Raw genomic sequence first — 144,179 nt, 5'->3', positions numbered from 1 at the left:
TCTTCACTCTACTCCATGCACATACAAGACAACTCTGCGTTAGGAACACACTGTCTTCACTCTGCTGTAGGAACACAAAGTGTTTACTCTGCAGTAGGAACACATTGTCTTCACTCTGCATTAGGAACACACTGTCTTCACTCTGCATTAGGAACACACTGTCTTCACTTTGCTTTAGGAACACACTGTCTTCACTCTGCTCTAGCAACATACTGTCTTCACTCTGCTCTAGGAACAAACTGTCTTCACTCTGCTCCATGCACATACACTGCAACTCTGCGATACGAACACACTGTTTTCACTCTGCGTTAGGAACACACTGTCTTCACTCTGCTCTAGGAACACACTGTCTTCACTCTGCTCTGGGAACACACTGTCTTCACTCTGCTTAAGAACACACTGTCTTCACTCTGCTCTAGGAACACTCTGTCTTCACTCTGCAATAGGAACACACTGTTTTCACTCTGCTCTAGGAACACACTGACTTCACTCTGGATTAGGATCACACTGTCTTCACACTGCTCCATGCACATACACCCCAACTCTGCGTTAGGAACACACTGTCTTCACTCTGCTCTAGGAACACAATGTCTTCACTCTGCTCCATGCACATACTGCAACTCTGCGATAGAAACACACTGTCTTCACTCTGCGTTAGGAACACACTGTCTTCACTCTGCTCCATGCACATACACAGCAACTCTGCGTTAGGAACACACTGTCTTCACTCCGCAATAGGAGCACACTGTTTTCACTCTGCTCTAGGAACACACTGTCTTCACTCTGGTTTAGGATCACACTGTCTTCACACTGCTCCATGCACATACAACCCAACTCTGCGTTAGGAACACACTGTCTTCACTCTGCTCTAGGAACACATTGTCTTCACTCTGCTCTAGGAACGCACTGTCTTCACTCTGCTCCATGCACATACACAGCAACTCTGCGTTAGGAACACACTGTATTCACTCTGCGTTAGGTACATACTGTCTTCACTCTGCGTTAGCAACACACTGTCTTCACTCTGCTCCATGCACATACACCGCAACTCTGCGTTAGGACACACTGTCTTCACTCTGCGTTAGGAACATACATTCTTCACTCTGCTCTAGGAACACACTGTCTTCAATCTGCATTAGGATCACACTGTCTTCACTCTACTGCATGCACATACAAGACACCTCTGCGTAAGGAACACACTGTCTTCACACAGCTCTAGGAACACAATGTCTTCACTCTACTCCATGCACATACAAGACAACTCTACGTTAGGAACACACTGTCTTCACTCTGCTCTAGGAACACAATGTCTTTACTCTGCTCTAGGAACACATTGTCTTCACTCTGCATTAGGAACACACTGTCTTCACTCTGCATTAGGAACACACTGTCTTCACTTTGCGTTAGGAACACACTGTCTTCACTCTGCTCTAGCAACATACTGTCTTCACTCTACTTAGGAACACACTGTCTTCACTCTGCTCTCAGAACACTCAGTGTTCACTCTGCTCCAGGAACATACTGTCTTCACTCTGACTTAGGAACACACTGTTTTCTCTCTGCAATAGGAACACACTGTTTTCACTCTGCTCTAGGAACACACTGTCTTCACTCTGGATTAGGATCACACTGTCTTCACACTGCTCCATGCACATACACCCCACCTCTGCGTTAGGAACACACTGTCTTCACTCTGCCTTAGGAACACAGTGTCTTCACTCTGCTCTAGGAACACACTGTCTTCACTCTGCTCCATGCACATACACAGCAACTCTGTGTTAGGAAAACACTGTATTCACTCTGCGTTAGGAACATACTGTCTTCACTCTGCGTTAGCAACACCCTGTCTTCACTCTTCTCCATGCACATACACCGCAAGTCTGCGTTAGGACACGCTGTCTTCACTCTGCTCTAGGAACATACTGTCTTCACTCTGCTCTAGGAACACATTGTCTTCACTCTGCATTAGGAACACACTGTCTTCACTCTCCATTAGGAACACACTGTCTTCACTCTGCGTTAGGAACACACTGTCTTCACTCTGCTCTACCAACATACTGTCTAACTCTGCTCTAGGAACAAACTATCTTCACTCTGCTCCATGCACATACACTGCAACTCTGCGATACGAACACACTGTCTTCACTCTGCGTTAGGAACACACTGTCTTCACTCTGCTCTAGTAACAACTGTCTTCACTCTGCTCTGGGAACACACTGTCTTCACTCTGCTTAAGAACACACTGTCTTCACTCTGCTCTAGGAACACTCTGTCTTCACTCTGCTCCAGGAACATAATGTCTTCACTCTGCATTAGGAACACACTGTCTTCACTCTGCAATAGGAACACACTGTTTTCACTCTGCTCTAGGAACACACTGTCTTCACTCTGGATTAGGATCACACTGTCTTCACTCTGCTCCATGCACATACACAGCAACTCTGCGTTAGGAACACACTGTCTTCACTCTGCGTTAGGAACACACTGTCTTCACTCTGCTCCATGCACATACACAGCAACTCTGCGTTAGGAACACACTGTCTTCACTCTGCGTTAGGAACATACTTTTTTCACTCTGCTCTAGGAACACACTGTCTTCACTCTGCATTAGGATCACAATGTCTTCATTCTGCATTAGGAACTCACTGTCTTCACTCTGTATTAGGAACACACTGTCTTCACTCTGCTTTAGGAACACACTGTCTTCACTCTGCTCTAGGAACACACTGTCGTCACTCTGCTCTAGAAACATACTGTCTTCACTCTGCTCCATGCACATATTGCAACTCTGAGATAGGAACACACTGTCTTCACTCTGCTCTAGAAACACACTGTCTTCACTCTGGTCTAGGAAGTCAGTGTTTTCACTCTGCTCTAAGAACACATTATCTTCACTCTGCTCTAGGAACACACTGTCATCACTCTGCGTTAGGAATACACTGTTTTCAATCTGTTCTAGGAACAGACTGTCTTCACTCTGTTCTAGGAACACACTGTCTTCACTCTGCTCTAGGACACACTGTCTTCACTCTGGTCAGGAACAGATTGTCTTCACCCTGCTCTAGGAATACACTGTCTTCACTCAGCGTTAGGAACACACTGTCTTCACTCTGCTCAGGAACACACTGTCTTCACTCTGCTCTAGGAACATACTGTCTTCACTCTGCTCTAGGAACACACTGTCTTCATTGTGCATTAGGATCACATTGTCTTCACTCTGCTCCATGCACATACATCGCAACTCTACATTAGAAACACATTGTCTTCACTCTACACTAGGAACACACTGTCTTCACTCTGCGTTAGGAACACACTGTCTTCACTCTGCTCTAGGAACACACTGTCTTCACTCTGCTCTAGGAACACACTGTCTTCACTCTGCTCTAGGAACATACTCTCTAAATCTGCTCTAGGAACAAACTGTCTTCACTCTGCTCCATGCACATACACTGCAACTCTGCGATACGAACACACTGTCTTCACTCTGCCTTAGGAACACACTGTCTTCACTCTGCTCTAGGAACACACTGTCTTCACTCTGCTTAGGAACACACTGTCTTCACTCTGCTCTCAGAAAACTCTGTGTTCACTCTGCTCCAGGAACATACTGTCTACTCTGAGTTAGGAACACACTGTCTTCACTCTGCAATAGGAACACACTGTTTTCACTCTGCTCTAGGAACACACTGTCTTCACTCTGGATTAGGATCACACTGTCTTCACACTGCTCCATGCACATACACCCCAACTCTGCGTTAGGAACACACTGTCTTCACTCTGCCTTAGGAACACAGTGTCTTCACACTGCTCTAGGAACACACTGTCTTCACTCTGCTCCATGCACATACACAGCAACTCTGCGTTAGAAACACACTGTATTCACTCTGCATTAGGAACACACTGTCTTCACTCTGCGTTAGCAACACCCTGACTTCACTCTTCTCCATGCACATACACCGCAACTCTGCGTTAGGACACACTGTCTTCACTCTGCTCTAGGAACATACTGTCTTCACTCTGCTCTAGGAACACACTGTCTTCATTCTGCATTAGGATCACACTGTCTTCACTCTGCTCCATGCACATCCATCGCAACTCTACATTAGAAACACACTGTCTTCACTCTACACTAGGAACACACTGTCTTCACTCTGCGTTAGGAACACACTGTCTTCACTCTGCTCTAGGAACACACTGTCTTCACTCTGCTCTAGGAACACACTTTCTTCACTCTGCTCTAGGAACATACTCTCTTCACTCTGCTCTAGGAACAAACTGTCTTCACTCTGCTACATGCACATACACTGCAACTCTGCGATACGAACACACTGTCTTCACTCTGCGTTAGTAACAAACTGTCTTCACTTGCTCTAGGAACACACTGCCTTCACTCTGCTTAGGAACACACTGTCTTCACTCTGATCTAGGAACACTCTGTGTTCACTCTGCTCCAGGAACATACTGTTTTCACTATGAGTTAGGAACACACTGTCTTCACTCTGCAATAGGAACACACTGTTTTCACTCTGCTCTAGGAACACACTGTCTTCACTCTGGATTAGGATCACACTGTCTTCACACTGCTCCATGCACATACACCCCAACTCTGTGTTAGGAACACACTGTCTTCACTCTGCTCTAGGAACACATTGTCTTCACTCTTCTCTAGGAAAACACTGTCTTCACTCTGCTCCATGCACATACACAGCAACTCTGCGTTAGGAACACACTGTATTCACTCTGCGGTAGGTACATACTGTCTTCACTCTGCGTTAGCAACACACTGTCTTCACTCTGCTCCATGCACATACACCACAAATCTGCGTTAGGACACACTGTCATCACTCTGCGTTAGGAACATACTTTCTTCACTCTGCTCTAGGAACACACTGTCTTCAATCTGCATTAGGATCACACTGTCTTCACTCTACTCCATGCACATACAAGACACCTCTGCGTTAGGAACACACTGTCTTCACACTGCTCTAGGAACACACTGTCTTCACTCTACTCCATGCACATACAAGACAACTCTGCGTTTGGAAGACACTGTCTTCACTCTGCTCTAGGAACACAATGTCTTTACTCTGCTCTAGGAACACATTGTCTTCACTCTGCATTAGGAACACACTTTCTTCACTCTGCATTAGGAACACATTTTCTTCACTCTGGGTTAGGAACACACTGTCTTCACTCTGCTCTAGGAACATACTGTCTTCACTCTGCTCTTGGAACAAACTGTCTTCACTCTGCTACATGCACATACACTGCAACTCTGCAATATGAACACACTGTCTTCACTTTGCGTTAGGAACACACTGTCTTCACTCTGCTCTAGGAACACACTGTCTTCACTATGGTCTGGGAACACACTGTCTTCACTCTGCTTAAGAACACACTGTCTTCACTCTGCTCTAGGAACACTCTGTCTTCACTAGGCTCCAGGAACATACTGTCTTCACTCTGCATTAGGAACACACTGTCTTCACTCTGCAATAGGAACACATTGTTTTCACTCTGCTCTAGGAACACACTGTCTTCACTCTGGGTTAGGATCACACTGTCTTCACGCTGCACCATGCACATACACCGCAACTCTGCGTTAGGAACACACTGTATTCACTCTGCTCTAGGAACACAATGTCTTCACTCTGCTCCATGCACATACTGCAACTCTGCGATAGGAACACACTGTCTTCACTCTGCGTTAGGAACACACTGTCTTCACTCTGCTCAGGAACACACTGTCTTCACTCTGCTCTAGGAACATACTGTCTTCTCTCTGCTCTAGGAACACACTGTCTTCATTCGGCATTAGGATCACACTGTCTTCACTCTGCTCCATGCACATACAGCGCAACTCTACATTAGAAACACACTGTCTTCACTCTACTCTAGGAACACACTGTCTTCACTCTGCTTTAGGAACACACTGTCTTCACTCTGCTCTAGGAACACACTGTCTTCACTCTGCTCTAGGAACACACTGTCTTCACTCTGCTCCAGGAACATACTCTCTAAACTCTGCTCTAGGAACAAACTGTCTTCACTCTGATCCATGCACATACACTGCAACTCTGCGATACGAACACACTGTCTTCACTCTGCGTTAGGAACACACTGTCTTCACACTGCTCTAGGAACACACTGTCTTCACTCTGCTTAGGAACACACTGTCATCACTCTGCTCTCGGAACACTCTGTGTTCACTCTGCTCCAGGAACATACTGTCTTCACTCTGAGTTAGGAACACACTGTCTTCACTCTGCAATAGGAACACACTGTTTTCACTCTGCTCTAGGAACACACTGTCTTCACTCTGGATTAGGATCACACTGTCTTCACACTGCTCCATGCACATACACCCCAACTCTGCGTTAGGAACACACTGTCTTCATTCTGCTCTAGGAACACATTGTCTTCACTCTGCTCTAGGAACACTCTGCTCCATGCACATACACAGCAACTCTGCGTTAGGAACACACTGTATTCACTCTGCTTTAGGAACATACTGTCTTCACTCTGCGTTAGCAACACACTGTCTTCACTCTGCTCCATGCACATACACCGCAACTCTGCGTTAGGACACACTTGTCTTCACTCTGCTCTAGGAACATACTGTCTTCACTCTGCTCTAGGAACACACTGTCTTCATTCTGCATTAGGATCACACTGTCTTCACTCTGCTCCATGCACATACACCGCAACTCTGCGTTAGGACAGTCTTGTCTTCACTCTGCTCTAGGAACATACTGTCTTCACTCTGCTCTAGGAACACACTGTCTTCACTCTGCGTTAGGAACACACTGTCTTCACTCTGCTCTAGGAACACACTGTCTTCACTCTGCTCTAGGAACACACTGTCTTCACTCTACTCTAGGAACATACTCTCTTCACTCTGCTCTAGGAACAAACTGTCTTCACTCTGCTCCAGGCACATAACTGCAACTCTGCGATATGAACACACTGTCTTCACTCTGCAATAGGAACACACTGTCTTCACTCTGCTTAGGAACACACTGTCTTCACACTGCTCTAGGAACACTCTGTGTTCACTCTGCTCCAGGAACATACTGTCTTCACGCTGAGTTATGAACACACTCTCTTCAATCTGCAATAGGAACACACTGTCTTCACTCTACTCCATGCACATACAAGACAACTCTGCGTTAGGAACACACTGTCTTCACTCTGCTCTAGGAACACATTGTCTTTACTCTGCTCTAGGAACACATTGTCTTCACTCTGCATTAGGAACACACTGTCTTCACTCTGCGTTAGGAACACACTGTCTTCACTCTGCTCCATGCACATACAAAGCAACTCTGCATTAGGAACACACTGTCTTCACTCTGCGTTAGGAACATACTTTTTTCACTCTGCTCTAGGAACACACTGTCTTCACTCTGCATTAGGATCACACTGTCTTCACTCTGCTCCATGTACATACAAGACAATTCTGCGTTAGGAACACACTGTCTTCACTCTGCAATAGGAACACACTGTCTTCACTCTGCATTAGGAATACACTGTTTTCACCCTGCTCTAGGAACACACTGTCTTCACTCTGCATTAGGATCACAATGTCTTCATTCTGCATTAGGAACACACTGTCTTCACTCTGTTTTAGGAACACACTGTCTTCACTCTGCTTTAGGAACCTACTGTCTTCACTCTGCTCTAGGAACACACTGTCGTCACTCTGCTCTAGAAACACACTATCTTCACTCTGCTCTAGGAACACACTGTCATCACTCTGCGTTAGGAATACACTGTTTTCAATCTCTTCTAGGAACAGACTGTCTTCACTCTGTTCTAGGAACACACTGTTCACTCTGCTCTGGGACACACTGTCTTCACTCTGGTCAGGAACAGACTGTCTTCACCCTGCTCTAGGAACACACTGTCTTCACTCAGCGTTAGGAACACACTGTCTTCACTCTGCTCAGGAACACACTGTCTTCACTCTGCTCTAGGAACATACTGTCTTCACTCTGCTCTAAAAACACACTGTCTTCATTCTGCATTAGGATCACACTGTCTTCACTCAGCTCCATGCACATACATCGCAACTCTACATTAGAAACACACTGTCTTCACTCTACACTGGGAACACACTGTCTTCACTCTGCGTTAGGAACACACTGTATTCACTCTGCTCTAGGAACACACTGTCTTCACTCTGCTCTAGGAACACACTTTCTTCACTCTGCTCTAGGAACATACTCTCTTCACTCTGCTCTAGGAACAAACTGTCTTCACTCTGCTCCATGCACATACACTGCAACTCTGCGATACGATCACACTGTCTTCACTCTGCGTTAGGAACACACTGTCTTCACTTGCTCTAGGAACACACTGCCTTCACTCTGCTTAGGAACACACTGTCTTCACTCTGATCTAGGAACACTCTGTGTTCACTCTGCTCCAGGAACATACTGTCTTCACTCTGAGTTAGGAACACACTGTCTTCACTCTGCAATAGGAACACACTGTTTTCACTCTGCTCTAGGAACACACTGTCTTCACTCTGCGTTAGCAACACACTGTCTTCACTCTGCTCCCTGCACATACACCGCAAATCTGCGTTAGGACACACTGTCTTCACTCTGCGTTAGGAACACACTGTCTTCACACTGCTCTAGGAACACTCTGTCTTCACTCTGCTTAGGAACACACTGTCTTCACTCTGATCTAGGAACACTCTGTGTTCACTCTGCTCCAGGAACATACTGTCTTCACTCTGAGTTAGGAACACAGTGTCTTCACTCTGCTCCATGCACATACACAGCAACTCTGCGTTAGGAACACACTGTATTCACTCTGCGTTAGGAACATACTGTCTTCACTCTGCGTTAGCAACACCCTGTCTTCACTCTTCTCCTTGCACATACACCGCAACTCTGCGTTAGGACACACTGTCTTCCCTCTGCTCTAGGAACATACTGTCTTCACTCTGCTCTAGGAACACACTGTCTTCATTCTGCATTAGGATCACACTGTCTTCACTCTGCTCCATGCACATACATCGCAACTCTACATTAGAAACACACTGTCTTCACTCTACTCTAGGAACACACTGTCTTCACTCTGCGTTAGGAACACACTGTCTTCACTCTGCTCTAGGAACACACTGTCTTCACTCTGCTCTAGGAACACACTGTCTTCACTCTGCTCTAGGAACATACTCTCTTCACTCTGCTCTAGGAACAAACTGTCTTCACTCTGCTCCATGCACATACACTGCAACTCTGTGATACGAACACACTGTTTCACTCTGCGTTAGGAACACACTGTCTTCACTCTGCGCTAGGAACACACTGCCTTCACTCTGCTTAGGAACACACTGTCTTCACTCTGATCTAGGAACACTCTGTGTTCACTCTGCTCCAGGAACATACTGTCTTCACTCTGAGTTAGGAACACACTGTCTTCACTCTGCAATAGGAACACACTGTTTTCACTCTGCTCTAGGAACACACTGTCTTCACTCTGGATTAGGATCACACTGACTTCACACTGCTCCATGCACATACACCCAACTCTGTGTTAGGAACACACTGACTTCACTCTGCTCTAGGAACACATTGTCTTCACTCTGCTCTAGGAACACACTGTCTTCACTCTGCTCCATGCACATACACAGCAACTCTGCGTTAGGAACACACTGTATTCACTCTGCGTTAGGTACATACTGTCTTCACTCTGCGTTAGAAACACACTGTCTTCACTCTGCTCCATGCACTTACACCGCAACTCTGCGTTAGGACACACTGTCTTCACTCTGCGTTAGGAACATACTTTCTTCACTCTGCTCTAGGAACACACTGTCTTCAATCTGCATTAGGATCACACTGTCTTCACTCTACTCCATGCACATACAAGACAACTCTGCGTTAGGAACACACTGTCTTCACACTGCTCTAGGAACACACTGTCTTCACTCTAATCCATGCACATACAAGACAACTCTGCGTTAGGAACACACTGTCTTCACTCTGCTCTAGGAACACAATGTCTTTACTCTGCTCTAGGAACACATTGTCTTCACTCTGCATTAGGAACACACTTTCTTCACTCTGCATTAGGAACACATTTTCTTCAATCTGCGTTAGGAACACACTGTCTTCACTCTGCTCTAGGAACATACTGTCTTCACTCTGCTCTAGGAACACACTGTCTTCATTCTGCATTAGGATCACACTGTCTTCACTCTGCTCCATGCACATACATCGCAACTCTACATTAGAAACACACTGTCTTCACTCTACTCTAGGAACACACTGTCTTCACTCTGCTTTAGGAACACACTGCCTTCACTCTGCTCTAGGAACACACTGTCTTCACTCTGCTCTAGGAACACACTGTCTTCACTCTGCTCCAGGAACATACTCTCTAAACTCTGCTCTAGGAACAAACTGTCTTCCCCTGATCCATGCACATACACTGCAACTCTGCGATACGAAAACATTGTCTTCACTCTGCGTTAGGAACGCACTGTCTTCACACTGGTCTAGGAACACACTGTCTTCACTCTGCTTAGGAACACACTGTCTTCACTCTGCTCTTGGAACACTCTGTGTTCACTCTGCTCCAGGAACATACTGTCTTCACTCTGCATTAGCAACACACTGTCTTCACTCTGCTCCATGCACATACACCGCAACTCTGCGTTAGGACACACTGTCTTCACTCTGCGTTAGGAACATACTTTCTTCACTCTGCTCTAGGAACACACTGTCTTCAATCTGCATTAGGATCACACTCTCTTCACTCTACTCCATGCACATACAAGACAACTCTGCGTTAGGAACACACTGTCTTCACACTGCTCTAGGAACACACTGTCTTCACTCTACTCCATGCACATACAAGACAACTCTGCGTTAGGAACACACTGTCTACACTCTGCTCTAGGAACACAATGTCTTTACTCTGCTCTAGGAACACATTGTCTTCACTCTGCATTAGGAACACACTTTCTTCACTCTGCATTAGGAACACTTTTTCTTCACTCTGCGTTAGGAACACACTGTCTTCACTCTGCTCTAGGAACATACTGTCTTCACTCTGCTCTAGGAACACACTGTCTTCATTCTGCATTAGGATCACACTGTCTTCACTCTGCTCCATGCACATACATCGCAACTCTACATTAGAAACACACTGTCTTCACTCTACTCTTGGAACACACTGTCTTCACTCTGCTTTAGGAACACACTGCCTTCACTCTGCTCTAGGAACACACTGTCTTCACTCTGCTCTAGGAACACACTGTCTTCACTCTGCTCCAGGAACATACTCTCTAAACTCTGCTCTAGGAACAAACTGTCTTCACTCTGATCCATGCACATACACTGCAACTCTGCGATACGAACACACTGTCTTCACTCTGCGTTAGGAACACCCTGTCTTCACACTGCTCTAGGAACACACTGTCTTCACTCTGCTTAGGAACACACTGTCTTCACTCTGCTCTCGGAACACTCTGTGTTCACTCTGCTCCAGGAACATACTGTCTTCACTCTGAGTTAGGAACACACTGTCTTCACTCTGCAATAGGAACAAACTGTTTTCACTCTGCTCTAGGAACACACTGTCTTCACTCTGCTTAGGAACACACTGTCTTCACTCTGCTTAGGAACACACTGTCTTCACTCTGCTCTAGGAACACACTGTCTTCACTCTGCCTTAGGAACACAGTGTCTTCACTCTGCGTTAGCAACACCCTGTCTTCACTCTTCTCCATGCACATACACCGCAACTCTGCGTTAGGACACACTGTCTTCACTCTGCTCTAGGAACATACTGTCTTCACTCTGCTCTAGTAACACACTGTCTTCATTCTGCATTAGGATCACACTGTCTTCACACTGCGTTAGCAAAGCCCTGTCTTCACTCTTCTCCATGCACATACACCGCAACTCTGCGTTAGGACACACTGTCTTCACTCTGCTCTAGGAACATACTGTCTTCACTCTGCTCTAGGAACACACTGTCTTCATTCTGCATTAGGATCACACTCTCTTCACTCTGCTCCATGCACATACATCGCAACTCTACATTAGAAACACACTGTCTTCACTCTACTCTAGGAACACACTGTCTTCACTCTGCGTTAGGAACACACTGTCTTCACTCTGCTCTAGGAACACACTGTCTTCACTCTGCTCTAGGAACACACTGTCTTCACTCTGCTCTAGGAACATACTCTCTTCACTCTGCTCTAGGAACAAACTGTCTTCACTCTGCTCCATGCACATACACTGCAACTCTGTGATACGAACACACTGTTTCACTCTGCGTTAGGAACACACTGTTCTCACTCTGCGCTAGGAACACACTGCCTTCACTCTGCTTAGGAACACACTGTCTTCACTCTGATCTATGAACACTCTGTGTTCACTCTGCTCCAGGAACATACTGTCTTCACTCTGCATTAGGAACACATTTTCTTCACTCTGCGTTAGGAACACACTGTCTTCACTCTGTTCCATGCACATACACTGCAACTCTGCGATACGAACACACTGTCTTCACTCTGACTTAGGAACACACAGTCTTCACTCTGCTCTGGGAACACACTGTCTTCACTCTGCTTAAGAACACACTGTCTGCACTCTGCTCTAGGAACACTCTGTCTTCACTCTGCTCCAGGACCATACTGTCTTCACTCTGCATTAGGAATCACTGTCTTCACTCTGGATTAGGATCACATTGTCTTCACTCTGCTCCATGCACATACTGCAACTCTGCGATAGGAACACACTGTCTTCACTCTGCGTTAGGAACACACTGTCTTCACTCTGCTCCATGCACATACACAGCAACTCTGCGTTAGGAACACACTGTCTTCACTCTGCGTTAGGAACATACTTTTTTCACTCTGCTCTAGGAACACACTGTCTTCACTCTGCATTAGGATCACACTAACTTCACTCTGCTCCATGTACATACAAGTCAATTCTGCGTTAGGAACACATTGTCTTCACTCTGCAATAGGAACACACTGTCTTTACTCTGCATTAGGAATACACTGTTTTCACCCTGCTCTAGGAACACACTGTCTTCACTCTGCATTAGGATCACAATGTCTTCATTCTGCATTAGGAACACACTGTCTTCACTCTGTATTAGGAACACACTGTCTTCACTCTGCTTTAGGAACACACTGTCTTCACTCTGCTCTAGGAACACACTGTCGTCACTCTGCTCTAGAAACACACTGTCTTCACTATGCGCCATGCACATACTGCAACTCTGCGATAGTAACACACTGTCTTCACTCTGCTCTTGGAACACACTATCTTCACTCTGCTCTGGGAACACACTGTCATCACTCTGCGATAGGAATACACTGTTTTCAATCTCTTCTAGGAACAGACTGTCTTAACTCTCTCTAGGAACACACTGCCTTCACTCTGCTCTAGGACACACTGTCTTCACTCTGGTCAGGAACAGACTGTCTTCACCGTGCTCTAGGAACACACTGTCTTCACTCAGCGTTAGGAACACACTGTCTTCACTCTGCTCAGGAACACACTGTCTTCACTCTGCTCTAGGAACATACTGTCTTCACTCTGCTCTAGGAACACACTGTCTTCATTCTGCATTAGGATCACACTGTCTTCACTCTGCTCCATGCACATACATCGCAACTCTACATTAGAAACACACTGTCTTCACTCTACTCTAGGAACACACTGTCTTCACTCTGCGTTAGGAACACACTGTCTTCACTCTGCTCTAGGAACACACTGTCTTCACCCTGTTCTAGGAACACAGTCTTCACTCTGCTCTATGAACATACTCTCTATACTCTGCTCTAGGAACAAACTGTCTTCACTCTGCTCCATGCACATACACTGCAACTCTGCGATATGAACACACTGTCTTCACTCTGTGTTAGGAATACACTGTCTTCACTCTGCTCTAGGAACACACTGTCTTCACTCTGCTTAGGAACACACTGTCTTCACTCTGCTCTCGGAACACTCTGTGTTCACTCTGCTCCAGGAACATACTGTCTTCACTCTGAGTTAGGAACACACTGTCTTCACTCTGCAATAGGAACACACTGTTTTCACTCTGCTCTAGGAACACACTGTCTTCACTCTGGATAAGGATCACACTGTCTTCACACTGCTCCATGCACATACACCCCAACTCTGCGTTAGGAACACACTGTCTTCACTCTGCCTTTGGAACACAGTGTCTTCACTCTGCTCTAGGAACACACTGTCTTCACTCTGCTCCATGCACATACACAGCAACTCTGCGTTAGGAACACACTGTATTCACTCTGCGTTAGGAACATACTGTCTTCACTCTGCGTTAGCAACACCCTGTCTTCACTCTTCTCCATGCACATACACCACAACTCCGCGTTAGGACACACTGTCTTCACTCTGCTCTAGGAACATACTGTCTTCACTCTGCTCTAGGAACACACTGTCTTCATTCTGCATTAGGATCACACTGTCTTCACTCTGTTCCATGCACATACATCGCAACTCTACATTAGAAACACACTGTCTTCACTCTACTCTAGGAAAACACTGTCTTCACTCTGCGTTAGGAACACACTGTCTTCACTCTGCTCTAGGAACACACTGTCTTCACTCTGCTCTAGGAACACACTGTCTTCACTCTGCTCTAGGAACATACTCTCTTCACTCTGCTCTAGGAACAAACTGTCTTCACTCTGCTCCATGCACATACACTGTAACTCTGCGATACGAACACACTGTCTTCACTCTGCGTTAGGAACACACTGTCTTCACTCTGCGCTAGGAACACACTGCCTTCACTCTGCTTAGGAACACACTCTCTTCACTCTGATCTAGGAACACTCTGTGTTCACTCTGCTCCAGGAACATACTGTCTTCACTCTGAGTTAGGAACACACTGTCTTCACTCTGCAATAGGAACACACTGTTTTCACTCTGCTCTAGGAACACACTGTCTTCACTCTGGATTAGGATCACACTGTCTTCACACTGCTCCATGCACATAAACCCCAACTCTGTGTTAGGAACACACTGTCTTCACTCTGCTCTAGGAACACATTGTCTTCACTCTGCTCTAGGAACACACTGGCTTCACTCTGCTCCATGCACATACACAGCAACTCTGCGTTAGAAACACACTGTATTCACTCTGCGTTAGGTACATACTGTCTTCACTCTGCGTTAGCAACACACTGTCTTCACTCTGCTAAATGCACATACACCGCAACTCTGCGTTAGGACACACTGTCTTCACTCTGCTTTAAGAACATACTTTCTTCACTCTGCTCATGGAACACACTGTCTTCACTCTGCGTTAGGATCACACTGTCTTCATCTGCTCCATGCACATACAAGACAATTCTGCGTTAGGAACACACTGTCTTCACACTGCTCTAGGAACACACTGTCTTCACTCTACTCCATGCACATACAAGACAACTCTGAGTTAGGAACACACTGTCTTAACTCTGCTCTAGAAACACAATGTCTTTACTCTGCTCTAGGAAAACATTGTCTTCACTCTGCATTAGGAACACACTTTCTTCACTCTGCGTTAGGAACACATTTTCTTCACTCTGCGTTAGGAACACACTGTCTTCACTCTGCTCTAGGAACGTACTGTCTTCACTCTGCTCTTGGAATAAACTGTCTTCACTCTGTTCCAAGCACATACACTGCAACTCTGCGATACGAACACACTGTCTTCACTCTGCGTTAGGAACACACTGTCTTCACTCTGCTCTAGGAACACACTGTCTTCACTCTGCTCAGGAACACACTGTCTTCACTCTGCTCTAGGAACATACTGTCTTCACTCTGCTCTAGGAACACACTGTCTTCATTCTGCATTAGGATCACACTGTCTTCACTCTGCTCCATGCACATACATCGCAACTCTACATTAGAAACACACTGTTTTCACTCTACTCTAGGAACACACTGTCTTCACTCTGCGTTAGGAACACACTGTCTTCACTCTGCTCTAGGAACACACTGTCTTCACTCTACTCTCGGAACACACTGTCTTCACTCTACTCCATGCACATACAAGACAACTCTGCGTTAGGAACACACTGTCTTCACTCTGCTCTAGGAACACAATGTCTTTACTCTGCTCTAGGAACACATTGTCTTCACTCTGCATTAGGAACACACTTTCTTCACTCTGCATTAGGAACACATTTTCTTCACTCTGCGTTAGGAACACTTGTCTTCACTCTGCTCTAGGAACACACTGTCTTCACTCTGCTTAGGAACACACTGTCTTCACTCTACTCTCGGAACACATTGTCTTCACTCTACTCCATGCACATACAAGACAACTCTGCGTTAGGAACACACTGTCTTCACTCTGCTCTAGGAACACAATGTCTTTACTCTGCTCTAGGAACACATTGTCTTCACTCTGCATTAGGAACACACTTTCTTCACTCTGCATTAGGAACACATTTTCTTCACTCTGCGTTAGGAACACACTGTCTTCACTCTGCTCTAGGAACATACTGTCTTCACTCTGCTCTTGTAACAAACTGTCTTCACTCTGTTCCATGCACATACACTGCAACTCTGTGATACGAACACACTGTCTTCACTCTGCGTTAGGAACACACTGTCTTCACTCTGCTCTAGGAACACACTGTCTTCACTCTGCACTGGGAACACACTGTCTTCACTCTGCTTAAGAACACACTGTCTTCACTCTGCTCTAGGAACACTCTGTCTTCACTCTGCTCCAGGAACATACTGTCTTCACTCTGCATTAGGACCACACTGTCTTCACTCTGCAATAGGAACACATTGTTATCACTCTGCTCTTGGAACACACTGTCTTCACTCTGGATTAGGATCACACTGTCTTCACTCTTCTCCATGCACATACACCGCAACTCTGTGTTAGGAACACACTGTATTCACTCTGCTCTAGGAACACAATGTCTTCACTCTGCTACATGCACATACTGCAACTCTGCGATAGGAACACACTGTCTTCACTCTGCGTTAGGAACACACTGTCTTCACTATGCTCAGGAACACACTGTCTTCACTCTGCGTTAGGAACACACTGTCTTCACTCTGCTCAGGAACACACTGTCTTCACTCTGCTCTGGGAACATACTGTCTTCACTCTGCTCTAGGAACACACTGTCTTCATTCTGCATTAGGATCACACTGTCTTCACTCTGCTCCATGCACATACATCGCAACTCTACATTAGAAACACACTGTCTTCACTCTACTTTAGGAACACACTGTCTTCACTCTGCTTTAGGAACACACTGTCTTCACTCTGCTCCAGGAACATACTCTCTAAACTCTGCTCTAGGAACAAACTGTCTTCACTCTGCTCCATGCACATACACTGCAACTCTGCGATACGAACACACTGTCTTCACTCTGCTCTCGGAACACTCTGTGTTCACCCTGCTCCAGGTACATACTGTCTTCACTCTGAGTTAGGAACACACTGTCTTCACTCTGCAATAGGAACACACTGTTTTCACTCTGCTCTAGGAACACACTGTCTTCACTCTGGATTAGGATCACACTGTCTTCACACTGCTCCATGCACATACACCCCAACTCTGCCTTAGGAACACACTGTCTTCACTCTGCTCTAGGAACACACTGTCTTCACTCTGCTCCATGCACATACATAGCAACTCTGCGTTAGGAACACACTGTATTCACTCTGCGTTAGGAACATACTGTCTTCACTCTGCGTTAGCAACACACTGTCTTCACTCTGCTCCATGCACATACACCGCAACTCTGCGTTAGGACACACTTGTCTTCACTCTGCTCTAGGAACATACTGTCTTCACTCTGCTCTAGGAACACACTGTCTTCATTCTGCATTAGGATCACAGTGTCTTCACTCTGCTCCATGCACATACATCGCAACTCTACATTAGAAACACACTGTCTTCACTCTACTCTAGGAACACACTGTCTTCACTCTGTGTTAGGAACACACTGTCTTCACTCTGCTCTAGGAACACACTGTCTTCACTCTGCTCTAGGAACACACTGTCTTCACTCTGCTCTAGGAACATACTCTCTTCACTCTGCTCTAGGAACAAACTGTCTTCTCTCTGCTCCATGCACATACACTGCAACTCTGCATTAGGACACACTGTCTTCACTCTGCAATAGGAACACACTGTCTTCACTCTGCTTTAGGAACACACTGTCTTCATTCTGCTTAGGAACCCACTGTCTTCACTCTGCTCTAGGAACACTCTGTGTTCACTCTGCTCCAGGAACATACTGTCTTCACTCTGAGTTAGGAACACACTGTCTTCACTCTGCAATAGGAACACACTGTTTTCACTCTGCTCTAGGAACACACTGTCTTCACTCTGGATTAGGATCACACTGTCTTCACTGCTCCATGCACATACACCCCAACTCTGCGTTAGGAACACACTGTCTTCACTCTGATCTAGGAACACATTGTCTTCACTCTGCTCTAGGAACACACTGTCTTCACTCTGCTCCATGCACATACACAGCAACTCTGCGTTAGGAACACACCGTGTTCACTCTGCGTTAGGAACATACTGTCTTCACTCTGCGTTAGCAACACACTGTCTTCACTCTGCTCCATGCACATACACCACAACTCTGCGTTACGACACACTGTCTTCACTCTGCGTTAGGAACATACTTTCATCACTCTGCTCTAGGAACACACTGTCTTCACTCTGGATTAGGATCACACTGTCTTCACTCTGTCCATGCACATACACCGCATCTCTGCGTTAGGAACACACTGTCTTCACTCTGCTCTAGGAACACTCTGTGTTCACTCTGCTCCAGGAACATACTGTCTTCACTCTGAGTTAGGAACACACTGTCTTCACTCTGCAATAGGAACACACTTTTTTCACTCTGCTCTAGGAACACACTGTCTTCACTCTGGATTAGGATCACACTGTCTTCACACTGCTCCATGCACATACACCCCAACACTGCGTTAGGAACACACTGTCTTCACTCTGATCTAGGAACACATTGTCTTCACTCTGCTCTAGGAACACACTGTCTTCACTCTGCTCTATGCACATACACAGCAACTCTGCGTTAGGAACACACTGTCTTCACTCTGCGTTAGGAACATACTTTTTTCACTCTGCTCTAGGAACACACTGTCTTCACTCTGCATTAGGATCACACTGTCTTCACTCTGCTCCATGTACATACAAGACAATTCTGCGTTAGGACCACACTGTCTTCACTCTGCTATAGGAACACACTGTCTTCACTCTGCATTAGGAACACACTGTTTTCACCCTGCTCTAGGAACACACTGTCTTCACTCTACATTAGGATCACAATGTCTTCACTCTGCAATAGGAACACACTGTCGTCACTCTGCGTTAGGAACATACTTTCTTCACTATGCTCTAGGAACACACTGTCTTCAATCTGCATTAGGATCACACTGTCTTCACTCTACTCCATGCACATACAAGACAACTCTGCGTTAGGAACACACTGTCTTCACACTGCTCTAGGAACACACTGTCTTCACTCTACTCCATGCACATACAAGACAACTCTGCGTTAGGAACAAACTGTTTTCACTCTGCTCTAGGAACACAATGTCTTTACTCGGCTCTAGGAACACATTGTCTTCACTCTGCATTAGGAACACACTGTCTTCACTCTGCTCTAGGAACACTCTGTCTTCACTCTGCTCCAGGAACATACTGTCTTCACTCTGCATTAGGAACACACTGTCTTGACTCTGGATTAGGATCACACTGTCTTCACTCTGCTCCATCCACATACACCGCAACTCTGCGTTAGGAACACACTGTCGTCACTCTGCTCTAGGAACACAATGTCTTCACTCTGCTCCATGGACATACTGCAACTCTGCGATAGGAACACACTGTCTTCACTCTGCATTAGGAACACACTGTCTTCACTCTGCTCTAGGAACATATTGTCGTCACTCTGCTCTAGAAACACACTGTCTTCACTCTGCTCCATGCACATACTGCAACTCTGCGATAGGAACACACTGTCTTCACTCTGCTCTAGAAACACACTGTCTTCACTCTGCTCTAGGAAGTCAGTGTTTTCACTCTGCTCTAGGAACACACTATCTTCACTCTGCTCTAGGAACACACTGTCATCACTCTGCGTTAGGAATACACTGTTTTCACTCTGTTCTAGGAACAGACTGTCTTCACTCTGCTCTAGGAACACACTGTCTTCACTCTGCTCTAGGACACACTGTCTTCACTCTGTTCAGGAACAGACTGTCTTCACCCTGCTCTAGGAACACACTGTCTTCACTCAGCGTTAGGAACACACTGTCTTCACTCTGCTCAGGAACACACTGTCTTCACTCTGCTCTAGGAACATACTGTCTTCACTCTGCTCTAGGAACACACTGTCTTCATTCTGCATTAGGATCACACTGTCTTCACTCTGCTCCATGCACATACATCGCAACTCTACATTAGAAACACACTGTCTTCACTCTACTCTAGGAACCCACTGTCTTCACTCTGCGTTAGGAACACACTGTCTTCACTCTGCTCTAGGAACACACTGTCTTCACTCTGCTCTAGGAACACACTGTCTTCACTCTGCTCTAGGAACATACTCTCTTCACTCTGCTCTAGGAACAAACTGTCTTCACTCTGCTCCATGCACATACAGTGCAACTATGCGATACGAACACACTGTCTTCACTCTGCGTTAGGAACACACTGTCTTCACTCTGCTATAGGAACACACTGTCTTCACTCTGCTTAGGAACACACGGTCTTCACTCTGCTCTCGGAACACTCTGTGTTCACTCTGCTCCAGGAACATACTGTCTTCACTCTGAGTTAGGAACACACTCTCTTCACTCTGCAATAGGAACACACTGTTTTCACTCTTCTCTAGGAACACACTGTCTTCAGTCTGGATTAGGATCACACTGTCTTCACACTGCTCCATGCACATACACCCCAACTCTGTGTTAGGAACACACTGTCTTCACTCTGCTCTAGGAACACATTGTCTTCACTCTGCTCTAGGAACACACTGTCTTCACACTGCTCCGTGCACATACACAGCAACTCTGCGTTAGGAACATACTGTGTTCACTCTGCGTTAGGAACATACTGTCTTCATTCTGCGTTAGCAACACACTGTCTTCACTCTGCTCCATGCACATACACCGCAACTCTGTGTTACGACACACTGTCTTCACTCTGCGTTAGGAACATACTTTCATCACTCTGCTCTAGGAACACACTGTCTTCACTCTGGATTATGATTACACTGTCTTCACTCTGCTCCATGCACATACACCGCATCTCTGCGTTAGGAACACACTGTCTTCACTCTGCTCTAGGAACACTCTGTGTTCACTCTGCTCCAGGAACATACTGTCTTCACTCTGAGTTAGAAACACACTGTCTTCACTCTGCAATAGGAACACACTGTTTTCACTCTGCTCTAGGAACACACTGTCTTCACTCTGGATTAGGATCACACTGTCTTCACACTGCACCATGCACATACATCCCAACACTGCGTTAGGAACACACTGTCTTCACTCTGATCTAGGAACACATTGTCTTCACTCTGCTCTAGGAACACACTGTCTTCACTCTGCACCATGCACATACACAGCAACTCTGCGTTAGGAACACACTGTCTTCACTCTGCGTTAGGAACATACTTTTTTCACTCTGCTCTAGGAACACACTGTCTTCACTCTGCATTAGGATCACACTGTCTTCACTCTGCTCCATGTACATAAAAGACAATTCTGCGTTAGGACCACACTGTCTTCACTCTGCTATAGGAACACACTGTCTTCACTCTGCATTAGGAACACACTGTTTTCACCCTGCTCTAGGAACACACTGTCTTCACTCTACATTAGGATCACAATGTCTTCACTCTGCAATAGGAACACACTGTCTTCACTCTGCGTTAGGAACATACTTTCTTCACTATGCTCTAGGAACACACTGTCTTCAATCTGCATTAGGAACATACTGTCTTCACTCTACTCCATGCACATACAAGACAACTCTGCGTTAGGAACACACTGTCTTCACACTGCTCTAGGAACACACTGTCTTCACTCTACTCCATGCACATACAAGACAACTCTGCATTAGGAACAAACTGTCTTCACTCTGCTCTAGGAACACAATGTCTTTACTCTGCTCTAGGAACACATTGTCTTCACTCTGCATTAGGAACACACTGTCTTCACTCTGCTCTAGGAACACTCTGTCTTCACTCTGCTCCAGGAACATACTGTCTTCACTCTGCATTAGGAACACACTGTCTTCACTCTGGATTAGGATCACACTGTCTTCACTCTGCTCCATCCAAATACACCGCAACTCTGCGTTAGGAACACACTGTCGTCACTCTGCTCTAGGAACACAATGTCTTCACTCTGCTCCATGCACATACTGCAACTCTGCGATAGGAACACACTGTCTTCACTCTGTGTTAGGAACACACTGTCTTCACTCTGGATTAGGATCACACTGTCTTCACACTGCTCCATGCACATACACCCCAACTCTGCGTTAGGAACACACTGTCTTCACTCTGCTCTAGGAACACGTTGTCTTCACTCTGCTCTAGGAACACACTGTCTTCACTCTGCTCCATGCACATACATAGCAACTCTGCGTTAGGAACACACTGTATTCACTCTGCTCTAGGAACACATTGTCTTCACTCTGCTCTAGGAACACACTGTCTTCACTCTGCTCCATGCACATACACAGCAACTCTGCGTTAGGACACACTTGTCTTCACTCTGCTCTAGGAACATACTGTCTTCACTCTGCTCTAGGAACACACTGTCTTCATTCTGCATTAGGATCACAGTGATTTCAATCTGCTCCATGCACATACATCGCAACTCTACATTAGAAACACACAGTCTTCACTCTACTCTAGGAACACACTGTCTTCTCTCTGCGTTAGAAACACACTGTCTTCACTCTGTTCTAGGAACACACTGTCTTCACTCTGCTCTAAGAACACACTGTCTTCACTCTGCTCTAGGAACATACTCTCTTCACTCTGCTCTAGGAACAAACTGTCTTCACTCTGCTCCATGCACATACACTGCAACTCTGCGATACGAACACACTGTTTTCACTCTGCAATAGGAACACACTGTCTTCACTCTGCTCTAGGAACACATTGTCTTCACTCTGCTTAGGAACCCACTGTCTTCACTCTGCTCTAGGAACACTCTGTGTTCACTCTGCTCCAGGAACATTCTGTCTTCACTCTGAGTTAGGAACACACTGTCTTCACTCTGCAATAGGAACACACTGTTTTCACTCTGCTCTAGGAACACACTGTCTTCACTCTGGATTAGGATCACACTGTCTTCACACTACTCCATGCACATACACCCCAACTCTGAGTTAGGAACACACTGTCTTCACTCTGCTCTAGGAACACATTGTCTTCACTCTGCTCTAGGAACACACTGTCTTCACTCTGTTCCATGCACATACAAGCAACTCTGCGTTAGGAACACACTGTGTTCACTCTGCGTTAGGAACATACTGTCTTCACTCTGCGTTAGCAACACACTGTCTTCACTCTGCTCCATGCACATACACCGCAACTCTGCGTTACGACACACTGTCGTCACACTGCGTTAGGAACATACTTTCATCACTCTGGTCTAGGAACACACTGTCTTCACTCTGGATTAGGATCACAGTGTCTTCACTCTGCTCCATGCACATACACCGCATCTCTGTGTTAGGAACACACTGTCTTCACTCTGCTCTAGGAACACTCTGTGTTCACTCTGCTCCAGGAACATACTGTCTTCACTCTGAGTAAGGAACACACTGTCTTCACTCTGCAATAGGAACACACTGTCTTCACTCTGCTCTAGGAACACATTGTCTTCACTCTGCTTAGGAACCCACTGTCTTCACTCTGCTCTAGGAACACTCTGTGTTCACTCTGCTCCAGGAACATTCTGTCTTCACTCTGAGTTAGGAACACACTGTCTTCACTCTCCAATAGGAACACACTGTTTTCACTCTGCTCTAGGAACACACTGTCTTCACTCTGGATTAGGATCACACTGTCTTCACACTGCTCCATGCACATACACCCCAACTCTGCGTTAGGAACACACTGTCTTCACTCTGCTCTAGGAACACATTGTCTTCACTCTGCTCTTGGAACACACTGTCTTCACTCTGCTCCATGCACATACACAGCAACTCTGCGTTAGGAACACACTGTGTTCACTCTGCGTTAGGAACATACTGTCTTCACTCTGCGTTAGCAACACACTGTCTTCACTCTGCTCCATGCACATACACCGCTACTCTGCGTTACGACACACTGTCGTCACTCTGCGTTAGGAACATACTTTCATCACTCTGCTCTAGGAACACACTGTCTTCACTCTGGATTAGGATCACACTGTCTTCACTCTGCTCCATGCACATACACCGCATCTCTGCGTTAGGAACACACTGTCTTCACTCTGCTCTAGGAACACTCTGTGTTCACTCTGCTCCAGGAACATACTGTCTTCACTCTGAGTTAGGAACACACTGTCTTCACTCTGCAATAGGAACACACTGTTTTCACTCTGCTCTAGGAACACACTGTCTTCACTCTGGATTAGGATCACACTGTCTTCACACTGCTCCATGCACATACACCCCAACACTGCGTTAGGAACACACTGTCTTCACTCTGATCTAGGAACACATTGTCTTCACTCTGCTCTAGGAACACACTGTCTTCACTCTGCTCCATGCACATACAGAGCAACTCTGCGTTAGGAACACACTGTCTTCACTCTGCGTTAGGAACATACTTTTTTCACTCTGCTCTAGGAACACACTGTCTTCACTCTGCATTAGGATCACACTGTCTTCACTCTGCTCCATGTACATACAAGACAATTCTGCATTAGGACCACACTGTCTTCACTCTGCTATAGGAACACACTGTCTTCACTCTGCATTAGGAACACACTGTTTTCACCCTGCTCTAGGAACACACTGTCTTCACTCTACTCCATGCACATACAAGACAACTCTGCGTTAGGAACAAACTGTCTTCACTCTGCTCTAGGAACACAATGTCTTTACTCTGCTCTAGGAACACATTGTCTTCACTCTGCATTAGGAACACACTGTCTTCACTCTGCTCTAGGAACACTCTGTCTTCACTCTGCTCCAGGAACATACTGTCTTCACTCTGCATTAGGAACACACTGTCTTCACTCTGGATTAGGATCACACTGTCTTCACTCTGCTCCATCCACATACACCGCAACTCTGCGTTAGGAACACCCTGTCGTCACTCTGCTCTAGGAACACAATGTCTTCACTCTGCTCCATGCACATACTGCAACTCTGCGATAGGAACACACTGTCTTAACTCTGCGTTAGGAACACACTGTCTTCACTCTGCTCTAGGAACACACTGTCGTCACTCTGCTCTAGAAAAACACTGTCTTCACTCTGCTCCATGCACATACTGCAACTCTGCGATAGGAACACACTGTCTTCACTCTGCTCTAGAAACACACTGTCTTCACTCTGGTCTAGGAAGTCAGTGTTTTCACTCTGCTCTAGGAACACACTATCTTCACTCTGCTCTAGGAACACACTGTCATCACTCTGCGTTAGGAATACACTGTTTTCAATCTGTTCTAGGAACAGACTGTCTTCACTCTGCTCTAGGAACACACTGTCTTCACTCTGCTCTAGGACACACTGTCTTCACTCTGGTCAGGAACAGACTGTCTTCACCCTGCTCTAGGAACACACTGTCTTCACTCAGCGTTAGGAACACACTGTCTTCACTCTGCTCAGGAACACACTGTCTTCACTCTTCTCTAGGAACTTACTGTCTTCACTCTGCTCTAGGAACACACTGTCTTCATTCTGCATTAGGATCACACTGTCTTCACTCTGCTCCATGCACATACATCGCAACTCTACATTAGAAACACACTGTCTTCACACTACTCTAGGAACACACTGTCTTCACTCTGCGTTAGGAACACACTGTCTTCACTCTGCTCTAGGAACACACTGTCTTTACTCTGCTCTAGGAACACACTGTCGTCACTCTGCTCTAGGAACATACTCTCTTCACTCTGCTCTAGGAACAAACTGTCTTCACTCTGCTCCATGCACATAGACCGCAACTCTGCGTTAGGAACACACTGTCTTCACTCTGCTCTAGGAACACATTGTCTTCACTCTGCTCTAGGAACACACTGTCTTCACTCTGCTCCATGCACATACACAGCAACTCTGTGTTAGGAACACACTGTGTTCACTCTGCGTTAGGAACATACTGTCTTCACTCTGCGTTAGCAACACACTGTCTTCACTCTGCTCCATGCACATACACCGCTACTCTGCGTTACGACACACTGTCGTCACTCTGCGTTAGGAACATACTTTCATCACTCTGCTCTAGGAACACACTGTCTTCACTCTGGATTAGGATCACACTGTCTTCACTCTGCTCCATGCACATACACCGCATCTCTGCGTTAGGAACACACTGTCTTCACTCTGCTCTAGGAACACTCTGTGTTCACTCTGCTCCAGGAACATACTGTCTTCACTCTGAGTTAGGAACACACTGTCTTCACTCTGCAATAGGAACACACTGTTTTCACTCTGCTCTAGGAACACACTGTCTTCACTCTGGATTAGGATCACACTGTCTTCACACTGCTCCATGCACATACACCCCAACACTGCGTTAGGAACACACTGTCTTCACTCTGATCTAGGAACTCATTGTCTTCACTCTGCTCTAGGAACACACTGTCTTCACTCTGCTCCATGCACATACAGAGCAACTCTGCGTTAGGAACACACTGTCTTCACTCTGCGTTAGGAACATACTTTTTTCACTCTGCTCTAGGAACACACTGTCTTCACTCTGCATTAGGATCACACTGTCTTCACTCTGCTCCATGTACATACAAGACAATTCTGCGTTAGGACCACACTGTCTTCACTCTGCTATAGGAACACACTGTCTTCACTCTGCATTAGGAACACACTGTTTTCACCCTGCTCTAGGAACACACTGTCTTCACTCTACTCCATGCACATACAAGACAACTCTGCGTTAGGAACAAACTGTCTTCACTCTGCTCTAGGAACACAATGTCTTTACTCTGCTCTAGGAACACATTGTCTTCACTCTGCATTAGGAACACACTGTCTTCACTCTGCTCTAGGAACACTCTGTCTTCACTCTGCTCCAGGAACATACTGTCTTCACTCTGCATTAGGAACACACTGTCTTCACTCTGGATTAGGATCACACTGTCTTCACTCTGCTCCATCCACATACACCGCAACTCTGCGTTAGGAACACCCTGTCGTCACTCTGCTCTAGGAACACAATGTCTTCACTCTGCTCCATGCACTACTGCAACGCTGCGATAGGAACACACTGTCTTAACTCTGCGTTAGGAACACACTGTCTTCACTCTGCTCTAGGAACACACTGTCGTCACTCTGCTCTAGAAAAACACTGTCTTCACTCTGCTCCATGCACATACTGCAACTCTGCGATAGGAACACACTGTCTTCACTCTGCTCTAGAAACACACTGTCTTCACTCTGGTCTAGGAAGTCAGTGTTTTCACTCTGCTCTAGGAACACACTATCTTCACTCTGCTCTAGGAACACACTGTCATCACTCTGCGTTAGGAATACACTGTTTTCAATCTGTTCTAGGAACAGACTGTCTTCACTCTGCTCTAGGAACACACTGTCTTCACTCTGCTCTAGGACACACTGTCTTCACTCTGGTCAGGAACAGACTGTCTTCACCCTGCTCTAGGAACACACTGTCTTCACTCAGCGTTAGGAACACACTGTCTTCACTCTGCTCAGGAACACACTGATTCACTCTGCTCTAGGAACTTACTGTCTTCACTCTGCTCTAGGAACACACTGTCTTCATTCTGCATTAGGATCACACTGTCTTCACTCTGCTCCATGCACATACATCGCAACTCTACATTAGAAACACACTGTCTTCACACTAATCTAGGAACACACTGTCTTCACTCTGCGTTAGGAACACACTGTCTTCACTCTGCTCTAGGAACACACTGTCTTCACTCTGCTCTAGGAACACACTGTCGTCACTCTGCTCTAGGAACATACTCTCTTCACTCTGCTCTAGGAACAAACTGTCTTCACTCTGCTCCATGCACATACAGTGCAACTATGCGATACGAACACACTGTCTTCACTCTGCGTTAGGAACACACTGTCTTCACTCTGGTCTAGGAACACACTGTCTTCACTCTGCTTAGGAACACACTGTCTTCACTCTGATCTCGGAACACTCTGTGTTCACTCTGCTCCAGGTACATACTGTCTTCACTCTGAGTTAGGAACACACTGTCTTCACTCTGCAATAGGAACACACTGTTTTCACTCTGCTCTAGGAACACACTGTCTTCACTCTGCTCTAGGAACACACTGTCTCCACTCTGGATTAGGATCACACTGTCTTCACTCTGCTCCATGCACATACACCCCAACTCTGCGTTAGGAACACATTGTCTTCACTCTGCCTTAGGAACACAGTGTCTTCACTCTGCTCTAGGAACACACTGTCTTCACTCTGCTCCATGCACATACACAGCAACTCTGCGTTAGGAACACACTGTATTCACTCTGCGTTAGGAACATACTGTCTTCACTCTGCGTTAGCAACACCCTGTCTTCACTCTTCTCCATGCACATACACCGCAACTCTGCGTTAGGACACACTGTCTTCACTCTGCTCTAGGAACACACTGTCTTCACACTGCTCTAGGAACATACTCTCTTCACTCTGCTCTAGGAACAAACTGTCTTCACTCTGCTCCATGTACATACACTGCAACTCTGCGATACGAACAAACTGTCTACACTCTGCTCATTGCACATACACCGCAACTCTGTGTTAGGACACACTGTCTTCACTCTGCGTTAGGAACATACTTTCTTCACTCTGCTCTAGGAACACACTGTCTTCAATCTGCATTAGGATCACACTCTCTTCACTCTACTCCATGCACATACAAGACAACTCTGCGTTAGGAACACACTATCTTCACACTGCTCTAGGAACACACTGTCTTCACTCTACTCCATGCACATACAAGACAACTCTGCGTTAGGAACACACTGTCTTAACTCTGCTCTAGGAACACAATGTCTTTACTCTGCTCTAGGAACACATTGTCTTCACTCTGCATTAGGAACACCCTGTCTTCACTCTGCATTAGGAACACACTGTCTTCACTCTTCGTTAGGAACACACTGTCTTCACTCTGCTCTAGGAACATACTGTCTTCACTCTGCTCTAGGAACAAAGTCTTCACTCTGCTCCATGCACATACACTGCAACTCTGCGATACGAACACTCTGTCTTCACTCTGCGTTAGGAACACACTGTCTTCACTCTGGTCTAGGAACACACTGTCTTCACTCTGCTCTGGGAACACACTGTCTTCACTCTGCTTAAGAACACACTGTCTTCACTCTGCTCTAGGAACACACTTTCTTCACTCTGGATTAGGATCACACTGTCTTCACTCTGCTCCATGCACATACACGGCAACTCTGCATTAGGAACACACTGTCTTCACTCTGCTCTAGGAACTCATTGTCTTCATTCTGCTCCATGCACATACTGCAACTCTGCGATAGGAACACACTGTCTTCACTCTGCGTTAGGAACACACTGTCTTCACTCTGCTCCATGCACATACACAGCAACTTGCGTTAGGAACACACTGTCTTCACTCTGCGTTAGGAACATACTTTTTTCACTCTGCTCTAGGAACACACAGTCTTCACTCTGCATTAGGATCACACTGTCTTCACTCTGCTCCATGTACATACAAGACAATTCTGCGTTAGGAACACAATGTCTTCACTCTGCAATAGGAACATACTGTCTTCACTCTGCATTAGGAACACACTGTTTTCACCCTGCTCTAGGAACACACTGTCTTCACTCTGCATTAGGATCACAATGTCTTCACTCTGCATTAGGAACACACTGTCTACACTCTGTATTAGGAACACACTGTCTTCACTCTGCTTTAGGAACACACTGTCTTCACTCTGCTCTAGGAACACACTGTCGTCACTCTGCTCTAGAAACACACTGTCTTCACTCTGCTCCATGCACATACTGCAACTCTGCGATAGGAACACACTGTCTTCACTCTGCTCTAGAAACACACTGTCTTCACTCTGGTCTAGGAAGTCAGTGTTTTCACTCTGCTCTAGGAACACACTATCTTCACTCTGCTCTAGGAACACACTGTCATTACTCTGCGTTAGGAATACACTGTTTTCACTCTGTTCTAGGAACAGACTGTCTTCACTCTGCTCTAGGAACACACTGTTTTCACTCTGCTCTAGGAACACACTATCTTCACTCTGTCAGGAACAGACTGTCTTCACCCTGCTCTAGGAACACACTGTCTTCACTCAGCGTTAGGAACATACTGTCTTCACTCTGCTCTAGGAACACACTGTCTTCACTCTGCTCTAGAAACACACTGTCTTCACTCTGGTCTAGGAAGTCAGTGTTTTCACTCTGCTCTAGGAACACACTATCTTCACTCTGCTCTAGGAACACACTGTCATCACTCTGCATTAGGAATACACTGTTTTCACCCTGCTCTAGGAACACACTGTCTTCACTCAGTGTTAGGAACATACTGTCTTCACTCTGCTCTAAGAACACACTGTCTTCCTTTCTGCATTAGGATCACACTGTCTTCACTCTGCTCCATGCATATACATCGCAACTCTACATTAGTAACACACTGTCTTCACTCTACTCTAGGAACACACTGTCTTCACTCTGCGTTAGGAACACACTGTCTTCACTCTGCTCTAGGAACACACTGTCTTCACTCTGCTCTAGGAACACACTGTCTTCACTCTGCTCTAGGAACAAACTGTCTTCACTCTCCTTTATGCACATACACTGCAACTCTGCGTTAGGAACACACTGTCTTCACTCTGCTTTAGGAACACACTGTCTTCATTCTGCTTAGGAACACACTGTCTTCACTCTGCTTTAGGAACACTCTGTGTTCACTCTGCTCCAGGAACATACTGTCTTCAGTCTGGATTAGGATCACACTGTCTTCACACTGCTCCATGCACATACACCCCAACACTGCGTTAGGAACACACTGTCTTCACTCTGATCTAGGAACACATTGTCTTCACTCTGCTCTAGGATCACACTGTCTTCACTCTGCTCCATGCACATACACAGCTACTCTGTGTTAGGAACACACTGTCTTCACTCTGCGTTAGGAACATACTTTTTTCACTCTGCTCTAGGAACACACTGTCTTCACTCTGCATTAGGATCACACTGTCTTCACTCTGCCTCATGTACATACAAGACAATTCTGCGTTAGGACCACAAAGTCTTCACTCTGCTATAGGAACAAACTGTCTTCACTCTGCATTACGAACACACTGTTTTCACCCTGCTCTAGGAACTCACTGTCTTCACTCTACATTAGGATCACAATGTCTTCACTCTGCATTAGGAACACACTGTCTTCACTCTGCGTTAGGAACATACTTTCTTCACTCTGCTCTAGGAACACACTGTCTTCAATCTGCATCAGGATCACACTGTCTTCACTCTACTCCATGCACATACACAGCAACTCTGCGTTAGGAACACACTGTCTTCACACTGCTCTAGGAACACACTGTCTTCACTCTACTTCATGCACATACAAGACAACTCTGCGTTAGGAACAAACTGTCTTCACTCTGCTCTAGGAACACAATGTCGTTACTCTGCTCTAGGAACACATTGTCTTCACTCTGCATTAGGAACACACTGTCTTCACTCTGCTCTAAGAACACACTGTCTTCACTCTGCGTTAGGAACACACTGTCTTCACTCTGCTCTAGTAACATACTGTCTTCACTCTGCTGTAGGAAAATCTGTCTTCACTCTGCTCCATGCACATACACTGCAACTCTCCAATACGAACACACTGTCTTCACTCTACGTTAGGAACACACTGTCTTCACTCTGCTCTAGGAACACTCTGTCTTCACTCTGCTCCAGGAACATACTGTCTTCACTCTGCATTAGGAACACACTGTCTTCACTCTGCAATAGGAACACACTGTTTTCACTCTGCTCTAGGAACACACTGTCTTCACTCTGGATTAGGATCACACTGTCTTCACTCTGCTCCATGCACATACACCGCAACTCTGCGTTAGGAACACACTGTCTTCACTCTGCTCTAGGAACACATTGTCTTCACTCTGCTCCATGCACGTACTGCAACTCTGCGATAGGAACACACTGTCTTCACTCTGCCTTAGGAACACACTGACCTCACTCTGCTCCAGGAACATACACAGCAACTCTGCGTTAGGAACACACTGTCTTCACTTCCGTTAGGAACATACTGTCTTCATTCTGCGTTAGCAACACCCTGTCTTCACTCTTCTCCATGCACATACACCGCAACTCTGCGTTAGGACACACTGTCTTCACTCTGCTCTAGGAACATACTGTCTTCACTCTGCTCTAGGAACACACTGTCTTCATTCTGCATTAGCATCACACTGTCTTCACTCTGCTCCATGCACATACATCGCAACTCTACATTAGAAACACACTGTCTTCACTCTACTCTAGGAACACACTGTCTTCACTCTGCGTTAGGAACACACTGTCTTCACTCTGCTCTAGGAACACACTGTCTTCACTCTGCTCTAGGAACACACTGTCTTCACTTTTCTCTAGGAACATACTCTCTTCACTCTGCTCTAGGAACAAACTGTCTTCACTCTGCTCCATGCACATACACTGCAACTCTGCGATACGAACACACTGTCTTCACTCTGCGTTAGTAACACACTGTCTTCACTCTGCGCTAGGAACACACTGCTTTCACTCTGCTTAGGAACACACTATCTTCACTCTGATCTAGGAACACTCTGTGTTCACTCTGCTCCAGGAACATACTGTCTTCACTCTGAGTTAGGAACACACTGTCTTCACTCTGCAATAGGAACACACTGTTTTCACTCTGCTCTAGGAACACACTGTCTTCACTCTGGATTAGGAACACACTGTCTTCACTCTGCGTTAGGAACATACTTTCTTCACTCTGCTCTAGGAACACACTGTCTTCAATCTGCATTAGGATCACACTGTCTTCACTCTACTCCATGCACATACAAGACAACTCTGCGTTAGGAACACACTGTCTTCACACTGCTCTAGGAACACACTGTCTTCACTCTACTCCATGCACATACAAGACAACTCTGCGTTAGGAACACACTGTCAAAACTCTGCTCTAGGAACACAATGTCTTTACTCTGCTCTAGGAACACATTGTCTTCACTCTGCATTAGGAACACACTTTCTTCACTCTGCATTAGGAACACATTTTCTTCACTCTGCGTTAGGAACACACTGTCTTCACTCTGCTCTAGGAACATACTGTCTTCACTCTGCTCTTGGAACAAACTGTCTTCACTCTGTTCCATGCACATACACTGCAACTCTGCGATACGAACACACTGTCTTCACTCTGCGTTAGGAACACACTGTCTTCACGCTGCTCTAGGAACACACTGCCTTCACTCTGCTCTGGGAACACACTGTCTTCACTCTGCTTAAGAACACACTGTCTTCACTCTGCTCTAGGAACACTCTGCGTTAGGAATACACTGTTTTCAATCTCTTCTAGGAACAGACTGTCTTCACTCTGTTCTAGGAACACACTGTCTTCACTCTGCTCTAGGAACACTGTCTTCACTCTGGTCAGTAACAGACTGTCTTCACCCTGTCCTAGGAACACACTGTCTTCACTCTGCTCAGGAACACACTGTCTTCACTCTGCTCTAGGAACATACTGTCTTCACTCTGCTCTAGGAACACACTGTCTTCATTCTGCATTAGGATCACACTGTCTTCACTCTGCTCCATGCACATACATCGCAACTCTACATTAGAAACACACTGTTTTCACTCTACTCTAGGAACACACTGTCTTCACTCTGCGTTAGGAACACACTGTCTTCACTCTGCTCTAGGAACACACTGTCTTCACTCTGCTCTAGGAACACACTGTCTTCACTCTGCTCTAGGAACATACTCTCTATACTCTGCTCGAGGAGCAAACTGTCTTCACTCTGCTCCATGCACATACACTGCAACTCTGCGATACGAACACACTGTCTTCACTCTGCGTTAGGAACACTTGTCTTCACTCTGCTCTAGGAACACACTGTCTTCACTCTGCTTAGGAACACACTGTCTTCACTCTGCTCTCGGAACACTCTGTGTTCACTCTGCTCCAGGAACATACTGTCTTCACTCTGAGTTAGGAACACACTGTCTTCACTCTGCAATAGGAACACACTGTTTTCACTCTGCTCTAGGAACACACTGTCTTTACTCTGGATTAGGATCACACTGTCTTCACACTGCTCCATGCACATACACCCAAACTCTGCGTTAGGAACACACTGTCTTCACTCTGCCTTAGGAACACAGTGTCTTCACTCTGTTCTAGGAACACACTGTCTTCACTCTGCTCCATGCACATACACAGCAACTCTGCGTTAGGAACACACTGTATTCACTCTGCGTTAGGAACATACTGTGTTCACTCTGCGTTAGCAACACCTTGTCTTCACTCTTCTCCATGCACATACACCGCAACTCTGCGTTAGGACACACTGTCTTCAATCTGCATTAGGATCACACTGTCTTCACTCTACTCCATGCACATACAAGACAACTCTGCGTTACGAACGCACTGTCTTCACACTGCTCTAGGAACACACTGTCTTCACTCTACTCCATGCACATACAAGACAACTCTGCGTTAGGAACACACTGTCTTCACTCTGCTCTAGGAACACAATATCTTTACTCTGCTCTAGGAACACATTGTCTTCACTCTGCATTAGGAACACACTTTCTTCACTCTGCATTAGGAACACATTTTCTTCACTCTGCGTTAGGAACACACTGTCTTCACTCTGCTCTAGGAACACACTGTCGTCACTCTGCTCTTGTAACAAACTGTCTTCACTCTGTTCCATGGACATACACTGCAACTCTGCGATATGAACACACTGTCTTCACTCTGCGTTAGGAACACACTGTCTTCACTCTGCTCTAGGAACACACTGTCTTCACTCTGCTCTGGGAACACACTGTCTTCACTCTGCTTAAGAACACACTGTCTTCACTCTGCTCTAGGAACACTCTGTCTTCACTCTGCTCCAGGAACATACTGTCTTCACTCTGCATTAGGACCACAAGTCTTCACTCTGCAATAGGAACACACTGTTATCACTCTGCTCTAGGAATACACTGTCTTCACTCTGGATTAGGATCACACTGTCTTCACTCTGCTCCATGCACATACACCGCAACTCTGTGTTAGGAACACACTGTATTCACTCTGCTCTAGGAACACAATGTCTTCACTCTGCTACATGCACATACTGCAACTCTAAGATAGGAACACACTGTCTTCACTCTGCGTTAGGAACACACTGTCTTCACTCTGCTCAGGAACACACTGTCTTCACTCTGCTCTAGGAACATACTGTCTTCACTCTGCTCTAGGAACACACTGTCTTCATTCTGCATTAGGATCACACTGTCTTCACTCTGCTCCATGCACATACATTGCAACTCTACATTAGAAACACACTGTCTTCACTCTACTCTAGGAACACACTGTCTTCACTCTGCGTTAGGAACACACTGTCTTCACTCTGCTCTAGGAACACACTGTCTTCATTCTGCTCTAGGAACACACTGTCTTCACTCTGCTCTAGGAACATACTCTCTTCACTCTGCTCTAGGAACAAACTGTCTTCACTCTCCTCCATGCACATACACTGCAACTCTGCGATATGAACACACTGTCTTCACCCTGCGTTAGGAACACACGGTCTTCACTCTGCTCTAGGAACACACTGTCTTCATTCTGCTTAGGAACACACTTTCTTCACTCTGCTCTAGGAACACTCTGTGTTCACTCTGCTCCAGGAACATACTGTCTTTACTCTGAGTTAGGAACACACTGTCTTCACTCTGCAATAGGAACACACTGTTTTCACTCTGCGCTAGGAACACACTGTCTTCAGTCTGGATTAGGATCACACTGTCTTCACACTGCTCCAAGCACATACACCCCAACACTGCGTTAGGAACACACTGTCTTCACTCTGCATTAGGATCACAATGTCTTCACTCTGCTCTAGGATCACACTGTCTTCACTCTGCCCCATGCACATACACAGCAACTCTGTGTTAGGAACACACTGTCTTCACTCTACTCTAGGAACACACTGTCTTCACTCTGCTTTAGGAACACACTGTCTTCACTCTGCTCCAGGAACACACTCTCTAAACTCTGCTCTAGGAACAAACTGTCTTCACTCTGCTCCATGCCCATACACTGCAACTCTGCGATACGAACACACTGTCTTCACTCTGCGTTAGGAACACACTGTCTTCACTCAGCTCTAGGAACACACTGTCTTCACTCTGCTTAGGAACACACTGTCTTCACTCTGCTATCGGAACTCTCTGTGTTCACTCTGCCCCAGGAACATACTGTCTTCACTCTGAGTTAGGAACACACTGTCTTCACTCTGCAATAGGAACACACTGTTTTCACTCTGCTCTAGGAACACACTGTCTTCACTCTGCTCTAGGAACACAGTGTCTTCACTCTGCTCTAGGAACATACTCTCTTCACTCTGCTCTAGGAACAAACTGTCTTCACTCTGCTCCATGCACATACACTGCAACTCTGCGATACGAACACACTGTCTTCACTCTGCGTTAGGAACACACTGTCTTCACTCAGCTCTAGGAACACACTGTCTTCACTCTGCTTAGGAACACACTGTCTTCACTCTGCTATCGGAACTCTCTGTATTCACTCTGCCCCAGGAACATACTGTCTTCACTCTGCGTTAGGAACATACTGTCTTCACTCTGCGTTAGGAACACACTGTCTTCACTCTGCTCTAGGAACACACTGTCTTCACTCTGCTCTAGGAACACAGTGTCTTCACTCTGCTCTAGGAACATACTCTCTTCACTCTGCTCTAGGAACAAACTGTCTTCACTCTGCTCCATGCATATACACTGCAACTCTGCGATACGAACACACTGTCTTCACTCTGCAATAGGAACACACTGTCTTCACTCTGCTCTAGGAACACACTGTCTTCACTCTGCTTAGGAACCCACTGTCTTCACTCTGCTCTAGGAACACTCTGTGTTCACTCTGCTCCAGAAACATACTGTCTTCACTCTGAGTTAGGAACACACTGTCTTCACTCTGCAATAGGAACACACTGTTTTCACTCTGCTCTAGGAACACACTGTCTTCACTCTGGATTAGGATCACACTGTCTTCACACTGCTCCATGCACATACACCCCAACTCTGCGTTAGGAACACACTATCTTCACTCTGCTCTAGGAACACATTGTCTTCACTCTGCTCTAGGAACACACTGTCTTCACTCTGCTCCATGCACATACACAGCAACTCTGCGTTAGGAACACACTGTGTTCACTCTGCGTTAGGAACATACTGTCTTCACTCTGCGTTAGCAACACACTGTCTTCACTCTGCTCCATGCACATACACCGCAACTCTGCGTTACAACACACTGTCTTCACTCTGCGTTAGTAACATACTTTCATCACTCTGCTCTAGGAAAACACTGTCTTCACTCTGGATTAGGATCACAATGTCTTCACTCTGCTCCATGCACATACACCGCATCTCTGCGTTAGGAACACACTGTCTTCACTCTGCTCTAGGAACACTCTGTGTTCACTCTGCTCCAGGAACATAATGTCTTCAATCTGAGTTAGGAACACACTGTCTTCACTCTGCAATAGGAACACACTGTTTTCACTCTGCTCTAGGAACACACTGTCTTCACTCTGGATTAGGATCACACTGTCTTCACACTGCTCCATGCACATACACCCCAACACTGCATTAGGAACACACTGTCTTCACTCTGATCTAGGAACACATTGTCTTTACTCTGCTCTAGGAACACACTGTCTTCACTCTGCTCCATGCACATACACAGCAACTCTGTGTTAGGAACACACTGTCTTCACTCTGCATTAGGAACATACTTTTTTCACTCTGCTCTAGGAACACACTGTCTTCACTCTGCATTAGGATCACACTGTCTTCACTCTGCTCCATGTACATACAAGACAATTCTGCGTTAGGACCAAACTGCCTTCACTCTGCTATAGGAACACACTGTCTTCACTCTGCATTAGGAACACACTGTTTTCACCCTGCTCTAGGAACACACTGTCTTCACTCTACATTAGGATCACAATGTCTTCACTCTGCAATTTGAACACACTGTCTTCACTCTGCGATAGGAACATACTTTCTTTACTATGCTCTAGGAACACACTGTCTTCAATCTGCATTAGGATCACACTGTCTTCACTCTACTCCATGCACATACAAGACAACTCTGCGTTAGGAACACACTGTCTTCACACTGCTCTAGGAACACACTGTCTTCACTCTACTCCATGCACATACAAGACAACTCTGCGTTAGGAACACACTGTCTTCACTCTGCTCTAGGAACACAATATCTTTACTCTGCTCTAGGAACACATTGTCTTCACTCTGCATTAGGAACACACTTTCTTCACTCTGCATTAGGAACACATTTTCTTCACTCTGCGTTAGGAACACACTGTCTTCACTCTGCTCTAGGAACACACTGTTGTCACTCTGCTCTTGTAACAAACTGTCTTCACTCTGTTCCATGGACATACACTGCAACTCTGCGATACGAACACACTGTCTTCACTCTGCGTTAGGAACACACTGTCTTCACTCTGCTCTAGGAACACACTGTCTTCACTCTGCTCTGGGAACACACTGTCTTCACTCTGCTTAAGAACACACTGTCTTCACTCTGTTCTAGGAACACTCTGTCTTCACTCTGCTCCAGGAACATACTGTCTTCACTCTGCATTAGGACCACAAGTCTTCACTCTGCAATAGGAACACACTGTTATCACTCTGCTCTAGGAACACACTGTCTTCACTCTGCATTAGGATCACACTGTCATCACTCTGCTCCATGTACATACAAGACAATTCTGCGTTAGGACCAAACTGCCTTCACTCTGCTATAGGAACACACTGTCTTCACTCTGCATTAGGAACACACTGTTTTCACCCTGCTCTAGGAACACACTGTCTTCACTCTACATTAGGATCACAATGTCTTCACTCTGCAATTTGAACACACTGTCTTCACTCTGCGTTAGGAACATACTTTCTTCACTATGCTCTAGGAACACACTGTCTTCAATCTGCATTAGGATCACAATGTCTTCACTCTGCTCCATGCACATACACCGCATCTCTGCGTTAGGAACACACTGTCTTCACTCTGCGTTAGGAACATACTTTCTTCACTATGCTCTAGGAACACACTGTCTTCAATCTGCATTAGGATCACACTGTCTTCACTCTTCTCCATGCACATACAAGACAACTCTGCGTTAGGAACACACTGTCTTCACACTGCTCTAGGAACACACTGTCTTCACTCTACTCCATGCACATACAAGACATCTCTGCGTTAGGAACAAACTGTTTTCACTCTGCTCTAGGAACACAATGTCTTTACTCGGCTCTAGGAACACATTGTCTTCACTCTGCATTAGGAACACACTGTCTTCACTCTGCTCTAGGAACACTCTGTCTTCACTCTGCTCCAGGAACATACTGTCTTCACTCTGCATTAGGAACACACTGTCTTGACTCTGGATTAGGATCACACTGTCTTCACTCTGCTCCATCCACATACACCGCAACTCTGCGTTAGGAACACACTGTCGTCACTCTGCTCTAGGAACACAATGTCTTCACTCTGCTCCATGCACATACTGCAACTCTGCGATAGGAACACACTGTCTTCACTCTGCGTTAGGAACACACTGTCTTCACTCTGCTCTAGGAACACACTGTCGTCACTCTGCTCTAGAAACACACTGTCTTCAATCTGCTCCATGCACATACTGCAACTCTGCGATAGGAACGCACTGTCTTCACTCTGCTCTAGAAACACACTGTCTTCACTCTGTTCTAGGAAGTCAGTGTTTTCACTCTGCTCTAGGAACACACTATCTTCACTCTGCTCTAGGAACACACTGTCATCACTCTGCGTTAGGAATACACTGTTTTCAATCTGTTCTAGGAACAGACTGTCTTCACTCTGCTCTAGGAACACACTGTCTTCACTCTGCTCTAGGACACACTGTCTTCACTCTGGTCAGGAACAGACTGTCTTCACCCTGCTCTAGGAACACACTGTCTTCACTCAGCGTTAGGAACACACTGTCTTCACTCTGCTCAGGAACACACTGTCTTCACTCTGCTCTAGGAACATACTGTCTTCACTCTGCTCTAGGAACACACTGTCTTCATTCTGCATTAGGATCACACTGTCTTCACTCTGCTCCATGCACATACATCGCAACTCTACATTAGAAACACACAGTCTTCACTCTACTCTAGGAACACACTGTCTCCACTCTGCGTTAGGAACACACTGTCTTCACTCTGCTCTAGGAACACACTGTCTTCACTCTGCTCTAAGAACACACTGTCTTCACTCTGCTCTAGGAACATACTCTCTTCACTCTGCTCTAGGAACAAACTGTCTTCACTCTGCTCCATGCACATACAGTGCAACTATGCGATACGAACACACTGTCTTCACTCTGCGTTAGGAACACACTGTCTTCACTCTGCTCTAGGAACACACTGTCTTCACTCTGCTTAGGAACACACTGTCTTCACTCTGCTCTCGGAACACTCTGTGTTCACTCTGCTCCAGGAACATACTGTCTTCACTCTGAGTTAGGAACACACTGTCTTCACTCTGCAATAGGAACACACTGTTTTCACTCTGCTCTAGGAACACACTGTCTTCACTCTGGATTAGGAACACACTGTCTTCACTCTGCTCTAGGAACACGTTGTCTTCACTCTGCTCTAGGAACACACTGTCTTCACTCTGCTCAATGCACATACATAGCAACTCTGCGTTAGGAACACACTGTATTCACTCTGCGTTAGGAACATACTGTCTTCATTCTGCGTTAGCAACACACTGTCTTCACTCTGCTCCATGCACATACACCGCAACTCTGCGTTAGGACACACTTTTCTTCACTCTGCTCTAGGAACATACTGTCTTCACTCTGCTCTAGGAACACACTGTCTTCATTCTGCATTAGGATCACAGTGTCTTCACTCTGCTCCATGCACATACATCGCAACTCTACATTAGAAACACACTGTCTTCACTCTACTCTAGGAACACAAAGTCTTCACTCTGCGTTAGGAACACACTGTCTTCACTCTGATCTAGGAACACACTGTCTTCACTCTGCTCTAGGAACACACTGTCTTCACTCTGCTCTAGGAACATACTCTCTTCACTCTGCTCTAGGAACACACTGTCTTCACTCTGCTCCATGCACATACACAGCAACTCTGTGTTAGGAACACACTGTCTTCACTCTGCATTAGGAACATACTTTTTTCACTCTGCTCTAGGAACACACTGTCTTCACTCTGCATTAGGATCACACTGTCTTCACTCTGCTCCATGTACATACAAGACAATTCTGCGTTAGGACCAAACTGCCTTCACTCTGCTATAGGAACACACTGTCTTCACTCTGCATTAGGAACACACTGTTTTCACCCTGCTCTAGGAACACACTGTCTTCACTCTACATTAGGATCACAATGTCTTCACTCTGCAATTTGAACACACTGTCTTCACTCTGCGATAGGAACATACTTTCTTTACTATGCTCTAGGAACACACTGTCTTCAATCTGCATTAGGATCACACTGTCTTCACTCTACTCCATGCACATACAAGACAACTCTGCGTTAGGAACACACTGTCTTCACACTGCTCTAGGAACACACTGTCTTCACTCTACTCCATGCACATACAAGACAACTCTGCGTTAGGAACACACTGTCTTCACTCTGCTCTAGGAACACAATATCTTTACTCTGCTCTAGGAACACATTGTCTTCACTCTGCATTAGGAACACACTTTCTTCACTCTGCATTAGGAACACATTTTCTTCACTCTGCGTTAGGAACACACTGTCTTCACTCTGCTCTAGGAACACACTGTTGTCACTCTGCTCTTGTAACAAACTGTCTTCACTCTGTTCCATGGACATACACTGCAACTCTGCGATACGAACACACTGTCTTCACTCTGCGTTAGGAACACACTGTCTTCACTCTGCTCTAGGAACACACTGTCTTCACTCTGCTCTGGGAACACACTGTCTTCACTCTGCTTAAGAACACACTGTCTTCACTCTGTTCTAGGAACACTCTGTCTTCACTCTGCTCCAGGAACATACTGTCTTCACTCTGCATTAGGACCACAAGTCTTCACTCTGCAATAGGAACACACTGTTATCACTCTGCTCTAGGAACACACTGTCTTCACTCTGCATTAGGATCACACTGTCATCACTCTGCTCCATGTACATACAAGACAATTCTGCGTTAGGACCAAACTGCCTTCACTCTGCTATAGGAACACACTGTCTTCACTCTGCATTAGGAACACACTGTTTTCACCCTGCTCTAGGAACACACTGTCTTCACTCTACATTAGGATCACAATGTCTTCACTCTGCAATTTGAACACACTGTCTTCACTCTGCGTTAGGAACATACTTTCTTCACTATGCTCTAGTAACACACTGTCTTCACTCTGCTCTAGGAACATACTCTCTTCACTCTGCTCTAGGAACAAACTGTCTTCACTCTGCTCTAGGAACACACTGTCTTCACTCTGCTCTAGGAACATACTCTCTTCACTCTGCTCTAGGAACAAACTGTCTTCACTCTGCTCCATGCACATACACTGCAACTCTGCGATACGAACACACTGTCTTCACTCTGCAATAGGAACACACTGTCTTCACTCTGCTCTAGGAACACACTGTCTTCACTCTGCTTAGGAACCCACTGTCTTCACTCTGCTCTAGGAACACTCTGTGTTCACTCTGCTCCAGGAACATACTGTCTTCACTCTGAGTTAGGAACACACTGTCTTCACTCTGCAATAGGAACACACTGTTTTCACTCTGCTCTAGGAACACACTGTCTTCACTCTGGATTAGGATCACACTGTCTTCACACGGCTCCATGCACATACACCCCAACTCTGCGTTAGGAACACACTGTCTTCACTCTGCTTTAGGAACACATTGTCTTCACTCTGCTCTAGGAACACACTGTCTTCACTCTGCTCCATGCACATACAAGGCAACTCTGCGTTAGGAACACACTGTGTTCACTCTGCGTTAGGAACATACTGTCTTCACTCTGCGTTAGCAACACACTGTCTTCACTCTACTCCATGCACATACAAGACAACTCTGCGTTAGGAACACACTGTCTTCACTCTGCTCTAGGAACACAATATCTTTACTCTGCTCTAGGAACACATTGTCTTCACTCTGCATTAGGAACACACTTTCTTCACTCTGCATTAGGAACACATTTTCTTCACTCTGCGTTAGGAACACACTGTCTTCACTCTGCTCTAGGAACACACTGTTGTCACTCTGCTCTTGTAACAAACTGTCTTCACTCTGTTCCATGGACATACACTGCAACTCTGCGATACGAACACACTGTCTTCACTCTGCGTTAGGAACACACTGTCTTCACTCTGCTCTAGGAACACACTGTCTTCACTCTGCTCTGGGAACACACTGTCTTCACTCTGCTTAAGAACACACTGTCTTCACTCTGCTCTAGGAACACTCTGTCTTCACTCTGCTCCAGGAACATACTGTCTTCACTCTGCATTAGGACCACAAGTCTTCACTCTGCAATAGGAACACACTGTTATCACTCTGCTCTAGGAACACACTGTCTTCACTCTGCATTAGGATCACACTGTCATCACTCTGCTCCATGTACATACAAGACAATTCTGCGTTAGGACCAAACTGCCTTCACTCTGCTATAGGAACACACTGTCTTCACTCTGCATTAGGAACACACTGTTTTCACCCTGCTCTAGGAACACACTGTCTTCACTCTACATTAGGATCACAATGTCTTCACTCTGCAATTTGAACACACTGTCTTCACTCTGCGTTAGGAACATACTTTCTTCACTATGCTCTAGGAACACACTGTCTTCACTCTGCTCTAGGATCATACTCTCTTCACTCTGCTCTAGGAACAAACTGTCTTCACTCTGCTCCATGCACATACACTGCAACTCTGCGATACGAACAAACTGTCTAAACTCTGCTCATTGCACATACACCGCAACTCTGTGTTAGGACACACTGTCTTCACTCTGCGTTAGGAACATACTTTCTTCACTCTGCGCTAGGAACACACTGTCTTCAATCTGCATTAGGATCACACTCTCTTCACTCTACTCCATGCACATACAAGACAACTCTGCGTTAGGAACACACTGTCTTCACACTGCTCTAGGAACACACTGTCTTCACTCTACTCCATGCACATACAAGACAACTCTGCGTTAGGAACACACTGTCTTAACTCTGCTCTAGGAACACAATGTCTTTACTCTGCTCTAGGAACACATTGTCTTCACTCTGCATTAGGAACACACTATCTTCACTCTGCATTAGGAACACACTGTCTTCACTCTGCGTTAGGAACACACTGTCTTCACTCTGCTCTAGGAACATACTGTCTTCACTCTGCTCTAGGAACAAACTGTCTTCACTCTGCTCCATGCACATACACTGCAACTCTGCGATACGAACACACTGTCTTCACTCTGCGTTAGGAACACACTGTCTTCACTCTGGTCTAGGAACACACTGTCTTCACTCTGCTCTGGGAACACACTGTCTTCACTCTGCTTAAGAACACACTGTCTTCACTCTGCTCTAGGAACACACTTTCTTCACTCTGGATTAGGATCACACTGTCTTCACTCAGCTCCATGCATATACACGGCAACTCTGCATTAGGAAAACACTGTCTTCACTCTGCTCTAGGAACACATTGTCTTCACTCTGTTCCATGCACATACTGCAACTCTGCGATAGGAACACACTGTCTTCACTCTGCGTTAGGAACACACTGTCTTCACTCTGCTCCATGCACATACACAGCAACTTGCGTTAGGAACACACTGTCTTCACTCTGCGTTAGGAACATACTTTTTTCACTCTGCTCTAGGAACACACTGTCTCACTCTGCATTAGGATCACACTGTCTTCACTCTGCTCCATGTACATACAAGACAATTCTGAGTTAGGAACACAATGTCTTCACTCTGCAATAGGAACACACTGTCTTCACTCTGCATTAGGAACACACTGTTTTCACACTGCTCTAGGAACACACTGACTTCACTCTGCATTAGGATCACAATGTCTTCACTCTGCATTAGGAACACACTGTCTACACTCTGTATTAGGAACACACTGTCTTCACTCTGCTTTAGGAACACACTGTCTTCACTCTGCTCTAGGAACACACTGTCGTCACTCTGCTCTAGAAACACACTGTCTTCACTCTGCTCCATGTACATACTGCAACTCTGCGATAGGAACACACTGTCTTCACTCTGCTCTAGAAACACACTGTCTTCACTCTGGTCTAGGAAGTCAGTGTTTTCACTCTGCTCTAGGAACACACTATCTTCACTCTGCTCTAGGAACACACTGTCATCACTCTGCGTTAGGAATACACTGTTTTTCACTCTGTTCTAGGAACAGACTGTCTTCACTCTGCTCTAGGAACACACTGTTTTCACTCTGCTCTAGGAACACACTGTCTTCACTCTGTAAGGAACAGACTGTCTTCACCCTGCTCTAGGAACACACTGTCTTCACTCAGCGTTAGGAACATACTGTCTTCACTCTGCTCTAGGAACACACTGTCTTCACTCTGCTCTAGAAACACATTGTCTTCACTCTGGTCTAGGAAGTCAGTGTTTTCACTCTGCTCTAGGAACACACTATCTTCACTCTGCTCTAGGAAAACACTGTCATCACTCTGCATTAGGAATACACTGTTTTCACTCTGTTCTAGGAACAGACTGTCTTCACTCTGCTCTAGGAACACACTGTTTTCACTCTGCTCTAGGAACACACTGTCTTCACTCAGTAAGGAACAGACTGTCTTCACCCTGCTCTAGGAACACACTGTCTTCACTCAGCGTTAGGAACATACTGTCTTCACTCTGCTCTAGGAACACACTGTCTTCCTTTCTGCATTAGGATCACACTGTCTTCACTCTGCTCCATGCATATACATCGCAACTCTACATTAGAAACACACTGTCTTCACTCTACTCTAGGAACACACTGTCTTCACTCTGCGTTAGGAACACACTGTCTTCACTCTGCTCTAGGAACACACTGTCTTCACTCTGCTCTAGGAACACACTGTCTTCACTCTGCTCTAGGAACAAACTGTCTTCACTCTCCTCCATGCACATACACTGCAACTCTGCGATATGAACACACTGTCTTCACCCTGCGTTAGGAAGACACGATCTTCACTCTGCTCTAGGAACACACTGTCTTCATTCTGCTTAGGAACACACTGTCTTCACTCTGCTCTAGGAACACTCTGTTTTCACTCTGCTCCAGGAACATACTGTCTTTACTCTGAGTTAGGAACACACTGTCTTCACTCTGCAATAGGAACACACTGTTTTCACTCTGCGCTAGGAACACACTGTCTTCAGTCTGGATTAGGATCACACTGTCTTCACACTGCTCCATGCACATACAACCCAACACTGCGTTAGGAACACACTGTCTTCACTCTGATCTAGGAACACATTGTGTTCACTCTGCTCTAGGATCACACTGTCTTCACTCTGCTCCATGCACATACACAGCAACTCTGTGTTAGGAACACACTGTCTTCACTCTGCGTAGGGAACATACTTTTTTCACTCTGCTCTAGGAACACACTGTCTTCACTCTGCATTAGGATCACACTGTCTTCACTCTGCTCCATGTACATACAAGACAATTCTGCGTTAGGACCACAAAGTCTTCATTCTGCTATAGTAACAAACTGTCTTCACTCTGCATTAGGAACACACTGTTTTCACCCTGCTCTAGGAACACACTGTCTTCACTCTACATTAGGATCACAATGTCTTCACTCTGCATTAGGAACACACTGTCTTCACTCTGCTCTAGGAACAAACTGTCTTCACTCTGCTCCATGCACATACAGTGCAACTATGCGATACGAACACACTGTCTTCACTCTGCTTAGGAACACACTGTCTTCACTCTGCTCTCGGAACACTCTGTGTTCACTCTGCTCTAGGAACATACTGTTTTCACTCTGAGTTAGGAACACACTGTCTTCACTCTGCAATAGGAACACACTGTTTTCACTCTGCTCTAGGAACACACTGTCTTCACTCTGGATTAGGATCACACTGTGTTCACACTGCTCCATGCACATACACCCCAACTCTGCGTTAGGAACACACTGTCTTCACTCTGCCTTTGGAACACAGTGTCTTCACTCTGCTCTAGGAACACACTGTCTTCACTCTGCTCCATGCACATACACAGCAACCCTGCGTTAGGAACACACTGTATTCACTCTGCGTTAGGAACATACTGTCTTCACTCTGCGTTAGCAATACCCTGTCTTCACTCTTCTCCATGCACATACACCGCAACTCTGCGTTAGGACACACTGTCTTAACTCTGCTCTAGGAACACACTGTCTTCACTCTGCTCTAGGAACATACTCTCTTCACTCTGCTCTAGGAACAAACTGTCTTCACTCTGCTCCATGCACATACACTGCAACTCTGCGATACGAACAAACTGTCTACACTCTGCTCCTTGCACATACACCGCAACTCTGTGTTAGGACACACTGTCTTCACTCTGCGTTAGGAACATACTTTCTTCACTCTTCGCTAGGAACACACTGTCTTCAATCTGCATTAGGATCACACTCTCTTCACTCTACTCCATGCACATACAAGACAACTCTGCGTTAGGAACACACTGTCTTCACACTGCTCTAGGAACACACTGTCTTCACTCTACTCCATGCACATACAAGACAACTCTGCGTTAGGAACACACTGTCTTAACTCTGCTCTAGGAACACAATGTCTTTACTCTGCTCTAGGAACACATTGTCTTCTCTCTGCATTAGGAACACACTGTCTTCACTCTGCATTAGGAACACACTGTCTTCACTCTGCGTTAGGAACACACTGTCTTCACTCTGCTCTAGGAACATACTGTCTTCACTCTGCTCTAGGAACAAACTGTCTTCACTCTGCTCCATGCACATACACTGCAACTCTGTGATACGAACACACTGTCTTCACTCTGCGTTAGGAACACACTGTCTTCACTCTGGTCTAGGAACACACTGTCTTCACTCTGCTCTGGGAACACACTGTCTTCACTCTGCTTAAGAACACACTGTCTTCACTCTGCTCTAGGAACACAATTTCTTCACTCTGGATTAGGATCACACTGTCTTCACTCTGCTCCATGCACATACACGGCAACTCTGCATTAGGAACACACTGTCTTCACTCTGCTCTAGGAACACATTGTCTTCACTCTGCTCCATGCACATACTGCAAGTCTGCGATAGGAACACACTGTCTTCACTCTGCGTTAGGAACACACTGTCTTCACTCTGCTCCATGCACATACACAGCAACTTGCGTTAGGAACACACTGTCTTCACTCTGCGTTAGGAACATACTTTTTTCACTCTGCTCTAGGAACACACTGCCTCACTCTGCATTAGGATCACACTGTCTTCACTCTGCTCCATGTACATACAAGACAATTCTGCGTTAGGAACACAATGTCTTCACTCTGCAATAGGAACACACTGTCTTCACTCTGCATTAGGAACACACGGTTTTCACCCGGCTCTAGGAACACACTGACTTCACTCTGCATTAGGATCACAATGTCTTCACTCTGCATTAGGAACACACTGTCTACACTCTGTATTAGGAACACACTGTCTTCACTCTGCTTTAGGAACACACTGTCTTCACTCTGCTCTAGGAACACACTGTCGTCACTCTGCTCTAGAAACACACTCTCTTCACTCTGCTCCATGTACATACTGCAACTCTGCGATAGGAACACACTGTCTTCACTCTGCTCTAGGAACACACTATCTTCACTCTGCTCTAGGAACACACTGTCATCACTCTGCGTTAGGAATACACTGTTTTTCACTCTGTTCTAGGAACAGACTGTCTTCACTCTGCTCTAGGAACACACTGTTTTCACTCTGCTCTAGGAACACACTGTCTTCACTCTGTCAGGAACAGACTGTCTTCACCCTGCTCTAGGAACACACTGTCTTCACTCAGCGTTAGGAACATACTGTCTTCACTCTGCTCTAGGAACACACTGTCTTCACTCTGCTCTAGAAACACACTGTCTTCACTCTGGTCTAGGAAGTCAGTGTTTTCACTCTGCTCTAGGAACACACTATCTTCACTCTGCTCTAGGAAAACACTGTCATCACTCTGCATTAGGAATACACTGTTTTCACTCTGTTCTAGGAACAGACTGTCTTCACTCTGCTCTAGGAACACACTGTTTTCACTCTGCTCTAGGAACACACTGTCTTCACTCTGTAAGGAACAGACTGTCTTCACCCTGCTCTAGGAACACACTGTCTTCACTCAGCGTTAGGAACATACTGTCTTCACTCTGCTCTAGGAACACACTGTCTTCCTTTCTGCATTAGGATCACACTGTCTTCACTCTGCTCCATGCATATACATCGCAACTCTACATTAGAAACACACTGTCTTCACTCTACTCTAGGAACACACTGTCTTCACTCTGCGTTAGGAACACACTGTCTTCACTCTGCTCTAGGAACACACTGTCTTCACTCTGCAATAGGAACACACTGTCTTCACTCTGCATTAGGAACACACGGTTTTCACCCGGCTCTAGGAACACACTGACTTCACTCTGCATTAGGATCACAATGTCTTCACTCTGCATTAGGAACACACTGTCTACACTCTGTATTAGGAACACACTGTCTTCACTCTGCTTTAGGAACACACTGTCTTCACTCTGCTCTAGGAACACACTGTCGTCACTCTGCTCTAGAAACACACTCTCTTCACTCTGCTCCATGTACATACTGCAACTCTGCGATAGGAACACACTGTCTTCACTCTGCTCTAGGAACACACTATCTTCACTCTGCTCTAGGAACACACTGTCATCACTCTGCGTTAGGAATACACTGTTTTTCACTCTGTTCTAGGAACAGACTGTCTTCACTCTGCTCTAGGAACACACTGTTTTCACTCTGCTCTAGGAACACACTGTCTTCACTCTGTCAGGAACAGACTGTCTTCACCCTGCTCTAGGAACACACTGTCTTCACTCAGCGTTAGGAACATACTGTCTTCACTCTGCTCTAGGAACACACTGTCTTCACTCTGCTCTAGAAACACACTGTCTTCACTCTGGTCTAGGAAGTCAGTGTTTTCACTCTGCTCTAGGAACACACTATCTTCACTCTGCTCTAGGAAAACACTGTCATCACTCTGCATTAGGAATACACTGTTTTCACTCTGTTCTAGGAACAGACTGTCTTCACTCTGCTCTAGGAACACACTGTTTTCACTCTGCTCTAGGAACACACTGTCTTCACTCTGTAAGGAACAGACTGTCTTCACCCTGCTCTAGGAACACACTGTCTTCACTCAGCGTTAGGAACATACTGTCTTCACTCTGCTCTAGGAACACACTGTCTTCCTTTCTGCATTAGGATCACACTGTCTTCACTCTGCTCCATGCATATACATCGCAACTCTACATTAGAAACACACTGTCTTCACTCTACTCTAGGAACACACTGTCTTCACTCTGCGTTAGGAACACACTGTCTTCACTCTGCTCTAGGAACACACTGTCTTCACTCTGCTCTAGGAACACACTGTCTTCACTCTGCTCTAGGAACATACTCTCTTCACTCTGCTCTAGGAACAAACTGTCTTCACTCTCCTCCATGCACATACACTGCAACTCTGCGATATGAACACACTGTCTTCACCCTGCGTTAGGAACACACGGTCTTCACTCTGCTCTAGGAACACACTGTCTTCATTCTGCTTAGGAACACACTGTCTTCACTCTGCTCTAGGAACACTCTGTGTTCACTCTGCTCCAGGAATATACTGTCTTTACTCTGAGTTAGGAACACACTGTCTTCACTCTGCAATAGGAACACATTGTTTTCACTCTGCGCTAGGAACACACTGTCTTCAGTCTGGATTAGGATCACACTGTCTTCACACTGCTCCATGCACATACACCCCAACACTGCGTTAGGAACACACTGTCTTCACTCTGATCTAGGAACACATTGTGTTCACTCTGCTCTAGGATCACACTGTCTTCACTCTGCTCCATGCACATACACAGCAACTCTGTGTTAGGAACACACTGTCTTCACTCTGCGTAGGGAACATACTTTTTTCACTCTGCTCTAGGAGACACTGTCTTCACTCTGCATTAGGATCACACTGTCTTCACTCTGCTCCATGTACATACAAGACAATTCTGCGTTAGGACCACAAAGTCTTCATTCTGCTATAGGAACAAACTGTCTTCACTCTGCATTAGGAACACACTGTTTTCACCCTGCTCTAGGAACACACTGTCTTCACTCTACATTAGGATCACAATGTCTTCACTCTGCATTAGGAACACACTGTCTTCACTCTGCGTTAGGAACATACTTTCTTCACTCTGCTCTAGGAACACACTGTCTTCAATCTGCATCAGGATCACACTGTCTTCACTCTACTCCATGCACATACACAGCAACTCTGCGTTAGGAACACACTGTCTTCACACTGCTCTAGGAACACACTGTCTTCACTCTACTTCATGCACATACAAGACAACTCTGCGTTAGGAACAAACTGTCTTCACTCTGCTCTAGGAACACAATGTCGTTACTCTGCTCTAGGAACACATTGTCTTCACTCTGCATTAGGAACACACTGTCTTCACTCTGCTCTAGGAACACACTGTCTTCACTCTGCGTTAGGAACACACTGTCTTTACTCTGCTCTAGGAACATACTGTCTTCACTCTGCTGTAGGAAAATCTGTCTTCACTCTGCTCCATGCACATACACTGCAACTCTGCAATACGAACACACTGTCTTCACTCTGCGATAGGAACACACTGTCTTCACTCCGCTCTAGGAACACTCTGTCTTCACTCTGCTCCAGGAACATACTGTCTTCACTCTGCATTAGGAACACACTGTCTTCACTCTGCAATAAGAACACACTGTTTTCACTCTGCTCTAGGAACACACTGTCTTCACTCTGGATTAGGATCACACTGTCTTCACTCTGCTCCATGCACATACACCGCAACTCTGCGTTAGGAACACACTGTCTTCACTCTGCTCTAGGAACACATTGTCTTCACTCTGCTCCATGCACGTACTGCAACTCTGCGATAGGAACACAGTGTCTTCACTCTGCGTTAGGAACACACTGACTTCACTCTGCTCCATGCACATACACAGCAACTCGGCGTTAGGAACACACTGTCTTCACTCTGCGTTAGGAACATACTGTCTTCATTCTGCGTTAGCAACACCCTGTCTTCACTCTTCTCCATGCACATACACCGCAACTCTGCGTTAGGACACACTGTCTTCACTCTGCTCTAGGAACATACTGTCTTCACTCTGCTCTAGGAACACACTGTCTTCATTCTGCATTAGGATCACACTGTCTTCACTCTGCTCCATGCACATACACCGCAACTCTACATTAGAAACACACTGTCTTCACTCTACTATAGGAACACACTGTCTTCACTCTGCGTTAGGAACACACTGTTTTCACTCTGCTCTAGGAACACACTGTCTTCACTCTGCTCTAGGAACACACTGCCTTCACTCTGCTCTAGGAACATACTCTCTTCACTCTGCTCTAGGAACACACTGTCTTCACTCTGCTCCATGCACATACACTGCAACTCTGCGATACGAACACACTGTCTTCACTCTGCGTTAGGAACACACTGTCTTCACTCTGCGCTAGGAACACACTGCTTTCACTCTGCTTAGGAACACACTCTCTTCACTCTGATCTAGGAACACTCTGTGTTCACTCTGCTCCAGGAACATACTGTCTTCACTCTGAGTTAGGAACACACTGTCTTCACTCTGCAATAGGAAAACACTGTTTTCACTCTGCTCTAGGAACACACTGTCTTCACTCTGGATTAGGATCATACTGTCTTCACACTGCTCCATGCACATACACCCCAACTCTGTGTTAGGAACACACTGTCTTCACTCTGCTCTAGGAACACATTGTCTTCACTCTGCTCTAGGAACACACTGGCTTCACTCTGCTCCATGCACATACACAGCAACTCTGCGTTAGAAACACACTGTATTCACTCTGCTCTAGGAACACAATATCTTTACTCTGCTCTAGGAACACATTGTCTTCACTCTGCATTAGGAACACACTTTCTTCACTCTGCATTAGGAACACATTTTCTTCACTCTGCGTTAGGAACACACTGTCTTCACTCTGCTCTAGGAACACACTGTTGTCACTCTGCTCTTGTAACAAACTGTCTTCACTCTGTTCCATGGACATACACTGCAACTCTGCGATACGAACACACTGTCTTCACTCTGCGTTAGGAACACACTGTCTTCACTCTGCTCTAGGAACACACTGTCTTCACTCTGCTCTGGGAACACACTGTCTTCACTCTGCTTAAGAACACACTGTCTTCACTCTGTTCTAGGAACACTCTGTCTTCACTCTGCTCCAGGAACATACTGTCTTCACTCTGCATTAGGACCACAAGTCTTCACTCTGCAATAGGAACACACTGTTATCACTCTGCTCTAGGAACACACTGTCTTCACTCTGCATTAGGATCACACTGTCATCACTCTGCTCCATGTACATACAAGACAATTCTGCGTTAGGACCAAACTGCCTTCACTCTGCTATAGGAACACACTGTCTTCACTCTGCATTAGGAACACACTGTTTTCACCCTGCTCTAGGAACACACTGTCTTCACTCTACATTAGGATCACAATGTCTTCACTCTGCAATTTGAACACACTGTCTTCACTCTGCGTTAGGAACATACTTTCTTCACTATGCTCTAGTAACACACTGTCTTCACTCTGCTCTAGGAACATACTCTCTTCACTCTGCTCTAGGAACAAACTGTCTTCACTCTGCTCTAGGAACACACTGTCTTCACTCTGCTCTAGGAACATACTCTCTTCACTCTGCTCTAGGAACAAACTGTCTTCACTCTGCTCCATGCACATACACTGCAACTCTGCGATACGAACACACTGTCTTCACTCTGCAATAGGAACACACTGTCTTCACTCTGCTCTAGGAACACACTGTCTTCACTCTGCTTAGGAACCCACTGTCTTCACTCTGCTCTAGGAACACTCTGTGTTCACTCTGCTCCAGGAACATACTGTCTTCACTCTGAGTTAGGAACACACTGTCTTCACTCTGCAATAGGAACACACTGTTTTCACTCTGCTCTAGGAACACACTGTCTTCACTCTGGATTAGGATCACACTGTCTTCACACGGCTCCATGCACATACACCCCAACTCTGCGTTAGGAACACACTGTCTTCACTCTGCTTTAGGAACACATTGTCTTCACTCTGCTCTAGGAACACACTGTCTTCACTCTGCTCCATGCACATACAAGGCAACTCTGCGTTAGGAACACACTGTGTTCACTCTGCGTTAGGAACATACTGTCTTCACTCTGCGTTAGCAACACACTGTCTTCACTCTACTCCATGCACATACAAGACAACTCTGCGTTAGGAACACACTGTCTTCACTCTGCTCTAGGAACACAATATCTTTACTCTGCTCTAGGAACACATTGTCTTCACTCTGCATTAGGAACACACTTTCTTCACTCTGCATTAGGAACACATTTTCTTCACTCTGCGTTAGGAACACACTGTCTTCACTCTGCTCTAGGAACACACTGTTGTCACTCTGCTCTTGTAACAAACTGTCTTCACTCTGTTCCATGGACATACACTGCAACTCTGCGATACGAACACACTGTCTTCACTCTGCGTTAGGAACACACTGTCTTCACTCTGCTCTAGGAACACACTGTCTTCACTCTGCTCTGGGAACACACTGTCTTCACTCTGCTTAAGAACACACTGTCTTCACTCTGCTCTAGGAACACTCTGTCTTCACTCTGCTCCAGGAACATACTGTCTTCACTCTGCATTAGGACCACAAGTCTTCACTCTGCAATAGGAACACACTGTTATCACTCTGCTCTAGGAACACACTGTCTTCACTCTGCATTAGGATCACACTGTCATCACTCTGCTCCATGTACATACAAGACAATTCTGCGTTAGGACCAAACTGCCTTCACTCTGCTATAGGAACACACTGTCTTCACTCTGCATTAGGAACACACTGTTTTCACCCTGCTCTAGGAACACACTGTCTTCACTCTACATTAGGATCACAATGTCTTCACTCTGCAATTTGAACACACTGTCTTCACTCTGCGTTAGGAACATACTTTCTTCACTATGCTCTAGGAACACACTGTCTTCACTCTGCTCTAGGATCATACTCTCTTCACTCTGCTCTAGGAACAAACTGTCTTCACTCTGCTCCATGCACATACACTGCAACTCTGCGATACGAACAAACTGTCTAAACTCTGCTCATTGCACATACACCGCAACTCTGTGTTAGGACACACTGTCTTCACTCTGCGTTAGGAACATACTTTCTTCACTCTGCGCTAGGAACACACTGTCTTCAATCTGCATTAGGATCACACTCTCTTCACTCTACTCCATGCACATACAAGACAACTCTGCGTTAGGAACACACTGTCTTCACACTGCTCTAGGAACACACTGTCTTCACTCTACTCCATGCACATACAAGACAACTCTGCGTTAGGAACACACTGTCTTAACTCTGCTCTAGGAACACAATGTCTTTACTCTGCTCTAGGAACACATTGTCTTCACTCTGCATTAGGAACACACTATCTTCACTCTGCATTAGGAACACACTGTCTTCACTCTGCGTTAGGAACACACTGTCTTCACTCTGCTCTAGGAACATACTGTCTTCACTCTGCTCTAGGAACAAACTGTCTTCACTCTGCTCCATGCACATACACTGCAACTCTGCGATACGAACACACTGTCTTCACTCTGCGTTAGGAACACACTGTCTTCACTCTGGTCTAGGAACACACTGTCTTCACTCTGCTCTGGGAACACACTGTCTTCACTCTGCTTAAGAACACACTGTCTTCACTCTGCTCTAGGAACACACTTTCTTCACTCTGGATTAGGATCACACTGTCTTCACTCAGCTCCATGCATATACACGGCAACTCTGCATTAGGAAAACACTGTCTTCACTCTGCTCTAGGAACACATTGTCTTCACTCTGTTCCATGCACATACTGCAACTCTGCGATAGGAACACACTGTCTTCACTCTGCGTTAGGAACACACTGTCTTCACTCTGCTCCATGCACATACACAGCAACTTGCGTTAGGAACACACTGTCTTCACTCTGCGTTAGGAACATACTTTTTTCACTCTGCTCTAGGAACACACTGTCTCACTCTGCATTAGGATCACACTGTCTTCACTCTGCTCCATGTACATACAAGACAATTCTGAGTTAGGAACACAATGTCTTCACTCTGCAATAGGAACACACTGTCTTCACTCTGCATTAGGAACACACTGTTTTCACACTGCTCTAGGAACACACTGACTTCACTCTGCATTAGGATCACAATGTCTTCACTCTGCATTAGGAACACACTGTCTACACTCTGTATTAGGAACACACTGTCTTCACTCTGCTTTAGGAACACACTGTCTTCACTCTGCTCTAGGAACACACTGTCGTCACTCTGCTCTAGAAACACACTGTCTTCACTCTGCTCCATGTACATACTGCAACTCTGCGATAGGAACACACTGTCTTCACTCTGCTCTAGAAACACACTGTCTTCACTCTGGTCTAGGAAGTCAGTGTTTTCACTCTGCTCTAGGAACACACTATCTTCACTCTGCTCTAGGAACACACTGTCATCACTCTGCGTTAGGAATACACTGTTTTTCACTCTGTTCTAGGAACAGACTGTCTTCACTCTGCTCTAGGAACACACTGTTTTCACTCTGCTCTAGGAACACACTGTCTTCACTCTGTAAGGAACAGACTGTCTTCACCCTGCTCTAGGAACACACTGTCTTCACTCAGCGTTAGGAACATACTGTCTTCACTCTGCTCTAGGAACACACTGTCTTCACTCTGCTCTAGAAACACATTGTCTTCACTCTGGTCTAGGAAGTCAGTGTTTTCACTCTGCTCTAGGAACACACTATCTTCACTCTGCTCTAGGAAAACACTGTCATCACTCTGCATTAGGAATACACTGTTTTCACTCTGTTCTAGGAACAGACTGTCTTCACTCTGCTCTAGGAACACACTGTTTTCACTCTGCTCTAGGAACACACTGTCTTCACTCAGTAAGGAACAGACTGTCTTCACCCTGCTCTAGGAACACACTGTCTTCACTCAGCGTTAGGAACATACTGTCTTCACTCTGCTCTAGGAACACACTGTCTTCCTTTCTGCATTAGGATCACACTGTCTTCACTCTGCTCCATGCATATACATCGCAACTCTACATTAGAAACACACTGTCTTCACTCTACTCTAGGAACACACTGTCTTCACTCTGCGTTAGGAACACACTGTCTTCACTCTGCTCTAGGAACACACTGTCTTCACTCTGCTCTAGGAACACACTGTCTTCACTCTGCTCTAGGAACAAACTGTCTTCACTCTCCTCCATGCACATACACTGCAACTCTGCGATATGAACACACTGTCTTCACCCTGCGTTAGGAAGACACGATCTTCACTCTGCTCTAGGAACACACTGTCTTCATTCTGCTTAGGAACACACTGTCTTCACTCTGCTCTAGGAACACTCTGTTTTCACTCTGCTCCAGGAACATACTGTCTTTACTCTGAGTTAGGAACACACTGTCTTCACTCTGCAATAGGAACACACTGTTTTCACTCTGCGCTAGGAACACACTGTCTTCAGTCTGGATTAGGATCACACTGTCTTCACACTGCTCCATGCACATACAACCCAACACTGCGTTAGGAACACACTGTCTTCACTCTGATCTAGGAACACATTGTGTTCACTCTGCTCTAGGATCACACTGTCTTCACTCTGCTCCATGCACATACACAGCAACTCTGTGTTAGGAACACACTGTCTTCACTCTGCGTAGGGAACATACTTTTTTCACTCTGCTCTAGGAACACACTGTCTTCACTCTGCATTAGGATCACACTGTCTTCACTCTGCTCCATGTACATACAAGACAATTCTGCGTTAGGACCACAAAGTCTTCATTCTGCTATAGTAACAAACTGTCTTCACTCTGCATTAGGAACACACTGTTTTCACCCTGCTCTAGGAACACACTGTCTTCACTCTACATTAGGATCACAATGTCTTCACTCTGCATTAGGAACACACTGTCTTCACTCTGCTCTAGGAACAAACTGTCTTCACTCTGCTCCATGCACATACAGTGCAACTATGCGATACGAACACACTGTCTTCACTCTGCTTAGGAACACACTGTCTTCACTCTGCTCTCGGAACACTCTGTGTTCACTCTGCTCTAGGAACATACTGTTTTCACTCTGAGTTAGGAACACACTGTCTTCACTCTGCAATAGGAACACACTGTTTTCACTCTGCTCTAGGAACACACTGTCTTCACTCTGGATTAGGATCACACTGTGTTCACACTGCTCCATGCACATACACCCCAACTCTGCGTTAGGAACACACTGTCTTCACTCTGCCTTTGGAACACAGTGTCTTCACTCTGCTCTAGGAACACACTGTCTTCACTCTGCTCCATGCACATACACAGCAACCCTGCGTTAGGAACACACTGTATTCACTCTGCGTTAGGAACATACTGTCTTCACTCTGCGTTAGCAATACCCTGTCTTCACTCTTCTCCATGCACATACACCGCAACTCTGCGTTAGGACACACTGTCTTAACTCTGCTCTAGGAACACACTGTCTTCACTCTGCTCTAGGAACATACTCTCTTCACTCTGCTCTAGGAACAAACTGTCTTCACTCTGCTCCATGCACATACACTGCAACTCTGCGATACGAACAAACTGTCTACACTCTGCTCCTTGCACATACACCGCAACTCTGTGTTAGGACACACTGTCTTCACTCTGCGTTAGGAACATACTTTCTTCACTCTTCGCTAGGAACACACTGTCTTCAATCTGCATTAGGATCACACTCTCTTCACTCTACTCCATGCACATACAAGACAACTCTGCGTTAGGAACACACTGTCTTCACACTGCTCTAGGAACACACTGTCTTCACTCTACTCCATGCACATACAAGACAACTCTGCGTTAGGAACACACTGTCTTAACTCTGCTCTAGGAACACAATGTCTTTACTCTGCTCTAGGAACACATTGTCTTCTCTCTGCATTAGGAACACACTGTCTTCACTCTGCATTAGGAACACACTGTCTTCACTCTGCGTTAGGAACACACTGTCTTCACTCTGCTCTAGGAACATACTGTCTTCACTCTGCTCTAGGAACAAACTGTCTTCACTCTGCTCCATGCACATACACTGCAACTCTGTGATACGAACACACTGTCTTCACTCTGCGTTAGGAACACACTGTCTTCACTCTGGTCTAGGAACACACTGTCTTCACTCTGCTCTGGGAACACACTGTCTTCACTCTGCTTAAGAACACACTGTCTTCACTCTGCTCTAGGAACACAATTTCTTCACTCTGGATTAGGATCACACTGTCTTCACTCTGCTCCATGCACATACACGGCAACTCTGCATTAGGAACACACTGTCTTCACTCTGCTCTAGGAACACATTGTCTTCACTCTGCTCCATGCACATACTGCAAGTCTGCGATAGGAACACACTGTCTTCACTCTGCGTTAGGAACACACTGTCTTCACTCTGCTCCATGCACATACACAGCAACTTGCGTTAGGAACACACTGTCTTCACTCTGCGTTAGGAACATACTTTTTTCACTCTGCTCTAGGAACACACTGCCTCACTCTGCATTAGGATCACACTGTCTTCACTCTGCTCCATGTACATACAAGACAATTCTGCGTTAGGAACACAATGTCTTCACTCTGCAATAGGAACACACTGTCTTCACTCTGCATTAGGAACACACGGTTTTCACCCGGCTCTAGGAACACACTGACTTCACTCTGCATTAGGATCACAATGTCTTCACTCTGCATTAGGAACACACTGTCTACACTCTGTATTAGGAACACACTGTCTTCACTCTGCTTTAGGAACACACTGTCTTCACTCTGCTCTAGGAACACACTGTCGTCACTCTGCTCTAGAAACACACTCTCTTCACTCTGCTCCATGTACATACTGCAACTCTGCGATAGGAACACACTGTCTTCACTCTGCTCTAGGAACACACTATCTTCACTCTGCTCTAGGAACACACTGTCATCACTCTGCGTTAGGAATACACTGTTTTTCACTCTGTTCTAGGAACAGACTGTCTTCACTCTGCTCTAGGAACACACTGTTTTCACTCTGCTCTAGGAACACACTGTCTTCACTCTGTCAGGAACAGACTGTCTTCACCCTGCTCTAGGAACACACTGTCTTCACTCAGCGTTAGGAACATACTGTCTTCACTCTGCTCTAGGAACACACTGTCTTCACTCTGCTCTAGAAACACACTGTCTTCACTCTGGTCTAGGAAGTCAGTGTTTTCACTCTGCTCTAGGAACACACTATCTTCACTCTGCTCTAGGAAAACACTGTCATCACTCTGCATTAGGAATACACTGTTTTCACTCTGTTCTAGGAACAGACTGTCTTCACTCTGCTCTAGGAACACACTGTTTTCACTCTGCTCTAGGAACACACTGTCTTCACTCTGTAAGGAACAGACTGTCTTCACCCTGCTCTAGGAACACACTGTCTTCACTCAGCGTTAGGAACATACTGTCTTCACTCTGCTCTAGGAACACACTGTCTTCCTTTCTGCATTAGGATCACACTGTCTTCACTCTGCTCCATGCATATACATCGCAACTCTACATTAGAAACACACTGTCTTCACTCTACTCTAGGAACACACTGTCTTCACTCTGCGTTAGGAACACACTGTCTTCACTCTGCTCTAGGAACACACTGTCTTCACTCTGCTCTAGGAACACACTGTCTTCACTCTGCTCTAGGAACAAACTGTCTTCACTCTCCTCCATGCACATACACTGCAACTCTGCGATATGAACACACTGTCTTCACCCTGCGTTAGGAAGACACGATCTTCACTCTGCTCTAGGAACACACTGTCTTCATTCTGCTTAGGAACACACTGTCTTCACTCTGCTCTAGGAACACACTATCTTCACTCTGCTCTAGGAACACACTGTCATCACTCTGCGTTAGGAATACACTGTTTTTCACTCTGTTCTAGGAACAGACTGTCTTCACTCTGCTCTAGGAACACACTGTTTTCACTCTGCTCTAGGAACACACTGTCTTCACTCTGTCAGGAACAGACTGTCTTCACCCTGCTCTAGGAACACACTGTCTTCACTCAGCGTTAGGAACATACTGTCTTCACTCTGCTCTAGGAACACACTGTCTTCACTCTGCTCTAGAAACACACTGTCTTCACTCTGGTCTAGGAAGTCAGTGTTTTCACTCTGCTCTAGGAACACACTATCTTCACTCTGCTCTAGGAAAACACTGTCATCACTCTGCATTAGGAATACACTGTTTTCACTCTGTTCTAGGAACAGACTGTCTTCACTCTGCTCTAGGAACACACTGTTTTCACTCTGCTCTAGGAACACACTGTCTTCACTCTGTAAGGAACAGACTGTCTTCACCCTGCTCTAGGAACACACTGTCTTCACTCAGCGTTAGGAACATACTGTCTTCACTCTGCTCTAGGAACACACTGTCTTCCTTTCTGCATTAGGATCACACTGTCTTCACTCTGCTCCATGCATATACATCGCAACTCTACATTAGAAACACACTGTCTTCACTCTACTCTAGGAACACACTGTCTTCACTCTGCGTTAGGAACACACTGTCTTCACTCTGCTCTAGGAACACACTGTCTTCACTCTGCAATAGGAACACACTGTCTTCACTCTGCATTAGGAACACACGGTTTTCACCCGGCTCTAGGAACACACTGACTTCACTCTGCATTAGGATCACAATGTCTTCACTCTGCATTAGGAACACACTGTCTACACTCTGTATTAGGAACACACTGTCTTCACTCTGCTTTAGGAACACACTGTCTTCACTCTGCTCTAGGAACACACTGTCGTCACTCTGCTCTAGAAACACACTCTCTTCACTCTGCTCCATGTACATACTGCAACTCTGCGATAGGAACACACTGTCTTCACTCTGCTCTAGGAACACACTATCTTCACTCTGCTCTAGGAACACACTGTCATCACTCTGCGTTAGGAATACACTGTTTTTCACTCTGTTCTAGGAACAGACTGTCTTCACTCTGCTCTAGGAACACACTGTTTTCACTCTGCTCTAGGAACACACTGTCTTCACTCTGTCAGGAACAGACTGTCTTCACCCTGCTCTAGGAACACACTGTCTTCACTCAGCGTTAGGAACATACTGTCTTCACTCTGCTCTAGGAACACACTGTCTTCACTCTGCTCTAGAAACACACTGTCTTCACTCTGGTCTAGGAAGTCAGTGTTTTCACTCTGCTCTAGGAACACACTATCTTCACTCTGCTCTAGGAAAACACTGTCATCACTCTGCATTAGGAATACACTGTTTTCACTCTGTTCTAGGAACAGACTGTCTTCACTCTGCTCTAGGAACACACTGTTTTCACTCTGCTCTAGGAACACACTGTCTTCACTCTGTAAGGAACAGACTGTCTTCACCCTGCTCTAGGAACACACTGTCTTCACTCAGCGTTAGGAACATACTGTCTTCACTCTGCTCTAGGAACACACTGTCTTCCTTTCTGCATTAGGATCACACTGTCTTCACTCTGCTCCATGCATATACATCGCAACTCTACATTAGAAACACACTGTCTTCACTCTACTCTAGGAACACACTGTCTTCACTCTGCGTTAGGAACACACTGTCTTCACTCTGCTCTAGGAACACACTGTCTTCACTCTGCTCTAGGAACACACTGTCTTCACTCTGCTCTAGGAACATACTCTCTTCACTCTGCTCTAGGAACAAACTGTCTTCACTCTCCTCCATGCACATACACTGCAACTCTGCGATATGAACACACTGTCTTCACCCTGCGTTAGGAACACACGGTCTTCACTCTGCTCTAGGAACACACTGTCTTCATTCTGCTTAGGAACACACTGTCTTCACTCTGCTCTAGGAACACTCTGTGTTCACTCTGCTCCAGGAATATACTGTCTTTACTCTGAGTTAGGAACACACTGTCTTCACTCTGCAATAGGAACACATTGTTTTCACTCTGCGCTAGGAACACACTGTCTTCAGTCTGGATTAGGATCACACTGTCTTCACACTGCTCCATGCACATACACCCCAACACTGCGTTAGGAACACACTGTCTTCACTCTGATCTAGGAACACATTGTGTTCACTCTGCTCTAGGATCACACTGTCTTCACTCTGCTCCATGCACATACACAGCAACTCTGTGTTAGGAACACACTGTCTTCACTCTGCGTAGGGAACATACTTTTTTCACTCTGCTCTAGGAGACACTGTCTTCACTCTGCATTAGGATCACACTGTCTTCACTCTGCTCCATGTACATACAAGACAATTCTGCGTTAGGACCACAAAGTCTTCATTCTGCTATAGGAACAAACTGTCTTCACTCTGCATTAGGAACACACTGTTTTCACCCTGCTCTAGGAACACACTGTCTTCACTCTACATTAGGATCACAATGTCTTCACTCTGCATTAGGAACACACTGTCTTCACTCTGCGTTAGGAACATACTTTCTTCACTCTGCTCTAGGAACACACTGTCTTCAATCTGCATCAGGATCACACTGTCTTCACTCTACTCCATGCACATACACAGCAACTCTGCGTTAGGAACACACTGTCTTCACACTGCTCTAGGAACACACTGTCTTCACTCTACTTCATGCACATACAAGACAACTCTGCGTTAGGAACAAACTGTCTTCACTCTGCTCTAGGAACACAATGTCGTTACTCTGCTCTAGGAACACATTGTCTTCACTCTGCATTAGGAACACACTGTCTTCACTCTGCTCTAGGAACACACTGTCTTCACTCTGCGTTAGGAACACACTGTCTTTACTCTGCTCTAGGAACATACTGTCTTCACTCTGCTGTAGGAAAATCTGTCTTCACTCTGCTCCATGCACATACACTGCAACTCTGCAATACGAACACACTGTCTTCACTCTGCGATAGGAACACACTGTCTTCACTCCGCTCTAGGAACACTCTGTCTTCACTCTGCTCCAGGAACATACTGTCTTCACTCTGCATTAGGAACACACTGTCTTCACTCTGCAATAAGAACACACTGTTTTCACTCTGCTCTAGGAACACACTGTCTTCACTCTGGATTAGGATCACACTGTCTTCACTCTGCTCCATGCACATACACCGCAACTCTGCGTTAGGAACACACTGTCTTCACTCTGCTCTAGGAACACATTGTCTTCACTCTGCTCCATGCACGTACTGCAACTCTGCGATAGGAACACAGTGTCTTCACTCTGCGTTAGGAACACACTGACTTCACTCTGCTCCATGCACATACACAGCAACTCGGCGTTAGGAACACACTGTCTTCACTCTGCGTTAGGAACATACTGTCTTCATTCTGCGTTAGCAACACCCTGTCTTCACTCTTCTCCATGCACATACACCGCAACTCTGCGTTAGGACACACTGTCTTCACTCTGCTCTAGGAACATACTGTCTTCACTCTGCTCTAGGAACACACTGTCTTCATTCTGCATTAGGATCACACTGTCTTCACTCTGCTCCATGCACATACACCGCAACTCTACATTAGAAACACACTGTCTTCACTCTACTATAGGAACACACTGTCTTCACTCTGCGTTAGGAACACACTGTTTTCACTCTGCTCTAGGAACACACTGTCTTCACTCTGCTCTAGGAACACACTGCCTTCACTCTGCTCTAGGAACATACTCTCTTCACTCTGCTCTAGGAACACACTGTCTTCACTCTGCTCCATGCACATACACTGCAACTCTGCGATACGAACACACTGTCTTCACTCTGCGTTAGGAACACACTGTCTTCACTCTGCGCTAGGAACACACTGCTTTCACTCTGCTTAGGAACACACTCTCTTCACTCTGATCTAGGAACACTCTGTGTTCACTCTGCTCCAGGAACATACTGTCTTCACTCTGAGTTAGGAACACACTGTCTTCACTCTGCAATAGGAAAACACTGTTTTCACTCTGCTCTAGGAACACACTGTCTTCACTCTGGATTAGGATCATACTGTCTTCACACTGCTCCATGCACATACACCCCAACTCTGTGTTAGGAACACACTGTCTTCACTCTGCTCTAGGAACACATTGTCTTCACTCTGCTCTAGGAACACACTGGCTTCACTCTGCTCCATGCACATACACAGCAACTCTGCGTTAGAAACACACTGTATTCACTCTGCGTTAGGTACATACTGTCTTCACTCTGCGTTAGCAACACACTGTCTTCACTCTGCTCCATGCACATACACCGCAACTCTGCGTTAGGACACACTGTCTTCACTCTGCGTTAGGAACATACTTTCTTCACTCTTCTCTAGGAAACACTGTCTTCAATCTGCATTAGGATCACACTGTCTTCACTCTGCTCCATGCACATACACCGCAACTCTGTGTTAGGAACACACTGTATTCACTCTGCTCTAGGAACACAATGTCTTCACTCTGCTACATGCACATACTGAAACTCTGCGATAGGAACACACTGTCTTCACTCTGCGTTAGGAACACACTGTCTTCACTCTGCTCAGGAACACACTGTCTTCACTCTGCTCTGGGAACATACTGTCTTCACTCTGCTCTAGGAACACACTGTCTTCATTCTGCATTAGGATCACACTGTCTTCACTCTGCTGCATTCACATACATCGCAACTCTACATTAGAAACACACTGTCTTCACTCTACTTTAGGAACACACTGTCTTCACTCTGCTTTAGGAACACACTGTCTTCACTCTGCTATAGGAACATACTCTCTAAACTCTGCTCTAGGAACAAATTGTCTTCACTCTGCTCCATGCACATACACTTCAACTCTGCGATACGAACACACTGTCTTCACTCTGCGTTAGAAACACACTGTCTTCACTCAGCTCTAGGAACACACTGTCTTCACTCTGCTTAGGAACACACTGTCTTCACTCTGCTCTCGGAACACTCTGTGTTCACTCTGCTCCAGGAACATACTGTCTTCACTCTGAGTTAGGAACACACTGTCTTCACTCTGCAATAGGAACACACTGTTTTCACTCTGCTCTAGGAACACACTGTCTTCACTGTGGATTAGGATCACACTGTCTTCACACTGCTCCATGCACATACACCCCAACTCTGCGTTAGGAACACACTGTCTTCACTCTGCCTTAGGAACACAGTGTCTTCACTCTGTTCTAGGAATACACTGTCTTCACTCTGCTCCATGCACATACACAGCAACTCTGCGTTAGGAACACACTGTATTCACTCTGCGTTAGGAACATACTGTCTTCACTCTGCGTTAGCAACACCCTGTCTTCACTCTTCTCCATGCACATACACCGCAACTCTGCGTTAGGACACACTGTCTTCACTCTGCTCTAGGAACATACTTTCTTCACTCTGCTCTAGGAACACCCTGTCTTCAATCTGCATTAGGATCACACTGTCTTCACTCTACTCCATGCACATAAAGACAACTCTGCGTTACGAACACACTGTCTTCACACTGCTCTAGGAACACACTGTCTTCACTCTACTCCATGCACATACAAGACAACCCTGCGTTAGGAACACACTGTCTTCACTATGCTCTAGGAACACAATGTCTTTACTCTGCTCTAGGAACACATTGTCTTCACTCTGCATTAGGAACACACTTTCTTCACTCTGCATTAGGAACACATTTTCTTCACTCTGCGTTAGGAACACACTGTCTTCACTCTGCTCTAGGAACATACTGTCTTCACTCTGCTCTTGTAACAAACTGTCTTCACTCTGTTCCATGCACATACACTGCAACTCTGCGATACGAACACACTGTCTTCACTCTGCGTTAGGAACATACTGTCTCTACTCTGCGTTAGCAACACCCTGTCTTCTCTCTTCTCCATGCACATACACCGCAACTCTGCGTTAGGACACACTGTCTTCACTCTGCTCTAGGAACACACTGTCTTCACTCTGCTCTAGGAACATACTCTCTTCACTCTGCTCTAGGAACAAACTGTCTTCACTCTGAGCCATGCACATACACTGCAACTCTGCGATACGAACACACTGTCTTCACTCTGCGTTAGGAACACACTGTCTTCACTCTGCTCCATGCACATACACGGCAACTCTGCATTAGGAACACACTGTCTTCACTCTGCTCTAGGAACACATTGTCTTCACTCTGCTCCATGCACATACAGCAACTCTGCGATAGGAACACACTGTCTTCACTCTGCGTTAGGAATACACTATCTTCACTCTGCTCCATGCACATACACAGCAACTTGCGTTAGGAACACACTGTCTTCACTCTGCGTTAGGAACATACTTTTTTCACTCTGCTCTAGGAACACACTGTCTTCACTCTGCATTAGGATCACACTGTCTTCACTCTGCTCCATGTACATACAAGACAATTCTGCGTTAGGAACACAATGTCTTCACTCTGCAATAGGAACACACTGTCTTCACTCTGCATTAGGAACACACTGTTTTCACCCTGCTCTAGGAATACACTGTCTTCACTCTGCATTAGGATCACAATGTCTTCACTCTGCATTAGGAACACACTGTCTACACTCTGTATTAGGAACACACTGTCTTCACTCTGCTTTAGGAACACCTTGTCTTCACTCTGCTCTAGGAACACACTGTCGTCACTCTGCTCTAGAAACACAGTGTCATCACTCTGCTCCATGCACATACTGCAACTCTGCGATAGGAACACACTGTCTTCACTCTGCTCTAGAAACACACTGTCTTCACTCTGGTCTAGGAAGTCAGTGTTTTCACTCTGCTCTAGGAACACACTATCATCACTCTGCTCTAGGAACACTGTCATCACTCTGCGTTAGGAATACACTGTTTTCACTCTGTTCTAGGAACAGACTGTCTTCACTCTGCTCTAGGAACACACTGTTTTCACTCTGCTCTAGGAACACACTGTCTTCACTCTGTCAGGAACAGACTGTCTTCACCCTGCTCTAGGAACACACTGTCTTCACTCAGCATTAGGAACACACTGTCTTCACTCTGCTCAGGAACACACTGTCTTCACTCTGCTCTAGGAACATACTGTCTTCAATCTGCTCTAGGAACACACTGTCTTCATTCTGCATTAGGATCACACTGACTTCACTCTGCTCCATGCACATACATCGCAACTCTACATTAGAAACACACTGTCTTCACTCTACTCTAGGAACACACTGTCTTCACTCTGCGTTAGGAACACACTGTCTTCACTCTGCGCTAGGAACACACTGTCTTCACTCTGCTCTAGGAACACACTGTCTTCACTCTGCTCTAGGAACATACTCTCTTCACTGTGCTCTAGGAACAAACTGTCTTCACTCTGCTCCATGCACATACAGTGCAACTATGCGATACGAACACACTGTCTTCACTCTGCGTTAGGAACACACTGTCTTCACTCTGCTCTAGGAACACACTGTCTTCACTCTGCTTAGGAACAGACTGTCTTCACTCTGCTCTAGGAACACTCTGTGTTCACTCTGCTCCAGGAACATACTGTCTTCACTCTGAGTTAGGAACACACTGTCTTCAATCTGCAATAGGAACACACTGTTTTCACTCTGCTCTAGGAACACACTGTCTTCACTCTGGATTAGGATCACACTCTGTTCACACTGCTCCATGCACATACACCCCAACTCTGCGTTAGGAACACACTGTCTTCACTCTGCCTTAGGAACACAGTGTCTTCACTCTGCTCTAGGAACACACTGTCTTCACTCTGCTCCATGCACATACACAGCAACTCTGCGTTAGGAACACACTGTATTCACTCTGCGTTAGGAACATACTGTCTCTACTCTGCGTTAGCAACACCCTGTCTTCTCTCTTCTCCATGCACATACACCGCAACTCTGCGTTAGGACACACTGTCTTCACTCTGCTCTAGGAACACACTGTCTTCACTCTGCTCTAGGAACATACTCTCTTCACTCTGCTCTAGGAACAAATTGTCTTCACTCTGAGCCATGCACATACACTGCAACTCTGCGATACGAACACACTGTCTTCACTCTGCGTTAGGAACACACTGTCTTCACTCTGCTCCATGCACATACACGGCAACTCTGCATTAGGAACACATTGTCTTCGCTCTGCTCTAGGAACACATTGTCTTCACTCTGCTCCATGCACATACACAGCAACTTGCGTTAGGAACACACTGTCTTCACTCTGCGTTAGGAACATACTTTTTTCACTCTGCTCTAGGAACACACTGTCTTCACTCTGCATTAGGATCACACTGTCTTCACTCTGCTCCATGTACATACAAGACAATTCTGCGTTAGGAACACAATGTCTTCACTCTGCAATAGGAACACACTGTCTTCACTCTGCATTAGGAACACACTGTTTTCACCGTGCTCTAGGAACACACTGTCTTCATCTGCATTCGGATCACAATGTCTTCACTCTGCATTAGGAACACACTGTCTACACTCTGTATTAGGAACACACTGTCTTCACTCTGCTTTAGGAACACACTGTCTACACTCTGCTCTAGGAACACACTGTCGTCACTCTGCTCTAGAAACACACTGTCTTCCCTCTGCTCCATGCACATACTGCAACTCTGCGATAGGAACACACTGTCTTCACTCTGCTCTAGAAACAAACTGTCTTCACTCTGGTCTAGGAAGTCAGTGTTTTCACTCTGCTCTAGGAACACACTATCTTCACTCTGCTCTAGGAACACACTGTCATCACTCTGCGTTAGGAATACACTGTTTTCACTCTGTTCTAGGAACAGACTGTCTTCACTCTGCTCTAGGAACACACTGTTTTCACTCTGCTCTAGGAACACACTGTCTTCACTCTGTCAGGAACAGACTGTCTTCACCCTGCTCTAGGAACACACTGTCTTCACTCAGCGTTAGGAACACACTGTCTTCACTCTGCTCAGGGACACACTGTCTTCACTCTGCTCTAGGAACATACTGTCTTCACTCTGCTCTAGGAACACACTGTCTTCATTCTGCATTAGGATCACACTGTCTTCACTCTGCTCCATGCACATACATTGCAACTCTACATTAGAAACACACTGTCTTCACTCTACTCTAGGAACAAACTGTCTTCACTCTGCGTTAGGAACACACTGTCTTCACTCTGCTCTAGGAACACACTGTCTTCACTCTGCTCTAGGAACACACTGTCTTCACTCTGCTCTAGGGACATACTCTCTTCACTCTGCTCTAGGAACAAACTGTCTTCACTCTGCTCCATGCACATACAGTGCAACTATGCGATACGAACACACTGTCTTCACTCTGCGTTAGGAACACACTGTCTTCACTCTGCTCTAGGAACACACTGTCTTCACTCTGCTTTGGAACAGACTGTCTCCACTCTGCTCTCGGAACACTCTGTGTTCACTCTGCTCCAGGAACATACTGTCTTCCCTCTGAGTTAGGAACACACTGTCTTCAATCTGCAATTGGAACACACTGTTTTCACTCTGCTCTAGGAACACACTGTCTTCACTCTGGATTAGGATCACACTGTGTTCACACTGCTCCATGCACATACACCCCAACTCTGCGTTAGGAACACACTGTCTTCACTCTGCCTTAGGAACACAGTGTCTTCACTCTGCTCTAGGAACACACTGTCTTCACTCTGCTCCATGCACATACACAGCAACTCTGCGTTAGGAACACACTGTATTCACTCTGCGTTAGGAACATACTGTCTCTACTCTGCGTTAGCAACACCCTGTCTTCTCTCTTCTCCATGCACATACACCGCAACTCTGCGTTAGGACACACTGTCTTCACTCTGCTCTAGGAACACACTGTCTTCACTCTGCTCTAGGAACATACTCTCTTCACTCTGCTCTAGGAACAAACTGTCTTCACTCTGAGCCATGCACATACACTGCAACTCTGCGATACGAACACACTGTCTTCACTCTGCGTTAGGAACACACTGTCTTCACTCTGCTCCATGCACATACACGGCAACTCTGCATTAGGAACACACTGTCTTCACTCTGCTCTAGGAACACATTGTCTTCACTCAGCTCCATGCACATACTGCAACTCTGCGATAGGAACACACTGTCTTCACTCTGCGTTAGGAACACACTGTCTTCACTCTGCTCCATGCACATACACAGCAACTTGCGTTAGGAACACACTGTCTTCACTCTGCGTTAGGAACATACTTTTTTCACTCTGCTCTAGGAACACACTGTCTTCACTCTGCATTAGGATCACACTGTCTTCACTCTGCTCCATGTACATACAAGACAATTCTGCGTTAGGAACACAATGTCTTCACTCTGCAATAGGAACACACTGTCTTCACTCTGCATTAGGAACACACTGTTTTCACCCTGCTCTAGGAACACACTGTCTTCACTCTGCATTAGGATCACAATGTCTTCACTCTGCATTAGGAACACACTGTCTACACTCTGTATTAGGAACACACTGTCTTCACTCTGCTTTAAGAACACACTGTCTTCACTCTGCTCTAGGAACACACTGTCGTCACTCTGCTCTAGAAACACACTGTCTTCACTCTGCTCCATGCACATACTGCAACTCTGCGATAGGAACACACTGTCTTCACTCTGCTCTAGAAACACACTGTCTTCACTCTGGTCTAGGAAGTCAGGGTTTTCACTCTGCTCTAGGAACACACTATCTTCACTCTGCTCTAGGAACACACTGTCTTCACTCTGCGTTAGGAATACACTGTTTTCACTGTGTTCTAGGAACAGACTGTCTTCACTCTGCTCTAGGAACACACTGTTTTCACTCTGCTCTAGGAACACACTGTCTTCACTCTGTCAGGAACAGACTGTCTTCACCCTGCTCTAGGAACACACTGTCTTCACTCAGCTTTAGGAACACACTGTCTTCACTCTGCTCAGGAACACACTGTCTTCACTCTGCTCTAGGAACATACTGTCTTCACTCTGCTCTAGGAACACACTGTCTTCATTCTGAATTAGGATCACACTGTCTTCACTCTGCTCCATGCACATACATCGCAACTCTACATTGGAAACACACTGTCTTCACTCTACTGTAGGAACAAACTGTCTTCACTCTGCGTTAGGAACACACTGTCTTCACTCTGCTCTAGGAACACACTGTCTTCACTCTGCTCTAGGAACACACTGTCTTCACTCTGCTCTAGGAACATACTCTCTTCACTCTGCTCTAGGAACAAACTGTCTTCACTCTGCTCCATGCACATACAGTGCAACTATGCGATACGAACACACTGTCTTCACTCTGCGTTAGGAACACACTGTCTTCACTCTGCTCTAGGAACACACTGTCTTCACTCTGCTTAGGAACAGACTGTCTTCACTCTGCTCTCGGAACACTCTGTGTTCACTCTGCTCCAGGAACATACTGTCTTCACTCTGAGTTAGGAACACACTGTCTTCAATCTGCAATAGGAACACACTGTTTTCACTCTGCTCTAGGAACACACTGTCTTCACTCTGGATTAGGATCACACTCTGTTCACACTGCTCCATGCACATACACCCCAACTCTGCGTTAGGAACACACTGTCTTCACTCTGCCTTAGGAACACAGTGTCTTCACTCTGCTCTAGGAACACACTGTCTTCACTCTGCTCCATGCACATACACAGCAACTCTGCGTTAGGAACACACTGTATTCACTCTGCGTTAGGAACATACTGTCTCTACTCTGCGTTAGCAACACCCTGTCTTCTCTCTTCTCCATGCACATACACCGCAACTCTGCGTTAGGACACACTGTCTTCACTCTGCTCTAGGAACACACTGTCTTCACTCTGCTCTAGGAACATAGTCTCTTCACTCTGCTCTAGGAACAAACTGTCTTCACTCTGAGCCATGCACATACACTGCAACTCTGCGATACGAACACACTGTCTTCACACTGCGTGAGGAACACACTGTCTTCACTCTGCTCCATGCACATACACGGCAACTCTGCATTAGGAACATACTGTCTTCACTCTGCTCTAGGAACACATTGTCTTCACTCTGCTCCATGCACATACTGCAACTCTGCGATAGGAACACACTGTCTTCACTCTGCGTTAGGAACAAACTGTCTTCACTCTGCTCCATGCACATACACAGCAACTTGCGTTAGGAACACACTGTCTTCACTCTGCGTTAGGAACATACTTTTTTCACTCTGCTCTAGGAACACACTGTCTTCACTCTGCATTAGGATCACACTGTCTTCACTCTCCTCCGTGTACATACAAGACAATTCTGCGTTAGGAACACAATGTCTTCACTCTGCAATAGGAACACACTGTCTTCACTCTGCATTAGGAACACACTGTTTTCACCATGCTCTAGGAACACACTGTCTTCACTCTGCATTAGGATCACAATGTCTTCACTCTGCATTAGGAACACACTGTCTACACTCTGTATTAGGAACACACTGTCTTCACTCTGCTTTAGGAACACACTTTCTTCACTCTGCTCTAGGAACACACTGTCGTCACTCTGCTCTAGAAACACACTGTCTTCACTCTGCTCCATGCACATACTGCAACTCTGCGATAGGAACACACTGTCTTCACTCTGCTCTAGAAACACACTGTCTTCACTCTGGTCTAGGAAGTCAGTGTTTTCACTCTGCTCTAGGAACACACTATCTTCACTCTGCTCTAGGAAAACACTGTCATCACTCTGCGTTAGGAATACACTGTTTTCACTCTGTTCTAGGAACAGACTGTCTTCACTCTGCTCTAGGAACACACTGTTTTCACTCTGCTCTAGGAACACACTGTCTTCACTCTGTCAGGAACAGACTGTCTTCACCCTGCTCTAGGAACACACTGTCTTCACTCAGCGTTAGGAACATACTGTCTTCACTCTGCTCTAGGAACACACTGTCTTCACTCTGCTCTAGAAACACACTGTCTTCACTCTGGTCTAGGAAGTCAGTGTTTTCACTCTGCTCTAGGAACACACTATCTTCATTCTGCTCTAGGAACACACTGTCATCACTCTGCATTAGGAATACACTGTTTTCACTCTGTTCTAGGAACAGACTGTCTTCACTCTGCTCTAGGAACACACTGTTTTCACTCTGCTCTAGGAACACACTGTCTTCACTCTGTAAGGAACAGACTGTCTTCACCCTGCTCTAGCAACACACTGTCTTCACTCAGCGTTAGGAACATACTGTCTTCACTCTGCTCTAGGAACACACTGTCTTCCTTTCTGCATTACGATCACACTGCCTTCACTCTGCTCCATGCATATACATCGCAACTCTACATTAGAAACACACTGTCTTCACTCTACTCTAGGAACACACTGTCTTCACTCTGCGTTAGGAACACACTGTCTTCACTCTGCTCTAGGAACACACTGTCTTCACTCTGCTTTGGAACAGACTGTCTCCACTCTGCTCTCGGAACACTCTGTGTTCACTCTGCTCCAGGAACATACTGTCTTCCCTCTGAGTTAGGAACACACTGTCTTCACTCTGCAATAGGAACACACTGTTTTCACTCTGCTCTAGGAACACACTGTCTTCACTCTGGATTAGGATCACACTGTGTTCACACTGCTCCATGCACATACACCCCAACTCTGCGTTAGGAACACACTGTCTTCACTCTGCCTTAGGAACACAGTGTCTTCACTCTGCTCTAGGAACACACTGTCTTCACTCTGCTCCATGCACATACACAGCAACTCTGCGTTAGGAACACACTGTATTCACTCTGCGTTAGGAACATACTGTCTTCACTCTGCGTTAGCAACACCCTGTCTTCACTTTTCTCCATGCACATACACCGCAACTCTGCATTAGGACACACTGTCTTCACTCTGCTCTAGGAACATACTGGCTTCACTCTGCTCTAGGAACACACTGTCTTCACTCTGCGTTAGGAACACACTGTCTTCACTCTGCTCTAGGAACAAACTGTCTTCACTCTGCTCTAGGAACACACTGTCTTCACTCTGCTCTAGGAACATATTCTCTTCACTCTGCTCTAGGAACAAACTTCTTCAATCTGCTCCATGCACATACACTGCAACTCTGCGATACGAACACACTGTCTTCACTCTGCGTTAGTAACACACTGTCTTCACTCTGCTCTAGGAACAGACAGTCTTCACTCTGCTTAGGAACACACTGTCTTCACTCTGATCTAGGAACACTCTGTTATCACTCTTCACCAGGAACATACTGTCTTCACTCTGAGTTAGGAACACAACGTCTTCACTCTGCAATAGGAACACACTGTTTTCACTCTGCTCTAGGAACACACTGTCTTCACTCTGGATTAGGATCACACTGTCTTCACACTGCTCCATGCACATACACCTCAAATCTGCGTTTGGAACACACTGTCTTCACTCTGCTCTAGGAACACATTGTCTTACCTCTGCTCTAGGAACACACTGTCTTCACTCTGCTCCATGCACATACACAGCAACTCTGCGTTAGGAACACACTGTATTCACTCTGCGTTAGGTACATACTGTCTTCACTCTGCGTTAGCAACACACTGTCTTCACTCTGCTCCATGCACATACACCGCAACTCTGCGTTAGGACACACTGTCTTCACTCTGGATTAGGAACACACTGTCTTCACTCTGCTCTAGGAATACACTGTCTTCACTCTGCTCTGGGAACACACTGTATTCACTCTGCTTAAGAACACACTGGCTTCACTCTGCTCTAGGAACACTCTGTCTTCACTCTGCAATAGGAACACACTGTTTTCACTCTGCTCTAGGAACACACTGTCTTCACTCTGGATTAGAATCACACTGTCTTCACTCTGCTCCATGCACATACACCGCAACTCTGCGTTAGGAACACACTGTCTTCATTCTGCTCTAGGAACACAATGTCTTCACTCTGCTCCATGCACATACTGCAACTCTGCGATAGAAACACGCTGTCTTCACTCTGCGTTAGGAACACACTGTCTTCACTCTGCTCCATGCACATACACAGCAACTCGGCATTAGGAACACACTGTCTCCACTCTGCGTTAGGAACATACTGTCTTCACTCTGCTCTAGGAACACACTGTCTTCATTCTGCATTAGGATCACACTGTCTTCACTCTGCTCCATGCACATACATCGCAACTCTACATTAGAAACAGACTGTCTTCACTCTACTCTAGGAACACACTGTCTTCACTCTGCCTTAGGAACACACTGTCTTCACTCTGCTCTAGGAACAAACTGTCTTCACTCTGTTCTAGGAACACACTGTCTTCACTCTGCTCTAGGAACATACTCTCTTCACTCTGCTCTAGGAACAAACTGTCTTCACTCTGCTCCATGCACATACACTGCAACTCTGCGTTAGGACACACTGTCTTCACTCTGCGTTAGTAACACACTCTCTTCACTCTGCTCTAGGAACACACTGTCTTCACTCTGCTTAGGAACACACTGTCTTCACTCTGATCTAGGAACACTCTGTTATCACTCTGAACCAGGAACATACTGTCTTCACTCTGAGTTAGGAACACACTGTCTTCACTCTGCAATAGGAACACACTGTCTTCACTCTGGTTTAGGATCACACTGTCTTCACTCTGCTCCATGCACATACACCGCAATTCTGCGTTAGGAACACACTGTCTTCATCTGCTCTAGGAACACAATGTCTTCACTCTGCTCCATGCACATACTGCAACTCTGCGATAGAAACACACTGTCTTCACTCTGCGTTAGGAACACACTGTCTTCACTCTGCTCCATGCACATACACAGCAACTCTGCGTTAGGAACACACTGTCTTCCCTCTGCAATAGGAACACACTGTTTTCACTCTGCTCTAGGAACACACTGTCTTCACTCTGGATTAGGATCACACTGTCTTCACACTGCTCCATGCACATACACCCCAACTCTGCGTTAGGAACACACTGTCTTCACTCTGCTCTAGGAACACATTGTCTTCACTCTGCTCTAGGAACACACTGTCTTCACTCTGCTCCATGCACATACACAGCAACTCTGCGTTAGGAACACACTGTATTCACTCTGCGTTAGGTACATACTGTCTTCACTCTGCGTTAGCAACACACTGTCTTCACTCTGCTCCATGCACATACACCGCAACTCTGCGTTAGGACACACTGTCTTCACTCTGCGTTAGGAACATACTTTCTTCACTCTGCTCTAGGAACACACTGTCTTCAATCTGCATTAGGATCACACTGTCTTCACTCTACTGCATGCACATACAAGACAACTCTGCGTTAGGAACACACTGTCTTCACACTGCTCTAGGAACACACTGTCTTCACTCTACTCCATGCACATACAAGACAACTCTGCGTTAGGAACACACTGTTTTCACTCTGCTCTAGGAACACAATGTCTTTACTCTGCTCTAGGAACACATTGTCTTCACTCTGCATTAGGAACACAGTGTTCACTTTGCGTTAGGAACACACTGTCTTCACTCTGCTCTAGCAACATACTGTCTTCACTCTGCTCTAGGAACAAACTGTCTTCACTCTGCTCCATGCACATACACTGCAACTCTGCGATACGAACATACTGTCTTCACTCTGCGTTAGGAACACACTGTCTTCACTCTGCTCTAGAAACACACTGTCTTCACTCTGCTCTGTGAACACACTGTCTTCACTCTGCTTAAGAACACACTGTCTTCACTCTGCTCGAGGAACACACTGTCTTCACTCTGCATTAGGATCACACTGTCTTCACTCTGCACCATGTACATACAAGACAATTCTGCGTTAGGAACACACTGTCTTCACTCTGCATTAGGAACACACTGTCTTCACTCTGCATTAGGAACACACTGGTTTCACCCTGCTCTAGGAACACACTGTCTTCACTCTGCATTAGGATCACAATGTCTTCATTCTGCATTAGGAACACACTGTCTTCACTCTGTATTAGGAACACACTGTCTTCACTCTGCTTTAGGAACACACTGTCTTCACTCTGCTCTAGTAACACACTGTCGTCACTCTGCTCTAGAAACACACTGTCTTCACTCTGGTCTAGGAAGTCAGTGTTTTCACTCTGCTCTAGGAACACATTATCTTCACTCTGCTCTAGGAACACACTGTCATCACTCTGCGTTAGGAATACACTGTTTTCAATCTGTTCTAGGAACAGACTGTCTTCACTCTGTTCTAGGAACACACTGTCTTCACTCTGCTCTAGGACACACTGTCTTCACTCTGGTCAGGAACAGACTGTCTTCACCCTGCTCTAGGAACACACTGTCTTCACTCAGCGTTAGGAACACACTGTCTTCACTCTGCTCATGAACACACTGTCTTCACTCGGCTCTAGGAACATACTTTCTTCACTCTGCTCTAGGAACACACTGTCTTCATTCTGCATTAGGATCACACTGTCTTCACTCTGCTCCATGCACATACATCGCAACTCTACATTAGAAACACACTGTCTTCACTCTACTCTAGGAACACACTGTCTTCACTCTGCGTTAGGAACACACTGTCTTCACTCTGCTCTAGGAACACACTGTCTTCACTCTGCTCTAGGAACACACTGTCTTCACTCTGCTCTAGGAACATACTCTCTTCACTCTGCTCTAGGAAGAAACTGTCTTCACTCTGCTCCATGCACATACACTGCAACTCTGCGATACGAACACACTGTCTTCACTCTGCGTTAGAAACACACTGTCTTCACTCTGCTCTAGGAACACACTGTCTTCACTCTGCTTAGGAACACACTGTCTTCACTCTGCTCTCGGAACACTCAGTGTTCACTCTGCTCGAGGAACATACTGTCTTCACTCTGAGTTAGGAACACACTGCCTTCACTCTGCAATAGGAACACACTGTCTTCACTCAGGATTAGGATCACACTGTCTTCACACTGCTCCATGCACATACACAGCAACTCTGCGTTAGGAACACACTGTCTTCACTCTGCCTTAGGAACACAGTGTCCTCACTCTGCTCTAGGAACACACTGTCTTCACTCTGCTCCATGCACATACACAGCAACTCTGCGTTAGGAAAACACTGTATTCACTCTGCGTTAGGAACATAATGTCTTCACTCTGCGTTAGCAACACCCTGTCTTCACTCTTCTCCATGCACATACACCGCAACTCTGCGTTAGGACACACTGTCTTCACTCTGCTCTAGGAACATACTGTCTTCACTCTGCTCTAGGACACATTGTCTTCACTCTGCATTAGGAACACACTGTCTTCACTCTGCATTAGGAACACACTGTCTTCACTCTGCGTTAGGAACACACTGTCTTCACTCTGCTCTACCAACATACTGTCTTCACTCTGCTCTAGGAACAAACTGTCTTCACTCTGCTCCATGCACATACACTGCAACTCTGCGATACGAACACACTGTCTTCACTCTGCGTTAGGAACACACTGTCTTCACTCTGCTCTAGGAACAACTGTCTTCACTCTGCTCTGGGAACACACTGTCTTCACTCTGCTTGAGAACACACTGTCTTCACTCTGCTCTAGGAACACTGTGTCTTCACTCTGCTCCAGGAACATACTGTCTTCACTCTGCATTAGGAACACACTGTCTTCACTCTGCAATAGGAACACACTGTTTTCACTCTGCTCTAGGAACACACTGTCTTCACTCTGGATTAGGATCACACTCTCTTCACTCTGCTCCATGCACATACACCGCAACTCTGCGTTAGGAACACACTGTCTTCACTCTGCTCTAGGAACACAATGTCTTCACTCTGCTCCATGCACATACTGCAACTCTGCGATAGAAACACACTGTCTTCACTCTGCGTTAGGAACACACTGTCTTCACTCTGCTCCATGCACATACACAACAACTCTGCGTTAGGAACACACTGTCTTCACTCTGCGTTAGGAACATACTTTTTTCACTCTGCTCTAGGAACACACTGTCTTCACTCTGCATTAGGATCACACTGTCTTCACTCTGCTCCATGTACATACAAGACAATTTTGCGTTAGGAACACACTGTCTTCACTCTGCATTAGGATCACAATGTCTTCATTCTGCATTAGGAACACACTGTCTTCACTCTGTATTAGGAACACACTGTCTTCACTCTGCTTTAGGAACACACTGTCTTCACTCTGCTCTAGGAACACACTGTCGTCACTCTGCTCTAGAAACACACTGTCTTCACTCTGCTCCATGCACATATTGCAACTCTGCGATAGGAACACACTGTCTTCACTCTGCTCTAGAAATACACTGTCTTCACTCTGTTCTAGGAACACACTGTCTTCACTCTGCTCGAGGACACACTGTCTTCACTCTGGTCAGGAACAGACTGTCTTCACCCTGCTATAGGAACACACCGTCTTCACTCAGCGTTAGAAACACACTGTCTTCACTCTGCTCAGGAACACACTGTCTTCACTCGGCTCTAGGAACATACTGTCTTCACTCTGCTCTAGGAACACACTGTCTTCATTCTGCATTAGGATCACACTGTCTTCACTCTGCTCCATGCACATACATCGCAACTCTACATTAGAAACACACTGTCTTCACTCTACTCTAGGAACACACTGTCTTCACTCTGCGTTAGGAACACACTGTCTTCACTCTACTCTAGGAACACACTGTCTTCACTCTGCTCTAGGAACACACTGTCTTCACTCTGCTCTAGGAACATACTCTCTTCACTCTGCTCTAGGAACAAACTGTCTTCACTATGCTCCATGCACATACACTGCAACTCTGCGATACGAACACACTGTCTTGACTCTGCAATAGGAACACACTGTCTTCACTCTGCTTAGGAACACACTGTCTTCACGCTGCTCTCGGAACACTCAGTGTTCACTCTGCCCCAGGAACATACTGTCTTCACTCTGAGTTAGGAACACACTGTCTTCACTCTTCAATAGGAACACACTGTTTTCACTCTGCTCTAGTAACACACTGTCTTCACTCTGGATTAGGATCACACTTTCTTCACACTGCTCCATGCACATACACCCCAACTCTGCGTTAGGAACACACTGTCTTCACTCTGCCTTAGGAACACAGTGTCTTCACTCTGCTCTAGGAACACACTGTCTTCACTTTGCTCTATGCACATACACAGCAACTCTGCGTTAGGAAAACACTGTATTCACTCTGCGTTAGGAACATAATGTCTTCACTCTGCGTTAGCAATACCCTGTCTTCACTCTTCTCCATGCACATACACCGCAACTCTGCGTTAGGACACACTGTCTTCACTCTGCTCTAGGAACATACTGTCTTCACTCTGCTCTAGGAACACATTGTCTTCACTCTGCATTAGGAACACACTGTCTTCACTCTGCATTAGGAACACACTGTCTTCACTCTGCGTTAGGAACACACTGTCTTCACTCTGCTCTACCAACATACTGTCTTCACTCTGCTCTAGGAACAAACTGTCTTCACTCTGCTCCATGCACATACACTGCAACTCTGCGATACGAACACACTGTCTTCACTCTGCGTTAGGAACACACTGTCTTCACTCTGCTCTAGGAACACACTGTCTTCACTCTGCTCTGGGAACACACTGTCTTCACTCTGCTTAAGAACACACTGTCTTCACTCTGCTCTAGGAACACTCTGTCTTCACTCTGCTCCAGGAACATACTGTCTTCACTCTGCATTAGGAACACACTGTCTTCATTCTGCAATAGGAACACACTGTTTTCACTCTGCTGTAGGAACACACTGTCTTCACTCTGGATTAGGATCACACTGTCTTCACTCTGCTCCATGCACATACACCGCAACTCTGCGTTAGGAACACACTGTCTTCACTCTGCTCTAGGAACACAATGTCTTCACTCTGCTCCATGGACATACTGCAACTCTGCGATAGAAACACACTGTCTTCACTCTGCGTTAGGAACACACTGTCTTCACTCTGCTCCATGCACATACACAGCAACTCTGCGTTAGGAACACACTGTCTTCACTCTGCGTTAGGAACATACTTTTTTCACTCTGCTCTAGGAACACACTGTCTTCACTCTGCATTAGGATCACACTGTCTTCACTCTGCTCCATGTACATACAAGACAATTTTGCGTTAGTAACACACTGTCTTCACTTTGCATTAGGATCACAATGTCTTCATTCTGCATTAGGAACACACAGTCTTCACTCTGTATTAGGAACACACTGTCTTCACTCTGCTTTAGGAACACACTGTCTTCACTCTGCTCTAGGAACACACTGTCGTTACTCTGCTCTAGAAACACACTGTCTTCACTCTGCTCCATGCACATATTGCAACTCTGCGATAGGAACACACTGTCTTCACTCTGCTCTAGAAATACACTTTCTTCACTCTGTTCTAGGAACACACTGTCTTCACTCTGCTCTAGGACACACTGTCTTCACTCTGGTCAGGAACAGACTGTCTTCACCCTGCTATAGGAACACACTGTCTTCACTCAGCTTTACGAACACACTGTCTTCACTCTGCTCAGGAACACACTGTCTTCACTCTGCTCTAGGAACATACTGTCTTCACTCTGCTCTAGGAACACACTGTCTTCATTCTGCATTAGGATCACACTGTCTTCACTCTGCTCCATGCACATACATCGCAACTCTACATTAGAAACACACTGTCTTCACTCTACTCTAGGAACACACTGTCTTCACTCTGCGTTAGGAACACACTGTCTTCACTCTGCTCTAGGAACACACTGTCTTCACTCTGCTCTAGGAACACACTGTCTTCACTCTGCCATAGGAACATACTCTCTTCACTCTGCTCTAGGAACAAACTGTCTTCACTCTGCTCCATGCACATACACTGCAACTCTGTGATACGAACACACTGTCTTCACTCTGCAATAGGAACACACTGTCTTCACTCTGCTCTAAGAACACACTGTCTTCACTCTGCTTAGGAACCCACTATCTTCACTGTGCTCTAGGAACACACTGTCTTCACTCTGCTCTAGGAACACACTGTCTTCACTCCTCTCAAGGAACATACTCTCTAAATCTGCTCTAGGAACAAACTGTCTTCACTCTGCTCTATGCACATGCACTGCAACTCTGCGATACGAACACACTGTCTTCACTCTGCAATAGGAACACACTGTCTTCACTCTGCTTAGGAACACACTGTCTTCACTCTGCTTAGGAACACACTGTCTTCACTCTGCTCTCGGAACACTCTGTGTTTACTCTGCTCCAGGAACATACTGTCTTCACTCTGAGTTAGGAACACACTGTCTTCACTCTGCAATAGGAACACACTGTTTTCACTCTGCTCTAGGAACACACTGTCTTCACTCTGGATTAGGATCACACTGTCTTCACACTGCTCCATGCACATACACCCCAACTCTGCGTTAGGAACACACTGTCTTCACTCTGCCTTAGGAACACAGTGTCTTCACTCTGCTCTAGGAACACACTGTCTTCACTCTTCTCCATGCACATACACCGCAACTGTGCGTTAGGACACACTGTCTTCACTCTGCTCTAGGAACATACTGTCTTCACTCTGATCTAGGAACACACTGTCTTCATTCTGCATTAGGATCACACTGTCTTCACTCTGCTCCATGCACATACATCGCAACTCTACATTAGAAACACACTGTTTTCACTCTACACTAGGAACACACTGTCTTCACTCTGCGTTAGGAACACACTGTCTTCACTCTGCTCTAGGAACACACTGTCTTCACTCTGCTCTAGGAACACACTTTCTTCACTCTGCTCTAGGAACATACTCTCTTCACTCTGCTCTAGGAACACTCTGTCTTCACTCTGCTCCATGCACATACACTGCAACTCTGCGATACGAACACACTGTCTTCATTCTGCTTTAGGAACACACTGTCTTCACTCTGCTCTAGGAACAACTGTCTTCACTCTGCTCTGGGAACACACTGTCTTCACTCTGCTTAAGAACACACTGTCTTCACTCTGCTATAGGAACACTCTGTCTTCACTCTGCTCCAGGAACATACTGTCTTCACTCTGCATTAGGAACACACTGTCTTCACTCTGCAATAGGAACACACTGTTTTCACTCGGCTCTAGGAACACACTGTCTTCACTCTGGATTAGGATCACACTGTCTTCACTCTGCTCCATGCACATACACCGCAACTCTGCGTTAGGAACACACTGTCTTCACTCTGCTCTAGGAACACAATGTCTTCACTCTGCTCCATGCACATACTGCAACTCTGCGATAGAAACACACTGTCTTCACTCTGCGTTAGGAACACACTGTCTTCACTCTGCTCCATGCACATACACAGCAACTCTGCGTTAGGAACACACTGTCTTCACTCTGCGTTAGGAACATACTTTTTTCACTCTGCTCTAGGAACACACTGTCTTCACTCTGCATTAGGATCACACTGTCTTCACTCTGCTCCATGTACATACAAGACAATTTTGCGTTAGGAACACACTGTCTTCACTCTGCATTAGGATCACAATGTCTTTATTCTGCATTAGGAACACACTGTCTTCACTCTGTATTAGGAACACACTGTCTTCACTCTGCTTTAGGAACACACTGTCTTCACTCTGCTCTAGGAACACACTGTCGTCACTCTGCTCTAGAAACACACTGTCTTCACTCTGCTCCATGCACATATTGCAACTCTGCGATAGGAACACACTGTCTTCACTCTGCTCTAGAAACACACTGTCTTCACTCTGTTCTAGGAACACACTGTCTTCACTCTGCTCTAGGACACACTGTCTTCACTCTGGTCAGGAACAGACTGTCTTCACCCTGCTATAAAAACACACTGTCTTCACTTAGCGTTAGGAACACACTGTCTTCACTCTGCTCAGGAACACACTGTCTTCACTCTGCTCTAGGAACATACTGTCTTCACTCTGCTCTAGGAACACACTGTCTTCATTCTGCATTAGGATCACACTGTCTTCACTCTGCTCCATGCACATACATTGCAACTCTACATTAGAAACACACTGTCTTCACTCTACTCTAGGAACACACTGTCTTCATTCTGCGTTAGGAACACACTGTCTTCACTCTGCTCTAGGAACAACAGTCTTCACTCTGCTCTGGGAACACACTGTCTTCACTCTGCTTAAGAACACACTGTCTTCACTCTGCTCTAGGAACACTCTGTCTTCACTCTGCTCCAGGAACATACTGTCTTCACTCTGCATTAGGAACACACTGTCTTCACTCTGCAATAGGAACACACTGTTTTCACTATGCTCTAGGAACACACTGTCTTCACTCTGGATTAGGATCACACTGTCTTCACTCTGCTCCATGCACATACACCGCAACTCTGCGTTAGGAACACACTGTCTTCACTCTGCTCTAGGAACACAATGTCTTCACTCTGCTCCATGCACATACTGCAACTCTGCGATAGAAACACACTGTCTTCACTCTGCGTTAGGAACACACTGTCTTCACTCTGCTCCATGCACATACACAGCAACTCTGCGTTAGGAACACACTGTCCTCACTCTGCGTTAGGAACATACCTTTTTCACTCTGCTCTAGGAACACACTGTCTTCACTCTGCATTAGGATCACACTGTCTTCACTCTGCTCCATGTACATACAAGACAATTTTGCGTTAGGAACACACTGTCTTCACTCTGCATTAGGATCACAATGTCTTCATTCTGCATTAGGAACACATTGTCTTCACTCTGCTTAGGAACCCACTGTCTTCACTCTACTCTAGGAACACACTGTCTTCACTCTGCTCCATGCACAAGCACAGCAACTCTGCGTTAGGAACACACTGTCTCACTCTGTATTAGGAACACACTGTCTTCACTCTGCTTTAGGAACACACTGTCTTCACTCTGCTCTAGGAACACAATGTCGTCACTCTGCTCTAGAAACACACTGTCTTCACTCTGCTCCATGCACATATTGCAACTCTGCGATAGGAACACACTGTCTTCACTCTGCTCTAGGACACACTGTCTTCACTCTGCTCTAGGAACACACTGTCTTCACTCTGCTCTAGGAACATACTCTCTTCACTCTGCTCTAGGAACAAACTGTCTTCACTCTGCTCCATGCACATACACTGCAACTCTGCGATTCGAACACACTGTCTTCACTCTGCAATAGGAACACACTGTCTTCACTCTGCTCTAGGAACATACTGTCTTCACTCTGCTCTGGGAACACACTGTCTTCACTCTGCTTAAGAACACACTGTCTTCACTGTGCTCTAGGAACACTCTGTCTTCACTCTGCTCCAGGAACATACTGTCTTCACTCTGCATTAGGAACACACTGTCTTCACTCTGCAATAGGAACACACTGTTTTCACTCTGCTCTAGGAACACACTGTCTTCACTCTGCTCCATGCACATATTGCAACTCTGCGATAGGAACACACTGTCTTCACTCTGCTCTAGAAACACACTGTCTTCACTCTGTTCTAGGAACACACTGTCTTCACTCTGCTCTAGGACACACTGTCTTCACTCTGGTCAGGAACAAACTGTCTTCACCCTGCTATAAAAACACACTGTCTTCACTTAGCGTTAGGAACACACTGTCTTCACTCTGCTCAGGAACACACTGTCTTCACTCTGCTCTAGGAACATACTGTCTTCACTCTGCTCTATGAACACACTGTCTTCATTCTGCATTAGGATCACACTGTCTTCACTCTGCTCCATGCACATACATTGCAACTCTACATTAGAAACACACTGTCTTCACTCTACTCTAGGAACACACTGTCTTCACTCTGCGTTAGGAACACACTGTCTTCACTCTGCTCTAGGAACAACTGTCTTCACTCTGCTCTGGGAACACACTGTCTTCACTCTGCTTAAGAACACACTGTCTTCACTCTGCTCTAGGAACACTCTGTCTTCACTCTGCTCCAGGAACATACTGTCTTCACTCTGCATTAGGAACACATTGTCTTCACTCTGCAATAGGAACACACTGTTTTCACTATGCTCTAGGAACACACTGTCTTCACTCTGGATTAGGATCACACTGTCTTCACTCTGCTCCATGCACATACACCGCAACTCTGCGTTAGGAACACACTGTCTTCACTCTGCTCTAGGAACACAATGTCTTCACTCTGCTCCATGCACATACTGCAACTCTGCGATAGAAACACACTGTCTTCACTCTGCGTTAGGAACACACTGTCTTCACTCTGCAATAGGAACACACTGTTTTCACTCTGCTCTAGGAACACACTGTCTTCACTCTGGATTAGGATCACACTGTCTTCACACTGCTCCATGCACATACACCCCAACTCTGCGTTAGGAACACACTGTCTTCACTCTGCCTTAGGAACACAGTGTCTTCACTCTGCTCTAGGAACACACTGTCTTCACTCTTCTCCATGCACATACACCGCAACTCTGCGTTAGGACACACTGTCTTCACTCTGCTCTAGGAACATACTGTCTTCACTCTGCTCTAGGAACACACTGTCTTCATTCTGCATTAGGATCACACTGTCTTCACTCTGCTCCATGCACATACATCGCAACTCTACATTAGAAACACACTGTCTTCACTCTACACTAGGAACACACTGTCTTCACTCTGCGTTAGGAACACACTGTCTTCACTCTGCTCTAGGAACACACTGTCTTCACTCTGCTCTAGGAACACACTTTCTTCACTCTGCTCTAGGAACATACTCTCTTCACTCTGCTCTAGGAACACTCTGTCTTCACTCTGCTCCATGCACATACACTGCAACTCTGCGATACGAACACACTGTCTTCATTCTGCTTTAGGAACACACTGTCTTCACTCTGCTCTAGGAACAACTGTCTTCACTCTGCTCTGGGAACACACTGTCTTCACTCTGCTTAAGAACACACTGTCTTCACTCTGCTATAGGAACACTCTGTCTTCACTCTGCTCCAGGAACATACTGTCTTCACTCTGCATTAGGAACACACTGTCTTCACTCTGCAATAGGAACACACTGTTTTCACTCGGCTCTAGGAACACACTGTCTTCACTCTGGATTAGGATCACACTGTCTTCACTCTGCTCCATGCACATACACCGCAACTCTGCGTTAGGAACACACTGTCTTCACTCTGCTCTAGGAACACAATGTCTTCACTCTGCTCCATGCACATACTGCAACTCTGCGATAGAAACACACTGTCTTCACTCTGCGTTAGGAACACACTGTCTTCACTCTGCTCCATGCACATACACAGCAACTCTGCGTTAGGAACACACTGTCTTCACTCTGCGTTAGGAACATACTTTTTTCACTCTGCTCTAGGAACACACTGTCTTCACTCTGCATTAGGATCACACTGTCTTCACTCTGCTCCATGTACATACAAGACAATTTTGCGTTAGGAACACACTGTCTTCACTCTGCATTAGGATCACAATGTCTTTATTCTGCATTAGGAACACACTGTCTTCACTCTGTATTAGGAACACACTGTCTTCACTCTGCTTTAGGAACACACTGTCTTCACTCTGCTCTAGGAACACACTGTCGTCACTCTGCTCTAGAAACACACTGTCTTCACTCTGCTCCATGCACATATTGCAACTCTGCGATAGGAACACACTGTCTTCACTCTGCTCTAGAAACACACTGTCTTCACTCTGTTCTAGGAACACACTGTCTTCACTCTGCTCTAGGACACACTGTCTTCACTCTGGTCAGGAACAGACTGTCTTCACCCTGCTATAAAAACACACTGTCTTCACTTAGCGTTAGGAACACACTGTCTTCACTCTGCTCAGGAACACACTGTCTTCACTCTGCTCTAGGAACATACTGTCTTCACTCTGCTCTAGGAACACACTGTCTTCATTCTGCATTAGGATCACACTGTCTTCACTCTGCTCCATGCACATACATTGCAACTCTACATTAGAAACACACTGTCTTCACTCTACTCTAGGAACACACTGTCTTCATTCTGCGTTAGGAACACACTGTCTTCACTCTGCTCTAGGAACAACAGTCTTCACTCTGCTCTGGGAACACACTGTCTTCACTCTGCTTAAGAACACACTGTCTTCACTCTGCTCTAGGAACACTCTGTCTTCACTCTGCTCCAGGAACATACTTTCTTCACTCTGCATTAGGAACACACTGTCTTCACTCTGCAATAGGAACACACTGTTTTCACTATGCTCTAGGAACACACTGTCTTCACTCTGGATTAGGATCACACTGTCTTCACTCTGCTCCATGCACATACACCGCAACTCTGCGTTAGGAACACACTGTCTTCACTCTGCTCTAGGAACACAATGTCTTCACTCTGCTCCATGCACATACTGCAACTCTGCGATAGAAACACACTGTCTTCACTCTGCGTTAGGAACACACTGTCTTCACTCTGCTCCATGCACATACACAGCAACTCTGCGTTAGGAACACACTGTCCTCACTCTGCGTTAGGAACATACCTTTTTCACTCTGCTCTAGGAACACACTGTCTTCACTCTGCATTAGGATCACACTGTCTTCACTCTGCTCCATGTACATACAAGACAATTTTGCGTTAGGAACACACTGTCTTCACTCTGCATTAGGATCACAATGTCTTCATTCTGCATTAGGAACACATTGTCTTCACTCTGCTTAGGAACCCACTGTCTTCACTCTACTCTAGGAACACACTGTCTTCACTCTGCTCCATGCACAAGCACAGCAACTCTGCGTTAGGAACACACTGTCTCACTCTGTATTAGGAACACACTGTCTTCACTCTGCTTTAGGAACACACTGTCTTCACTCTGCTCTAGGAACACAATGTCGTCACTCTGCTCTAGAAACACACTGTCTTCACTATGCTCCATGCACATATTGCAACTCTGCGATAGGAACACACTGTCTTCACTCTGCTCTAGGACACACTGTCTTCACTCTGCTCTAGGAACATACTGTCTTCACTCTGCTCTAGGAACACACTGTCTTCACTCTGCTCTAGGAACATACTCTCTTCACTCTGCTCTAGGAACAAACTGTCTTCACTCTGCTCCATGCACATACACTGCAACTCTGCGATTCGAACACACTGTCTTCACTCTGCAATAGGAACACACTGTCTTCACTCTGCTCTAGGAACATACTGTCTTCACTCTGCTCTGGGAACACACTGTCTTCACTCTGCTTAAGAACACACTGTCTTCACTGTGCTCTAGGAACACTCTGTCTTCACTCTGCTCCAGGAACATACTGTCTTCACTCTGCATTAGGAACACACTGTCTTCACTCTGCAATAGGAACACACTGTTTTCACTCTGCTCTAGGAACACACTGTCTTCACTCTGCTCCATGCACATATTGCAACTCTGCGATAGGAACACACTGTCTTCACTCTGCTCTAGAAACACACTGTCTTCACTCTGTTCTAGGAACACACTGTCTTCACTCTGCTCTAGGACACACTGTCTTCACTCTGGTCAGGAACAAACTGTCTTCACCCTGCTATAAAAACACACTGTCTTCACTTAGCGTTAGGAACACACTGTCTTCACTCTGCTCAGGAACACACTGTCTTCACTCTGCTCTAGGAACATACTGTCTTCACTCTGCTCTATGAACACACTGTCTTCATTCTGCATTAGGATCACACTGTCTTCACTCTGCTCCATGCACATACATTGCAACTCTACATTAGAAACACACTGTCTTCACTCTACTCTAGGAACACACTGTCTTCACTCTGCGTTAGGAACACACTGTCTTCACTCTGCTCTAGGAACAACTGTCTTCACTCTGCTCTGGGAACACACTGTCTTCACTCTGCTTAAGAACACACTGTCTTCACTCTGCTCTAGGAACACTCTGTCTTCACTCTGCTCCAGGAACATACTGTCTTCACTCTGCATTAGGAACACATTGTCTTCACTCTGCAATAGGAACACACTGTTTTCACTATGCTCTAGGAACACACTGTCTTCACTCTGGATTAGGATCACACTGTCTTCACTCTGCTCCATGCACATACACCGCAACTCTGCGTTAGGAACACAATGTCTTCACTCTGCTCCATGCACATACTGCAACTCTGCGATAGAAACACACTGTCTTCACTCTGCGTTAGGAACACACTGTCTTCACTCTGCTCCATGCACATACACAGCAACTCTGCGTTAGGAACACACTGTCTTCACTCTGCGTTAGGAACATACCTTTTTCACTCTGCTCTAGGAACACACTGTCTTCACTCTGCTCTAGGAACACACTGTCTTCACTCTGCTCCATGCACATACACAGCAACTCTGCGTTAGGAACACACTGTCTCACTCTGTATTAGGAACACACTGTCTTCACTCTGCTTTAGGAACACACTGTCTTCACTCTGCTCTAGGAACACAATGTCGTCACTCTGCTCTAGAAACACACTGTCTTCACTCTGCTCCATGCACATATTGCAACTCTGCGATAGGAACACACTGTCTTCACTCTGCTCTAGGACACACTGTCTTCACTCTGCTCTAGGAACATACTGTCTTCACTCTGCTCTAGGAACACACTGTCTTCACTCTGCTCTAGGAACATACTCTCTTCACTCTGCTCTATGAACAAACTGTCTTCACTCTGCTCCATTCACATACACTGCAACTCTGCGTTAGGAACACACTGTATTCACTCTGCACTAGGAACACAATGTCTTCACTCTGCTCCATGCACATACTGCAACTCTGCGATAGAAACACACTGTCTTCACTCTGCGTTAGGAACACACTGTCTTCACTCTGCTCCATGCACATACACAGCAACTCTGCGTTAGGAACACACTGTCTTCACTCTGCGTTAGGAACACAATGTCTTCACTCTGGATTAGGATCACACTGTCTTCACTCTGCGTTAGGAACACAATGTCTTCACTCTGCTCCATGCACATACTGCAACTCTGCGATAGGAACACACTGTCTTCACTCTGCGTTAGGAGCACACTGTCTTCACTCTGCTCAGGAACACACTGTCTTCACTCTGCTCTAGGAACATACTGTCTTCACTCTGCTCTAGGAACACACTGTCTTCATTCTGCATTAGGATCACACTGTCTTCACTCTGCTCCATGCACATACATCGCAACTCTATATTAGAAACACACTGTCTTCACTCTGCGTTAGGAACACACTGTCTTCACTCTGCTCCATGCACATACACAGCAACTCTGCGTTAGGAACACACTGTCTTCACTCTGCGTTAGGAACATACCTTTTTCACTCTGCTCTAGGAACACACTGTCTTCACTCTGCATTAGGATCACACTGTCTTCACTCTGCTCCATGTACATACAAGACAATTTTGCGTTAGGAACACACTGTCTTCACTCTGCATTAGGATCACAATGTCTTCATTCTGCATTAGGAACACACTGTCTTCACTCTGCTTAGGAACCCACTGTCTTCACTCTGCTCTAGGAACACACTGTCTTCACTCTGCTCCATGCACATACACAGCAACTCTGCGTTAGGAACACACTGTCTCACTCTGTATTAGGAACACACTGTCTTCACTCTGCTTTAGGAACACACTGTCTTCACTCTGCTCTAGGAACACAATGTCGTCACTCTGCTCTAGAAACACACTGTCTTCACTCTGCTCCATGCACATATTGCAACTCTGCGATAGGAACACACTGTCTTCACTCTGCTCTAGGACACACTGTCTTCACTCTGCTCTAGGAACATACTGTCTTCACTCTGCTCTAGGAACACACTGTCTTCACTCTGCTCTAGGAACATACTCTCTTCACTCTGCTCTATGAACAAACTGTCTTCACTCTGCTCCATGCACATACACTGCAACTCTGGGATACGAACACACTGTCTTCACTCTGCAATAGGAACACACTGTCTTCACTCTGCTCTAGGAACATACTGTCTTCACTCTGCTCTGGGAACACACTGTCTTCACTCTGCTTAAGAACACAATGTCTTCACTGTGCTCTAGGAACACTCTGTCTTCACTCTGCTCCAGGAACATACTGTCTTCACTCTGCATTAGGAACACACTGTCTTCACTCTGCAATAGGAACACACTGTTTTCACTCTGCTCTAGGAACACACTGTCTTCACTCTGGATTAGGATCACACTGTCTTCACGCTGCTCCATGCACATACACCGCAACTCTGCGTTAGGAACACACTGTATTCACTCTGCACTAGGAACACAATGTCTTCACTCTGCTCCATGCACATACTGCAACTCTGCGATAGGAACACACTGTCTTCACTCTGCGTTAGGAGCACACTGTCTTCACTCTGCTCAGGAACACACTGTCTTCACTCTGCTCTAGGAACATACTGTCTTCACTCTGCTCTAGGAACACACTGTCTTCATTCTGCATTAGGATCACACTGTCTTCACTCTGCTCCATGCACATACATCGCAACTCTATATTAGAAACACACTGTCTTCACTCTACTCTAGGAACACACTGTCTTCACTCTGCGTTAGGAACACACTGTCTTCACTCTGCTCTAGGAACACACTGTCTTCACTCTGCTCTAGGAACACACTGTCTTCACTCTGCTCTAGGAACATACTCTCTTCACTCTGCTCTAGGAACAAACTGTCTTCACTCTGCTCCATGCACATACACTGCAACTCTGCGATAAGAACACACTGTTTCACTCTGCGTTAGGAACACACTGTCTTCACTCTGCGCTAGGAACACACTGCCTTCACTCTGCTTAGGAACACACTGTCTTCACTCTGATCTAGGAACACTCTGTTTTCACTCTGCTCCAGGAACATACTGTCTTCACTCTGAGTTAGGAACACACTGTCTTCACTCTGCAATAGGAACACACTGTTTTCACTCTGCTCTAGGAACACACTGTCTTCACTCTGGATTAGGATCACACTGTCTTCACACTGCTCCATGCACATACACCCCAACTATGTGTTAGGAACACACTGACTTCACTCTGCTCTAGGAACACATTGTCTTCACTCTGCTCTAGGAACACACTGTCTTCACTCTGCTCCATGCACATACACAGCAACTCTGCGTTAGGAACACACTGTATTCACTCTGCGTTAGGTACATACTGTCTTCACTCTGCGTTAGCAACACACTGTCTTCACTCTGCTCCATGCACATACACCGCAACTCTGCGTTAGGACACACTTCTTCACTCTGCGTTAGGAACATACTTTCTTCACTCTGCTCTAGGAACACACTGTCTTCAATCTGCATTAGGATCACACTGTCTTCACTCTACTCCATGCACATACAAGACAACTCTGCGTTAGGAACACACTGTCTTCACACTGCTATAGGAACACACTGTCTTCACTCTACTCCATGCACATACAAGACAACTCTGCGTTAGGAACACACTGTCTTAACACTGCTCTAGGAACACAATGTCTTTACTCTGCTCTAGGAACACATTGTCTTCACTCTGCATTAGGAACACACTTTCTTCACTCTGCATTAGGAACACATTTCCTTCACTCTGCGTTAGGAACACACTGTCTTCACTCTGCTCTAGGAACATACTGTCTTCACTCTGCTCTTGGAGCAAACTGTCTTCACTCTGTTCCATGCACATACACTGCAACTCCGTGATACGAACACACTGTCTTCACTCTGCGTTAGGAACACACAGTCTTCATTCTGCTCTAGGAACACACTGTCTTCACTCTGCTCTGGGAACACACTGTCTTCACTCTGCTTAAGAACACACTGTCTTCACTCTGCTCTAGGAACACTCTGTCTTCACTCTGCTCCAGGAACATACTGTCTTCACTCTGCATTAGGAACACACTGTCTTCACTCTGCAATAGGAACACACTGTTTTCACTCTGCTCTAGGAACACACTGTCTTCACTCTGGATTAGGATCACACTGTCTTCACTCTGCTCCATGCACATACACCGCAACTCTGCATTAGGAACACACTGTCTTCACTCTGCTCTAGGAACACAATGTCTTTACTCTGCTCCATGCACATACTGCAACTCTGCGATAGAAACACACTGTCTTCACTCTGCTCTAGGAACACACTGTCTTCACTCTGTTCTAGGAACACACTGTCTTCACTCTGCTCTAGGAACACACTGTCTTCACTCTGTTCTAGGAACACACTGTCTTCACTCTGCTCTAGGACACACTGCCTTCACTCTGGTCAGGAACAGACTGTCTTCACCCTGCTCTAGGAACACACTGTCTTCACTCTGCGTTAGGAACACACTGTCTTCACCCTGCTCTAGGAACACACTGTCTTCACTCTGCTCTAGGAACACACTTTCTTCACTCTGCTCTAGGAACATACTCTCTTCACTCTGCTCTAGGAACAAACTGTCTTCACTCTGCTCCATGCACATACACTGCAACTCTGCGATACGAACACACTGTCTTCATTCTGCTTTAGGAACACACTGTCTTCACTCTGCTCTAGGAACAACTGTCTTCACTCTGCTCTGGGAACACACTGTCTTCACTCTGCTTAAGAACACACTGTCTTCACTCTGCTATAGGAACACTCTGTCTTCACTCTGCTCCAGGAACATACTGTCTTCACTCTGCATTAGGAACACACTGTCTTCACTCTGCAATAGGAACACACTGTTTTCACTCTGCTCTAGGAACACACTGTCTTCACTCTGGATTAGGATCACACTGTCTTCACTCTGCTCCATGCACATACACCGCAACTCTGCGTTAGGAACACACTGTCTTCTCTCTGCTCTAGGAACACAATGTCTTCACTCTGCTCCATACACATACTGCAACTCTGCGATAGAAACACACTGTCTTCACTCTGCGTTAGGAACACACTGTCTTCACTCTGCTCCATGCACATACACAGCAACTCTGCGTTAGGAACACACTGTCTTCACTCTGCGTTAGGAACATACTTTTTTCACTCTGCTCTAGGAACACACTGTCTTCACTCTGCATTAGGATCACACTGTCTTCACTCTGCTCCATGTACATACAAGACAATTTTGCGTTAGGAACACACTGTCTTCACTCTGCATTAGGATCACAATGTCTTTATTCTGCATTAGGAACACACTGTCTTCACTCTGTATTAGGAACACACTGTCTTCACTCTGCTTTAGGAACACACTGTCTTCACTCTGCTCTAGGAACACACTGTCATCACTCTGCTCTAGAAACACACTGTCTTCACTCTGCTCCATGCACATATTGCAACTCTGCGATAGGAACACACTGTCTTCACTCTGCTCTAGGACACACTGTCTTCACTCTTGTCAGGAACAGACTGTCTTCACCCTGCTATAGGAACACACTGTCTTCACTCAGCGTTAGGAACACACTGTCTTCACTCTGCTCAGGAACACACTGTCTTCACTCTGCTCTAGGAACATACTGTCTTCACTCTGCTCTAGGAACACACTGTCTTCATTCTGCATTAGGATCACACTGTCTTCACTCTGCTCCATGCACATACATTGCAACTCTACATTAGAAACACACTGTCTTCACTCTACTCTAGGAACACACTGTCTTCACTCTGCGTTAGGAACACACTGTCTTCACTCTGCTCTAGGAACAACTGTCTTCACTCTCCTCTGGGAACACACTGTCTTCACTCTGCTTAAGAACACACTGTCTTCACTCTGCTCTAGGAACACTCTGTCTTCACTCTGTTCCAGGAACATACTGTCTTCACTCTGCATTAGGAGCACACTGTCTTCACTCTGCAATAGGAACACACTGTTTTCACTCTGCTCTAGGAACACACTGTCTTCACTCTGGATTAGGATCACACTGTCTTCACTCTGCTCCATGCACATACACCGCAACTCTTCGTTAGGAACACACTGTCTTCACTCTGCTCTAGGAACACAATGTCTTCACTAAGCTCCATGCACATACTGCAACTCTGCGATAGAAACACACTGTCTTCACTCTGCGTTAGGAACACACTGTCTTCACTCTGCTCCATGCACATACACAGCAACTCTGCGTTGGAACACACTGTCTTCAATCTGCGTTAGGAACATACCTTTTTCACTCTGCTCTGGGAACACACTGTCTTTACTCTGGATTAGGATCACACTGTCTTCACTCTGCTCCATGCACATACACCGCAACTCTGCATTAGGAACACACTGTCTTCACTCTGCTCTAGGAACACAATGTCTTTACTCTGCTCCATGCACATACTGCAACTCTGCGATAGAAACACACTGTCTTCACTCTGCTCTAGGAACACACTGTCTTCACTCTGTTCTAGGAACACACTGTCTTCACTCTGCTCTAGGAACACACTGTCTTCACTCTGTTCTAGGAACACACTGTCTTCACTCTGCTCTAGGACACACTGCCTTCACTCTGGTCAGGAACAGACTGTCTTCACCCTGCTCTAGGAACACACTGTCTTCACTCTGCGTTAGGAACACACTGTCTTCACCCTGCTCTAGGAACACACTGTCTTCACTCTGCTCTAGGAACACACTTTCTTCACTCTGCTCTAGGAACATACTCTCTTCACTCTGCTCTAGGAACAAACTGTCTTCACTCTGCTCCATGCACATACACTGCAACTCTGCGATACGAACACACTGTCTTCATTCTGCTTTAGGAACACACTGTCTTCACTCTGCTCTAGGAACAACTGTCTTCACTCTGCTCTGGGAACACACTGTCTTCACTCTGCTTAAGAACACACTGTCTTCACTCTGCTATAGGAACACTCTGTCTTCACTCTGCTCCAGGAACATACTGTCTTCACTCTGCATTAGGAACACACTGTCTTCACTCTGCAATAGGAACACACTGTTTTCACTCTGCTCTAGGAACACACTGTCTTCACTCTGGATTAGGATCACACTGTCTTCACTCTGCTCCATGCACATACACCGCAACTCTGCGTTAGGAACACACTGTCTTCTCTCTGCTCTAGGAACACAATGTCTTCACTCTGCTCCATGCACATACTGCAACTCTGCGATAGAAACACACTGTCTTCACTCTGCGTTAGGAACACACTGTCTTCACTCTGCTCCATGCACATACACAGCAACTCTGCGTTAGGAACACACTGTCTTCACTCTGCGTTAGGAACATACTTTTTTCACTCTGCTCTAGGAACACACTGTCTTCACTCTGCATTAGGATCACACTGTCTTCACTCTGCTCCATGTACATACAAGACAATTTTGCGTTAGGAACACACTGTCTTCACTCTGCATTAGGATCACAATGTCTTTATTCTGCATTAGGAACACACTGTCTTCACTCTGTATTAGGAACACACTGTCTTCACTCTGCTTTAGGAACACACTGTCTTCACTCTGCTCTAGGAACACACTGTCGTCACTCTGCTCTAGAAACACACTGTCTTCACTCTGCTCCATGCACATATTGCAACTCTGCGATAGGAACACACTGTCTTCACTCTGCTCTAGGACACACTGTCTTCACTCTTGTCAGGAACAGACTGTCTTCACCCTGCTATAGGAACACACTGTCTTCACTCAGCGTTAGGAACACACTGTCTTCACTCTGCTCAGGAACACACTGTCTTCACTCTGCTCTAGGAACATACTGTCTTCACTCTGCTCTAGGAACACACTGTCTTCATTCTGCATTAGGATCACACTGTCTTCACTCTGCTCCATGCACATACATTGCAACTCTACATTAGAAACACACTGTCTTCACTCTACTCTAGGAACACACTGTCTTCACTCTGCGTTAGGAACACACTGTCTTCACTCTGCTCTAGGAACAACTGTCTTCACTCTCCTCTGGGAACACACTGTCTTCACTCTGCTTAAGAACACACTGTCTTCACTCTGCTCTAGGAACACTCTGTCTTCACTCTGTTCCAGGAACATACTGTCTTCACTCTGCATTAGGAGCACACTGTCTTCACTCTGCAATAGGAACACACTGTTTTCACTCTGCTCTAGGAACACACTGTCTTCACTCTGGATTAGGATCACACTGTCTTCACTCTGCTCCATGCACATACACCGCAACTCTTCGTTAGGAACACACTGTCTTCACTCTGCTCTAGGAACACAATGTCTTCACTAAGCTCCATGCACATACTGCAACTCTGCGATAGAAACACACTGTCTTCACTCTGCGTTAGGAACACACTGTCTTCACTCTGCTCCATGCACATACACAGCAACTCTGCGTTGGAACACACTGTCTTCAATCTGCGTTAGGAACATACCTTTTTCACTCTGCTCTGGGAACACACTGTCTTCACTCTGCATTAGGATCACACTGTCTTCACTCTGCTCCATGTACATACAAGACAATTTTGCGATAGGAACACACTGTCTTCACTCTGCATTAGGATCACAATGTCTTCATTCTGCATTAGGAACACACTGTCTTCACTCTGCTTAGGAACCCACTGTCTTCACTCTGCTCTAGGAACACACTGTCTTCACTCTGCTCCATGCACATACACAGCAACTCTGCGTTAGGAACACACTGTCTCACTCTGTATTAGGAACACACTGTCTTCACTCTGCTTTAGGAACACACTGTCTTCACTCTGCTCTAGGAACACAATGTCGTCACTCTGCTCTAGAAACACACTGTCTTCACTCTGCTCCATGCACATATTGCAACTCTGCGATAGGAAAACACTGTCTTCACTCTGCTCTAGGAACACACTGTCTTCACTCTGCTCTAGGAACATACTGTCTTCACTCTGCTCTAGGAACACACTGTCTTCACTCTGCTCTAGGAACATACTCTCTTCACTCTGCTCTAGGAACAAACTGTCTTCACTCTGCTCCATGCACATACACTGCAACTCTGCGATACGAACACACTGTCTTCACTCTTCAATAGGAACACACTGTCTTCACTCTGCTCTAGGAACATACTGTCTTCACTCTGCCCTGGGAACACACTGTCTTCACTCTGCTTAAGAACACACTGTCTTCACTGTGCTCTAGGAACACTCTGTCTTCACTCTGCTCCAGGAACATACTGTCTTCACTCTGCATTAGGAACACACTGTCTTCACTCTGCAATAGGAACACACTGTTTTCACTCTGCTCTAGGAACACACTGTCTTCACTCTTGATTCGGATCACACTGTCTTCACGCTGCTCCATGCACATACACCGCAACTCTGTGTTAGGAACACACTGTATTCACTCTGCACTAGGAACACAATGTCTTCACTCTGCTCCATGCACATACTGCAACTCTGCGATAGGAACACACTGTCTTCACTCTGCGTTAGGAGCACACTGTCTTCACTCTGCTCAGGAACACACTGTCTTCACTCTGCTCTAGGAACATACTGTCTTCACTCTGCTCTAGGAACACACTGTCTTCATTCTGCATTAGGATCACACTGTCTTCACTCTGCTCCATGCACATACATCGCAACTCTATATTAGAAACACACTGTCTTCACTCTACTCTAGGAACACCCTGTCTTCACTCTGCGTTAGGAACACACTGTCTTCACTCTGCTCTAGGAACACACTGTCTTCACTCTGCTCTAGGAACACACTGTCTTCACTCTGCTCTAGGAACATACTCTCTTCACTCTGCTCTAGGAACAAACTGTCTTCACTCTGCTCCATGCACATACACTGCAACTCTGCGATACGAACACACTGTTTCACTCTGCGTTAGGAACACACTGTCTTCACTCTGTGCTAGGAACACACTGCCTTCACTCTGCTTAGGAACGCACTGTCTTCACTCTGATCTAGGAACACTCTGTTTTCACTCTGCTCCAGGAACATACTGTCTTCACTCTGAGTTAGGAACACACTGTCTTCACTCTGCAATAGGAACACACTGTTTTCACTCTGCTCTAGGAACACACTGTCTTCACTCTGGATTAGGATCACACTGTCTTCACACTGCTCCATGCACATACACCCCAACTCTGTGTTAGGAACACTCTGACTTCACTCTGCTCTAGGAACACATTGTCTTCATCTGCTCTAGGAACACACTGTCTTCACTCTGCTCCATGCACATACACAGCAACTCTGCGTTAGGAACACACTGTATTCACTCTGCGTTAGGTACATACTGTATTCACTCTGCGTTAGCAACACACTGTCTTCACTCTACTCCATGCACATACACCGCAACTCTGCGTTAGGACACACTTCTTCACTCTGCGTTAGGAACATACTTTCTTCACTCTGCTCTAGGAACACACTGTCTTCAATCTGCATTAGGATCACACTGTCTTCACTCTACTCCATGCACATACAAGACAACTCTGCGATAGGAACACACTGTTTTCACACTGCTCTAGGAACACACTGTCTTCACTCTACTCCATGCACATACAAGACAACTCTGCGTTAGGAACACACTGTCTTAACTCTGCTCTAGGAACACACTTTCTTCACTCTGCATTAGGAACACATTTTCTTCACTCTGCGTTAGGAACACACTGTCTTCACTCTGCTCTAGGAACATACTGTCTTCACTCTGCTCTTGGAGCAAACTGTCTTCACTCTGTTCCATGCACATACACTGCAACTCTGCGATACGAACACACTGTCTTCACTCTGCGTTAGGAACACACAGTCTTCATTCTGCTCTAGGAACACACTGTCTTCACTCTGCTCTGGGAACACACTGTCTTCACTCTGCTTAAGAACACACTGTCTTCACTCTGCTCTAGGAACACTCTGTCTTCACTCTGCTCCAGGAACATACTGTCTTCACTCTGCATTAGGAACACACTGTCGTCACTCTGCAATAGGAACACACTGTTTTCACTCTGCTCTAGGAACACACTGTCTTCACTCTGGATTAGGATCACACTGTCTTCACTCTGCTCCATGCACATACACCGCAACTCTGCATTAGGAACACACTGTCTTCACTCTGCTCTAGGAACACAATGTCTTTACTCTGCTCTAGGAACACACTGTCTTCACTCTGTTCTAGGAACACACTGTCTTCACTCTGCTCTAGGAACACACTGTCTTCACTCTGTTCTAGGAACACACTGTCTTCACTCTGCTCTAGGAACACACTGTCTTCACTCTGTTCTAGGAACACACTGTCTTCACTCTGGTCAGGAACAGACTGTCTTCACCCTGCTCTAGGAACACACTGTCTTAACTCTGCGTTAGGAACACACTGTCTTCACTCTGTTCTAGGAACACACTGTCTTCACTCTGGTCAGGAACAGACTGTCTTCACTCTGTTCTAGGAACACACTGTCTTCACTCTGCTCTAGGAACACACTGTCTTCACTCTGTTCTAGGAACACACTGTCTTCACTCTGCTCTAGGAACACACTGTCTTCACTCTGTTCTAGGAACACACTGTCTTCACTCTGCTCTAGGACACACTGCCTTCACTCTGGTCAGGAACAGACTGTCTTCACCCTGCTCTAGGAACACACTGTCTTAACTCTGCGTTAGGAACACACTGTCTTCACTCTGCTCTAGGAACACACTGTCTTCACTCTGCTCTAGGAACACACTTTCTTCACTCTGCTCTAGGAACATACTCTCTTCACTCTGCTCTAGGAACAAACTGTCTTCACTCTGCTCCATGCACATACACTGCAACTCTGCGATACGAACACACTGTTTCACTCTGCGTTAGGAACACACTGTCTTCACTCTGTGCTAGGAACACACTGCCTTCACTCTGCTTAGGAACGCACTGTCTTCACTCTGATCTAGGAACACTCTGTTTTCACTCTGCTCCAGGAACATACTGTCTTCACTCTGAGTTAGGAACACACTGTCTTCACTCTGCAATAGGAACACACTGTTTTCACTCTGCTCTAGGAACACACTGTCTTCACTCTGGATTAGGATCACACTGTCTTCACACTGCTCCATGCACATACACCCCAACTCTGTGTTAGGAACACTCTGACTTCACTCTGCTCTAGGAACACATTGTCTTCATCTGCTCTAGGAACACACTGTCTTCACTCTGCTCCATGCACATACACAGCAACTCTGCGTTAGGAACACACTGTATTCACTCTGCGTTAGGTACATACTGTATTCACTCTGCGTTAGCAACACACTGTCTTCACTCTACTCCATGCACATACACCGCAACTCTGCGTTAGGACACACTTCTTCACTCTGCGTTAGGAACATACTTTCTTCACTCTGCTCTAGGAACACACTGTCTTCAATCTGCATTAGGATCACACTGTCTTCACTCTACTCCATGCACATACAAGACAACTCTGCGATAGGAACACACTGTTTTCACACTGCTCTAGGAACACACTGTCTTCACTCTACTCCATGCACATACAAGACAACTCTGCGTTAGGAACACACTGTCTTAACTCTGCTCTAGGAACACACTTTCTTCACTCTGCATTAGGAACACATTTTCTTCACTCTGCGTTAGGAACACACTGTCTTCACTCTGCTCTAGGAACATACTGTCTTCACTCTGCTCTTGGAGCAAACTGTCTTCACTCTGTTCCATGCACATACACTGCAACTCTGCGATACGAACACACTGTCTTCACTCTGCGTTAGGAACACACAGTCTTCATTCTGCTCTAGGAACACACTGTCTTCACTCTGCTCTGGGAACACACTGTCTTCACTCTGCTTAAGAACACACTGTCTTCACTCTGCTCTAGGAACACTCTGTCTTCACTCTGCTCCAGGAACATACTGTCTTCACTCTGCATTAGGAACACACTGTCGTCACTCTGCAATAGGAACACACTGTTTTCACTCTGCTCTAGGAACACACTGTCTTCACTCTGGATTAGGATCACACTGTCTTCACTCTGCTCCATGCACATACACCGCAACTCTGCATTAGGAACACACTGTCTTCACTCTGCTCTAGGAACACAATGTCTTTACTCTGCTCTAGGAACACACTGTCTTCACTCTGTTCTAGGAACACACTGTCTTCACTCTGCTCTAGGAACACACTGTCTTCACTCTGTTCTAGGAACACACTGTCTTCACTCTGCTCTAGGAACACACTGTCTTCACTCTGTTCTAGGAACACACTGTCTTCACTCTGGTCAGGAACAGACTGTCTTCACCCTGCTCTAGGAACACACTGTCTTAACTCTGCGTTAGGAACACACTGTCTTCACTCTGTTCTAGGAACACACTGTCTTCACTCTGGTCAGGAACAGACTGTCTTCACTCTGTTCTAGGAACACACTGTCTTCACTCTGCTCTAGGAACACACTGTCTTCACTCTGTTCTAGGAACACACTGTCTTCACTCTGCTCTAGGAACACACTGTCTTCACTCTGTTCTAGGAACACACTGTCTTCACTCTGCTCTAGGACACACTGCCTTCACTCTGGTCAGGAACAGACTGTCTTCACCCTGCTCTAGGAACACACTGTCTTAACTCTGCGTTAGGAACACACTGTCTTCACTCTGCTCTAGGAACACACTGTCTTCACTCTGCTCTAGGAACACACTTTCTTCACTCTGCTCTAGGAACATACTCTCTTCACTCTGCTCTAGGAACAAACTGTCTTCACTCTGCTCCATGCACATACACTGCAACTCTGCGATACGAACACACGGTCTTCATTCTGCTTTAGGAACACACTGTCTTCACTCTGCTCTAGGAACAACTGTCTTCACTCTGCTCTGGGAACACACTGTTTTCACTCTGCTTAAGAACACACTGTCTTCACTCTGCTATAGGAACACTCTGTCTTCACTCTGCTCCAGGAACATACTGTCTTCACTCTGCATTAGGAACACACTGTCTTCACTCTGCAATAGGAACACACTGTTTTCACTCTGCTCTAGGAACACACTGTCTTCACTCTGGATTAGGATCACACTGTCTTCACTCTGCTCCATGCACATACACCGCAACTCTGCGTTAGGAACACACTGTCTTCACTCTGCTCTAGGAACACAATGTCTTCACTCTGCTCCATGCACATACTGCAACTCTGCGATAGAAACACACTGTCTTCACTCTGCGTTAGGAACACACTGTCTTCACTCTGCTCCATGCACATACACAGCAACTCTGCGTTAGGAACACACTGTCTTCACTCTGCGTTAGGAACATACTTTTTTCACTCTGCTCTAGGAACACACTGTCTTCACTCTGCATTAGGATCACACTGTCTTCACTCTGCTCCATGTACATACAAGAAAATTTTGCGTTAGGAACACACTGTCTTCACTCTGCATTAGGATCACAATGTCTTTATTCTGCATTAGGAACACACTGTCTTCACTCTGTATTAGGAACACACTGTTTTCACTCTGCTTTAGGAACACACTGTCTTCACTCTGCTCTAGGAACACACTGTCGTCACTCTGCTCTAGAAACACACTGTCTTCACTCTGCTCCATGCACATATTGCAACTCTGCGATAGGAACACACTGTCTTCACTCTGCTCTAGAAACACACTGTCTTCACTCTGTTCTAGGAACACACTGTCTTCACTCTGCTCTAGGACACACTGTCTTCACTCTGGTCAGGAACAGACTGTCTTCACCCTGCTATAGGAACACACTGTCTTCACTCAGCGTTAGGAACACACTGTCTTCACTCTGCTCAGGAACACACTGTCTTCACTCTGCTCTAGGAACATACTGTCTTCACTCTGTTCTAGGAACACACTGTCTTCATTCTGCATTAGGATCACACTGTCTTCACTCTGCTCCATGCACATACATTGCAACTCTACATTAGAAACACACTGTCTTCACTCTATTCTAGGAACACACTGTCTTCACTCTGCGTTAGGAACACACTGTCTTCACTCTGCTCTAGGAACAACTGTCTTCACTCTGCTCTGGGAACACACTGTCTTCACTCTGCTTAAGAACACACTGTCTTCACTCTGCTCTAGGAACACTCTGTCTTCACTCTGCTCCAGGAACATACTGTCTTCACTCTGCATTAGGAACACACTGTCTTCACTCTGCAATAGGAACACACTGTTTCACTCTGCTCTAGGAACACACTGTCTTCACTCTGGATTAGGATCACACTGTCTTCACTCTGCTCCATGCACATACACCGCAACTCTTCGTTAGGAACACACTGTCTTCACTCTGCTCTAGGAACACAATGTCTTCACTCTGCTCCATGCACATACTGCAACTCTGCGATAGAAACACACTGTCTTCACTCTGCGTTAGGAACACACTGTCTTCACTCTGCTCCATGAACATACACAGCAACTCTGCGTTAGGAACACACTGTCTTCACTCTGCGTTAGGAACATACCTTTTTCACTCTGCTCTAGGAACACACAGTCTTCACTCTGCATTAGGATCACACTGTCTTAACTCTGCTCCATGTACATACAAGACAATTTTGCGTTAGGAACACACTGTCTTCACTCTGCATTAGGATCACAATGTCTTCATTCTGCATTAGGAACACACTGTCTTCACTCTGCTTAGGAACCCACTGTCTTCACTCTGCTCTAGGAACACACTGTCTTCACTCTGCTCCATGCACATACACAGCAACTCTGCGTTAGGAACGCACTGTCTCACTCTGTATTAGGAACACACTGTCTTCACTCTGCTTTAGGAACACACTGTCTTCACTCTGCTCTAGGAACACAATGTCGTCCTCTGCTCTAGAAACACACTGTCTTCACTCTGCTCCATGCACATATTGCAACTCTGCGATAGGAACACACTGTCTTCACTCTGCTCTAGGAACACACTGTCTTCACTCTGCTCTAGGAACACACTGTCTTCACTCTGCTCAGGAACACACTGTCTTCACTCTGCTCTAGGAACATACTGTCTTCACTCTGCGTTAGGAACACACTGTCTTCACTCTGCTCTAGGAACAGTCTGTCTTCACTCTGCTCCAGGAACATACTGTCTTCACTCTGCTCTAGGAACACACTGTCTTCACTCTGGATTAGGATCACACTGTCTTCACTCTGCGTTAGGAACACATTGTCTTCACTCTGCTTCATGCACATACACAGCAACTCTGCGTTAGGAACACACTGTCTTCACTCTGCGTTAGGAACATACTGTCTTCACTTCTCGTTAGCAACACACTGTCTTCACACTGCTCCATGCACATACACCGCAACTCTTCGTTAGGACACACTGTCTTCACTCTTCGTTTGGAACATACTTTCTTCACTTCTTCTAGGAACACACTGTTTTCACTCTGCATTAGGATCACAATGTCTTCACTCTGCTCCATGCACATACACCGCAACTCTGCGTTAGGAACACGCTGTCTTCACTCTGCTCTAGGAACACATTGTCTTCACTCTGCTCTAGGAACACACTTTCTTCACTCTGCGTTAGGAACACACTGTCTTCACTCTGCTCTAGGAACACATTGTCTTCACTCTGCTCTAGGAACACACTTTCTTCACTCTGCGTTACGAACACACTGTCTTCACTCTGCTCCATGCACATACACAGCAACTCTGCATTAGGCACACATTGTCTTCACTCTGCGTGACGAACATACTGTCTTCACTCTGCGTTAGCAACACACTGTCTTCACTCTGCTCCATGCACATACACCGCAACTCTGCGTTAGGAAACACTGTCTTCACTCTGCGTTAGGCACATACTTTCTTCACTCTGCTCTAGGAACACACAGTCTTCACTCTGCATTAGGATCACACTGTCTTCACTCTGCGCCATGCACATACAAGACAACTCTGCGTTAGGAACACACTGTCTTCACTCTGCTCTAGGAACACACTGTCTTCACTCTGCATTAGGAACACACTGTTTTCACTCTGCTCTAGAAACACACTGTCTTCACTCTGCTCCATGAACATACTGCAACTCTGCGATAGGAACACACTGTCTTCACTCTGCGTTAGGAACACACTGTCTTCAATATGCTCTAGGAACCCACTGTCTTCACTCTGCTCTAGGAACACACTGTCTTCACTCTGCGTTAGGAACACACTGTCTTCACTATGCTCCATGCACATACACCGCAACTCTGCTCTAGGAACACACTGTCTTCACTCTGCGTTAGGAACACACTGTCTTCAATATGCTCTAGGAACACACTGTCTTCACTCTGCTCTAGGAACACACTGTCTTCACTCTGCATTAGGAACACACTGTTTTCAATCTGCTCTAGGAACACACTGTCTTCACTCTGCATTAGGATCACAATGTCTTCACTCTGCATTAGGAACACACTGTCTTCACTCTGCGTTAGGAACACACTGTCTTCACTCTGCTCTAGGAACACACTGACGTCACTCTGCTCTAAAGACACACTGTCTTCACTCTGCTCCATGAACATACTGCAACTCTGCGATAGGAACACACTGTCTTCACTCAGCTCTAGAAACACATTGTCTTCACTCTGGTCTAGGAAGACAGTGTTTTACTCTGCTCTAGGAAAACACTATCGTCACTGTGCTCTAGAAACACACTGTCTTCACTCTGCATAAGGATCACAATGTCTTCACTCTGCTCCATGCACATACACCGCAACTCTGCGTTAGGAACACGCTGTCTTCACTCTGCTCTAGGAACACATTGTCTTCACTCTGCTCTAGGAACACACTTTCTTCACTCTGCGTAAGGAACAAACTGTCTTCACTCTGCTCTAGGAACACATTGTCTTCACTCTGCTCTAGGAACACACTTTCTTCACTCTGCGTTAGGAACACACTGTGTTCACTCTGCTCCATGAACATACACAGCAACTCTGCATTAGGCACACATTGTCTTCACTCTGCGTGAGGAACATACTGTCTTCACTCTGCATTAGCAACACACTGTCTTCACTCTGCTCCATGCACATACACCGCAACTCTGCGTTAGGAAACACTGTCTTCACTCTGCGTTAGGTACATACTTTCTTCACTCTGCTCTAGGAACACACTGTCTTCACTCTGCTCTAGGATCACACTGTCTTCACTCTGCATTAGGAACACACTGTTTTCACTCTGCTCTAGGAACACACTGTCTTCACTGTGCATTAGGAACAAACTGTCTTCACTCTGCATTAGGATCACAATGTCTTCACTCTGCATTAGGAACACACTGTCTTCACTCTGCGTTAAGAACACACTGTCTTCACTCTGCTCTAGCAACACACTGTCCTCACTCTGCTCTAGAAACACACTGTCTTCACTCTGCTCTAGGAACACACTGTCTTCACTCAGCTCTAGAAACACATTGTCTTCACTCTGGTCTAGGAAGACAGTGTTTTACTCTGCTCTAGGAAAACACTATCGTCACTCTGCTCTAGAAACACACTGTCTTCACTCTGCATTAGTAATACACTGTTTTCACTCTGTTCTAGGAATACACTGTCTTCACTCTGCTCTAGAAACAAACTGTTTTCACTCTGCGTTTGGAACACTCTGTCTTCACTCTGCGTTAGGAATACACTGTTTTCACTCTGCTCTAGGAATACACAGTCTTCAATCTGCTCTAGGAACACACTGTCTTCACTCTGCGTTAGGAACACACTGTCTTCCCTCTGCTCTAGGAACACACTGTCTTCACTCTGCTCTAGGAACACACTGTCTTTACTCTGCTCAGGAACACACTGTCTTCACTCTGTTCTAGGAACATACTGTCTTCACTCTGCGTTAGGAACACACTGTCTTCACTCTGCTCTAGGAACACTCTGTCTTCACTCTGCTCCAGGAACATACTGTCTTTACTCTGCATTAGGAACACACTGTCTTCACTCTGCAATAGGAACACACTGTTTTCACTCTGCTCTAGGAACACACTGTCTTCACTCTGGATTAGGATCACACTGTCTTCCCTCTGCGTTAGGAACACATTGTCTTCACTCTGCTCCATGCACATACACAGCAACTCTGCGTTAGGAACACACTGTCTTCACTCTGCGTTAGGAACATACTGTCTTCACTTCTCGTTAGCAACACACTGTCTTCACTATGCTCCATGCACATACACCGCAACTCTGCGTTAGGACACACTGTCTTCACTCTTCGTTAGGAACATACTTTCTTCACTTCTTCTAGGAATACACTGTTTTCACTCTGCATTAGGATCACAATGTCTTCACTCTGCTCCATGCACATACAACGCAACTCTGCGTTAGGAACACGCTGTCTTCACTCTGCTCTAGGAACACATTGTCTTCACTCTGCTCTAGGAACACACTTTCTTCACTCTGCGTAAGGAACACACTGTCTTCACCTTGCTCTAGGAACACATTGTCTTCACTCTGCTCTAGGAACACACTTTCTTCACTCTGCGTTATGAACACACTGTGTTCACTCTGCTCCATGCACATACACAGCAACTCTGCATTAGGCACACATTGTCTTCACTCTGCGTGAGGAACATACTGTCTTCACTCTGCATTAGCAACACACTGTCTTCACTCTGCTCCATGCACATACACCGCAACTCTGCGTTAGGAAACACTGTCTTCACTCTGGTTAGGCACATACTTTCTTCACTCTGCTTTAGGAACACACTGTCTTCACTCTGCTCTAGGATCACACTGTCTTCACTCTGCATTAGGAACACACTGTTTTCACTCTGCTCTAGGAACACACTGTCTTCACTGTGCATTAGGAACACACTGTCTTCACTCTGCATTAGGATCACAATGTCTTCACTTCTCGTTAGCAACACACTGTCTTCACTCTGCGTTAGGAACACATTGTCTTCACTCTGCTCCATGCACATACACTGCAACTCTGCGTTAGGACACACTGTCTTCACTCTTCGTGAGGAACATACTTTCTTCACTTCGTCTAGGAACACACTGTTTTCACTCTGCATTAGGATCACAATGTCTTCACTCTGCTCCATGCACATACACCGCAACTCTGCGTTAGGACACACTGTCTTCACTCTTCGTTTTAGAACATACTTTCTTCACTTCTTCTAGGAACACACTGTTTTAATTCTGCATTAGGATCACAATGTCTTCACTCTGTTCCATGCACATACACTGCAACTCTGCGTTAGGAACACGCTGTCTTCACTCTGCTCTAGGAACACATTGTCTTCACTCTGCTCTAGGAACACACTTTCTTCACTCTGCGTTAGGAACACACTGTCTTCACTCTGCTCTAGGAACACATTGTCTTCACTCTGCTCTAGGAACACACTATCTTCACTCTGCGTTAGGAACACGCTGTCTTCACTCTGCCCTAGGAACACACTGTCTTCACTCTGCTCTAGGAACAACTTTCTTCACTCTGCGTTAGGAAAACACTGTCTCACTCTGCTCTAGGAACACACAGTCTTCACTCTGCATTAGGATCACAATGTCTTCACTCTGCATTAGGAACACACTGTCTTCACTCTGCGTTAGGAACACACTGTCTTCACTCTGCTCTAGGAACACACTGACGTCACTCTGCTCTAAAAACACACTGTCTTCACTCTGCTCCATGAACATACTGCAACTCTGCGATAGGAACACACTGTCTTCACTCAGCTCTAGAAACACATTGTCTTCACTCTGGTCTAGGAAGACAGTGTTTTACTCTGCTCTAGGAAAACACTATCGTCACTCTGCTCCAGGAACAAACTGTCTTCACTCTGCGTTAGGAATACACTGTTTTCACTCTGTTCTAGGAATACACTGTCTTCACTCTGCTCTAGAAACAAACTGTTTTCTCTCTGCGTTAGGAACACAGTGTCTTCACTCTGCGTTAGGAATACACTGTTTTCACTCTGTTCTAGGAATACACAGTCTTCACTCTGCTCTAGGAACACACTGTCTTCACTCTGCGTTAGGAACACACTGTCTTCACTCTGCTCTAGGAACACACTGTCTTCACTCTGCTCTAGGAACACACTGTCTTCACTCTGCTCAGGAACACACTGTCTTCACTCTGCTCTAGGAACATACTGTCTTCACTCTGCGTTAGGAACACACTGTCTTTACTCTGCTCTAGGACACTCTGTCTTCACTCTGCTCCAGGAACATACTGTCTTCACTCTGCTCTAGGAACACACTGTCTTCACTCTGGATTAGGATCACACTGTCTTCACTCTGCGTTAGGAACACATTGACTTCACTCTGCTCCATGCACATACACAGCAACTCTGCGTTAGGAACGCACTGTCTTCACTCTGCGTTAGGAACATACTGTCTTCACTCTGCGTTAGCAACACACTGTCTTCACTCTGCTCAATGCACATACACCGCAACTCTGCGTTAGGAAACACTGTCTTCACTCTGCGTTAGGCACATACTTTCTTCACTCTTCTCTAGGAACACACTGTCTTCACTCTGCATTAGGACCACACTGTCTTCACTCTGCCCAATGCACTTACAAGACAACTCTGCGTTAGGAACACACTGTCTTCACTCTGCTCTAGGAACACTCTGTCTTCACTCTGCTCCAGGAACATACTTTCTTCACTCTGCTCTAGGAACACACTGTCTTCACTCTGGATTAGGATCACACTGTCTTCACTCTGCGTTAGGAACACATTGTCTTCACTCTGCTCCATGCACATACACAGCAACTCTGCGTTAGGAACACACTGTCTTCACTCTGCAATAGGAACACACTGTTTTCACTCTGCTCTAGGATCACACTGTCTTCACTCTGGATTAGGATCACACTGTCTTCACTCTGTGTTAGGAACACATTGTCTTCACTCTGCTCCATGCACATACACAGCAACTCTGCGTTAGGAACGCACTGTCTTCACTCTGCGTTAGGAACATACTGTCTTCACTCTGCGTTAGCAACACACTGTCTTCACTCTGCTCAATGCACATACACCGCAAGTCTGCGTTAGGAAACACTGTCTTCACTCTGCGTTAGGCACATACTTTCTTCACTCTGCTCTAGGAACACACTGTCTTCACTCTGCATTAGGATCACACTGTCTTCACTCTGCCCAATGCACTTACAAGACAACTCTGCATTAGGAACACACTGTCTTCACTCTGCTCTAGGAACACACTGTCTTCACTCTGCATTAGGAACACACTGTTTTCACTCTGCTCTAGGAACACACTGTCTTCACTCTGCATTAGGATCACAATGTCTTCACTCTGCATTAGGAACACACTGTCTTCACTCTGCGTTAGGAACACACTGTCTTCACTCTGCTCTAGGAACACACTGACGTCACTCTGCTCTAGAACACACTGTCTTCACTCTGCTCCATGAACATACTGCAACTCTGCGATAGGAACACACTGTCTTCACTCAGCTCTAGAAACACAATGTCTTCACTCTGGTCTACGGAGACAGTGTTTTCACTCTGCTCTAGGAAAACACTATCGTCACTCTGCTCTAGGAACACACTGTCTTCACTCTGCGTTAGGAATACACTGTTTTCACTCCGTTCTAGGAATACACTGTCTTCACTCTGCTCTAGGAACAAACTGTTTTCACTCTGCGTTAGGAACACACTGCCTTCACTCTGCGTTAGGAATACACTGTTTTCACTCTGTTCTAGGAATACACTGTCTTCACTCTGCTCTAGGAACACACTATCATCACTCTGCGTTAGGAACACACTGTCTTCACTCTGCACTAGGAACACACTGTCTTCACTCTGCAACAGGAACACACTGTTTTCACTCTGCTCTAGGAACACACTGTCTTCACTCTGGATTAGGATCACACTATCTTCACTCTGCGTTAGGAACACATTGTCTTCACTCTGCTCCATGCACATACACAGCAACTCTGCGTTAGGAACACACTGTCTTCAAAACTGCGTTAGGAACATACTGTCTTCACTTCTCGTTAGCAACACACTGTCTTCACTCTGCGTTAGGAACACATTGTCTTCACTCTGCTCCATGCACATACACCGCAACTCTGCGTTAGGACACACTGTCTTCACTCTTCGTGAGGAATATACTTTCTTCACTTCGTCTAGGAACACACTGTTTTCACTCTGCATTAGGATCACAATGTCTTCACTCTGCTCCATGCACATGCACCGCAACTCTGCGTTAGGACACACTGTCATCACTCTTCGTTTTAGAACATACTTTCTTCACTTCTTCTAGGAACACACTGTTTTAATTCTGCATTAGGATCACAATGTCTTCACTCTGTTCCATGCACATACACTGCAACTCTGCGTTAGGAACACGCTGTCTTCACTCTGCTCTAGGAACACATTGTCTTCACTCTGCTCTAGGAACACACTTTCTTCACTCTGCGTTAGGAACACTCTGTCTTCACTCTGCCCTAGGAACACACTGTCTTCACTCTGCTCTAGGAACACACTTTCTTCACTCTGCGTTAGGAAAACACTGTCTCACTCTGCTCTAGTAACACACAGTCTTCACTCTGCATTAGGATCACAATGTCTTCACTCTGCATTAGGAACACACTGTCTTCACTCTGCGTTAGGAACACAATGTCTTCACTCTGCTCTATGAACACACTGACGTCACTCTGCTCTAAAAACACACTGTCTTCACTCTGCTCCATGAACATACTGCAACTCTGCGATAGGAACACACTGTCTTCACTCAGCTCTAGAAACACATTGTCTTCACTCTGGTCTAGGAAGACAGTGTTTTACTCTGCTCTAGGAAAACACTATCGTCACTCTGCTCTAGGAACACACTGTCTTCACTCTGCATTAGGAATACACTGTTTTCACTCTGTTCTAGGAATACACTGTCTTCACTCTGCTCTAGAAACAAACTGTTTTCTCTCTGCGTTAGGAACACACTGTCTTCACTCTGCGTTAGGAATACACTGTTTTCACTCTGTTCTAGGAATACACAGTCTTCACTCTGCTCTAGGAACACACTGTCTTCACTCTGCATTAGGAACACACTGTCTTCACTCTGCTCTAGGAACACACTGTCTTCACTCTGCTCTAGGAACACACTGTCTTCACTCTGCTCAGGAATACACTGTCTTCACTCTGCTCTAGGAACATACTGTCTTCACTCTGCGTTAGGAACACACTGTCTTCACTCTGCTCTAGGAACACTCTGTCTTCACTCTGCTCCAGGAACATACTGTCTTCACTCTGCTCTAGGAACACACTGTCTTCACTCTGGATTAGGATCACACTGTCTTCACTTTGTGTTAGGAACACATTGTCTTCACTCTGCTCCATGCACATATACAGCAACTCTGCGTTAGGAACACACTGTCTTCACTCTGCGTTAGGAACATACTGTCTTCACTTCTCGTTAGCAACACACTGTCTTCACTCTGCTCCATGCACATACACCGCAACTCTGCGTTAGGACACACTGTCTTCACTCTTCGTTAGGAACATACTTTCTTCACTTCTTCTAGGAACACACTCTTTTCACTCTGCATTAGGATCACAATGTCACTGACGTCACTCTGCTCTAAAAACACACTGTCTTCACTCTGCTCCATGAACATACACCGCAACTCTGCGTTAGGAACACGCTGTCTTCACTCTGCTCTAGGAACACATTGTCTTCACTCTGCTCTAGGAACACAGTTTCTTCACTCTGCGTTAGGAACACACTGTCTTCACTCTGCTCTAGGAACACATTGTCTTCACTCTGCTCTAGGAACACACTTTCTTCACTCTGCGTTACGAACACACTGTCTTCACTCTGCTCCATGCACATACACAGCAACTCTGCATTAGGCACACATTGTCTTCACTCTGCGTGACGAACATCCTGTCTTCACTCTGCGTTAGCAACACACTGTCTTCACTCTGCTCCATGCACATACACCGCAACTCTGCGTTAGGAAACACTGTCTTCACTCTGCGTTAGGCACATACTTTCTTCACTCTGCTCTAGGAACACACTGTCTTCACTCTGCATTAGGATCACACTGTCTTCACTCTGCGCCATGCACATACAAGACAACTCTGCGTTAGGAACACACTGTCTTCACTCTGCTCTAGGAACACACTGTCTTCACTCTGCATTAGGAACACACTGTTTTCACTCTGCTCTAGAAACACACTGTCTTCACTCTGCTCCATGAACACACTGCAACTGTGCGAAAGGAACACACTGTCTTCACTCTGCGTTAGGAACACACTGTCTTCAATATGCTCTAGGAACACACTGTCTTCACTCTGCTCTAGGAACACACTGTCTTCACTCTGCGTTAGGAACACACTGTCTTCACTATGCTCCATGCACATACACCGCAACTCTGCTCTAGGAACACACTGTCTTCACTCTGCGTTAGGAACACACTGTCTTCAATATGCTCTAGGAACACACTGTCTTCACTCTGCTCTAGGAACACACTGTCTTCACTCTGCATTAGGAACACACTGTTTTCACTCTGCTCTAGGAACACACTGTCTTCACTCTGCATTAGGATCACAATGTCTTCACTCTGCATTAAGAACACACTGTCTTCACTCTGCTTAAGGAACATACTGTCTTCACTCTGCTCTAGGAACACACTGACGTCACTCTGCTCTAAAAAGACACTGTCTTCACTCTGCTCCATGAACATACTGCAACTCTGCGATAGGAACACACTGTCTTCACTCAGCTATAAAACACATTGTCTTCACTCTGGTCTAGGAAGACAGTGTTTTACTCTGCTCTAGGAAAACACTATCGTCACTCTGCTCTAGAAACACACTGTCTTCACTCTGCATTAGTAATACACTGTTTTCACTCTGTTCTAGGAATACACTGTCTTCACTCTGCTCTAGAAACAAACTGTTTTCACTCTGCGTTAGGAACACTCTGTCTTCACTCTGCGTTAGGAATACACTGTATTCACTCTGTTCTAGGAATACAGAGTCTTCAATCTGCTCTAAGAACACACTGTCTTCACTCTCCGTTAGGAACACACTGTCTTCACTCTGCTCTAGGAACACACTGTCTTCACTCTGCTCTAGGAACACACTGTCTTCACTCTGCTCAGGAACACATTGTCTTCACTCTGCTCTAGGAACATACTGTCTTCACTCTGCGTTAGGAACACACTGTCTTCACTCTGGTCTAGGAACACTCTGTCTTCACTCTGCTCCAGGAACATACTGTCTTCACTCTGCATTAGGAACACACTGTCTTCACTCTGCAATAGGAACACACTGTTTTCACTCTGCTCTAGGAACACACTGTCTTCACTCTGGATTAGGATCACACTGTCTTCACTCTGCGTTAGGAACACATTGTCTTCACTCTGCTCCATGCACATACACAGCAACTCTGCGTTAGGAACACACTCTCTTCACTCTGCGTTAGGAACATACTGTCTTCACTTCTCGTTAGCAACACACTGTCTTCACTCTGCTCCATGCACATACACTGCAACTCTGCGTTAGGACACACTGTCTTCACTCTTCGTTAGGAACATACTTTCTTCACTTCTTCTAGGAACACACTGTTTTCACTCTGCATTAGGATCACAAAGTCTTCACTCTGCTCCATGCACATACACCGCAACTCTGCGTTAGGAACACGCTGTCTTCATTCTGCTCTAGGAACACATTGTCTTCACTCTGCTCTAGGAACACACTTTCTTTTCTCTGTGTAAGGAAAACACTGTCTTCACTCTGCACTAGGAAAACATTGTCTTCACTCTGCTCTAGGAACACACTTTCTTCACTCTGCGTTAGGAACACACTGTGTTCACTCTGCTCCATGCACATACACAGCAACTCTGCATTAGGCACACATTGTCTTCACTCTGCGTGAGGAACATACTGTCTTCACTCTGCATTAGCAACACACTGTCTTCACTCTGCTCCATGCACATACACCGCAACTCTGCGTTAGGAAACACTGTCTTCACTCTGCGTTAGGTACATACTTTCTTCACTCCGCTCTAGGAACACACTGTCTTCACTCTGCTCTAGGATCACACTGTCGTCACTCTGCATTAGGAACACACTGTTTTCACTCTGCTCTAGGAACACACTGTCTTCACTGTGCATTAGGAACACACTGTCTTCACTCTGCATTAGGATCACAATGTCTTCACTCTGCATTAGGAACACACTGTCTTCACACTGCGTTAAGAACACACTGTCTTCACTCTGCTCTAGCAACACACTGTAATCACTCTGCTCTAGAAACACACTGTCTTCACTCTGCTCCATTAACATACTGCAACTCTGCGATAGGAACACACTGTCTTCACTCTGCGTTAGGAACACACTGTCTTCAATATGCTCTAGGAACACACTGTCTTCACTCTGCTCTAGGAACACACTGTCTTCACTCTGCTTAGGAACACACTGTCTTCACTCTGCTCTAGGAACACTCTGTCTTCACTCTGCTCCAGGAACATACTGTCTTCACTCTGCATTAGGAACACACTGTCTTCACTCTGCAATAGGAACACACAGTTTTCACTCTGCTCCAGGAACACACTGTTTTCACTCTGCTGTAGGAACACACTATCTTCACTCTGCTTTAGGAACACACTGTCTTCACTCTGCGTTAGGAACACACTGTCTTCACTATGCTCCATGCACATACACCGCAACTCTGCTCTAGGAACACACTGTCTTCACTCTGCTCTAGGAACACAATCTCTTCACTTTGCATTAGGAACACACTGTCTTGCCTCTGCGTTAGGAACACACTGTCTTCACTCTGCTCTAGGAATACACTGTCTTCACTCTGCTCTAGGAACAAACTGTCTTCACTCTGCTCTAGGAACAAACTGTATTCAACCTGCTCTAGGAAAAAACTGTCTTCACTCTGCTCCATGCACATACAATGCAACTCTGCGATAGGAACAAACTCTCTTCACTCTGCTCTAGGAACACACTGTCTTCACTCTGCATTAGGAACACACTGTTTTCACTCTGCTCTAGGAACACACTGTCTTCACTCTGCTCTAGGAACACACTGTCTTCACTCTGTGTTAGGAACACACTGTCTTCACTCTGCTCTAGGAACACACTGTCTTCACTCTGCTCTAGGAACACACTGTCTTCACTCTGCTTAGGAACACACTGTCTTCACTCTGCTTAGGAACACACTGTCTTCACTCTGCTCTAGGAACACACTGTCTTTACTCTGCTCTAGGAACACACTGTCTTCACTCTGCTTAGGAACACACTGTCTTCACTCTGCTTTAGGAACACTCTTTCTTCACTCTGCTCTAGGAACATACTGTCTTCACTCTGCATTCGGAACACACTGTCTTCACACAGCAATAGGAACACACTGTTTTCACTCTGCTCTAGGAACACACTGTCTTCACTCTGGATTAGGATCACACTGTCTTCACTCTGCGTTAGGAACACATTGTCTTCACTCTGCTCCATGCACATACACAGCAACTCTGCGTTAGGAACACACTGTCTTCACTCTGCGTTAGGAACATACTGTCTTCATTCTGCGTTAGCAGCACACTGTCTTCACTCTGCTCAATGCACATACACTGCAACTCTGCGTTAGGACACACTGTCTTCACTCTTCGTGAGGAACATACTTTCTTCACTTCTTCTAGGAACACACTGTTTTCACTCTGCATTAGGATCACAATGTCTTCACTCTGCTCCATGCACATTCACCGCAACTCTGCGTTAGGACACACTGTCTTCACTCTTCGTTAGGAACATACTTTCTTCACTTCTTCTAGGAACACACTGTTTTCACTCTGCATTAGGATCACAATGTCTTCACTCTGCTCCATGCACATACACCACAACTCTGCGTTAGAAACACGCTGTCTTCACTCTGCCCTAGGAACACACTGTCTTCACTCTGCTCTAGGAACACACTTTCTTCACTCTGCGTTAGGAAAAGACTGTCTCACTCTGCTCTAGGAACACATTGTCTTCACTCTGCTCTAGGAACACACTTTCTTAACTCTGCGTTACGAACACACTGTCTTCACTCTGCTCTAGAAACACACTGTCTTCACTCTGCACCATGAACATACTGCAAATCTGCGATAGGAACACACTGTCTTCACTCTGCGTTAGGAAAACACTGTCTTCAATATGCTCTAGGAACACACTGTCTTCACTCTGCAATAGGAACACACTGTTTTCACTCTGCTCAAGGAACACACTGTCTTGCCTCTGCATTAGGAACACACTGTCTTCACTCTGCTCTCAGAACACACTGTCTTCACTCTGCTCTAGGAACAAACTGTCTTCTCTCTGCTCTAGGAACAAACTGTCTTCAACCTGCTCTAGGAACAAACTGTCTTCACTCTGCTCCATGCACATACACTGCAACTCTGCGATAGGAACACACTGTCTTCACTCTGCTCAGGAACAGACTGTCTTAACTCTGCTCTAGAAACATACTGTCTTCACTCTGTGTTAGGAACACACTGTTTTCACTCTGCTCAAAGAACACATTGTTTTCACCCTGCTGTAGGAACACACTGTCTTCACTCTGCTCCAGGAACACACTGTCTTCACTCTGAGTTAGGAACACACTGTCTTCACTATGCTCCATGCACATACACCGCAACTCTGCTCTAGGAACACACTGTCTTCACTCTGCTCTAGGAACACACTCTCTTCATTTTGCATTAGGAACACACTGTCTTGCCTCTGCATTAGGAACACACTGTCTTCACTCTGCAATAGAAACACACTGTTTTCACTCTGCTCTAGGATCACACTGTCTTCACTCTGGATTAGGATCACACTGTCTTCACTCTGTGTTAGGAACACATTGTCTTCACTCTGCTCCATGCACATACACAGCAACTCTGCGTTAGGAACGCACTGTCTTCACTCTGCGTTAGGAACATACTGTCTTCACTCTGCGTTAGCAACACACTGTCTTCACTCTGCTCAATGCACATACACCGCAACTCTGCGTTAGGAAACACTGTCTTCACTCTGCGTTAGGCACATACTTTCTTCACTCTGCTCTAGGAACACACTGTGTTCACTCTGCATTAGGATCACACTGTCTTCACTCTGCCCAATGCACTTACAAGACAACTCTGCGTTAGGAACACACTGTCTTCACTCTGCTCTAGGAACACACTGTCTTCACTCTGCATTAGGAACACACTGTTTTCACTCTGCTCTAGGAACACACTGTCTTCACTCTGCATTAGGATCACAATGTCTTCACTCTGCATTAGGAACACACTGTCTTCACTCTGCGTTAGGAACACACTGTCTTCACTCTGCTCTAGGAACACACTGACGTCACTCTGCTCTAGAAACACACTGTCTTCACTCTGCTCCATGAACATACTGCAACTCTGCGATAGGAACACACTGTCTTCACTCAGCTCTAGAAACACATTGTCTTCACTCTGGTCTAGGGAGACAGTGTTTTCACTCTGCTCTAGGAAAACACTATCGTCACTCTGCTCTAGGAACACACTGTCTTCACTCTGCGTTAGGAATACACTGTTTTCACTCTGTTCTAGGAATACACTGTCTTCACTCTGCTCTAGGAACAAACTGTTTTCACTCTGCATTAGGAACACACTGCCTTCACTCTGCGTTAGGAATACATTGTTTTCACTCTGTTCTAGGAATACACTGTCTTCACTCTGCTCTAGGAACACACTGTCATCACTCTGCTCCATGCACATACACAGCAACTCTGCGTTAGGAACACACTGTCTTCAAAACTGCATTAGGAACATACTGTCTTCACTTCTCGTTAGCAACACACTGTCTTCACTCTGTGTTAGGAACACATTGTCTTCACTCTGCTCCATGCACATACACCGCAACTCTGCGTTAGGACACACTGTCTTCACTCTTCGTGAGGAACATACTTTCTTCACTTCGTCTTGGAACACACTGTTTTCACTTTGCATTAGGATCACAATGTCTTCACTCTGCCTCATGCACATACACCGCAACTCTGCGTTAGGACACACTGTCTTCACTCTTCGTTTTAGAACATACTTTCTTCACTTCTTCTAGGAACACACTGTTTTCATTCTGCATTAGGATCACAATGTCTTCACTCTGTTCCATGCACATACACTGCAACTCTGCATTAGGAACACGCTGTCTTCACTCTGCTCTAGGAACACATTGTCTTCACTCTGCTCTAGGAACACACTTTCTTCACTCTGCGTTAGGAACACACTGTCTTCACTCTGCTCTAGGAACACGTTGTCTTCACTCTGCTCTAGGAACACACTATCTTCACTCTGCGTTAGAAACACACTGTCTTCACTCTGCTCCATGCACATACACATCAACTCTGCATTAGGCACACATTGTCTTCACTCTGCGTGAGGAACATACTGTCTTCACTCTGCGTTAGCAACACACTGTCTTCACTCTGCTCCATGCACATACACAGCAACTCTGCATTAGGCACACATTGTCTTCACTCTGCTTGAGGAACATACTGTCTTCACTCTGCGTTAGCAACACACTGTCTTCACTCTGCTCCATGCACATACACCGCTACTCTGGGTTAGGAAACACTCTCTTCACTCTGTGTTAGGCACATACTTTCTTCACTCTGCTCTAGGAACACACTGTCTTCACTCTGCATTAGGATCACACTGTCTTCACTCTGCTCCATGCCCATACAAGACAACTCTGCGTTAGGAACACACTGTCTTCACTCTGCTCTAGGAACACACTGTCTTCACTCTGCATTAGGAACACACTGTTTTCACTCTGCTCTAGGAACACACTGTCTTCACTCTGCATTAGGATCACAATGTCTTCACTCTGCATTAGGAACACACTGTCTTCACTCTGCGTTAGGAACACACTGTCTTCACTATGCTCTAGGAACACACTGACGTCACTCTGCTCTAAAAACACACTGTCTTTACTCTGCTCCATGAACATACTGCAACTCTGCGATAGGAACACACTGTCTTCACTCAGCTCTAGAAACACATTGTCTTCACTCTGGTCTAGGAAGACAGTGTTTTCACTCTGCTCTAGGAAAACACTATCGTCACTCTGCTCCAGGAACACACTGTTTTCCCTCTGCCTTAGGAACTCACTGTCTTCACTCTGCGTTTGGAATACACTGTTTTCACTCTGTTCTAGGAATACACTGTCTTCACTCTGCTCTAGGAACAAACTGTTTTTACTCTGCGTTAGGAACACACTGTCTTCACTCTGCGTTAGGAATAAACTATTTTCACTCTGTTCTAGGAATACACTGTCTTCACTCTGCTCTAGGAACACACTGTCTTCACTCTGCGTTAGGAACACACTGTCTTCACTCTGCTCTAGGAACACACTGTCTTCACTCTACTCAGGAACACACTGTCTTCACTCTGCTCTAGGAACATACTGTCTGCACTCTGTGTTAGGAACACACTGTCTTCACTCTGCTCTAGGAACACTCTGTCTTCACTCTGCTCCAGGAACATACTGTCTTCACTTTGCATTAGGAACACACTGTCTTCATTCTGGAATAGGAACACACTGTTTTGACTCTGCTCTAGGAACACACTGTCTTCACTCTGGATTAGGATCACACTGTCTTCACTCTGCCTTAGGAACACATTGTCTTCACTCTGCTCCATGCACATACACAGCAACTCTGCGTTAGGAACACACTGTCTTCACTCTGCATTAGGAACATACTGTCTTCACTCTGCATTAACAACACACTGTCTTCACTCTGCTCAATGCACATACATCGCAACTCTGTGTTAGGACACACTGTCTTCACTCTTCGTTAGGAACATACTTTCTTCACTTCTTCTAGAAAGACACTGTTTTCACTCTGTATTAGGATCACAATGTCTTCACTCTGCTCAATGCACATACACCGCAACTCTGCGTTAGGACACACTGTCTTCACTCTTCGTTAGGAACATACTTTCTTCACTTCTTCTAGGAACACACTGTTTTCACTCTACATTAGGATCACAATGTCTTCACTCTGCTCCATGCACATACACCGCAACTCTGCGTTAGGAATACGCTATCTTCACTCTGCCCTAGGAACACACTGTCTTCACTCTGCATTAGAAACACACTGTCTTCACTCTGCAATAGGAACACACTGTTTTCACTCTGCTCTAGGAACACACTGTCTTCACTCTGGATTAGGAACACGCTGTCTTCACTCTGCCCTAGGAACACATTATCTTCACTCTGCATTAGGAACATACTTTCTTCACTCTGCGTTAGGAACACACTGTCTTCACTCTGCTTCATGCACATACACAGCAACTCTGCATTAGGCACACACTGTCTTCACTCTGCGTTAGGAACACAGTGTCTTCACTCTGCTCTAGGAACACACTGTCTTCACTCTGCTCTAGAAACACACTGTCTTCACTCTGCTTAGGAACAGACTGTCTTCACTCTGCTCTAGGAACATACTGTCTTCACTCTGCATTAGGAACACACTGTCTTCACTCTGCTCTAGGAACACACTGTCTTCACTCTGCTCAAAGAACATATTGTTTTAACTCTGCTGTAGGAACACACTGTCTTCACTGTGCTCTAGGAACACACTGTCTTCACTCTGCGTTAGGAACACACTGTCTTCACTATGCTCCGTGCACATACACCGCAACTCTGCTCTAGGAACACACTGTCTTCACTCTGCTCTAGGAACACACTCTCTCTTTTTGCATTAGGAACACACTGTCTTGCCTCTGCATTAGGAACACACTGTCTTCACTCTGCAATAGGAACACACTGTTTTCACTCTGCTCTAGGAACACACTGTCTTCACTCTGGATTAGGATCACACTGTCTTCACTCTGTGTTAGGAACACATTGTCTTCACTCTGCTCCATGCACATACACAGCAACTCTGCGTTAGGAACGCACTGTCTTTTCTCTGCGTTAGGAACATACTGTCTTCACTCTGCGTTAGCAACACACTGTCTTCACTCTGCTCCATGCACATACACCGCAACTCTGCGATAGGAAACACTGTCTTCACTCTGCGTTAGGCACATACTTTCTTTACTCTGCTCTAGGAACACCCTGTCTTCACTCTGCATTAGGATCACACTGTCTTCATTCTGCCCAATGCACATACAAGACAACTCTGCGTTAGGAAACACTGTCTTCACTCTGCTCTAGGAACACACTGTCTTCACTCTGCATTAGGAACACACTGTTTTCACTCTGCTCTAGGAACACACTGTCTTCACTCTGCATTAGGATCACAATGTCTTCACTCTGCATTAGGAACACACTGACGTCACTCTGCTCTAGAAACACACTGTCTTCACTCTGCTCCATGAACATACTGCAACTCTGCGATAGGAACACACTGTCTTCACTCAGCTCTAGATACACATTGTCTTCACTCTGGTCTAGGAAGACAGTGTTTTCACTCTGCTCTAGGAAAACACTATCGTCACTCTGCTCTAGGAACACACTCTCTTCACTCTGCGTTACGAACACACTGTCTTCACTCTGCTCTAGGAACACACTGTCTTCACTCTGCTCTAGGAACACACTGTCTTCACTCTGCAATAGGAACACACTGTTATCACTCTGCTCTAGGAACACACTGTCTTCACTCTGGATTAGGATCACACTGTCTTCACTCTGCGTTAGGAACACATTGTCTTCACTCTGCTCCATGCACATACACAGCAACTCTGCGTTAGGAACACACTGTCTTCACTCTGCATTAGGAACATACTGTCTTCACTTCTCGTTAGCAACACACTGTCTTCACTCTGCTCAATGCACATACACCGCAACTCTGCGTTAGGACACACTGTCTTCACTCTTCGTGAGTAACATACTTTCTTCACTTCATCTAGGAACACAATGTTTTCACTCTGCATTAGGATCACCATGGCTTCAGTCTGCTCCATGCACATACAAAGCAACTCTGCCTTAGGACACACTGTCTTCACTCTTCGTTTTAGAACATACTTTCTTCACTTCTTCTAGGAACACACTGTTTTCACTCTGCATTAGGATCACAATGTCTTCACTCTGCTCCATGCACATACAACGCAACTCTGCGTTAGGAACACGCTGTCTTCACTCTGCTCTAGGAACATATTGTCTTCACTGTGCTCTAGGAACACACTTTCTTCACTCTGCGTTAGGAACACACTGTCTTCACTCTGCTCTAGGAACACTTGTCTTCACTCTGCGCTAGGAACACACTATCTTCACTCTGCGTTAGGAACACACTGTCTTCACTCTGCTCCATGCACATACACAGCAACTCTGCAATAGGCACACATTGTCTTCACTCTGCGTGAGGAACATACTGTCTTCACTCAGCTCTAGAAACACATTGTCTTCACTCTGGTCTAGGAAGACAGTGTTTTCACTCTGCTCTAGGAAAACACTATCGTCACTCTGCTCTAGGAACACACTGTCTTCACTCTGCATTAGGAATACACTGTTTTCACTCTTTTCTAGAAATACACAGTCTTCACTCTGCTCTAGGAACAAACTGTTTTCACTCTGCATTAGGAACACACTGTCTTCACTCTGCGTTAGAAATACACTGTTTTCACTCTGTTCTAGGAATACACTGTCTTCAGTCTGCTCTAGAAACACACTGTCTTCACTCTGCGTTAGGAACACACTGTCTTCACTCTGCTCTAGGAACACACTGTCTTCACTCTGCTCTAGGAACACACTGTCTTCACTCTGCAATAGGAACACACTGTTTTCTCTCTGCTCTAGGAACACACTGTCTTCACTCTGGATTAGGATCACACTGTCTTCACTCTGCGTTAGGAACACATTCTTTTCACTCTGCTCCATGCACATACACAGCAACTCTGCGTTAGGAACACACTGTCTTCACTCTGCGTTAGGAACATACTGTCTCACTTCTCGTTAGCAACACACTGTCTTCACTCTGCTCAATGCACATACACCGCAACTCTGCGTTAGGACACACTGTCTGCACTCTTCGTGGGGAACATACTTTCTTCCCTTCTTCTAGGAACACACTGTTTTCACTCTGCATTAGGATCACACTGTCTTCACTCTGCTCCATGCACATACAAGACAACTCTGCGTTAGGAACACACTGTCTTCACTCTGCTCTAGGAACACACTGTCTTCACTCTGCATTCGGAACACACTGTTTTCACTCTGCTCTAGGAACACACTGTCTTCACTCTGCATTAGGATCACAATGTCTTCACTCTGCATTAGGAACACACTGTCTTCACTCTGCGTTAGGAACACACTGTCTTCACTCTGCTCTAGGAACACACTGACGTCACTCTGCTCTAAAAACACACTGTCTTTACTCTGCTCCATGAACATACTGCAACTCTGCGATAGGAACACACTGTCTTCACTCAGCTCTAGAAACACATTGTCTTCACTCTGGTCTAGGAAGACAGTGTTTTCACTCTGCTCTAGGAAAACACTATCGTCAACTGCTCCAGGAACACACTGTTTTCACTCTGCGTTAGGAACTCACTGTCTTCACTCTGCGTTTGGAATACACTGTTTTCACACTGTTCTAGGAATACACTGTCTTCACTCTGCTCTAGGAACAAACTGATTTTACTCAGTGTTAGGAACACACTGTCTTCACTCTGCGTTAGGAATACACTATTTTCACTCTGTTCTAGGAATACACTGTCTTCACTCTGCTCTAGGAACACACTGTCTTCACTCTGCTCAATGCACATACACCACAACTCTGCGTTAGGACACACTGTCTTCACTCTTCGTTAGGAACATACTATCTTCACTTCTTCTAGGAAGACACTGTTTTCACTCTGTATTAGGATAACAATGTCTTCACTCTGCTCAATGCACATACACCGCAACTCTGCGTTAGGACACACTGTCTTCACTCTTCGTTAGGAACATACTTTCTTCACTTCTTCTAGGAACACACTGTTTTCACTCTACATTAGGATCACAATGTCTTCACTCTGCTCCATGCACATACATCGCAACTCTGCGGTAGGACACACTGTCTTCACTCTTCGTTAGGAACATACTTTCTTCACTTCTTCTAGGAACATACTGTCTTCACTATGCATTAGCAACACACTGTCTTCACTCTGCTCCATGCACATACACAGCAACACTGCGTTAGGAACACGCTGTCTTCACTCTGCCCTAGGAACACACTGTCTTCACTCTGCATTAGAAACACGCTGTCTTCACTCTGCTCTAGGAACACACTGTCTTCACTCTGGATTAGGAACACGCTGTCTTCACTCTGCCCTAGGAACACATTATCTTCTCTCTGCATTAGGAACATACTTTCTTCACTCTGCGTTAGGAACACACTGTCTTCACTCTGCTTCATGCACATACACAGAAACTCTGCATTAGGCACACACTGTCTTCACTCTGCGTTAGGAACACACTGTCTTCACTCTGCTCTAGGAACACACTGTCTTCACTCTGCTCTAGGAACACACTCTCTTCACTCTGCTCAGGAACAGACTGTCTTCACTCTGCTCCAAGAACATACGGTCTTCACTCTGTGTTAGGAACACACTGTCTTCACTCTGCTCTAGGAACACACTGTCTTCACTATGCTCCATGCACATACACCGCAACTCTGCTCTAGGAAAACACTGTCTTCACTCTGCTCTAGGAACACACTCTCTTCATTTTGCATTAGGAACACACTGTCTTGCCTCTGCATTAGGAACACACTGTCTTCACTCTGCAATAGGAACACACTGTTTTCACTCTGCTCTAGGAACACACTGTCTTCACTCTGGATTAGGATCACACTGTCTTCACTCTGCGTTAGGAACACATTGTCTTCACTCTGCTCATGCACATAAACAGCAACTCTGCGTTAGGAACGCACTGTCTTCACTCTGCTTTAGGAACATACTGTCTTCACTCTGCGTTAGCAACACACTGTCTCTACTCTGCTCAATGCACATACACCGCAACTCTGCGTTAGGAAACACTGTCTTCACTCTCCGTTAGGCACATACTTTCTTCACTCTGCTCTAGGAACACACTGTCTTCACTCTGCATTAGGATCACACTGTCTTCACTCTGCTCCATGCACATACAAGACAACTCTGCGTTAGGAACACACTGTCTTCACTCTGCTCTAGGAACACACTGTCTTCACTCTGCATTAGGAACACACTATTTTCACTCTGCTCTAGGAACACACTGTCTTCACTCTGCATTAGGATCACAATGTCTTCACTCTGCATTAGGAACACACTGTCTTCACTCTGCATTAGGAAGAGAGTGTTTTCACTCTGCTCTAGGAAAACACTATCGTCACTCTGCTCTAGGAACACACTGTCTTCACTCTGCGTTAGGAATACACTGTTTTCACTCTGTTCTAGGAATACACTGTCTTCACTCTGCTCTAGGAACAAACTGTCTTCACTCTGCGTTAGGAACACACTGTCTTCACTCTACGTTAGGAATACACTGTTTTCACTCTGTTCTAGGAATACACTGACTTCACTCTGCTCTAGGAACACACTGTATTCACTCTGCGTTAGGAACACACTGTCTTCACTCTGCTCTAGGAACACACTGTCTTCAATCTGCTCTAGGAACACACTGTCTTCACTCTGCTCAGGAACATACTGTCTTCACTTAGCATTAGGAACACACTGTCTTCACTCTGCAATAGGAACACACTGTTTTCAGTCTGCTCAAGGAACACACTGTTTTCACTCTGCTGTAGGAACACTCTGTCTTCACTCTGCTATAGGAACACACTGTCTTCACTCTGCGTTAGGAACACACTGTCTTCACTATGCTACATGCACATACACGGCAACTCTGCTCTAGGAACACACTCTCTTCACTTTGCATTAGGAACACACTGTCTTGCCTCTGCATTAGGAACACACTGTCTTCACTCTGCTCTAGGAACACACTGTCTTCACTCTGCTCTAGGAACAAACTGTCTTCACTCTGCTCTAGGAACAACCTGTCTTCACTCTGCTCTAGGAACAAACTGTCTTCACTCTGCTCCATGCACATACACTGCAACTCTGCGATGGGAACACACAGTCTTCACTCTGCGTTAGCAACACACTGTCTTCACTCTGCTCTAGGAACACACTGTCTTCACTCTGCTCTAGGAACACACTGTCTTCACTCTGCTTTGGAACACACTGTCTTCACTCTGCATTAGGAACACACTGTCTTCACACAGAAATAGGAACACATGTTTTCACTCTGCTCTAGGAACACACTGTCTTCACTCTGGATTAGGATCACACTGTCTTCACTCTGCGTTAGGACACATTGTCTTGACTCTGCTCCATGCACATACACAGCAACTCTGCGTTAGGAACACACTGTCTTCACTCTGCATTAGGAACATACTGTCTTCACTCTGCGTTAGCAGCACACTGTTTTCACTCTGCTCAATGCACATACACCGCAACTCTGCGTTAGGACACACTGTCTTTACTCTTCGTGAGGAACATACTTTCTTCACTTCTTCTAGGAACACACTGTTTTCACTCTGCATTAGGATCACAATGTCTTCACTCTGCTCAATGCACATACACCGCAACTCTGCGTTAGGACACACTGTCTTCACTCTTCGTTAGGAACATACTTTCTTCACTTCTTCTAGGAAGACACTGTTTTCACTCTGCATTAGGATCACAATGTCTTCACTCTGCTCAATGCACATACACCGCAACTCTGCGTTAGGACACACTGTCTTCACTCTTCGTTAGGAACATACTTTCTTCACTTCTTCTAGGAACATACTGTCTTCACTCTGCATTAGCAACACACTGTCTTCACTCTGCTCCATGCACATACACCGCAACTCTGCGTTAGGAACACGCTGTCTTCACTCTGCCCTAGGAACACACTGTCTTCACTCTGCATTAGAAACACACTGTCTTTACTCTGCAATAGGAACACACTGTTTTCACTCTGCTCTAGGAACACAATGTCTTCACTCTGGATTAGGAACACGCTGTCTTCACACTGCCCTAGGAACACATTATCTTCACTCTGCATTAGGAACATACTTTCTTCACTCTGCGTTAGGAACACACTGTCTTCACTCTGCTTCATGCACATACACAGCAACTCTGCATTAGGCACACACTGTCTTCACTCTGCGTTAGGAACACACTGTCTTCACTCTGCTCTAGGAACACACTGTCTTCACTCTGCTCTAGGAACACACTGTTTTCACTCTGCTCAGGAAGAGACTGTCTTCACTCTGCTCTAGGAACATACTGTCTTCACTCTGTGTTAGGAACACACTGTCTTCACTCTGCTCTAGGAACACTCTGTCTTCACTCTGCTCCAGGAACATACTGTCTTCACTCTGCATTAGGAACACACTGTCTTCACTCTGCAATAGGAACACACTGTTTTCACTCTTCTCAAGGAACACACTGTTTTCACTCTGCTGTAGGAACACACTGTCTTCACTCTGCTCTAGGAACACACTGTCTTCACTCTGCGTTAGGAACACACTGTCTTCACTATGCTCCATGCACATAAACCGCAACTCTGCTCTAGGAACACACTGTCTTCACTCTAATCTAGGAACACACTCTCTTCATTTTGCATTAGGAACACACTGTCTTGCCTCTGCATTAGGAACACACTGTCTTCACTCTGCGTTAGGAACACACTGTCTTCACTACGCTCCATGCACATACACCGAAACTCTGCTCTAGGAACACACTGTCTTCACTCTGCTCTAGGAACACACTCTCTTCACTTTGCATTAGGAACACACTGTCTTGCCTCTGCATTAGGAACACACTGTCTTCACTCTGCTGTAGGAACACACTGTCTTCACTCTGCTCTAGGAACAAACTGTCTTCACTCTGCTCTAGGAACAAACTGTCTTCACTCTGCTCCATGCGCATACACTGCAACTCTGCGATAGCAACACACTGTTTTCACTCTGCTCTAGAAACACACTGTCTTCACTCTTCTCTAGGAACACACTGTCTTCACTCTGCTTAGGAACACACTGTCTTCACTCTGCATTAGGAACACACTGTCTTCACACAGCAATAGGAACACACTGTTTTCACTCTGCTCTAGGAACACACTGTTTTCACTCTGGATTAGGATCACACTGTCTTCACTCTGCGTTAGGAACACATTGTCTTCACTCTGCTCCATGCACATACACAGCAACCCTGGGTTAGGAACACACTGTCTTCACTCTGCATTAGGAACACACTGACATCTCTCTGCTCTAGAAAAACACTGTCTTCACTCTGCTCCATGAACATACTGCAACTCTGCGATAGGAACACACTGTCTTCACTCAGCTCTAGAAACACATTGTCTTCACACTGGTCTAGGAAGACAGTGTTTTCACTCTGCTCTAGGAAAACACTATCGTCACTCTGCCCTAGAAACACACTGTCTTCACTCTGCGTTAGGAATACACTGTTTTCACTCTGTTCTAGGAATACACTGTCTTCACTCTGCTCTTGGAACAAACTGTCTTCACTCTGCGTTAGGAACACACTGTCTTCACTCTATGTTAGGAATACACTGTTTTCACTCTGTTCTAGGAATACTGTCTTCACTCTGCTCTAGGAACACACTGTCTTCACTCTGCGTTAGGAACACACTGTCTTCACTCTGCTCTAGGAACACACTGTCTTCAATCTGCTCTAGGAACACACTGTCTTCACTCTGCTCAGGAACATACTGTCTTCACTCTGCATTAGGAACACTCTGTCTTCACTCTGCAATAGGAACACACTGTTTTCCTCTGCTCAAGGAACACACTGTTTTCACAATGCTGTAGGAACACTCTGTCTTCACTCTGCTCTAGGAACACACTGTCTTCACTCTGCGTTAGGAACACACTGTCTTCACTCTGCTCTAGGAACACACTCTCTTCACTTTGCATTAGGAACACACTGTCTTGCCTCTGCATTAGAAACACACTGTCTTCACTCTGCTCTAGGAACACACTGTCTTCACTCTGCTCTAGGAACAAACTGTCTTCACTCTGCTCTAGGAACAAACTGTCTTCACTCTGCTCTAGGAACAAAATGTCTTCACTCTGCTCCATGCACATACACTGCAACTCTGCGATAGGAACACACTGTCTTCACTCTGCGTTAGCAACACACTGTCTTCACTCTGCTCTAGGAACACACTGTCTTCACTCTGCTCTAGGAACACACTGTCTTCACTCTGCATTAGGAACACACTGTCTTCACACAGCAATAGGAACACACTGTTTTCACTCTGCTCTAGGAACACACTGTCTTCACTCTGGATTAGGATCACACTGTCTTCACTCTGCGTTAGGAACACATTGTCTTCACTCTGCTCCATGCACATACACAGCAACTCTGCGTTAGGAACACACTGTCTTCACTCTGCTCTAGGAACACACTGTCTTCACTCTGCTCCATGAACATACTGCAACTCTTCGATAGGAACACACTGTCTTCACTCAGCTCTAGAAAAACATTGTCTTCACTCTGGTCTAGGAAGACAGTGTTTTCACTCTGCTCTAGGAAAACACTATCGTCACTCTGCTCTAGGAACACACTGTCTTCACTCTGCATTAGGAATACACTGTTTTCACTCTGTTCTAGGAATACACTGTCTTCACTCTGCTCTAGGAACAAACTGTTTTCACTCTGCGTTAGGAACACACTGTCTACACTCTGCTCTAGGAACACACTGTCTTCACTCTGCTCTAGGAACACACTGTCTTCACTCTGCTCAGGAACAGACTGTCTTCACTCTGCTCTAGGAACATACTGTCTTCACTCTGTGTTAGGAACACACTGTCTTCACTCTGCTCTAGGAACACTCTGTCTTCACTCTGCTCCAGGAACATACTGTCTTCACTCTGCATTAGGAACACACTGTCTTCACTCTGCAATAGGAACACACTGTTTTCACTCTTCTCAAGGAACACACTGTTTTCACTCTGCTGTAGGAACACACTGTCTTCACTCTGCTCTAGGAACACACTGTCTTCACTCTGCGTTAGGAACACACTGTCTTCACTATGCTCCATGCACATACACCGCAACTCTGCTCTAGGAACACACTGTCTTCACTCTAATCTAGGAACACACTCTCTTCATTTTGCATTAGGAACACACTGTCTTGCCTCTGCATTAGGAACACACTGTCTTCACTCTGCGTTAGGAACACACTGTCTTCACTACGCTCCATGCACATACACCGAAACTCTGCTCTAGGAACACACTGTCTTCACTCTGCTCTAGGAACACACTCTCTTCACTTTGCATTAGGAACACACTGTCTTGCCTCTGCATTAGGAACACACTGTCTTCACTCTGCTGTAGGAACACACTGTCTTCACTCTGCTCTAGGAACAAACTGTCTTCACTCTGCTCTAGGAACAAACTGTCTTCACTCTGCTCCATGCGCATACACTGCAACTCTGCGATAGCAACACACTGTTTTCACTCTGCTCTAGAAACACACTGTCTTCACTCTTCTCTAGGAACACACTGTCTTCACTCTGCTTAGGAACACACTGTCTTCACTCTGCATTAGGAACACACTGTCTTCACACAGCAATAGGAACACACTGTTTTCACTCAGCTCTAGGAACACACTGTTTTCACTCTGGATTAGGATCACACAGTCTTCACTCTGCGTTAGGAACACATTGTCTTCACTCTGCTCCATGCACATACACAGCAACCCTGGGTTAGGAACACACTGTCTTCACTCTGCATTAGGAACACACTGACATCTCTCTGCTCTAGAAACACACTGTCTTCACTCTGCTCCATGAACATACTGCAACTCTGCGATAGGAACACACTGTCTTCACTCAGCTCTAGAAACACATTGTCTTCACACTGGTCTAGGAAGACAGTGTTTTCACTCTGCTCTAGGAAAACACTATCGTCACTCTGCCCTAGAAACACACTGTCTTCACACTGCGTTAGGAATACACTGTTTTCACTCTGTTCTAGGAATACACTGTCTTCACTCTGCTCTTGGAACAAACTGTCTTCACTCTGCGTTAGGAACACACTGTCTTCACTCTATGTTAGGAATACACTGTTTTCACTCTGTTCTAGGAATACACTGTCTTCACTCTGCTCTAGGAACACACTGTCTTCACTCTGCGTTAGGAACACACTGTCTTCACTCTGCTCTAGGAACACACTGTCTTCAATCTGCTCTAGGAACACACGGTCTTCACTCTGCTCAGGAACATACTGTCTTCACTCTGCATTAGGAACACTCTGTCTTCACTCTGCAATAGGAACACACTGTTTTCCTCTGCTCAAGGAACACACTGTTTTCACAATGCTGTAGGAACACTCTGTCTTCACTCTGCTCTAGGAACACACTGTCTTCACTCTGCGTTAGGAACACACTGTCTTCACTCTGCTCTAGGAACACACTCTCTTCACTTTGCATTAGGAACACACTGTCTTGCCTCTGCATTAGAAACACACTGTCTTCACTCTGCTCTAGGAACACACTGTCTTCACTCTGCTCTAGGAACAAACTGTCTTCACTCTGCTCTAGGAACAAACTGTCTTCACTCTGCTCTAGGAACAAACTGTCTTCACTCTGCTCCATGCACATACACTGCAACTCTGCGATAGGAACACACTGTCTTCACTCTGCGTTAGCAACACACTGTCTTCACTCTGCTCTAGGAACACACTGTCTTCACTCTGCTCTAGGAACACACTGTCTTCACTCTGCTTAGGAACACACTGTCTTCACTCTGCATTAGGAACACACTGTCTTCACACAGAAATAGGAACACTCTGTTTTCACTCTGCTCTAGGAACACACTGTCTTCACTCTGGATTAGGATCACACTGTCTTCACTCTGCATTAGGAACACATTGTCTTCACTCTGCTCCATGCACATACACAGCAACTCTGCGTTAGGAACACACTGTCTTCACTCTGCTCTAGGAACACACTGATGTCACTCTGCTCTAGAAACACACTGTCTTCACTCTGCTCCATGAACATACTGCAACTCTGCGATAGGAACACACTGTCTTCACTCAGCTCTAGAAAAACATTGTCTTCACTCTGGTCTAGGAAGACAGTGTTTTCACTCTGCTCTAGGAAAACACTATCGTCACTCTGCTCTAGGAACACACTGTCTTCACTCTGCATTAGGAATACACTGTTTTCACTCTGTTCTAGGAATACACTGTCTTCACTCTGCTCTAGGAACAAACTGTTTTCACTCTGCGTTAGGAACACACTGTCTTCACTCTGCTCTAGGAACACACTGTCTTCACTCTGCTCTAGGAACACACTGTCTTCACTCTGCTCAGGAACAGACTGTCTTCACTCTGCTCTAGGAACATACTGTCTTCACTCTGTGTTAGGAACACACTGTCTTCACTCTGCTCTAGGAACACTCTGTCTTCACTCTGCTCCAGGAACATACTGTCTTCACTCTGCATTAGGAACACACTGTCTTCACTCTGCAATAGGAACACACTGTTTTCACTCTTCTCAAGGAACACACTGTTTTCACTCTTCTGTAGGAACACACTGTCTTCACTCTGCTCTAGGAACACACTGTCTTCACTCTGCGTTAGGAACACACTGTCTTCACTATGCTCCATGCACATACACCGCAACTCTGCTCTAGGAACACACTGTCTTCACTCTGCTCTAGGAACACACTCTCTTCATTTTGCATTAGGAACACACTGTCTTGCCTCTGCATTAGGAACACACTGTCTTCACTCTGCGTTAGGAACACACTGTCTTCACTACGCTCCATGCACATACACCGAAACTCTGCTCTAGGAACACACTGTCTTCACTCTGCTCTAGGAACACACTCTCTTCACTTTTCATTAGGAACACACTGTCTTGCCTCTGCATTAGGAACACACTGTCTTCACTCTGCTGTAGGAACACACTGTCTTCACTCTGCTCTAGGAACAAACTGTCTTCACTCTGCTCTAGGAACAAACTGTCTTCACTCTGCTCCATGCGCATACACTGCAACTCTGAGATAGCAACACACTGTTTTCACTCTGCTCTAGAAACACACTGTCTTCACTCTTCCCTAGGAACACACTGTCTTCACTCTGCTTAGGAACACACTGTCTTCACTCTGCATTAGGAAGACACTGTCTTCACACAGCAATAGGAACACACTGTTTTCACTCTGCTCTAGGAACACACTGTCTTCACTCTGGATTAGGATCACACTGTCTTCACTCTGCGTTAGGAACACATTGTCTTCACTCTGCTCATGCACATAAACAGCAACTCTGCGTTAGGAACGCAATGTCTTCACTCTGCTTTAGGAACATACTGTCTTCACTCTGCGTTAGCAACACACTGTCTTCACTCTGCTCAATGCACATACACCGCAACTCTGCGATAGGAAACACTGTCTTCACTCTCCGTTAGGCACATACTTTCTTCACTCTGCTCTAGGAACACACTGTCTTCACTCTGCATTAGGATCACACTGTCTTCACTCTGCTCCATGCACATACAAGACAACTCTGCCTTAGGATCACACTGTCTTCACTCTGCTCTAGGAACACACTGTCTTCACTCTGCATTAGGAACACACTATTTAAACTCTGCTCTAGGAACACACTGTCTTCACTCTGCATTAGGATCACAATGTCTTCACTCTGCATTAGGAACAGACTGTCTTCACTCTGCATTAGGAAGAGAGTGTTTTCACTCTGCTCTAGGAAAACACTATCGTCACTCTGCTCTAGGAACACACTGTCTTCACTCTGCGTTAGGAATACACTGTTTTCACTCTGTTCTAGGAATACACTGTCTTCACTCTGCTCTAGGAACAAACTGTCTTCACTCTGCGTTAGGAACACACTGTCTTCACTCTGCGTTAGGAATACACTGTTTTCACTCTGTTCTAGGAATACACTGACTTCACTCTGCTCTAGGAACACACTGTATTCACTCTGCGTTAGGAACACACTGTCTTCACTCTGCTCTAGGAACACACTGTCTTCAATCTGCTCAAGGAACACACTGTCTTCACTCTGCTCAGGAACATACTGTCTTCACTTAGCATTAGGAACACACTGTCTTCACTCTGCAATAGGAACACACTGTTTTCAGTCTGCTCAAGGAACACACTGTTTTCACTCTGCTGTAAGAACACTCTGTCTTCACTCTGCTCTAGGAACACACTGTCTTCACTCTGCGTTAGGAACACACTGTCTTCACTATGCTACATGCACATACACGGCAACTCTGCTCTAGGAACACACTCTCTTCACTTTGCACTAGGAACACACTGTCTTGCCTCTGCATTAGGAACACACTGTCTTCACTCTGCTCTAGGAACACACTGTCTTCACTCTGCTCTAGGAACAAACTGTCTTCACTCTGCTCCATGCACATACACTGCAACTCTGCGATGGGAACACACAGTCTTCACTCTGCGTTAGCAACACACTGTCTTCACTCTGCTCTAGGAACACACTGTCTTCACTCCACTCTAGGAACACACTGTCTTCACTCTGCTTAGGAACACACTGTCTTCACTCTGCATTAGGAACACACTGTCTTCACAAAGAAATAGGAACACTCTGTTTTCACTCTGCTCTAGGAACACACTGTCTTCACTCTGGATTAGGATCACACTGTCTTCACTCTGCGTTAGGACACATTGTCTTGACTCTGCTCCATGCACATACACAGCAACTCTGCGTTAGGAACACACTGTCTTCACTCTGCATTAGGAACATACTGTCTTCACTCTGCGTTAGCAGCACACTGTTTTCACTCTGCTCAATGCACATACACCGCAACTCTGCGTTAGGATACACTGTCTTTACTCTTCGTGAGGAACATACTTTCTTCACTTCTTCTAGGAACACACTGTTTTCACTCTGCATTAGGATCACAATGTCTTCACTCTGCTCAATGCACATACACCGCAACTCTGCGTTAGGACAACTGTCTTCACTCTTCGTGAGGAACATACTTTCTTCACTTCTTCTAGGAAGACACTGTTTTCACTCCGCATTAGGATCACAATGTCTTCACTCTGCTCAATGCACATACACCGCAACTCTGCGTTAGGACACACTGTCTTCACTCTTCGTTAGGAACATACTTTCTTCACTTCTTCTAGGAACATACTGTCTTCACTCTGCATTAGCAACACACTGTCTTCACTCTGCTCCATGCACATACACCGCAACTCTGCGTTAGGAACACGCTGTCTTCACTCTGCCCTAGGAACACACTGTCTTCACTCTGCATTAGAAACACACTGTCTTTACTCTGCAATAGGAACACACTGTTTTCACTCTGCTCTAGGAACACACTGTCTTCACTCTGGATTAGGAACAGCCTCTCTTCACACTGCCCTAGGAACACATTATCTTCACTCTGCATTAGGAACATACTTTCTTCACTCTGCGTTAGAAACACACTGTCTTCACTCTGCTTCATGCACATACACAGCAACTCTGCATTAGGCACACACTGTCTTCACTCTGCGTTAGGAACACACTGTCTTCACTCTGCTCTAGGAACACACTGTCTTCACTCTGCTCTAGGAACACACTGTCTTCACTCTGCTCAGGAACAGACTGTCTTCACTCTGCTCTAGGAACATACTGTCTTCACTCTGTGTTAGGAACACACTGTCTTCACTCTGCTCTAGGAACACTCTGTGTTCACTCTGCTCCAGGAACATACTGTCTTCACTCTGCAATAGGAACACACTGTTTTCACTCTTCTCAAGGAACACACTGTTTTCACTCTGCTGTAGGAACACACTGTCTTCACTCTGCTCTAGGAACACACTGTCTTCACTCTGCGTTAGGAACACACTGTCTTCACTATGCTCCATGCACATACACCGCAACTCTGCTCTAGGAACACACTGTCTTCACTCTAATCTAGGAAGACACTCTCTTCATTTTGCATGAGGAACACACTGTCTTGCCTCTGCATTAGGAACACACTGTCTTCACTCTGCGTTAAGAACACACTGTCTTCACTACACTCCATGCACATACACCGAAACTCTGCTCTAGGAACACACTGTCTTCACTCTGCTCTAGGAACACACTCTCTTCACTTTGCATTAGGAACACACTGTCTTGCCTCTGCATTAGGAACACACTGTCTTCACTCTGCTGTAGGAACACACTGTCTTCACTCTGCTCTAGGAACAAACTGTCTTCACTCTGCTCTAGGAACAAACTGTCTTCACTCTGCTCCATGCGCATACACTGAAACTCTGCGATAGCACACACTGTTTTCACTCTGCTCTAGAAACACACTGTCTTCACTCTTCTCTAGGAACACACTGTCTTCACTCTGCTTAGGAACACACTGTCTTCACTCTGCATTAGGAACACACTGTCTTCACACAGCAATAGGAACACACTGTTTTCACTCTGCTCTAGGAACACACTGTTTTCTCTCTGGATTAGGATCACACTGTCTTCACTCTGCGTTAGGAACACATTGTCTTCACTCTGCTCCATGCACATACACAGCAACCCTGGGTTAGAAACACACTGTCTTCACTCTGCATTAGGAACACACTGACATCTCTCTGCTCTAGAAACACACTGTCTTCACTCTGCTCCATGAACATACTGCAACTCTGCGATAGGAACACACTGTCTTCACTCAGCTCTCGAAACACATTGTCTTCACACTGGTCTAGGAAGACAGTGTTTTCACTCTGCTCTAGGAAAACACTATCGTCACTCTGCCCTAGAAACACACTGTCTTCACTCTGCGTTAGGAATACACTGTTTTCACTCTGTTCTAGGAATACACTGTCTTCACTCTGCTTAGGAACACACTGTCTTCACTCTGCATTAGGAACACACTGTCTTCACACAGCAATAGGAACACACTGTTTTCACTCTGCTCTAGGAACACACTGTCTTCACTCTGGATTAGGATCACACTGTCTTCACTCTGCGTTAGGAACACATTGTCTTCACTCTGCTCCATGCACATACACAGCAACTCTGCGTTAGGAACACACTGTCTTCACTCTGCTCTAGGAACACACTGACGTCACTCTGCTCTAGAAACACACTGTCTTCACTCTGCTCCATGAACATACTGCAACTCTGCGATAGGAACACACTGTCTTCACTCAGCTCTAGAAAAACATTGTCTTCACTCTGGTCTAGGAAGACAGTGTTTTCACTCTGCTCTAGGAAAACACTATCGTCACTCTGCTCTAGGAACACACTGTCTTCACTCTGCATTAGGAATACACTGTTTTCACTCTGTTCTAGGAATACACTGTCTTCACTCTGCTCTAGGAACAAACTGTTTTCACTCTGCGTTAGGAACACACTGTCTTCACTCTGCTCTAGGAACACACTGTCTTCACTCTGCTCTAGGAACACACTGTCTTCACTCTGCTCAGGAACAGACTGTCTTCACTCTGCTCTAGGAACATACTGTCTTCACTCTGTGTTAGGAACACACTGTCTTCACTCTGCTCTAGGAACACTCTGGGTTCACTCTGCTCCAGGAACATACTGTCTTCACTCTGCATTAGGAACACACTGTCTTCACTCTGCAATAGGAACACACTGTTTTCACTCTTCTCAAGGAACACACTGTTTTCACTCTGCTGTAGGAACACACTGTCTTCACTCTGCTCTAGCAACACACTGTCTTCACTCTGCGTTAGGAACACACTGTCTTCACTATGCTCCATGCACATACACCGCAACTCTGCTCTAGGAACACACTGTCTTCACTCTAATCTAGGAACACACTCTCTTCATTTTGCATGAGGAACACACTGTCTTGCCTCTGCATTAGGAACACACTGTCTTCACTCTGCGTTAGGAACACACTGTCTTCACTACGCTCCATGCACATACACCGAAACTCTGCTCTAGGAACACACTGTTTTCACTCTGCTCTAGGAACACACTCTCTTCACTTTGCATTAGGAACACACTGTCTTGCCTCTGCATTAGGAACACACTGTCTTCACTCTGCTGTAGGAACACACTGTCTTCACTCTGCTCTAGGAACAAACTGTCTTCACTCTGCTCTAGGAACAAACTGTCTTCACTCTGCTCCATGCGCATACACTGAAACTCTGCGATAGCAACACACTGTTTTCACTCTGCTCTAGAAACACACTGTCTTCACTCTTCTCTAGGAACACACTGTCTTCACTCTGCTTAGGAACACACTGTCTTCACTCTGCATTAGGAACACACTGTCTTCACACAGCAATAGGAACACACTGTTTTCACTCTGCTCTAGGAACACACAGTTTTCTCTCTGGATTAGGATCACACTGTCTTCACTCTGCGTTAGGAACACATTGTCTTCACTCTGCTCCATGCACATACACAGCAACCCTGGGTTAGGAACACACTGTCTTCACTCTGCATTAGGAACACACTGACATCTCTCTGCTCTAGAAACACACTGTCTTCACTCTGCTCCATGAACATACTGCAACTCTGCGATAGGAACACACTGTCTTCACTCAGCTCTCGAAACACATTGTCTTCACACTGGTCTAGGAAGACAGTGTTTTCACTCTGCTCTAGGAAAACACTATCGTCACTCTGCCCTAGAAACACACTGTCTTCACTCTGCGTTAGGAATACACTGTTTTCACTCTGTTCTAGGAATACACTGTCTTCACTCTGCTCTTGGAACAAACTGTCTTCACTCTGCGTTAGGAACTCACTGTCTTCACTCTATGTTAGGAATACACTGTTTTCACTCTGTTCTAGGAATACACTGTCTTCACTCTGCTCTAGGAACACACTGTCTTCACTCTGCGTTAGGAACACACTGTCTTCACTCTGCTCTAGGAACACACTGTCTTCAATCTGCTCTAGGAACACACTGTCTTCACTCTGCTCAGGAACATACTGTCTTCACTCTGCATTAGGAACACTCTGTCTTCACTCTGCAATAGGAACACACTGTTTTCCTCTGCTCAAGGAACACTCTGTTTTCACAATGCTGTAGGAACACTCTGTCTTCACTCTGCTCTAGGAACACACTGTCTTCACTCTGCGTTAGGAACACACTGTCTTCACTCTGCTCTAGGAACACACTGTCTTCACTCTGCATTAGAAACACACTGTCTTCACTCTGCTCTAGGAACACACTGTCTTCACTCTGCTCTAGGAACAAACTGTCTTCACTCTGCTCTAGGAACAAACTGTCTTCACTCTGCTCTAGGAACAAACTGTCTTCACTCTGCTCCATGCACATACACTGCAACTCTGCGATAGGAACACACTGTGTTCACTCTGCGTTAGCAACACACTGTCTTCACTCTGCTCTAGGAACACACTGTCTTCACTCTGCTCTAGGAACACACTGTCTTCACTCTGCTTAGGAACACACTGTCTTCACTCTGCATTAGGAACACACTGTCTTCACACAGCAATAGGAACACACTGTTTTCACTCTGCTCTAGGAACACACTGTCTTCACTCTGGATTAGGATCACACTGTCTTCACTCTGCGTTAGGAACACATTGTCTTCACTCTGCTCCATGCACATACACAGCAACTCTGCGTTAGGAACACACTGTCTTCACTCTGCTCTAGGAACACACTGACGTCACTCTGCTCTAGAAACACACTGTCTTCACTCTGCTCCATGAACATACTGCAACTCTGCGATAGGAACACACTGTCTTCACTCAGCTCTAGAAAAACATTGTCTTCACTCTGGTCTAGGA

This window comes from Microtus pennsylvanicus, chromosome 7 (genome assembly GCF_037038515.1).
Source record: "Microtus pennsylvanicus isolate mMicPen1 chromosome 7, mMicPen1.hap1, whole genome shotgun sequence".
Taxonomy (NCBI): Eukaryota; Metazoa; Chordata; class Mammalia; order Rodentia; family Cricetidae; genus Microtus; species Microtus pennsylvanicus.
Note: the sequence above shows the minus strand (reverse complement) of the source record.